The following is a 140,926-nucleotide window of genomic DNA, read 5'->3' on the forward strand; positions in this document are numbered from 1 at the left end:
CTTCCCACTCAGAGCAGTCTCCTGCTGACTGTATGCCAGGGAATCTGAGAGTTAACGTGCAAATCCTTTACAAATTAGAGTAAGACCCAGCTTCAAAAGGAAAAAGTAGTCTTAGGAATAAGTGCATCTGAAGATGGAGGATTATATAATGCCCTGTAAGTTTTTTTATTATTATTATTATACTGTTTGTGTGAGCAAATGAGTAGGTGAGTGAGAGATGTTTGACTTCACAGACCCATCAGAACATGGTAGCCCTTCTCAGCGCTGTGCCCATTAGATGCTTGAGCAGGAGGGCAACCTGGTGCCCAGAATCAGGGATCTGGGCATTCCAATTTTCTTTTCTTTTAATCAAGAATCTTGAGTTTAAAGCCAGACCTTGCTGCCTTCTCTGACATGAGATGTGGATGCATTTGGTTTTGTACAAGAGCTGGGGCTAATCACTTAGGGTGGTCTGAAAGCCATGAGAGCTCTGTGTTCCCTATTGTGCACACAGATCTTGTCAGCGAGTACTGGCTCATGCTGTGAGCCCTGCCTCTCTGCTAATGGCTACATTAATGGGGAACATGAGATGCATTTTTCATAATTATGTTACTGGGGGAAAAATCACTTAGCTACAGGGTTGCAATTTGAGCATGCTCTTCCACTCTCTCCCAGAACCAAAAATGCCTCTCTAAAACCTGCTGCTGAAACCTCAGGCCAGATGTTGTCTGGGATCAGCAATGGAGAGTCTTTGGCAGCGACACCTCCCTCAGAAAAATCGCATTTCTGTCATAGCCCTATTTTAATCCCCACGAGACTTAACGCTGGTCCCCAAACACCTGATGTGTCAACACAGTGGGTGCCTGAGGCATTACAAGGGCCAGGAGGTGGGGGAGAGAAAAAAAGTGAAGCGCGGTCATACTGCTGGCAAAGCCTCCTTCTTGTAGTGTTGTGGCATCAGGCAGGAGAGATGCTTGAAATGATGAGGCTGTTCTCCCAATTTATAGCAGTTGTGGTTGCTTCCCTTCATCAAAATTAAATATTTGTGAAGAGATAGCTGAGTTATCTAAATCATTTTCATTTCAGCTGCATCATCTCCCTGCCTCTCCCTGGAAATACTTGAGTCTTTGTGCTTTTCAGCTAATGGCAGCGCATCTTTTGGAAGCACATCAGAGCGCTGAGGGTAGTTTATAACGTCCCCAGTTATGTCTGGAACTTCAATATTTTTAAAATAAATTACAAATACTTGCTGATTGAGGTAAACTAAAGCTGTCAACTGTCGCAAACAACTATCTTTTGCACGTCAGCCACTTGTGAGGGCAAGTGTGTTATAAACTGCCCTCCCAACAACTCCAATTTTCATCCTTTGCCCTTTGCGTGGCCCTCGAAGGGAGGTCTGTGCCGCTGAGGAGGACTCGGCCTCCTGGGTCGAGAGAGAAAGCCTGGGCCCCTCCTGGAGTGTTAGACACCACAGAGGGAGACAGGGCAGACTGGCCACAGGCACCAGTCCCCTTCCTTCCCATTCTTCTGGCCCACTGAACGTACAGCCACGGCTCCCTGTCACCATTTTGTCTTTGTATTTATTTAAAATGTACAAAAGCAAGATGTGGGGGTGGGGACAGGGCGGGGACAGGGACAGGGCTCCCAGTCATGGCCACATTGCCTGGCAGACGGCCCCGCGGGACACGGCCCTGCCACTGCCCTGTCGGGGAGGGCACCGCCAGCGTTTTGTGACAATTTTATCCAGTTGCTAAGCAGCTGGGGACACAAATACAGTGGAAACAGACTGCCCAGAGGGAAAACTGCTGCATTGTTCTGGAGGGCGCCAGGCCTCCTCTCCCCTCCTGGCTCGCTGGGGGTCCCGGCTGAGCTCCCTTCTCAGCCGGGGGGCACAGGCCTGGTTCCCCCGGCCCCTCCAGCTGCGGCCTTGCCCATTAAGCTGCAGCCATGCCGGAGAGCAGAGCCGTGCCCAGCTCCACGGCCTGGCACTGGGCACCCAGCCTGGAGATGGAGCAGCTGGGATGCAGTCTCTGCTCCTCTTGATGGCTAAGCCTGGGCAGCAGCCACATTGCACTGCAGCCCCCGTGGCCATCCTGCAGCCTGCCAGGGCAGGCAGCTCAGCGGCTGCTCCAGCTTGAAAACAGATTATCTGGTGCTGCAGAGGATGGATTTATCATGACTGATCCCATCCGTTTCCTAGAGGGCGTGATGAGTGACCGAAATAGAAATGGGGTCAGCAATTAACAGGGTAGCTCTCAGTCACTGTCACCATATGTTATGATGAATGTCTGGTTTGCATATTTACCTGATAAATAACTTACTGGAAGTTTTAACAGGACACGGTTCAAGCAGAAGGGAGACAGAAGTGGTCTGGGTCCCTGAGAAATGAAGGGGCCGTTGTACAGAAACTGCTGTCCCTGCAGATCTCTCCTCCAATATGAAAACGTGCATAAGTATTCCTCCCATTTCAGTGAGGGCTTTTTATGGCACTGGAGAGAGGCAAGTGGGTGGGTAGCAACAGCGACGCTCTCAGCTCAGCTTTGTGCCCCACCAGGCTCAGCTGAAGTGCCTGACTTTATCCCTAACAAGGACGTCATATACGCTATCTTTTTTTGAACTGGGGAAGGCAGACATTTGGGCACAAGAAGCAGAGGTTGAGAAGTGCCTTTATGAGTGCACTGCAATGGCAGTGACCCAAGCCATGTCCTGCGCTGATGCCAAAATCCCTCTTAAGGCCAGGAGTTCTGGGACATCTTTAGCACCACAATGGCTGTTTCAGTTTCTGAACCTTTTAGCAAGCCCAACTTTCTCTACAGCGAAGGGTAACATCTCTCCAGGAGAACCCACTGCGCTCTTTGAGACACATGTTGTTCCTTCCAGGGGCAGGAAACCTCAAGCTTGCCGAAGCACTTTTCTGAGCCAACAAGAGCTACAGTAAGAAATTTTGATTGAAAACATGTTCATGGCTGGCTGTCCAGCTGAAAAGGAGTAACGGTGCAGTTTGCAAAAGCTCTGGGGGAAAGATGTGCATTCAAGGTGATGAAAAAAACATGGGCACCGGGTTTGGTTTGGCAGGGAAAGCCAGCAAGGGGCCGGGGAGTGATGGCTCCCTCAGCAGCCTGCACCGTGGCCCACACACATTTCATTTCAAGCGTCTGAAGAGCAGAGGCCTGTTCTGCAGAGGGCTCTTGTACTGACGTCAAGGAGTGATTTACAGGGTAAGCTCTTCTGGGAAGGCAAGTCTGTCCATATGCAGGTATTTAAATCCCCATGTTGGCCCCATGAGTCTGAGAATTTGGCCAGTTCCTTGGGAAGAAAGACAATGGTCAATGTCTGACCTTGTTCTCTTCCAGGCACATCCTAGAGGGCAGCTGTCTGACTTTTGCATTGCCTTAAAGCAGATGCCTCTTTGGTAGTAAAGAAGACTCTTGTCGTGCAAAAGAGTGCTGGGGGAGCAGGGAAGGAAGAGAAAGGGAGAAAAAGTAGGGGCAGCGTGAGCGGTCTTCAATGCTTCAACATAATTATGAAAGTCTATTTCTTTTAGCCTTAAGAAAACAAATTCCTGTGGGTGACCACCAAATCTGCAGGCCAACATGGCAAAACTTCAGACACAGGAAACGCATGAGCACCCTTCACACCCTCTCCTCCTTCCTGTATCCTGCAGCTCGTCCTGCTGGCACTGACCTCCCTGCAGAATCGTGTCCCACCACTGCTTCTCTGACAGCTCCGTGGCAGAGCTAGCACTTGGCACTCTGAGATCCCCATTCGCCTGGGTTGGTGCACCCCAGGTTCATTCTCCTGCAAGGTTTTTCTTTTTAAGACACAAGGTGTCCCTTAAGTGACAACCCATTGGAAGAGCAGCTTTACTGCTGGGATGCAGCAACCTGTGTCCATGGGTCCTGGGCATGGTCCCATGCTCCTGAGCAACCTGCTTGAGCAGGGGGGTGGACCAGATGATCTCCAGAAGTCCCTTCCAGCCTCATTCATTCTGTGACATGGCCAGCTTTTACTCCAGCCACCCCAGTGAGGATGGCTTGACTGAGGGGCCAGGGGTCTGGGGGGGGTAGTGGCTGGACCACTCTGCTGTGTGCAGATGCAGGGGTGTATTCAGAAGACCCGCATCACAGAGACAAGACATGTGCTTAAGGCAACTGTGTCTTAAGGCAAATGTCCCTTATTTCCCTCCATAGACTAGAGCAAATTTCTCCAGCGAGGTGCCATTATCACCCAACACCTGGACCTAGGACATCCCAGAAGGCACCAGACAAGTGCTGGTGTCACTAGATTTTGTGTTCTCCAAAAAGCTTCAGGTCCAGAGGTTGTATGAGAAAGTGGGAATTCTACTGTAAGGTTTGGTTTTTATGGCAACAGATAAAATCTAGAAAATGGTATTTGAGCAGGTTAAATATTCAGAAACTAGAATACAAACAAAGATCAACCCTATTTTATTACTTTTTGAAGTTCAGACCATGTTGATAATTTTAGTGGCCTTAACTCATGACTCATGAATGCTTTGATGTGTTGTTACTGCTCCCAGTATAAAATAACCCTGTGCTGGCTTTGTTTACAGGCAGGGATTTCCTTCCCTAATAAATGTTTGAAAGTGTTCTGACAATTAAGTCTCCAGAGCTGTTAATTTTGTAGTTTCCCTGATTACTAAAAACCAGCTCTTTAAAAACATTAACACTAAGCGGCCACAGGAGCGGGAATTAGTGATTTAAAGACTTTTGGAGATGTAACATTAGTTTTATAATGCTGCAGTTCTGCGCTAAGCAGAACCACGTTCCTCCCTGCAGTCTTGTTGCCCCTGTGCATCGCTCAGATGCACAAAGCAGAGAAGTGGCACACCACCATTTCAGATGCATATTTATATATACATCAACTTACATTTATATACATTAAAAAAAAAATCTGTAACATAAATAATATATATAACTTTATTGTACATACATGTAGGCCAGTCTGTGTAAAAGTCTTCAGCAATAGCCCCCAGCAGGGAGGTGGCCAGTCCCTACGCTGACTGACAGCCAACTTTTGACTCACCACATGTGGATTGTCCGGTTTTAAAACTAGCTGGGAAAAGGCTACCAAAAAAAAAAAAAAAAAGCCCAAGTTTGTTCTGCAGAAGCAATTGCCTGCAGTCTCAGCTTCACTCAAAACTCAGTTTAAAATTCAGCACTTGTTTGAAGGCCAGCTTTAGGCTAAGCAGCCTCGATTTAGACAATTTATCAAGGTATGTTGCAACTCAAGAGGTCTTCCAGTGCTCCCGGGGCTAACATTGGAGGTGCCAGCTGTGCTGTGGCTGGAGATTGTGTTGGCACTGCACGGTGCCCTTCCCCTGTTCCCTGTCACACCAGGGTGAGCCAGGCACTGAGAGATGCAGAAACCCAGCTCCCCAAGCTCTGTCATGTGTGACAAACCCTCTGGTGAAACTGGGGCTTTGCTGGAGTCTGTTGCTTCCAGTGATGTCGGGAGGATGGGGATTTTGCAGCATCCATGCCCAGCTTGGGACAGGACAGCCACAAGCAGATGCTTAGTGGTGGAAGTGTGGCTCCTGGATCCCAAGGGGATCTGCCCTTCAGGCTGCCTGGGAGACTGCAAAACTGCACGTCAGAAGGACATCCCCAGCTCCACGTCTGGCCCTGGGGCTGAAGCTCTGAGGTTGCTTTGTACATTGGATCTGCTGTGTGCCCAGCTTCTCCCATGGTCCAGGATTTTGCAGGAATTTTGGGGAATTTGCAGGAATCTGTTCAGGAATTTGAATTCCCGTCCCTGTGTAGTACTGTGGCATTTCTGTGCAGGACCCAGCATGAAGCCTGTCAAAGCATGGGGACATTTATTCCGTAGCTAGCCCATGCTTTCAGCTAGTGCTCACAAAGGCGTCTTTCCCATCATCTCAAGTGCCTTACAAATGTCTGTTCCTTGCACTTCCCACCATGAGATCGCTTCCACGTGACTTCAGCTGACGCTTTTTGCTTTTAAGGAGGTTAAGATGATGCTTCGAGCTGTGTGCAGGCATTCAGCCTAGGGGCGAGCATTGCCATTTGATATTAAGATCAGTCAATGGCTTTCATTCAAAGTCTCCAGAGAGGAGTCTCAGTGTAGTTTCTGATATCCAGTGAAAATCTGAAAGAGTTCAGTGTAGAAAACCTCTTTAGAATAATTTCAAAGCTGGAACAAAATGATGTCCTGTTATTATGAAACTTGCAGCTTCATTCACTGGGCTACAATTGATGCAGTACAAAAAGTTGAAAGGGCGTCTTCTTTGGCTCTTAACAGTGAAGAGCTGTGCACCATGAGCAATTTGTAAAAGGAAATACCATAGCCACGAATCTAGCTGAGGCAGAGAAATGCCACAAGTGGCATGAGCACATAGTCTTTACCATTGCTATTTGCAATCACTTTTGCAAGGAAGTTGCTATTTTGTCTATAACAAACTGAAGCACTGAGCTGATGTACAGGCCCCCACGGCCTTTGTCTCACCAGTCCTCAAAAGATAACAACACCGTTGACAACATAGACACAGGACCTGCATCCCCTCAGGAAATCTCATGAGGGCATCTCGAGGTGGTGTGCGGTATCTGAGGTCACACTAATTTTGCCGTCAGGCAGTGATGCCCCCACAGCCCCCACAGCCCTCACTGGAGGGCTTCCACCACGGCTGCGGAACTGGAGGAGGTTCTGCTGTCGAAAGGGCCAGCAAAGAGTGGGCTGTGCCACAGCCTGCTCCGAAAACAGTGCGACGGATGGAGCTGGCCCTCAGGGCATCCCTAAAAGGGGAAACGCTGGCAGATCTTCAGGGTTTCGATTTCTGTTAGCAAGAGCTTGCATTTTTCAGCCCCAATTTCTTGAATTTAAAAATATATGTGTATATATCTGAATCCAGTCGACACTTTGTGCCCTTGAGGACTTACAAACACCCCGTCCCCACAACCACCACCAGTGCAGGGTCCTGCTGCCTCTTGCAAGGACTGCGCAAGGAACAAAAACCCACACTAAGCAAAAAGGAGATCGGTGCTGGGGAAGCAGTTTTGAAATGAGAACATTTTGTAGGTATCTGGTTGCGAGTGCTGAGGCTGTTGAAGTCAAAAGGGATTTTAACGTGGCAGAAATAACTTGGAGCCTATGAATTTTTGAAGAGCAGAGCTCTGCATAACTCGAAAATCTTTTCCAGCACCTCTCCAGTTACAAGTTATTTATGTGCCGCACACTTTTCCTCTCTTTAATTAGATTGTAATTACTCTGTTTACATTGCTGTGCACGGCGAATACATGTGCACGTCTCGCCTGCTCTCCTGGAGGCGAACCAGCCACTGGGAGCCTTCTCGGATGAGAAAGGACCTCCCCTGGGGCAGGCAAGGGGCCCGGCCTCCCCAGGCCCAGCGCGGGAGGCTGCTTCGTCATGGGCAGGAAGGGCTGGGGCTGGGAAAAATGCGTGGTTTGGGTTTGTGAGGGAAAAATAACCCCACTCTGATATCTTCCTCCCATTCCTCGTGTGCCCAGAAGGCCATGGGTCTGCAGGCCGGACACCGGCCAGTGCCTTGCTGCTGCAGTGCTGCACAGGCCCTTCCTCCCCACGGTGAAGAGCTTCAAGGAGATCGAACGTGGTTTTACCCACGCCTGGACAGAAGGAGGATGGTGGGGTGGGCACGGCTGTGGCCGGGGGGTCTGGAGGCTGGTGGCTTTATGGAAACTGGGATGAACTCCAGTGACGAGAGGACGGAAGGACGCTGCTGGACGTGCAGAGGCTCCCGCGAGATGGACGCGGTGAGGGGAGCACGTCTGAAAGGATAGATGCAATGCATCATGCAATGTGCTTTTTTAATTGGAGATTCCATCATTTCTTCCCTAAGTGTTTCCACTGCCTGGCTAAAAATGGTATCTAAAATTAGCTCCCCCAGATAAAGGCATTTTTGTCATATTTAGTACATTCCTATAAAAACACTGAAAGCCAGCTGTTTGCGCTGGGTTACAGAGACAAATCTGTTTGTAACTATAATGATCTGGCATTGTTATTGCTGGAATTAATAGTTGTTGTTTTTTTTATCTGTCTACATCCTATGCTCATTTTTTCCATACTGAGGTAGTGCCAGAGGAAGCATTATAAGGGCTATATAATTAAAACCAGAAGTGCCTTGCAGTGAACTTAACAGTAAAAGCTAATGGAATTTCTAGCAAAAAGAAATGCCCTGGAGGACTAGCTGGGAAGGAACTAGGAAGGACTCGGTGCTGTTGCTGTTGCAGATTTTAGCTGAATCTGTACAGTTGAAAGGGGTCAAGACTGCAATTTTTCTCATGCCAGTTGAAGTTCTCTGTGAGTGCAGTCACCGACTGCTGGATGCAGTCCATGAGGCTGGGGGCACCTAGCCAGGACCCACCTTGCCAGTTCCCGGTTCCCACCCCATCCATCAGTGCCAAAATCCCTAAAGCCCAGAAGAGCCCACACAACCCAAATGGACTGCTGTCTGCTAGCAGTGACCTAGACCAGGGGGTGCTGGGCCTGGGAGACAGGTCTTGGTCACCAGAGCACAGCTGTAGGCCTGAGGGACCTGGCTCGGTGACTCTTTGGGCACTGGCTCGCTGTCCTGAGCTTGGGCAAGTTCCTGCCATGCAGGGAGCTGGGGGGGAGCAAACCCTTGCTGAGTGGTGCCACTTGTGCCAGTGACAAGGGGCTACAGGGCTCCTTCTTTGTTCGTGCAAGACATAAAAAGCTTCACGTGCTCCCAGCCAGGACTGGATTTGAACTGGCTGGTGGAAAGATTGTACAGGAGCACACTTTGCTCTTTACCAAGATTGTTCTTAGTCATCTCTGCTCCTGAATTGTTACTGGTGATATCTCAATGGCCAGGAGCTTGCCTTGCAGGACTTCGACATCATCAGATGAGCTGATATCAAGTTTAGCCTGCTGACCCAACGCTTGGGTCCAGGCTGGTGGTATAGATGTGGTACAACTTGACCAAGAACTCGGCACTCAACATGGTTTGATCTGTGAGGAAATACATGGGGGTCTGTGTGAAATTTAACGTCAGGTGTGCCTCAGGGAAAGCAAGCACATGATACCCTGCTAATAAGTCACTGCAGGACTGTCAGTGACAGCAAGACCATTCCCTTGGTGAGACGAGAGCCAGAGCAGACAAACCAGAGGACACACAATAAAAAACACTCCTGTGCTGGCAGGGCAGCGGGCCAAGAGCCTCTCATTGCCCTGTAGGATTGCTGTGACTTTGGCCAGATGCAGTTTGTGGGGCCAGCTGAGCGTGCCTCAGGCTGTGGGTGAAGGGCTTTGCTGAAGGGCTCGGGGGCAGCTGCGAGGCCCGGCAGCAGCTCACCTAGGTGGGCAGGAGCTCGGTTCCTCCAGGGGCTCTGGATCGCCAGCAGCAGCTCAGTTTCTCCAGAATCCAGGATGGAGTAGTGAAAATAAGCTCTAATTAGTGGCCACAAGTATTTGCTGTCATTCTCTGCTCCAGAGGAACTGAGCTGCAGCCAAGTGAGAGTGGAAGCCAAAGGGTTCAGTACAACGCAGAGGCCCGAGCAGCTTCTTAAACATAGGCTTATAGGCACACACCAGAAGTTTCCTTCTTGGCAGATACAAACTGAAAAATGTGGCAAGGAGAGCAGGATGTCCAGTCAGCCCTTTAATAACAAACAGCTGTAATAAAATCCAGGCTTCCTGCAAGTGAAAATAAATTTTGCCACCAAGTTAACTGTAGCCAATGCTTCAGCTTGTGTAGCAGGGAAATGTCATGGTGGAGAGGAGCAGTGGTGAATTTTCTACTCCTATTTGAACTTTGCTCCTTCTTCTCTCATCTTTCTTTCTTTTCTCTCGTTCGTGACGATGCTGTGTGCCACTGCACCTTTCCATAGCAGCTGGCACTTCACAGCAACAACAGCAATCCCTACAAAACACTTTGTGCCTGGCTGATAGGGGAAATTTTCAAAGGCTGCCTTCACTCTGGGTCTTTGACTTCAGAGCACAAACCCAGGAGGCAGATGGCCAGCTTGACTTCAGGGTCACCGGCACTCTTGCCACTTTTGGTAAGAAGGGAAGTCAAGGCTGAGGGCAGGCCCCTGTGTAAACCTCTGGTTGGTTACTGAAATGTTAAGCCATCCAAAAAACACAGACAACTCCCCTCTCCCTCCCCCCCTATTTTTTTTTTTTCATTCCCTCATTCTTTCTGGAGACAAGCATTAAAGGAAAATTGCAGCATGCTATTTTCGGAGCAGCTACATGTTTTTTGACTCATTGGCATCCCAGTAAAACACTGACCTGCCAAGGGCATTTATCCCTGTATCTCTGCTCCAAAATGAGGTCCAAGTTTCACAGCCATTAGGCAGCAGAGCTGATAAATGCTGCGATTTAGAAGTTGCTTAATGGAATCTTTTGCCCCAGAAGACATTCGGAGTAAAACCTAGAGTGATGCTTAAGGCAAAACAGTAAGCTTTCAAAGCAGTGTGCTGGGCTGGAGGTGAGCAGAGACAGGGCTGCCAGGCTTTCAGCCAAGCTGTCCTAGGGATAATGGGTGGCTGGCCGGCCCGCGGCCTGCTGCCCTAAGAGTGGGTACCCATATTGTGTGGGACACAGGCACTTGTCCTGGCAAGAAGTTCAGGGTGCTGGTAAGGAGCAGGATGAACTGTGGCCTCTCCCCTGGTGTCTTCATCTTGGACAGAAGGTATGAGGATGGGAAGGACCGATGCCCCTGGGAGGGGATCTTAGGGGACAAAGGGCTGAAGGAGAGAGATGAGGTAACTGTGAGATTTTCTTCTCACAATAAATTTGACCTCAGATCAGCATCAGAGCAATTGGCTGACGGGCAGGGCTCAAAGGGTTGTGGTAAATGGGGCCACATCAGGCTGGCGGATGGTCACTAGTGGGGTCCCTCAAGGCTCCATTTTAGGGCCAGTCCTCTTCAATGTTTTTATCAATGATTTGGATGTAGGACTAGAAGGTGTTTTAAGCAAATTTGCCGACAACACCAAACTTGGAGGAGTTGTGGACTCGGCTGAGGGTGGAAAGGCCTTGCAGAGAGATCTGGACAGATTGGAGAGCTGGGCGATCACCTACCACATGAAGTTTAACAAAAGCAAGTGCCGGGTCCTGCACCTGGGACGGGGCAACCCTGGCTATACGTACAGGCTGGGCGACGAGACGCTGGAGAGCAGCCCCGCAGAGAGGGATCTGGGGGTTGTGGTTGACAGCAAGTTGAATATGAGCCAGCAGTGTGCCCTGGCAGCCAGGAGGGCCAACCGTACCCTGGGATGCATCAAGCACGGCATCGCTAGTCGGTCGAGGGAAGTGATTGTCCTGCTCTACTCTGCGCTGGTGCGGCCTCACCTCGAGTACTGTGTGCAGTTCTGGGCTCCACAGTACAAAAAGGACATGAAACTGCTGGAGAGTGGCCAGAGGAGGGCGACGAAGATGGTGAAAGGCCTGGAGGGGAAGACATACGAGGAGCGGCTGAGGTCACTTGGCCTGTTCAGCCTGGAGAAGAGGAGGCTGAGGGGAGACCTCATCGCGGTCTACAGCTTCCTCACGAGGGGGAGTGGAGGGGCAGGCGCTGACCTATTCTCCACAATCACCAGTGACAGGACCCGCGGGAACGGTGTGAAGCTGAGGCAGGGGAAGTTTAGGCTGGACATCAGGAAGAGGTTCTTCACTGAGAGGGTGGTCGCACACTGGAACAGGCTCCCCAGGGACATAGTCACTGCACCAAACCTGTTGGGAGTTTAAGAAGCGATTGGACTGTTCACTTAGTCACATGGTCTAAAATTTTGGGTAGACCTGTGCGGTTCCAGGAGTTGGACTCGATGGTCCTTATGGGTCCCTTCCAACTTGGGATATTCTATGATTCTATGATCCCTTGGATGCTGTTCAGTGCTGCCAGGGAACTGCAGGATCCAGGCTGCAAACAGATCTCGTAATCATCTCTCACCTCACTCTGACTCCAGAGGGTGCTGCCAAGGCTCCCCTGGTGGTGGGAGGTCAGATAAAGTTCCAGATCCTCACTATGAACTACATGGTTATATTAAGTACTGAGATGTAAAGCCTACTTGTGAAAACAGGATGATAACAGATTTTCATTGTAAATGTAGAAAGAGTCCTGTTGCAAAAAATCGGGCATGCCAGGCTTACCTGCTCTGTAGAGGCTTTCACTGGCACTAACTCATAAATGTAGGACAGCAAATTCTGGGCTTGTCTCGGATATGCATTCATAATCCTTTCTCACTTCTGCTGGGTTTGTACCTCACAGTAACAAGCACATACTGCTACAAGTAGGTCATGAGCAAACTTGGGCAGCGAAGTCCAGGGACCTGTCTGTGAACAACGCCTGCAGAGCTGGGTTTTGCATCTCCCGCGTGTGACTCGCAAGCCCTCTGGGGATGCTGCTGCTGAGCAGTGAACAGGACTCTGCTGCTGGGTGCCGCTTCAGCACCCACAGCGGTGACCTGGAAGCCAGCTCTGCACTGCTTGAAGCAAGCGTGCCATTGGGGTCCTCACCGACCCTCAGCAACTACGGCAGGTCACCAGTAACTAACCTGATCTGCAACCTACTGGTCTCAGGCAGACTGCCACAGCATTTCCTACACTGTCTTTATTCAGTTATGAGACCTGCTGACTCCAATTGCCCAGACAACCCCCAGAGGCTGTGGATTTGCCCTTATTAGAATGGATTTTTAAAAGTTAAGATGGAGCTCAAACAAGGCTGAGGCGAGCTATGTGTAAGCCAGATCCTAAATACAGTTGGAACACCACCCCTTAATTGGCTGTCCAGTGTCTCCAAACCAAATTCTTCTTCAAATGCCTTTTTAGTTGTTGATAGAAATTTAGCTCAAATATAAAACAAATTGAGCTGCTTTTCAAAATACACTTCTGTAAAAAGTGGAGGTGGGCATGCAGAAAAAGAACCATCCTTGTAGCTAAATGTTTGAGTCTCTTACGCAGCAAGTTCTCAAAGGGTAAGACAGAAGGCAGAAAGTGAGGCTACCCGGTGGCCTCTGCCAGCATCTTTTTGTGACGTGCTTTTAAAACCTGTAGGTAACCATCCACTGACAGCATAACTGTGTGAAACAGTCGATGCTATTTTTGGTCATATCCATTAAGTATAGTTTTCAGATTCCTCCTACGGTATTGCTCCAGATACTGATTTGGACTAACTGAAGATACTGGGTTTGTGTGTTAAGTTTAAAGTCCATTATAGTGAAGTTAAAATAAATTACAGTCTTCACAGAAGTCCCAAATCTCCTGTCCCCAGCTGTCAGATAAAATGATAAAGCAAAATATTTCCCCAAACAATCTCACTTAGAAGTTTGAAAACCAGCTGCAGTGTAGAGATTTTTTTTTTCTGATATGAAAAACTCAGTTTCTAAATTCTAGACCAGATTGCTCTTGGCTGCCTCTTAGGGAAATTCAAGCTGTACCAAACAACTCCAATGGCACTGAGGAGAGCAGGGTGTAAGCGACAAAACACAAAGCAGTACAAAAGCCTTGAGTGTTCTATTTAAAGTGACTTTATTAAAACATTGTTAATATAAAATGTGACCAAGTACAATTTTCTTTTTTGTAAGAATGTTTAATAAAAACATACGAAAGAAAGAAGGAGCATCAACTCTTGTCAAAGCACAGGAAAAACCTACCAGGATAAGTAAAAAGTTCTGCAGCATGTTCTACCAGCTGGTCCCAATGTGTATTAGGGTAGAGTTAGCCAATGGAAGAGACAGACAGCCCAGGTTCTTCTTTAAGAAGCTTCAATGTAGTCGGCAGAGATTTAATGTAACGCTCCTCAACAGTAGGAGGCTTTGCTTTAAGATCTGCCCCTATCAAAGTAAGATTAGAATGCACATCTTTACATTGGATTTAAAACTTTTCAACAGCTGAATGCATAGAAAATTAGATTCAATGGTAAATGTAATATCCAGGGTTAGCATTTGTCAGCTTCGAAAAGAAGGTGCAAGTCAATAATAATTAAACACCTAAGGAGGTTTTGCTGAAGTTGTTCTAAGCTGCATTAATGCTGGATGCTTGTAAGAAATCCTAAAAAAAGGGCAGCTAAGAAAAAGCCAGCTGTAAAGCCTAGGCCAATAGAAACAATGAAAGTATTTTGTGAACTGCTGAATGCAGAGACAATATCCCGAATTACAGGAATTTGTACATCTCAGGAAGGATGTAAAGAAGCTTTCAGAATTCCATAAATAAGTCTGTGCAATGGCTTATACTCTGGCAATCTGCCCCCTCAGCTACGAAACCTTTTAAGAAAACACTTACTAGAAAAACTGGAGGTTTGGGGCTTCTATTTTTTAGGGGGTAGGAGGGCAGCACACAGCATCTTCCTTGATCACCAAGTTAAGTTTTAATGCTCTATCAGCACACAATGCTTGTTCGGAGTAGGCGGTACAGCAATTAGAGGCGAGGACTCTTCCAGTACATTTCCAATCCTTCTTGTAACAACCTCACAGCAGGCAGAAGAGAACCCTGCAGCAGCCGGTTCTGCACATGGAGCTGCCACGGGCATCCAACCAAATGCCAAACGCTAACCCACGAGAAGCCTAGCACTATTACGGTCTAGTAGATGGTGACCTTCTTATGGCTTTGGCGGGGACCCGCGAGAGCCGTTAGAGCCCCGTGTTTTGCCTTCTACCCCAAACAAATGCTACGGGACTATTGCTGAGGTAAAGGGAAGGTCAGACCTTTGGCATCGGAGCAGACCACCCGTTGGTTGTGCGTAGGGGAAGTTAAGGCTTCAAGGTGAGGTAAACACAGTGAGAGTCAGTGTGTAAATCATGCTGCATTTCAGAGACAACAGACTCACGTGACAGCTAACCTTGTTCTCTACATTTAAAACACCACACAAAGATCATTCGAAAGCGCAACTGCTGAGGGCCACCTTGAGATGCCTCTTTGCACCTCGGGAACAAATGTAACACAGATGTCGAATGCTACCCACCAGGAGGAAAAAGCACCAAAGTTGATAAGTCCTTGAGACGATAAGCTGCTTAAAAAAACAAAGAAGCCTCATACAGCTATGACCTCCCACAAACATAGTGGTTTCCTGACACAAAGGTAATCCACACTCCAGCAGTTACCAATGCTGTACATCCAGCACTACTGGTAAGAGTTACGCTCTAGCAAGGAGGCAGTGAAATCATTAGGCTTGTGTTCCCTGAAGACAGTTTCTCCCAATCATAAGGTGTTGTCTTGTTTCCCTTCCACCCCCAAGTCTTTAATCCAAAGACCAGAAACACCCGTCATTTTCCCAGGTAATTTTTCTAACACTCTTCTGGTTAATTTAGCAGATTTGTAGGGTACAGACACAGTGCTTCTTTGGATCCATCATTTTGGCAATGCCTTTGCCCTCTTCAAAAGAAAAGTATTTTCAGAAAAGTGGTATAAAAGTTACTTTCAAACTAAATGAGATAAAGAAATCAATACAATTCTTCTGTATGTGTATTTTTCACACTGTTTTTGCTAGTTATCTGAACTATGGAGTTCTTTGCTTATTTGGAACCATTGCATATGCTATGCTATGCTATTACTTACAGGCCATGCTAGCAAAGTTTCAATTGAAAATAGCAACCTGTTTCTGTAGGTTCCACTTCTTGGATGTGGAGACTCTCATTTATTTCTCTTTAACGTGTATTTGGTAACTTCTCCCACCTTCTCAATACAGTGGCTACTAAAAAAATTTGACAGATTTTAAAAAATAAGTCCAAATGAAACCACACATCTATCACTGTTTAAAAAAAAAAAATGCATCTGGTATTACAAAAGTTTATACAAAGGCAACATTTAAGAGTTTGAAAGTTACTTCTAGAAAAAGACACAAATACTAGTAAATTAACACACAAGGAGAAAGATATTCCACTCCTTCCCAAAATTGGTTTGAACTATTTTGATGCATCTTTTACCAGTTGTCTAGAAAATCAAAGCCAGTCTTCAAGATAACATTGCTTGTACTAGTCTGCAAGAGAAAAAAAAATGAAATAAGATGTAGTTGTTAATTATGGTATTACAAACTCAGTACTTGACTGCTTATCTGCAAAAGAAAGCTTAAAATGTTGTCTGCCACTATTTCAAGTCCTTCACCTTGCTCTAGCATGCCTAAGAACCCATGCCAGAAAATGCTAGACATGAAGATACACTCACGATGGCCAAAGAGGCAACTCCAGATAAGAAAAAAATCCTTGTAGTGGTCTGCAGGCAAAATGTTATTTTCTCCCCATGGAAAAACTCATAAACATCAATTTTCAGACTAGAGTGGGAATTGCAGAGAATGAAAAAAAAAAAAAACCACCACAGAATGTAGGCATTACTAATTCAAATGGATTGTCTGTTACAGTGACAGACAGCTGCTTCCAGAAAACTACATGTTTTAAACCCTGTTGACAAGTTATTTTACCAAGAACGTGCTTGCTCCTGCAGCACTGCACTGCCAGCCATGACATTTAGGACGATTCCACCTTTCAGGAAGACTGCGCAAGGGACACGTCTGAGTCTCTAGAGCCTCTTCCTAGACTATGACCTATCTTCATTTCCTCTTTCTGGAATCTCTTCCCTGTTTGGGGGAAAGAATCCAGAAAGGAAATGAAAATTCTTTCACGGATCCTTCTCTGCTACTCTGCTCACATTTTGACATGGGAGGATTGTTTCTGCACGGAGAGGAAAAACTGGCTTTTCAAACTATTCCAGTTGGCTAGAAAACATTCACAGAGGAATTAATGCTGTACAAATCATTAATTTGTAGGAAATCATGACAGAATCTTTATCTAAAATTAAAGAACTACTGCAGTCACAATTTGTGGCAAAACAGCTTCAGAAGTGTAATGCCTTAGCTCCAGGAAAAAAAATAATGACTAAACATAGGGCTCCAAGTGCTGAAGTGGCTTAAGTAATGTTCTCTCCTAAGTGCTGCCACTCACTCTGCTTTCAAGTATTTACCTCAGCCTGCATCTTTCTGACCTTACATCATCTTGTTCGGAATTTAAACAATCACCAGTGTGAAGATATGGTAAGAGAAAGCTACGTGACATGCTTGAGGTGTACAGTAATATGTCAGGCGTATGCCTGATTGCAGTGCTACAGATCCCAAACAGGAACGCATGGCTTTGTTTCAAGAACGACTCTCCTTCTCTGCTTCAGTTTTTAGGCTTCACATCTCTTTCTTTTCTTTCCCTCACCATGTCATATCCTGTTGTTCCCTTTCTTTTCTCACAGGTCAGCATCTGCTTTTTAAATAGCTCCAACAGTCTATTGAGCTGCTTAAGGATATTTTTTGTTGTTGAGCTATTTGTTTTTCTTCAAGAAAAAGAAAAACACATTCAGAAGGCTAATTTTGGGAGCTCATTCCATTTCCATTTTGGACTTTAAGAGAAAATACTTTTGAAAGCTGCCCAGCTGCTTGGGACAAAACACTGGGAAGTGGCTGTCGGGCTACTGCTTAAAACAGCTGAGAAACGAGCTCACCATTCACTGTTACGCTGCGTGTAGCAAGAAAGTAGCCTAGATTCTAGTTTATCTACTATTCAAGTTGAGCTTTTTCCAATAAGTGTTCTGCTGTTTCAAGAAAAAAATAGTTTTTTATTTTTTTTTATTTGATATAGTAAGTTCTTTACCCTAAACTGTTAGGTAGCTTGCTGTCAGTCAGCCAACGGATGCCATGTCAGTGTTTCTGTTATTATATCCAAATGATGCCCTCATCCTATGAATTTTACTCCATTAAAAAACACTTGATTTAAACAAACAATAGCAGTTAACATGTTGGTTATATAGACTTCCCTAAAGTTGCAGGATAAAAAGCCAGCAAGCTTAGTTATGGCTTAATGCTTTATGGAATTCCTGATCTTCCAGAATGACCTTATTGCATTTTAATGTGTTATATTTGTTTTTCAATTTAAGGATCGTGGATACAGCAGTCCTTACCTGTCCAGGCATTTGTGGATCTGAAAGTATAGTACCATCGTTATCTTCCTTGTTTGTCCTAGAAGATGCCAGGTACTGCGGTGGGTCAGGAAGAAAGAAATCATCTAGAGAACTAGCAGGGAGTTGAGAGGGTCGAGGTTTCTCCCATTCGAGAGATACAGAAGGTAGACTGGGGGTCACGGACTTCTCTGGTTTAGTTACGCTGGGCTTCTCGGCTTTCGCCATCTCCTTTGGAGCAGACTCCTGTCTGCAAAAAGAGGGAAGGGGTTTCTCTCCTTTCTCCATCGACTTGATCTGGCTGGGCGTCAGGGACTGGAACTCAGACTTGTCTCCTTCAAACTTTGAGCGCTCTGCATTTATCTTCCAGAAAGAAGACTCCTCATCCTTTCTGGGTGCTATCAACCCATCAGAGCCAGGGGTCTTAGCAGCCTGAGAAGGTTTAGGGACTTGGACACCAGGTGCTGCTTTAAGTGGCTGCCTCTGTTCGTTTTGCAGCTGGGCACCACCTTGTTCTTGTATGGACAGAGATGCAACGCTGAACTCCATCTGACTCTGTTCAAGGTTAAAGGAAAGAAAAAAGAGTATTTCAAAGCCCTTCATAACGACAGTTTTGAACTTCTGATCTTGATGCATATAGATAACACCTCTACCAACAGCCAGGCAACTCCCGCACAGCAAAGCTAACTCATTTTCTCCATAAATGTCTATCTTTCTAGCTACGTTATAATAACTAACAAAAGACTGAAATGCAAGCAAATGTAGGAGTCCTGGACCTGCTGTAGAGGAGTCAGGCAGAGAGAAAACAATCATATTTGCGTTACTCAGTGCCACCCAAGATAGAAGTGCATAGCTTGCATGGCTCTAAAACATTAGAATAGATGTGGATGCATCTTGAAAGCTACAGATGTTTTACATGAGAAGATTAAGCGAAAACACATGTGCTTTACAGAGCAGTTGAAAAGGCCGTCTTCCAGTAAGGTCTTCAATACGGTTGGCAACATGTTACAACTCCATCTACTTCCAAGATAAAGCATTAGATGCAACGGGTATGTGTAACAAGCAGCTTTCACAATTCTAATGCCTGAAGTACATCTCTGAAGTAAGAGAAACACCTCCAGCAGGTCCAGTTCAACACTTACTCCAGAGCTGTTTCGCTTTAACTCGCAATGAGGATGGCTGTACTCATTTCTGAGAAGTTATACAGGGTCAGGGAAGCAAGTGACCATAGTTAAGGCATGAAACAGAGCTTGCAAGAGCCACCTAAAAGTCCGCAGTACCACAAAACGTTCATTTTGCTTACTGCCACATCAGTACTCTTGATCGTCATTTGGACACTTTAGGCTAATAAAAGTTAAGCCTTATTTCACCCTGAGGAACACGCAAGTGTTCCTGTATGTAGGAATAGTGCACCACAGCAAGCACCAGAAAAGAACAATGTCATGCCTAGTATCTTGTTTGGAAAAAGGAACAAACAATGCAAAAAAAATTGCATTTACAGTTAGAGCTACACTGTTGTCATTATGGGCTTGACTAGTCTTCAAAAAGCCTAGAGGACATTTCAAATACTAGATTTTGCTGTTAGCTATTGATAATTTCAAAGTTCATTACAAATCTGTAAAGTTTTCCCAATTCTCTCTCTTTCCCGGCCTTTCCTGAATAAAATTGCAATAGCATCTGCAGACCTAAATTTAAAACAAGTCCAAACTGGTTATCATTTTTACTAGAAGTGTTTGAGACCTCTGTTATTGTACATGTTAAGTTCAGATGGACTCTAGATCTAGGACTTGCACACCTAGTATTTAGTATTCAGAAACTTCTCATCAAAGAGCAAATGTTAACCCTGCAACTGATTATTTATAAACCAAATTTGTTTTGAACTGTCAGCAGCTAGCTACGCATACATGAATCATAGAATCATAGAATCATAGAATATCCTGAGTTGGAAGGGACCCTTAAGGATCATCAAGTCCAACTCTTGACACCGCACAGGTCTACCCAAAAGTTCAGACCATGAATCATGACTTCACTTCTGAAGTTTCTAAAGAATTAGATACCTTGGGTATTTTTCCAAGGTTATAGGCAAGGAAGCACCAGGTTGCATGCTTCCATTAGGAACATACTGTGTCATCAAATGAGGCAGAACATAAACACGCTGTGAGCAATTACAGCTCGACTGGAATCAGGTGAGTGCAAGAATACGTGAGAGTCCTTACCAAAGAGCTCAACTCCCTGCTCCACCCTCAGAAAACAGAGAGGGAAACCACAATGCTTTGTTTTCTAGTTTTCTTTTCAAACCCAAAGTCATGCCTTAAAGTTAAGAACAGGGGATAAATCTGTGTTAAACCATCCATGAGTGCAATGATGCTGAAGATTATTCGCAGTGACTGCCATTCCCTATATTAAATTATAGGGATTCATTTCCCTGAGGTCACTTGGCAATACTATTGAATTGAGATTTACCACCCTGAAATTAAGATGCATTAAGACTCACAGCTGATAAAATCCAAGCTCAAAACAAAACAAAACAAACGAAAACCCACAACACAATATAAAGCGGACCTGCGTTTACCCAATAACAAAAGAAAAACGTATTTTTTTGGGTTTGTTTTTACTGCACCTTGGAAGACTTAATTCCTACATGACAACGTACTTAAAACAGTGGTACTTTCTGTCCTTCAGCAGTAGCCTTTTCCTTCTTCTGCGTAGCCTGTCCCAAGGCTTACACTAGAGATGGCACTAGCTGAGGGCCATCACAGCAGCAGTTTCAGTAAAATGGTTCCTTCCTTCCTCAGCTCAAGAGAGAGGGGGTCAGTGCCAAGAGCAGAGAGGGGCCACCCCAGCCCCACATCTACTTGATTGGTGTTGGAACCAAAATCTGGGCAAAACACTGACGGAAGGCAAGCGGGGGCCTGTTAGATCAAAAATAAGAAAAAAAGCAAAACCACCAAGATGGTTTTGCCCTTCCACAGTAGCAGGATACACAAATAACGTCAGGTCTCCTGGAAAATTCTTATGTTGCGGTGCAAAAGCCACTTCCTGTGGTCATGTTGTATTTTCTCTCGCAAGGGCCCAAATGTCAGCTGAGAGCTCTGGTTTGGAAGCAGCGGGCTGCTTCTGGTGAAGAGGAGAGCGTGGCACCACAGCAGAGCTTCGGGCAGCTTTACCCTTTCCAACCCACTCGTCGATGCGTGTTTGGGAGAAGATATGCTTTTGTCTTTTAGAAGGAAGGCCTTGCAGAAGAATGAAGTTATGCTATTTTTGTATTTTCACAGGACTGTGGATGAAGCAGTCATCCCAACCCAAAACTGATTCTGGGGAATAATGTACCAAAATAAGACCACAGCTTGAGTAGCTGAAGTGTGAGATTAAATCTAACAAAAAACAGAATCTTGGTTTAAGAAAGAAAAATATCTGCTTCTCAGTTTGGACACAGCTTTTGTAATTTTGCTCTCAATTCTTGGAAATTTTCATCTTTCAAGTGGTGAAGGAAGTTTTTGAATATTCATTACATTGGTTTTCTGTGTAGATGTTCTGTCTAATTTAAACTAAATCTACTTTATCTACATTTGAAATAAAAAAGAGCTAACCTTGCCCTTCTTGGTCAGTCTCTAATACCATGTTCACTGCACAGCTGCGGGTGACCATACCTTGCAGCTTCACAAGAAAGGCCCACATGATGTTTAAGATCGCATATTTGTGTCACAGCGTGCTTTGGAAATCAAATAGTTCATAGCATGACACTTCACATGGAATAATCTGATTGAAAATACTTCTCCAAGAGTTTTCTTTACCCAACCAAAGAAGGCGAACAAGAAAAAACCACACTGATATGCTCCGAAAGCACAGGGCCTCAGCAGTCTGTGCAAGCCGCCCTGTGAGGTCAGACATATCCTTCTGCTTCCCAGGAGCTTCTGTGGGTCAGTCACAAGTTTTCTATTTTCCTTGAAACATATTATGTTTCTATTTGACTTTTAAATTTATTTAATATGTCTGAACCCCTGAGAAATGCTGGTGATGAAAGAAAATGACTAATACGTAATATCTTTCAAGTCACAAAATTGGTAATAAAACACTAAAAAAAAGGAAAAGAAACAGAGCAGCAGAAAATTTCACACAGAGATAGAGAAGACTCATCTGAGAAACACTCAATGCAGAAACCTAAACCATGAGTACTACTGTGTATTCTAACAGGTAGCTAGACCCTAGAAACGTGAGTTTAGCTGGTGTTTTCCTCTCAGTTTCTTAAATCAGATTGTAAATTGGCAACTGATGGCTCAAGCAGGAGAGGGAAGGAGGCGACTGTTACTCCCCCCAAATAATTTCCTTTTTCTTTAAGTTTGTCAGTCAGAGGAACATCTCGGTGCATGTTTCTTCTTGCCCCAGCCAGACTCACGGCAGCAGCTATTCCAAAGAGAGCTGTGCTGTGCGTTTGCTCTCATGAGGCTGATGGCGCTGCCGTGAGCTGAGGCTCGGCGGTTGAGCATTTAGCAGCAGAACTGCACTTGTGGCGGTCTACCAACAGTCTTTCTGGGGAAACAAACCCAGAACATTTTGATAAGATTAGATAATCAAAAGAAAACTGACATTTAGGCACAATTTGAAATTCCAGAGATTGAAAACCAATCTCTTTCATAGGCTTTGTATGATCTTGAATAAGCTGCGATTTTTGGACTTTAATTTCCCAACTAAGGAATAAAATAAAAACACTTCCTTTCCTACCATTTGCCCAAATTATATTTCTAGAAATTGTTCAGCTCCAAAAGTATCTCAATAGTTTATAGACAGGCTAGTACAGTCCCAACTGCAATTTCTGTGTGTTATCACATTCAAAAAAAAGCTATTAACAACAGTAGTATTTTCAATATTGCCTGCAAGAGCAAGTAATTCTCAATGCATGAGACAGAGAGAGAGAGAGAGAGCGAGCAGACACAAACACACAAAGTAGTATTTTGAGGCAGAGTAAACTTAGAAGTCTGTTGTTAGTGTTTTTGTGTTTTAAATCTTACCCCTCTGGTCCCAAACACCTGCAAGGAAAGGGTTAAAGTAAAGGATGCTTAGGTCTTGGATCATCTCTCTGTCCAATAGATTAAGGAGAAGCAATATTCAAAACTGTAGTTTTTAGGAATCTGTGTATCCATCTTTCCTTCTAAAGACCATGGAAAGGCATCTATCAATTTTATTTATTGGATTAAAAACATTGAGACCTAACTTCAGTATCCCTCAGGAGGGAGGGATGACCCACCAGATCATAAAACCATCTGTATATGCTCCTGGGAAACAATGTAGTCTGAAAGGGACGAACCACACACTTCAGGAACCTAATGATTTAACAACACTGTATAGAATCACGTCTCATTCCTAAGTCTATATTATAAACAAGATGACCACAAAGAACCCAGGAGCTTTTATTTTTGTTTTTAAGCAACTTATTCACTCATCAGGAATGTGTAGTATTTTACTAAACAGACACGCAAACACAGCCAAAACAAATAGTTTTGCTTGGCAGCCTGAAAAATCTCAATCGTTGAGACAAAGACTGCAGAAATGCTGTCAAAAGCAACTTGTTTTAAGCACAGCCTGATATATGCAGAGGTAAGAAAGCAAAGATAAAAAGATGACTTTAGAAGATGACTTTGGTTTGCTGAATGGACAAAACCAGAATAAACATGGACACAAAGCAGTTGCAGTTTTTGCTTTGTTTCCTGTGCACACAGTGGGTGTTTTCAGGAGCTTTTCAGAAAGAAATCCTTAGGTCAGCAGAGACTAATGGCAAGGGCAAAAATAGAGCAAAAACAATCTAAGTAATTTTAGTCCATACCAAGAGATAATGTGGAAGACGCGCAGCACTTAGCTTCAGGGGAAATTTCATGATCTGGACACAAGTTTGTTGCTCTTACTGGTGAGCCTGAGCAAACTCAAGAGTATCAGTACGTGGTATGTGCACGGTTTTACACTCAAAAACAGATGTCCAAAGGTTGATGCAGGTGACTGAATCCTTAGCCAAGAACAACTGGCCATGCAGATTAAAATAAACTTTGAACACAGCTACTATTATCACAGTTTATTTTTTTCTTTTGCTCAAGAATTGAAACTCAACAGTAGTCTTGCAGCGCTGTGTTTTTTTTTTTTTTAAATATCTGTAGTCCAGATAAAAAAGGGGAAGCAAAAACCCCAAATCTCAGGCATCACTCTTCATACCTTCCAAGAAAGTATTGCCGTTTATGCCAACTCGATAAAAATAACTGCACCAAATTATAGGTTGAAAAATGAATCTAACATCAGGCTACTAAATAAGGAGGGAAAAAATATTTTCTGCTACTTTCTTCCTATTTAAATAAATAATAAAAAATAACAGCTAGGACTTGTGTAAGTCAGGATATTGAAGACTGCCTTTTAGTTTTAGCCCTTAGATATAGGAAACACAATTTGTATAATACCATGTATTTTATAATAAGAAGTACTTTTTTATTTTCTTTCTAAATCATTGCTGGAATTAGATCACTTCCATAGAGACATTAGAAGGTGAATTCAGACACTGAGACAGCAAACAGATTACTGGAGGGGATTGAAGCTTGATGCATTTTCTTTCTGTCCTTTTTTAAGTATCACACCTTGAAGGCTTTTCTTTTCAACTAACATCTGAGGGGCTGTTGTAAGTAGAAGAGAGCTGAAGGAGGAAAAGTCAGGAGTTTTTTAAACAAACAAACAAACACACACACACACAAAAATGAAAACAAAACAAACAAACAAAAACCCCACACCTACAGCAAGGACTCTCTAAAGCTACCTCTACATCTACTCCAGCTGTAGCAAGACCAACAATTTTTTTCGATGAGAGTGTGTCTGTTTTAAATATCTGGAATGAAACCTATTTTAGTTAACAGCATGAATTAGAAATAGATTCCAACTTATTCCCATGCTGCTCTCTGTATTCAATGCGTTAGCTGAGGCAGCAGACTGAAATTATATTTTCTGCCCACTACTAAATTAACTAAAAAACAACAACAACAGCAAACAACACAGAAAGTTCTGAGTTCAGGAAAAGTTTCACAAATTTTATTTCCAAAACCAGGCACAATTCTTGTTTTCCATTTGTATCTTGAAGTCCGTGCCGAGTTTCACTGAATTTTTACATCAAACAGACCAAGAAACCTCAAAGCCTAAACTCAGCCAGAATGTCAGCTTTCATCTCACTTAAACCTGAAGCCATAAATAGAATGACCTAAATTCACAAACCTGGCTTTAAAAAAACATTCACAAACCTGGCTTCAGTTAAAAAAATGTAACCCACATTTCATGATGTGTTATATTCATGAGGGCTCCACCCATGAACCAAATCACTCTGTCCAACTCTGTCCCTAGCTTTAAAATGTCACTTTATTTGCAGTGCCATGAGAACATGTTGCTTTTTAAGTGATTTTCCTTTTGAGAAGTGCTACAGTTTTCCATGAAAAATATGAGATCCTTCAAATGCTGCCTAACAGCTAGCTCAAAAATTTATTGTTTCTATTTTTTAACCTGCAAACAAAGCAAAGAGGTAAGACAAGAACTTATTTGAACAAATGACTTCAAACAGCTTAAAATCCTAGAGACACTCATACGCATATTTGACATGAACAACTTAACCCTTACCTCACATTTGTGTTTAAAATGAGAGCACAGAAAATTTACTTTTGACAGAAGAGAGGTTATCGAGTCCTCCAACTGCATTCTGTCCAAAATGAAAGCAATTTAGTACACTGTTCTCATGGTAAGTGGAACAGCCACGAAATTAGGGAATTCGCAGCAGTAGCTACTGTAAGAAAAATGTGTCCATGCCTAATCAGCTGGAAGCAGCATTGTCATCACTGCAACAGCTGAGAGCAGCTCCAACTTGCAGAAAACATACCTTCCCCTCTTCCCTACTGTTCTCACTACCCTCTCAGCTGTCCTAAAATAGTTGTCCTACAGGCAACTACTGATTTCGCTACTTTATATTTTTCGTACAGTCTCAGCGTTAAAAATAAAAATCAAGCCTATCGGCTTTACTGATTTAAATCTCTATTTTCTCCTTCTCTGCAAAAGTAGACATTAAATGTCACATTCCCTTCCGTAGGTAACCCAAAGCACATTTGTACAAAGCTGCAAGAGAATGAAGGCATTCCATCATCACAGGCAATAATGTGGACAAAACAAAACAAAACAACTCTTCCTGAGCAGGAGATCAGGGAAAACAATATTATAGAGAGAACAGCCCGTGCTGAGGTAGAGCTAATGAAATGGGAAGAGCCTGATAGCCTAAAATAACAGTGGGAGATCTGGCTCACAAGACTCTGAACACGCATCACAACATAGCAACCTTATTCAGGCTCACTCAAGCTTTTTTGCTGTTTCCCCATGCTGGACTGACAGCAAGAATATTTTCTACTCAGGCACTACCCCATGGAGAAATTGCGTTCCAGTATTCTCCTGCTGAAGTACTGGTTAGGGAAGAGATCAAAGAGTAAGCATGAAGCAAGACATCAGCCTTTAGAAGCAGGAGACACAGCAGCTGAAGGGTTGGGCTGAAAGACTGCCACAGCATGACAAGGCACTGGGAAGAAAACAAAAGGAGGAACCCACACAAAGCAACCAACCCACACACCACGAGGCAGGACAAAATGGATTCTCTGGAGCTTTGCTCAAGGAAAAGGTCGTTCAGCTTCTCACCCTGCAGCCGAAGCACAGCTTTTATCTCCGGTCAGCAAGGAGGGAAGGGGAAAGCCAGAAGCACATCTCGATTAGCTGAGACAAATAATTATTCCTAAAGCAACCTCCCCCCACCTCATTTTTCTTCAGCAGTCACATGAGGGTTTGCATGTCATTCTGCGATCCTCCGTTCGTTACAGAAAGGCAAGAAACTGGAGCATCATCCTTTACTCTGAGACACCAGGAGGACAGTAGAAATAGTCTTAAGCAGCAAGAGAAAAGCCACAGGTTGGGCTCAAAAAAGCTTCACTAAACATACAAGCATTGAAAAGACAACTGCCAGCTTAAGAGAAAACCCATCTGACCACAGGTACAGCTCACCATGGATCACTGGGCAGCGTGTTACAGGCAGCACCATCTCCAGTGCAAGTATTCAGATGTTATCAAATCGTATCAAGACGCAGCCTGGAAATATGATTACACCTGCCATGTTCCCAAGACTGAGTTTTGGGGTTTGCATCAAAAAGTACAGGAGAGACACCGTAACTGTCTCCAGCATATGATTTATTTCTCCTTATTGTCAATGAGTTCCACGCTCTTCTCACTATTCTTGACTGATTCACCCAAGCTCACACACATTACAAGCCCCTCTAGTATTTTCCTAAAAGCCTGCGGCTGCTTCTTCTAAGAGTCTTGCAAAGACAGGAGGGCTTGACTGAGCTAGCTGGCTCCCACCGCCAGAAACCCTCCTGACGCAGCTTATAACACAGTTTTAAGGCCCCTGAAGACTGGCGATGGTTTCTCTTGAACTGTAGCAGTGTCGGCTGCAGGGATCCAGGAGCCACAGCAAGTTACAGGGTAATCCACATCTGCAGAGCGCAGATGGGGTGCTAGCCAGAGGCAGTGACCTTGAGCAGGAAGGCTGACAACAACTTTAGGGCTGGGTCAACTGGATTAATTTAGCGTTCACTGGCATTTCCAGGTAATTACCTTGCATTAGCCTAAGATTATATACGTAAGCTCATACATGATAACTACATATTTCAAGGGCAAAAAAAGGAAAGTGGGGAAAAGCAGCTTTCTCTGGCAGACAGATCCAGAAAACAAAAAGTCTGAAATGTGTGATTAAATTAACATGGCCACCACACCCTGCTGACAAAGGCAGCGAGCTGTGCTTTCCCACTAGAAACATGGTACAACTGTGTGTGTTTCCTCACACTGCAAGTTCACAAACATGGGGAAATCTGGCTCTACTTCAGCTTTATGAGAATCCCATTGTAAATAATGCTTTAACAAAATATCAGGGGCAAAGTTATATATATATATATGTATATGTGTGTATATATTGTATAGATATTATTATATATAGTATATATATTTTATATATTTATATATATATATAAAACCACCACAGAAAAAAACACATTATTTTTGAAGGAGCTGCCTTTTGGAAAGAACGCAATGCTTTCAGCACAGCCCTAGGTTAACAAGTTTTACTATATTCTACTACGTAACAAAAAGATGAAGCGTAAGATAGTCTACAAGAAAACAAAAAATGAACTTCTAATGAAGTTACTAGATATATGTACCTTTCTCACCTCATTCCCTAACTACTTTAATTCCTGCCTTCTAAACTGAAATGCAGTTATGCTTACACAATAACTGATGCATGTTTTCAAGATTAAATTTTCTGTCCTCACTAAACATGGAAAATTGTTTTGAAAGTTCGCTGTGAAAAAAAAAAATCAAATAATTTGGAATGAATCAGTTCTACACCTGCACTTGAAGTCAGAACATTAGTATAGAAAGTACATTTTGTGTTTTTGTTACCGTAAATCAAAGTACACCAGCCCTGTTCCATTTGAGTACGGTCACTTTACACAGCTCTCATAGAATCGAGGCGACATTGGCCTATCAAGTATCGAAATGAAGATATTACAAAAGCAGAAGGACCAGCATCAAATGACAAACCAACATTAAAGATAAAAGTGCTGCATATTCACCTTCGTTTCCCAGGAGAACGGAGCCGAGTGTTCATCTTGCCAAGTTATGTCCTGAAATAAAATTCAAGAATGTAAAAATCAGAACAGCTTTACCTGCTCAGAGAATCACACAGATAACGTTATGTTGCGCTGCTGGAAGCATAATCGCCACCACAGAACTAGCTAAAGAGTGAGAGCGCTGCTTCTACATGTCACTGATTACATTTTAAGACCGACTGAAAGCAAGTTCTCTGAGGGAAGGACTACCAATTAGTATTCCAATTTAACCTGACAATTTAACCCAAGTATATGAAGATTTAACGTGGTCTAAACTTCTGGAAATGATTTCTCTATAAATCGCTTTAAAATGTATTATATCTCCAATTTTCTACTGTACATTCTCCTTGGTGGCTACTAGCAACACACAGGGACAGGATTAAGGAGAGGATCAGGGGCCTTAGGGAAATGAAGTCCCAATTCCCCCGCTCCACAGATGGAAGAGCGAGTGTGCAAGCAGACAGCCTCGTGGCAGCAAAACAGCTGCACGTCCATCCCTCCAAGCCACAGCTGGGTCCGGCCCTGACAAGATACAGCTTTATGCACTTTAAGAACAGTCGGTTCAAAGTATTTGGTGCTGTTCAAGCAAGAGTAAAATCCCCATATGAATCCAAGAAGTGCCATCCTGGGAAAGTACTGTGAGGTTTCATGACTACCGGAGACTCTGGTCACGTGTAATGCTGCAAGAGAGTGGTTGGGAATTCATTAAGAGCTCCGAGTGAACTCTGCTGGTTTTGATCATTACTGTATTTCAGCTTTATTACTAAGGCCAGAATGAGTAATGGAATAAAATTCAAGAAGGTGTTATTACGAAAATAATCCCAATTCGAGAAATTCAGGTAATCTCTTCACGCATAGCATGCCCTCCAGAAAGACACGCAACCCACATCAAGAAAGAAGGGGTGAAACATAAATAAATAAATAAACACACATCGTGCACATTTTTTCACAACTTGCAATAAAATGGTTGCACTTTCAGTTCTAGTCATGGCTGAGACTTATTTGTACATTGGATGCTCGTGCTGGCCAAGGTAATGAGATGCACCCTCCACACTACGTATAACGCTGCTTTGCCACCACAGGGGAGGAACAGGAGTCAGAAGGATGGCTGGGTGGATGGATGGATGTAAAAAGTCCTGGAGTAACCATGCATAAGGAAGGAGAGGACAGGACAAGGCCTGGAAAGCTCGTTTCACACTTCTAAATAGAACTAGACTGTGTTTTAAGCTAACCACTGCTCAGGAATCCCCCATCTAAACATGAAAACACGGCAATCTCCAATTCTTTCTCACTTGTGAAACACAGGGTTTCTAGCAGCAAAGTGTTTGTGGTATATGACAGTAATCCCTCACTCTTTTGTGAGGATATAAAAACAAGATTCACCGGCCTACTTCTTTACTGGCCAAGATCTTAGCATCTAGGGTGAGGCTGGATGAAAATACTTTTGAAATCCAAAGAACCGGGCTGATCAGAGACCACCTGAAGGGGAAAGCCTGGGCTCTGCTGGACCAACCATTCTGACCAAGAAGGAAGTTTGACACAGGAAATTAATTGCCACAAACACAAGCGTAACACTAGGTTCTCTCATTCTAGGAAGCGGATACTCTTATTTATTACTGTTTAAGGGAAACAAAGTGAGTAAAAGTCTGTTTTTATTGTCTGTTCCATCAGTATTTGCCTTGTGCAGTGCTGCCGACCACATGGGAATGCCATAGCACTTAGGGGGGATGCCTTGCAGCAGGTGAGCTGACAAATTATTTCAAAACCATTTTAGAACTGGATCTTTCACATCTGAAACTGGCAGAGTTGTAACCCCATTTCTGAAGGATGCACGACAGGAATCACAGCCCAAGGGGGAGCACGTGTTGGAAAGAGCATTCAGTGAGCCCAGCTGCTGGATTAAGTCCAACGCACTGGAGGTAGGACTATAACCCCTGTGTCCACGTGGGGTCTGGACAAATTAGTTCTGGCCTTCAACCACAGCGCTAGAGGATACAAATGAAGTCCAACAAATTCCCACATGCTGTCACGGAGCCTCAGAGCTCCAGATGTTAACAGAGTTGTCAGTGTATTTTACCTCAGGAGTTTAAAGGAAGCTTCGTCTTCTTGTCAGAAGGCTCACAGTTCATGAGGAACCGGAGAGCAGGGGATAAAAAACTTAGTATGAGACTGATCCCAATAATAAACTGGGACAGATTATAGGTCAGCCAGCTGCACACGTATGGGTGGTTTAAATGAGCTACTATTAACTGTCAGACATTTCCAGTGGAAAACAACAAAAGGAAAACTTGTGTTGGTAACGAGGAGAGCACATTAAGCCCAAACAGCCCTTGTAAAGGACTGTGATACAGGTCCATTTCCGCAACATGCAAAGCAGCCACAAACCAGTCCTAAAGCTGGCAGCAAGGCACGGCCATGTTGTCCTGGATCCCATGGCCATGTCGTCCTGGATCCAAGATGGCCAGTTCTTTCTTTTCCTGTATTTGGGACAAGTATAGACAGCGCTGGGAGGAGATGCCTCTTCACCCAACGTTCTCTGCACATCCTCAACTCAGAGAAGATGCTGGTGCTGCTGCTGACAAAACGCTGCCTGAAGAGGGACAGGAAAGCAGCATAGGGAAGAATGAGTGAACGTACGACATTGCCATACACCAGGACAGACAACTCCCTACAGAACGGAGCGAGTCAGCTTTCCACTTACTAGAAATTGTTGTCTTCAACAACCACTGAATTTGTGGGCACAAAACTTCAATCTCCAGCTTAGGTAGACAAAACACTCCCAAAATGAGCTAACGGTATTTTGGTACTGGTTGTTTAAAGGTTCTTATCAGAGACAAGACCTAAGACTTCGCTGGGTAATTTCTAAAGATGTAAGTAGTAGACACTTGTTAGGCTGGAGGAGGTCCCTGAAAGAAAAGCACAGATTTTCTTTCTTCCACATAGGGTTCATTGTATTTCAGGCTTCACTTCCCAGCACGCTTGCACTTCGCAGCCAGTAAATCTGAAGAGCTTTGCCCTTATTGAAGAGGTCTTCCACTGGATCTGGCAGTCTATTTCATAACACATGATTCGAAGCTTCAAGGAGTTGATGTCTGTCATTACCTGAAGTGTCCTTGAAGGTAGGATTAAATAGACAGTTACCAGTTCTGTCCACTGTCACAGAAGGGAAGGAAGTCTGTGGCCTCCACCTCTTGTGCCTCAGAGGACACGCAGAGGACCAAGTGAGCAGCAGGAGAACAGCGCAGTTCTGCCGCTTCCTGTCTGATGTGCCTGATGTCTGATCACCAACTAAATCTGAGAAAGAATTTTGCTTTCTGTGCAATAAACAAGTTCTCTCATGCTTGAAGAAAATGGGAGCAAAAACATACACAATTTTAATATTCACAAAAGTAAATGGAGTGAGATGTTTTCCAAAAAAAAAAAAGTAAAAATATAGCTTTGAGGCTATTTAGCATCAGCACGGATAAGACGTGATCCATATCTGATCAGCTTTTGTTTTCAGCACACAAAGCTCTCTTCCAGAAAGAAGCCAAATAAATAAACTTTTGTTCACCAGTGTTAAAGAACCCATTTGTAAGAAAGAGGGCCTCATGCAACATATTTCATAGCTTAAAAAAAAAAGGGGGGGGGGGGGGTAGAGAGAAAGAGAGGCAAAAATCTGGTCATACGCTTGACTTCAACAACCAGCTGCAGAATATATTAAAAAGATTCATATACTATGCTGGCTACGTGTAGGCACTGTGTTGCCAAACAGCATGAGAATTTCGAAATGGAAGACACTGGGAGAAAGATGCCAGGCTGTCTGACACAAGCATTGCTCAGAGCAGCTGACAATGACCATGCCATCCCAGAACTACCATGAAATGCGTTCCTGTGCTGGCAAATGCATCTCAGAAGCATTATCGGAACAGGACTTGCTGGTTCTTGTGGTTTAACTGCACTCAAAAATTGCACTGCGTTTTTTATTTAAAAAAAAAAAGCACAAATCTATAACAGACATTACATTAAAGCTATTGCTATGTTCAGTACTTGCTGCTTTAAGGCATTTTTAAGTAGGAGATAAAAGGGTTGATCCTTTGGCTTGGTGTCAAACTTCTTAAGGCTAAGCAACACGAACACAGCACCCACCTTCAGGTAGGTAAGTCAAGCTCCCCTATTAAAAGATGGGATGAAACTAACAAAACTCTCTTACCTGTCTATTCTCCGTATAAACTATTTAACATTTTCTAAATCACATGGCATTTTCTTCAACAAAAAGTTTAGTTATCGTTACTCCAATTCTTTGAATTGCTCAGTACCTATGGCATTTTCTTCAACAAAAAGTTTAGTTATCATTAGTACAATATGCCTTAAAAAAATAATTAAAGATAAAAATAATCAGGCCTTGAATCTACGTGCACGTCACACTTGTGGATAAACAGGGGCAGTATGGAGAGATGGCAGAATTTGCCGTAAGCTAAATATCTAAACTGTCCTGCACTAAACTAAAGGGGGAGGATCCAATGGCATCAACTATCATCAAGTCAGATGCTTAACACAATTTGTGATGTATTTCAAAAATAACCCCTTTCTATTACATTTACATTAAATCCCAAATTCTACTTCCAGATTTCTCTCTGCTTAGTTAACCCTATTTTCTACCAGCTGGAGAAACACCAGCATTCGGAGCCTTGTTAGGGAAGATGAAGCTCTGCTTGAAGCTTGCAGCATCCAAAAGCCCTTGGCCAAAAGACGTAGACTGTCTGGACACAGGCAATGATGGTGAAGTGACAGTTTTCTGTTGTGCCCACATGCAGATAACAAGTCACTTAACCTTTAGCAAACAGGACAAAAAATCTTTCATGGGGGTGTAAATGACCCTGTTAGCCTGGAAGAGACGAAAATATATGCTTGACCTAGAGCACATGACTCTAGAAAAACAGAACCCGAGAGGCAAGAGGTGCTTTTTGCTAAGAGCAGGTGTTGGAAAACAGCAAGGTCTGTGACCCCATCACGGATATGACGCTGGTGTTCTCTGGGGCCTGTTTCAACTTGCAAGTCTTACTTGACATCGCGAAGCTGACGGTGGACACGTCAGTGGCTGCTGTTTGTAGTTAGGTGTATCATCACCATGACAGTGTGGAGCACGTAGGTAGACGTCAACCATGCTGGGTGCCACCCAGGCAAACTGTGGTGGTGAAACAGTGGAGTCAGGGAGCCCAGTTCCTGTCCTTCCATTTCTTTCATCGAGCTTTTTGTAACTTTTGAAAGTACGCTCAGTTCTTTGACAGCAGGATGGCATACTAAAAAGCAGCACATGAGATTCACAGTGCACACACATCTTCAGGTATTATGTTGGGGTCTGGCAATGCTGCAGTGAGGGTGAGGTAACGAAAGGGAAGGAGCTGTGGGACTCAGGCAGTTCCAGGCATTTGCCAGCAGCGATACATGGTGCCACAGCACTCTGGCACTACGACACAACTGGATCAACACTACAGGATGCTGTGGTCCTGCCTGCCACCGTGCATCTATTTTCTGTCACAGCCTTCCCACGCGGGCAATGTACTGAAAGATGTTTTGGAAATGTAAGAATGCTTATATTTTGAGAGCTTGCAGTCCTGCACTAGAAGTTCAGGAAATCAGTTTGGTGTTAGAAAAGATCTATGGGAAGAGGTGGGAGGAGAAAGAGGGAACGAACCGTCCAGAAATATAATATATACCACTAAATATATCCTCTGTACCAGCTTATCAAAGTGGCCACGTGCATTAAAGTGGCAAGGAAATGCTGAGTTCTGGCTGGGTAAATTAGTATTTTCAGCATTCATCCTTGCTTTGCTTTCTCCCAAGTCCTCCAAAGAACACAAGAAGAAGATTAATATTTCATGCTTAAGCAAGCACAGGTAGATCTCTACAGATTTCAACAGTAGTTACCAGGGAAGATGAGCAATGCTTCTGTGGCCAAATGTGACACTGGTGGAGCGGGTGTCAACAAGGACATCGTTGGACCAGCACACTCACGCTGTAAGGGCTGCAATATTGATCAGTGGTTTTGGGGTATGCAGGCTACTCTCTGCTTCCTTACCTCAGGATACCGTACACCAAGAGACAGGGACAGGAGCCAGGACCAACCTAACTGCCCTCCGAGCAAGTGCTAGGTGACCGTGGTACGTGCAGCAGCTACAACTTACAGACGGCAGCAGCACGGCTCGGTAAGCTGTCAGCTCAGAAGGCAGCACGGTAACAGAGCTCCGTAGGCAAAGCGTTTGCAAGCCTGGAAAGTTGACCTGTAACAGCAAGGCACTGGCCGCGGTGGCTCTGTAACAGTAGGACGCGGAGGAGCAATTACTGAGCCAGGGCAAATGTCCAAAAATCAGGTTGGATGCCAGAAGGGGAGCTGGGGGAGAGGAAGCTATCAGATGAGGAGCCAGGAAAAGCTCCAAGGCTCAATAGTGCTATTGGAAGAACTAAAATGGAAATGGAGGATGCCAAAACAAGTGGAATCTCTTTCTTCAGAAAAGCAATTTATATTAACTTCAGCTTGGAAGTCAAGGAGGAAGTCAGTTGAGGCAGATGCTTCCAAAATTAAACGCTTTGCATCAAGTATTTTGATGAGCCGCGATTTCTTTAGTTAATGGTTACAAAAAGGCTAAGGACAACATTATTTGCATCATAGTGATATTCTGGGGGAAGAGGAAAAAGAAAACGACTTGCCAAATTTCAGATGGACTCTCTAGTTGTACTTTTGTTGAGCAGGAAATGATTATTTCCATATGGTACAGCACAACAACCTACTACATGCTTTCTTTCCTTCTGGATCCACATAATTCAAAGCAGAAAGCACAGGAGAGCTGCCTGAGACCGGGAAAGCTGAACGCATTCAGTTTCCACAGTCATTAACCTAAGTCCTTTCACAAGCAACTTCAAGTTTAGGTTTCCTTTAAAGACTGATTGTGCAAGCCAATTTGTCCATGTCCTTCTCTACACTCTCTTTCACCAAAAGTGATGGTTTATTACCAGAAAATATCTGCCCAGACTTTCTGGTATCGCTGACTATATAAAACTAAACATGAGCATACATTGCCTGGCTCCAGATGCGATGTGTGTGCTGCACATTGTCCTACCTTCCCAGCACACAAGGCACAGGCAGCAGCCTCCTACCACAAAGCCAGTTAGGAACCACGATGCCTCAAACACTTCTCACAAACCTTAGTGCACAAGATACCGGTGAGGTAGCTAAAAGAAGCACTGCTCAATTTAAATTGGATGATTACAAGTGCAGGAGCAGATTGCCTTGTTCTGGTAGCAGTCACGTAAGTTAATTAACAATAGGTCACTTTAAGAAATCAAATGAACAGAAGGGGAGATATTGGCTCTGTAATCATACCAAGATTTAAAAACAAAGCAAAACAAAACAAAGGAAATCTCATGCAAGGAGTAAGAGGGATACAGGATGTGAAGAGCACCGTTAGGTCTTCTCAGATAATTATTAGTCCTTCTCCACGGGAGCACACTCCGTACGGGGACCAGCTGTTCCAGACCGGGTACCCTCATACCTGTGCTCTCCTGGAGCATCTGCCACACTTTGCCATTAAACAGGTAGCTCTCAGGAACTTCAAAATCCATACTTTTTGTCATCTATCTTTCCACACCCTTGTTTTTCCTGGCACGTAACATGGAAAAGGCTACATTTTCTAAGGTGTCAAAAATACCAAGAGCTGGAATGTTTTCAGCGTTGTATTTTTAACCGCATCTAAAATTAGGCGCAAAAAGGAAGAGATTTAACTCAGGGTAAACATTCCCTGCAGTCCCTTTCCAGCAGGGGATCACGTCCAGAGCCAGCCCAGCCTTCGCCGGGCGGACAACTTCGGGAAGGCGCTGCCACCGACCTCCTCTCTAAGCCTTTTTTTTTTTTTAAATAAAATCCACTCCGGGATCGCTCCTGCTTATCTCGGACAAACTTCGGCGGGCTGCCTTTAACCAAACCCCGCCGCGTACAGCGACCACCGCACCCCGCCCTTGGGCACACGCAGCGGGCGAACAATACCGCTCCCGCCCCTCACCGGGAGCCCCCCGAAACCCGTCCCTCGGCCACCGAGGACACGAGGGGCGCCCGCCCTGCCCTCCTCAGCGGGGCTCACCGCCCCGGCCCCTCACGGCCCCGCCATGGCGGAGCCCCCTCAGGCGGCCGCGCCCAGCGGGGGCGGGGGCGGGCACGGGGCACGGCGCGGGCCCCCCGGCCGCCGCCCGCGGGTACCTCGTCGCCGAAGCGCACCAGCTTCTGGCCCGTGTTGAGGCGGAGGCTGGGGTAGGAGGCGGGCGGCGGCGGCGGGCGGGCGGCGCCGCGGTGCGCGGCGTAGCGGGCCTGGACGTGCGGCTCCACCAGGCACTTGTCGATGATCTCGTCCTGCTGGCGGGGCGGCAGCCGCTCCCACTCGGGCCCGTAGCGCTCGCGGATCCGCTCCTTCTCCGCCATGATCTTGCGCGCCATGGGGCTCAGCGAGGAGAAGTAGCTGAAGCGCTTGCGCTCCCGCTCGTCCAGCGGCCGGTTGCCGTTCATCACCGCCGTGCGGGAGGCGGCGATCGCCGCCGCCATGGAGGCCATGGCCACCCCGCCGCCAGCCCCGCACAGCCCCGAGCCGGCCGCGCTCGCACGGCGGGAGCGGGAACCGCCTCCTCCCTTTTCTTCTCCTCCTCCTCCCTTCTCCTCCTCCCTTCCCTTCCCTTCCCGGCTCCGCTCCTGCGGACACCGCCTCCCCTCGCTCCCTATAAACGCCGGCCGCCGCCCCCCAGCCCGCCTCCCGCACGCCCAGCGCTGCCGGACGGCTCCCGGCGCTGCCGGTGCCCGCGGGGCTCCTGCCTCGCAGCTGGCGGCGGGACCCGGGCGGGACAGGGGCAGGAGGAGCGCTCCCGGCTCCCAGGAGAGCCCCTGCGGTGCCCACCCGCCCCGTCCCTGCCCCGGCAGCAGCGGGGGGCGGCCCGCCTGCCCCCGGCGAGCCCCCTCATGTCTTCTACTCCCTCACACGCGCCGGCCCCCCTGGAGGAGCCGGCCTGCCCCTTTCGTCCAACCCAACAGGCTCGGCAGGTAGCCGCTCGAAAGCGACTGTGTTATGTGGTAAAATAAACCCCAAAAAGTCGCAGCCCAAGTGTAACGGCTCCACCCATCAGTAACACGGAGCGTGGTGGGGCTGAGCTCTGAGGACATACCCCAAACGCCAGAATAAAGGCGTCTCCTACGGACTGAGACTGCTGGTGGCTTTTTATTTTGTCTTAGGTGTGCTGCCAGAGGAAGAAGAACTCTCTCTTTCATATGTTCAATGAATTAGGATAAGTGAGGGGTGGAAAGCCGGGGAAGAACAGTGGCAGTAGTGTATGTTCAATGTGGCACAGCACTCCTGTTACTACTGCTTCTGTCACTGAGATTAGGGAAGACAATTGTGGACTGCTGCTTTTCCACGTAGCACTGGCCTCTTTCATAAATTATAAGGGATTTCTGACAGCCACAGCATGAGTCTGCTCCTGAGTTTATGAAGTAGAGCAAGAGTACAGTACAAAACCAACATCTTAAAAAAAAAAAAGTTTCATTACCAAACTGCCCCCCTTTTCTGAAATCTTGCCAGCATTATGACCAGCTTGTGCCAAGAGCATGGTTCTTTCTAACCTCCGTTCTTCTCTCCAAATGTATTTTTCCTACTACTGCATTTACAGGGAGAGCCTGTGTCAAACCAACCTTCACTCCAGCACCCTGTTTAGCGTTAGCCTCTCTGTGTGTGCTGCTGGCTGAAGTCTGTTGTTGACCCCAGCTGGCTGGAGCTGTATACCAGAATTCCCCAGTATATCAGTATCCCAGAGGGGAGCCCATCACTGTAATATAACATCTTCGAAATATTCTTTACATAATCAAGAACTTCATATGCCTTTCCCACAGCCACATGATAGCAGTAAATTTTAGGTAGGTTGCAGCTAATAAAATCTGGAATTCAGTATCGAGAAATTATAAGAGACTTGATTTTGTTGATTATAATTTCCAACCCGTTTCAGGTACTTTCAGACATTGCGTTCTCCTTATCTGCTATTCTGGGCCTCATTTTGTTAACCCATCCATACAACCTGCAAGTTCCATTGCAAGATTAGACTACTAACCTTAGTTTGGCTAGCACCACCTTGTTTCTCCCTTTCAGAGACCTCTTCATCCTCTGCACGAGTGTACTCTGTATCAAGTCCTAATTGTGTGTGGTAACACACACAGAAAGGAGGCTTACCAAAGACAAGTAAATACATTGAGACTAAATCTGTTTTGCCTTTTGTGCTGGGTAGTTGCACAAGAAATTTTATGATCTTTAAAATATATTATGAAGTCTCACAAATGCTGAGGTTCAGATTAATGGGTTTCCATTGCTTAACCTATTTTTTCTCCTCATACTTTCTGTAATATTAATAGATAAGTGGTTGGGTTGGGCCTGCAATGCATCTGTGTTCCCATTTAAAAGCTCAAAAGATAGCTAGACCAGTTGTCTAAGATGACACAGGAGAGGATGAAAAATGATAATTAGATTTCTCCACATATCTACTTCTAAGGAGATAATTACAGTTCTCCACGTCCTCACATACCAGTCCAGTTATATAATCTTGTTCTGTTTGTTAAACTTGTTTGAGAACATTATTTGACTGCAGCTCACTTTCTTAGTCATATGTATTGCCCAGAGAAACAAGCCTTTGAAGCACCCATGCACACACACGCGGATGCAACACACACTTTGCCTACCCTCCCTTCATCTGCCACTAACAATCTTTTTATCTGTCAGCAAGGGGATAGGTATGAAGTCAGGCACACGGGTAAAAATCGATAAGGAGAAGAAAACCTGGACAGCTGTACACAGCTTGTTTGTCTGGGTAATCTTCCTCTTCCTCACTGTCAATTCTCTACTCCCTCTTATCAAGGCCATAAAACAAAGCCATAAAACAAAACAGCTCTTATTTTACAGTTCCAAAAACTTCCTGGTCAATACCAAAACAGATTTCCCCCTTATCAGTGAATAATAATAAAATGTACAGGTCTAAAGGAAAGATCACAGTTTTTGAGTACAATCAAGGCATCAATTTAGGAATCTCTTCCTGTTTACTGAACCTTTCCCCATTACGTAGAAATAAAATGATTCCTTTCCGCCATAATGATATCTAATAGATATTTCTGAAGCTTTTAGACCTTTAAATAGAAGGCATCATAGAAGCAAACACTGCTTATTTATAATGGGGCAGGGAAAGGTACTTAAGTAAAAGTGTGGTGAAATAACTCAATTCTTTCAATGAAAACTCACAAGCCTACTTTACCCTTACTTAGAACGGAATACCCAAGTTAGGTCTTAATATAAATTCTGACCAAGAAAGTTTAAAATGCATTTCCATTAGTACCCACCAGACAGAGGGTCAAATTTGCCTTTATTATAGGTTTGCTGATGAATTTTAGGTCAGTATATGAAATTCTGCTTCTATTTTTTTCTGATGAGTTTCACTTCCCTTCTTAAAGTTATTCCTAGCCTTCCAGATGTTTAGCAATACAATGAAGCGCACTAATGGCTACTAATGTGGATTCTAAATGTTTCCTTTTTTTCCTAGATTTGCTTTTTGGGCATACACATTTTGTACCCCATTGATCAAATATATATACCGGAACTTATTTAATACTTTCCCTACAAACAAGCAGGAGCAGAGAATGCTAGGCTTTAAGAAAACTGTGCTCACATAAAGGCATTCTACTTGCCTTCTGATACTTGAGAAACAGATGTTGACTTCAGGATACTGCACACTGGATTATTCCCTTGGCTGGGAGGTGGGTCAGTTTTTCCATCAAATCTACCCTTGACATCTCTGTAGCTCCAGAACAAAGCTCCATGCAAAGCCTGAAACAGATCCTAGGCCTACCTACTCAGACATATCCAAGTTAGGATTAAAAAACATCTTTAATGCTTCCTATTCCTTCCTCCTGCCTTCACATGTAACTTCTGCTTACAAGTATAGTAACAATACCATAAATTAGCACAGAGTAACACTGGACACAGGTACAGATTTGGAGATGAGTGGCTGGACAGCAGCCCTGTAGAAACGGGGTGGTCAAACACTGGAACAGGTTTCTTAGCAAGGCAGTTGATGTCCTGTGCCTGTCAGTGTTCAAGAGGCGTTTGGATAATGCCCTCATAAATGTGCTTTAACTTTTGGTTAGCCCTGGTCAGGCAGCTGGACTTGATCTTTGCAGGTCCCTTCCAACTGAACTAGTAGTTCTAGTTTATAAGCTAGAAGTTAATACTATAATAGCACTTGTTCTTGGAGACATACATACTACATGGGCAGCAAAATGTTTTGGCAACGGATGGTAGAAGGTGCTAAGTAGAAGAAAAGCACATTCTTTCCCTACTCTAATATTTTCAATATGTAATCTTAGAATATAAGACTTCATAAAAAAAGTTCCTGTGGATACATATGCATCACGATTTTATTTTGATCAGGAGCACATTTTTGAAGTGGATCTCCTCATCTTTTCCACTTACCACATTTTTTTCCCACCACAAGAAGGTCTCAGAATACGTGTTGTTTCATCCAAGAAGTCCAGACCAGAAGATGCATTGCTAACATGCACTCCAAATGCAGTGAGCAGTCAGTTCACAAAATAGACAAGTATAGAAAAAGACCTCTGAAATTAATAGTGTGGGAAGTGTTCTACTCACACTGGGTGGGATGTGCTGCTTCCTAATGTAGACATAGTACACATTCACTTTTCAGGTTTCATTTAGAAATAGCTCTAGGAAAACCCACACGAACATTCAAGACTTTAGCTACCAGCTAGCTCCTATGCTGCCAGTGATCAAGTTAACAAATATTGAATTTAAATTAAGCCCCTCCCCTCCCCCCCAATTGGCTGTCAGTACTCAGAGAAGCTTCTAACTAATTTTGTGGCTTTTTTTTCCTTGCTCCAGGACTTACACAAATCTGAACATACATACCCACACAGAGCTCACTTTGAATCCAATACAGAACCACGTTGTGCAGAATAATCAACACTTTCCCTTCAATAATCTATACTATTCTCAGCCCCACTATAAAGCAGTTCAGCTATATCAACATCCTTGAGGCTTTGCTGCATTTCTTTCCCTTTTTTTTTTTTTTTTTCATTAAAGAGGGAATTCGGATTGCATTGTGCTGTAGCCAGAAAAAAAGGGGTATACAGGATATTTTCACCTCTCCCTTGGAAAATAACTTGTTCTTTACAATATCTTGCGCTGCATGATTGGGACAGATAGTTGCTATTGTACAAAGCCCTAACCTCTGGAAAATTGGAAGAAAGTGTATAGAGTATTTGTGTAAAAGATGGCAGTAGCAATCACAGAATAGATCATCAATATTAAACGAGTTGAAATCTATATCTAAAACAGAAAAGCTCTGTACATTTTCAGAAGTGTTGAATATTAAGGCAGAAAAAAAAAAAAAACAAAGTCACTGAGGAAACTAGACATTTGTCCCAACATTGCTTGCCCTTTCTGAGTTCATTTAACCTGAGAAATAGATCTAAAGTCACAGAGCTCAACCTAAAATGAGTACAATTCAGTTAAGACTCACTGGAAGTAATATGGCTATGATAATGAGAAATTGGTTCTTGGTATTGTCCACATTGTCTGAACTGAATTAGCTCTACCCTACAGGAAGCCTGTCTTTCCATCAGTCCCCTTCCAACAAAAACAACCCAGGGAGCCCTAGGTAGTTCTCCCAATATGCGCTCAAGTTTGTTGATATCTTTTGCCAGATACCGCCACCAATGGGTACATGGAAAGAGGAACTAATGCACTGCTGCTGTGTTTTTGACATTTACTCACCAAGAAGCTAACCCCGAATGTCATTTGTTTTTGTTTCCAAATTATGTTCTCCTAGAACCCGTTCCTTTAAGCTGACATCTGTTCCTTCACTGGATTACATTACATGAAATGTCTGTATATTTACCAATTACTCACACATTTTCTCGAGGTTTTCCATGCGGAAGACAGAGGCTTTGGAAAAAAAATAAAAAGGGAAGTTGCACAGTGGTATTTTCAATGCACTTTTTTAAAAGTAAATCTTCACTTCCAGAACATTCAGAACATAAGTGAGATGGAAATTTCTTATTGCTCTTCATTTTACCCCCTCCCCCACCCCGCCCCGAACAGCTGTATTTCTTGTTAGAGCATGTCAGGATACAAGAAGTTAACTGTTCTCCTTTTTTTCCTTTTTAATATTACTGGTCACAAAGATCCCCTTTTCTAGTGATCATTACTCAAATAAGTTTGTGTAGTCTATTTATCAAAAAAAATAATAATAATAATAATAATAATAAACCCAGTTTGACCATATTTTCCCCTTCAAAATAATTTAAGCAGCAGCTTATCTTGGTCTTTTATTTGTATAAATTACACAACAGCTATCGTTTTTTTTAGACAATAAGACGAGTCTGTATTTAGTACTTCAATCATCGTTCTCAGGGTAGGAAAAGTCTCTGATACTGATGGTAGACTCTTGTAAGAAGGTGAAATACTGAAAAAGGAAAAAAAATTAAAAAATATATTAATCTTTTGCTGTGTTAAGAATAATTTACCTGGAAGTTAACATATTAGCTTATATTTCTGTTCAAGCACTTCAACACATTTGGGACTTGGAAGTCAAGAACCTGTTGATCACCACCAGTTCTTGCTTCTCATGACTCCTCACTTCACGAACTGCCCTCACTACACAGAATGAAAACAACCACTAAATAAGAGCCTTCTGGAATGGCAGAACTTAAAGTAGAGTTTTATTGCTCTAAGTCTTCAAACCTTACTTACCTTATGCACTATTATTTCTATACCACAGACAAATTAGCTCCCCAGGTTAATTATCATCATATAATTACTTCCAGTTCTTTGGGCTGTGGTTCCACAGATACTTTTCTCAGTATCAAGCAAAGCCAGCTTTAGCATTTTCTCCACTCTGGCTCATTCCTCACCCATCTCTCAGTTGAGCCAGCAAATCCTATGCTGTGAAACAGTCTCAGTTAAAAATAACCTTGCCAAAACCAGTATTTAGCACAGATCAGTTTCCTGATCTGGTTTGCTATGGGATCCCACAAATAATTTCAGCAGTACAACTGAGAGGGTCAGACACACATAGGTAGGGTTGAAATAGCTTAAGCTGACTTTGCTCCAATTAGAAAACATAACTTTTGTGTGGTTAAGGCAGTGTCAGGAACTGGGAAGTTCCTGTTAGGTCAAAGCCTTCTCTTCTCCAGGTTAAGTAAGCCCAATTCCCTCCTGTTGAGGCATGTGCTCCAGCCTCCTTACCATCCTGGTGGTCCTCTGCTGAATTTGCTCCAGTTTATCCTTCTTTCTTTACTGTACCAGCAGCCCCAAAACTGGATGCAGGTGTGGTCTAAAGTGCTGAATGGAGCAAAATCATCTCTCCTAATCTATTTAGGGTAGCCCAGGATGCTGCTGGCCTTCTCTGTTGCCGGCTCACATTTGGTTTGCGGTTTATCAAGACTTACAGGTCCCTTTCCACAAAGCTGAGACTCCGTAACTTTCCTAGGGACCAAAGTGCTTTAGAGGACTCCATCACTTTCCTAGGAACCAAAGCGTGGCTGACCAGCCTCTAGTTTCCCTGGGTTGTTCTTCAGGCCTTTTGAAGACAGATGCAAGATTTCCTTCCTGAAGTCATCAGGAACATCCCCAGACCCGCAACACCTCTCAGAGATTACAGCTGGCCTTGTAAGGACATTGGCCAGTTCTCTCAGCACCCTTTAAGTGACTTGACCTTTACCTAAAAGATACCGTTTTTCTGTCTCTAGCCCCATTTTTAGATTTTGTATGGCGAATATCCACGAAGGGACAAATCAAATGCAACAGTTCTGTAACACTGACAAGGAATTAACATGTTCAGTACTCAAAAACTACTCTAAGAAAAATAAAAATACAGAAGTCATACAGTTATATTAATGTAATACTGCATATTCAAAACTTCCATTTACTTTGAAAATACTTATTCTCCAAGTCAAAATAGCACCAACAGATAAATACATCACTTTCAGTGTACAGGTCAAAGATCCATAAGAACGGAAAGAACCACCAAGTTGAATCCTCCCCCCCCTTTTTCCACTCAATCACAAGATTCATAAATAACAACTACAGGAAAAAAGGCAAATTATACCATTGGACAAAATGAAGAAAATATTAACTCAAGGAATTTTCTCAGTGGTAACACATGATGACTGGATGTGTAGACAAATGTTCTGTTAGCCTAGAAAAGTGTTTATAAATTAGGATTTGTTAAGACAAGATTTGAAAGTTAAAAATAGACTGGATCATTTGCTAAATTCGTCATGTCTAAGTCACTTCTTCACCATAGGCTTAAATTTGACTTAAAGTCTTTCATATTCTACTACCCCACCCCCATCCTCCTCCACCATCAGAACAAAAGAGATTTACCTTTTTAGGTTCATCCAGCTCCTTGCTATTTTGCTAAAAGCCTCAGATCCTGGTGCTGTCATCGCTTCAAAATCAACAAGCTGAAAATGCAACAAAATTAAAAAGATCTTAAGAAATGAGAGAAGTTTCAAGTTCTCTAATTCCAGGAAGTTAATCCTTGAATATTCTTAATAGATAACTTCAACTTTAAAAATGTATCTTTCCTTTTCTGACATAATATAGTTTCTCCCTCTAAACAAGATGTCTATACTACTGAGTTGGTGACAGAAAATATGGACCATCTTCAGAATTATTATAATGTCCAACTAACAAATAAAACCGGGATATTTTACATTTCCACATACTGTATTCTGCAAAATATCATACCATAGGAATGGTAGACTTGCACTGGATTTTCCGGGCATTCTGTATTACTTCTTTCCATGACAAGTTTTTAGAGTTTACTTACATACAGCGAAGAACTCTGGAAACTTCATATCTACAGCTTATAGCAAGTTTTCAGCAAAGCAATGCTCAAACACACTGCTTCATTAAAACTGTTTAGTGAATTCTGGCTGAATTTAAGGAAGGGTTCCAATCAAATCTTACCTCTGTTCTTGGTGGGACAGGAGTAAGCTTGCTAACTAATCTGCGCCCAGGCTATTTTCTCCCTCATCACCAAACAATTTGGAAAAGCAGCATGCATGCCAAGCACTGAATGTGACTGTGGGTTTGCATTCCTGTCCACAATAAATAATATGCAGTCCATGGCTACTGACAGACCTTCCAAGGCAGTAACAGGACTCTTGACAACTAGACATCTTTGGCTTCAGAGCGGTCTGATATTGCACGCTGTAATAAGCTTGGGACCAGAAATCCCCCTCTAAGAAATCTGTCAGAAACTCCTGGTTTCAAAACAATTTCTTCCAGCTAGTTAAAGCCTTTCTAAAAACGGTTTTGTTTCAATTCAGGTGCTATTTCAGGAAAAAAATAATTAAAAAAAAAAAGCCTCAAACATAAGAATTGCCTTGAAGTTTCCTGTAAGTCAGAAATCCTGTTTTTGAGTAATCCTGAAACATTGCTTGATTGCATAAAATCACGCAGCAAAATGCACTACCTTATTAAGTCCTAGGAAGACGCATTAAAATAAAATAACAAAACAAGAAAACTCCACATAAGTAAATATTCAACCTTATTCTGAACTCCTACAAAACACTGAAGATATCAGCTTAGCAGAGCTTAGCAGCCCACTGATAGTGAAGCTTTTTTGCTATCTGCTCTTAAAAGCAACTATTATATATTCTTTTTATGTCCATGTTTATGTTTTTGCTGTTGTTTTTAATGTTATCAGCCTTCTAAATTCATTGTACTAAAAGGACAGACTTTATTGTTTTCAGGACTTTCTAGAATAGAAAGGAAAGTTGCTCTTTCTTCAGTTATCCGCACAGGGTATTTTCTTCAACACTGAGTCTCACTGAAATTTTGCTGATTCTTTGGCAATACATTAAAGAAACAGAGGTGCTCTCACTCCGTTCATGTTGAAGAGGTGATACAGCTAACAGACCATTAGTTGAATAAAGAAAGGGAAATGGAGCAAGGTGTTATAATATTTAAATGAAATCCGACCTTTCAACTGACTACATTTTAAATTGATTTCAGAGGAGGGGGAGATATTACGAGAAGCTGCAAATACATTTTTGATTGCTAAGCCCTAAGTACTCAAGAATACACTGAGAGTAAAGAAAGAATTTCTGCTGTGTGTCCAGAAGAGCTGCTAATTCTGCCCAAGTATTCTCAGAACCCTTTTGAAAGAAAGCTGGAAAATGCAGCTCAGCACGCGAGAACTGCCTCACTTCCAAAGGTTTAATTACTGCGGGACACAAGCAGCTACCATTTGACTATGCAGAGTTACTGTATATAGTATTTCTACATCTCACCTGCTCTCAGATCAGCAGTGGAATCTTTAAAACTCTCTCAGGCTACCTCATCTCCAGCAAATAAGTGTGCAACTTCTGTTCATTCTTATAGTTCCTTCCTCAAATTTACATGCACTACTTCCTCCACCAAGGCTGAAGCAGTGCGTTTTGATACTTGCCTTTCCTTTAGGAATTTTTCCTGATACTTCTTTTCCACTTGCCATTAGTGCTCCCATGATCACTGAATAAGCTATCACACTTAAAAAAAAAAAAAAAAAAAAAAAAAAATGAGAGAGAAAAAGAGTCAAAGTCTTTCCATAGTGTAATACTAAGTAATAGCTTTAAAATAGCATTCTTTTAGACTGCAAAAAACACAAATTATATATTATATATATATTATATAGTATATATTGCTGTTTTACAGAAGGTTAGCAAAAGTTATGGTGCTGGTTATTTTAGAAATAAAATAAAGTGCAACACGCTTAAAAAGTGAAATCACTTCTTTTCCAAAACCATTGGAATAAGGATCCTATGAAGTTTAACTACTGAAGAACAGTTTCTACAGTAGTCAGAATTATAATTTCAGACTTCTGAGTTCTTAAAACTCCACACAGCTGAATACAAAGCAAACTCCTGTTTCCAAGAAGCTTAACTGTAGCCCAGAAAAGTTTATAAACTTTACTGCAACAGAGCTAGAGGCACTGTAGAACAGAAAGGGATTCCCCTGCCTCAACTGTTCAACATTAAACTTTTTTTTTTAATTGTGAAACTCAAACAATTTTTTATTTTTTTCATTCAGCACGATAAAAGCTGATTAAAGAAATGTAAGTCTTTTGATTATTTATTTATATACTACTGAATGGTGTTTATTAATAAGCTTAAAGCTCATAAGTGCTCTGTGGAAAAGAGATTAATAACAGTCATACACGTAGCCAGGTTTGAATTAAACTAGAATTTCAGTTGAAGAGATCAATGAAATATGGGACACTTTATTCTTATGTTTCGTTTGGTGACCCTAACAGCTGAAAAAAAAATTTAATAAAATGTAAAGTAAATATTATTCTAAGCTATACCAAAGTATATTTCATATAAAATCCGTGGTTCAGTAAAGCTTTGAATTAAATTACAGTGGTCTGACAATGTAGATTAAGAACCCAAATGTTACAATTTAAAAAAGACACTTTTCAATCCCTGAGCTGAAGTCCATAAATACAGACTACTCATCATTTTAAATATAGATGCAGCTATGAATAGTTACTATCAGCAGTTATGAACTATCTTTTAAAACACTACAAAATCAGTGTTCATCATCATGGCAGATAAAATAAGAAACTGTACAGGACAGACGGTCCAACTTCTAATTTTTTTTTCATATTAAAAGTATATTAGGATACTGTAACACATGGACATTTTACAGTGTGCATCCAAGATAACAGATGTGATAAAAAGCAACCACTAACCTAGATCCTCTTGAAAGTGGCATTAAATTATAGAAGTAATAAACTAATGACAGGATCAAGTTGCACACAGCATCTGCTTCCTAAGCAAAGACAAAAAGAGAATTAAAGATGGTCTAATATCCAGATGTTACTATACGTATGAACACATATTTGGAAAAATCTTGTAGCACTTACTTTTAGAATTACCATTTCAAATGTGAAAACCATATATAAGCATTTCATTTTATTATACATTTTAAATTTAGGTGAAACTGTTCACCTATACGGTGTCAAAGGATGAAAAGTGGAAAGTGCAGGCTTAAATCTGGTCAAATTCTCATTACAACAGAAATCAACATGAACACAATTTTAGTGTTTTTTTTTTCATGACTCCACGTTACTTCCCATCTTGCATCCAGCCACTATAAACCAAAGCTGCATACGATCTTAAGTAGTGCTTGTCAGAACAATGAAACAGTGATCATAGACCTGTGCAAACAAAGGAGAAAAAAATATCCACTACTTCTATAGCAGAACACATTGTGATATCAAGACCTTGTCTGGACTCTCTCCAATTACTGCAGCAAATCAGGAGCAAATTTAAGTAGCAGACAGAATTATGGCAATTTCTTATAATATTTGACATAACTGGGTTTAAACAAGCAGTCTATTTTATTACTTAAGGTCTCTGTCGAAAAGTATTAAGACATTGACTGTTAAACGCAAGGTATAAAAACATAATAGAATTTCATCAAGGAACTCATCATTTCCATTAAAACAGCCTTACCCCCAGCTCTGCAGACAGAATTAAAATTTTTCCTTTAGCTGTTAGATCCTTATACAGAGCATCTATTTCTGCATGATACAGCTGTGTTCTTTCTTCTGTTGTCTGAGTTTCTACTGAAAATAATATGTTTCCAACTCTATCAAACAGATTAAACAAGAACAGAGATAAATTTTTTTTTGCACATATACAGGCTAAGTAACAAATATGTAACAGTTAAATACTACATCATGACTTTTTCCTATATTTTTTTTAAGCATGATATTATGTGCATTGCCCCCACATTTTAGTTTAAAAAAACACAAACACTGAAATTAGAAACATTTTGCCATGTTGTAAGTTTATCTGAAAGAATACAGCAAGATGCTATCCAATTTTAAAACATATTCTTGGCTTTGAGACTCCTGTATAGAATGCAAAATACAGTTTTACAAACTTGAATCTACCAAAATGGAATTGTTTTGGTACAAAAAAATGATTATAAACTATGGATTAAAACAGATTAATATAGAAGAATATTTGTAAGAAGTAAATAGTATATACCATTTTACTAATACCAAAATATCTTTCTAAAATAGTAAAGGCATGTTTTGTTTCATTTCAGTGTATACAGGCATACGATTTAGAATATAAAATTAGAAGTTAGGAGATATGTTAACACTTTAGAATAGAAGTTCAGCTTCCATGTCCCAGCGTTAGAAGCACTCAAGTTCTGGGAAAAAATCCAATGCACAGAATTTAAAATCCCATAATAAACCAAAAGCACGAACTGTCTAGTCAATCTTTCAGCTGGTAGTTGGAAGGGGTTTCTGATTAGTTCTAAATGGATTCAGATTAATGCTCTTTGAGAAGACAAGGAGTCAGTATCCATACAGTGAGAAATTTGCTATCTCACTCAATGAGATAAGCCCAAAGTCCCACCTGAGCATATCCTCATAGAAGAATAACGTAGTCTAAACTGGCAAAAATAGGTCTGCAAACATCTCAAAAAATACAGAAAATGAAAAGGCCAAAATCCAAACAGAAGAGTCTTTTCCATGCCTTGATCAAAGAAATTTCCACTCCATTCAGGACTTTTCAGCCTCAATAAAAGACAAGGTCTCACAACAAGAAATGTATTTTAATATGGATAAAGAATGACATTTTTCCTCCTTTAGGCTTTTTATAGTCTAAAATGAATAACAAGGTATCTCTTCACTTATGCTAGAGAATCATCTCAACTGAACTCCATAATTACTAACCATATTCCCTCTCTGTCAGGGAACACAACAGGAATCAGAAGTGCTGAAATAAAATAAAAAAAATATGGTGGCAAGAATGTCACCAGTGAAAAAACAAATGCCACTTTATGCAAGTAGAAATGGCATTTGAGAAGATAAATACTTCAATACTTCATCATTACTTAAGGTATTTGAGCCCCCCAAAACATACTTATCTCCTGTTATGGTAATCGTGAATCCATCATATTCTTTTCCTTGATCCTTAAGGCTGGGGACTTTTGTGTTCACAGTAAACCCATCTCTTGTTTTACTGTTAAACTGCTTTCAAAAGAAAAAAAAAAAGTAATATTAGAGTAAATGCAAAGAGACAGCCTGCCTCTATTGTTTTGAAACACTTACAAATGGAGAAGAAATGAAAGTGGACAAGCTGGGTGAGCAGTGCAAAGAGTTACTGTCAACTACATTATTTCATTCATTCTTCATTTGCTACTGGATGGAAATCTTAAGTACCGAATAAGGCATTTTGCCATTCAACTTTAACTATATAGTGAATATAAAACTACATGATGTGTGAAAAGCAACTGTATAAAACAATTTGAACTGCACAGATTTCTCCCCAAGTTGCATGTTGACAGTAACCATTTGGTGAAACAATGTAAATGCAAAAGCAGGAATCTGAAAGTCTGCCTTTTATGTTTACACTAAGAAGTAGCTGCATTAGTTTAACTGTGGATTCCAGAATACAATCTCATATCAACACTTTGTTAACTGTGATCCAATTTCAATTAATGTTTATCCTCATCAGAAGGAAAAATATCACAGAGTTTAAGAATTTTACAAAGCTACATTATCTAAATGTAGCACTGCAGCCAAAGAATTGTATAAACCAGGCAAAACTGTATTTAAGTAAAGCCAAAAGCCCAGCTTTTGACATACAACATTCCTCAGCTATCTGAATAACCAAACTGCGTCAATATTAGCAGGCAGTTATTTTATACAGGCACTATTAATGACTATTGTGCAATAGTGTTGAATGAATTACTAGGACAATTATTTATTTTAAGATAGAACTTATGATCCAGAATGTTATGTTTAAAGAGAATCTGCATTTATTTTTGAAGAAACAAATCTAAAAGCCTCTAATGAGAAACAGCATTCCACTTAGATGCAATTCAGAATAGGATACAGTTGATTCAAACCAGAGCAAAACGTACAGGTTATGAAAACCAGGAAAAATATTTGCTGCCAGTTCTTAGAAACATTTATAACAAACTAAGTCATGTATAGTCCACTATGTTTATACATTTTCATCATTGTCTTGGAGTAACCTGTATTTTTAACTCCACTAATAGGATTTCTTTTCTCTTTTTTCTGGCTTATGATTCTATAGTAGCCGTAAGAAGTGCTCTACAGGGCTGTATTTGCACATTCATGTGGCAGTAGGCAACATGTAATCACCCATCCACCCTAACATCTACAGTCTCTGCATCACAACTTTATTTAGGTTCAGCTGGTATTCACGTGGATTCTTCTTCAAAGCCCAAGAACAAGACAGGAGTATAAAAAGGATGGACTTCCAAAGCTATGACTTTTTTAGACCCTTTTATTTATAATACCTATTAAAAACGCCCCACAGAAAAATTCAGCGCTTGAGCCATGTGGCTTTTGTGAAGATACCTATAGCGCACAAGTGAGCAAATGCAAAACTGGTGTATCAGCAGTAGCAGCAAGGTAAAAGCATCTTCTGAGGAACTGTTCTGTGTCAATCAGTCAGAATGACTGATTAGCGACAGCTTGGTATCTGTCCATGAAACCATGATGCAGACATACTAACAGAAAGCTATGAGTTGGTCTCTATTTAGAATGAATATTCCTTCCCAAATTTTATTCTATTCTAAATGAAGTTCTGCTCAATCTTTTTAAAAGAAATACTTTGTAACAGTGTTTGGGGAAACACAAATAATTACATAAGGGTCATCCTAAATTAATTTGAAGGGAGTTACGGGAGAGGGGACGACTTGTTACTTAAATCCAGCTTAAGCCTCATTGCTTAAGTTGAGATCAGAGTATAACTCATTTGGCACCTCTCATGATCCACAGCCTTTCTGCAGATACCATCACCAGCAAGTAGTAAAACTGCAGGTTTCCCTCACTCCTTTTTCCAGAGCACAAAAATGTAAAACACAGTTTCAGGTTGGCTATCAGTGACTATAGCCAGCTTTAGTTGCAACTTTTCTACATTAGGTTCATCAAATGAACTTGTTCCTTTGATGTTCCTAATCTTTCAGACATATCTTCTATTTTTTTCCTTCATACTGTACACATATGCTGTGAGCCCATTACAGAAGATCTGACCACAAACCTTTCTGGCTGGTAAGGCAGAAATAGCTTGAATTAGTGTTTCCAGTTCGTCATTTTTAAGTTTATACCCTGTGGTTACGTTCTGGGGAACTGGATATATCCCGTAATATGCTGTATTATTTTCAGCATATTTTGAATGTTTTCTTTGATTTACCTTCATTATGGGAAGAAGATCTTCTACTTTATGTACCTTTTCCAAAGCTTCTCGAACCTCCAATAGTCCTTTTGGATTATTAGCACTGGAAAAAGAAATAATCAAATATGGAATCACAATGGTTGAGCACGTGTAACATTTCCAGAAATCCATCTAGCTTTAACTTAATTAGCAATACCGATGGTTAGCACAATGAGTTATTGAAAGGTATTTATTTATTTTCTGAAAATGAGTTTCTTCATACTTGACCCCATGGTCACCTATTCTAGCATAAGAGAGGCACTTTCTTCAAAAAGAACTTTCCACCCTAGATCATCTCAGCTTATTTTTTCAGTTTCAAACCTCAACTTGAAACTTCAAGTTTATCTTTTTTGTGGTTGGCCACTCTGAAGTGTTGAACAGTGCTTGCATGTGTGTGGGGGCAGGGGCTGTTGATGAGAGAAGACAGAAGAAAATCAGCACTGTTAGAAATGCTCTTCCCAAAATGCATGCATTTGTGTAGCCTCAAAAGTTACATATATATTACAGGTGCAGGCACAGCTGAACAGTGAAGAAACCTATTGAACTAGCTCTCTGAAATTTATGACTGTACACAGATTTTAAGAACAGAAGTATTTTTTTAAAACCACTGCACAAATTGCTCTGGTTCAAGCCCAAAGGCTACTGGCTCAGCCTGAAAAAGCTTTCTCTCAATGGAAGATAGACGTTCCAGTTACTACAAAGCTTATGAATCAGTATCTATCAGAAATGTTCTAAAACTTAAATGTTTTCAACTGCTATAAAGCTCTTCTGTACTTTTATTTTTGATATTCACGTAGCACAAAGAATAATAGAACATAATATTTAAGAGAAGTTACCAGGCCAAAGAAAAATTAGAGGACTTAAAGAGTTTCTTAATTTTTTAAACTTTGTCAGAACATTGTTGTCACAAATAAGCCACAGCTTGGGAAGACATTTTACTCATAAGAGAGTGATCAGTTTGAAATTGATATAAACATCAATTTTAAGATTATCTACAGTCTTCTATTTAAGATTCTACCACCATCTTCTGCTTAAGCACAAAGTCTACAAACCCATCTATGTAAAAGGTAGTAAAGATTTCCTGTTCTGATAAAACTACTCGCCGAACACCAGTTTTATATAAAAGTGCTTTCTGTATCCTCTATTCTTCCTTTTCCTCACTCCAAAAGGTGGGATTTATCCCTCCATTTAATCAATTAATCTTAATATTCAGAGAAATTGTAGTCTATTTTACCAGGAATTGTACTCTATTCTACCGGGGGGAAGACATCTTTAATGAGTCATATTTTATAGAAAGAATTAAGACCCACTCATGCAAAAACTGTGGGTAGAAATTTAATACCATTATTTAATTAGAGGTATACCATAATTGACAATATTTTTCTGATTAGGTTAAGTGGCAAATAATAGGATTTTGTATTTCTATTAGGAAATATAACAGCTATAGACACTATGAAAACTAGAACATACAATTAAGGAAACGTCACTTGGACTTCCCAAAATTAATTATTATGTAAATTTCAAATCAATATTACCAGAGGAGTGAAGTAGCACGCAGGGAGAAGTGAAAAAAGATAATCAAAAGTTTACCCATGATAAACAAGGATCCTATCTTTGATAAAATGAAGAATTTTCTCAAAGTACTCCAGGTACCGCATGTTAATGACCTGTCCCCTACAAAATAAAAGAAAAGTTTCTCTTTAAAGTTCTGTTTTTCAACCCAACATTCTAGGGCTAAGGCAAACATTGTTCATTAAAATTTCACAATATTTTATCCACAGATGCTCTTAGATCAAAGGAAAGAATTAGAGGTTTTTCTGAAATGGCAAATTGCCCATCCCCAACTTTGGATGTAGATTCCCAAGTGAACTTGCAAAAAGTTCAACTTTCAGTTGTTCTCAGATAAACTGCATTTCACGGGTATTCCCCTATTTTCAGTATATCCATTATCTATATGATAATTATCTATTTGTAATAGGATAGAATTTTCTCAGACAGTTATTTAGACTAGTAGAAATTGCAGAGCTAAGAGAGTTATCGGTGTGCACACTGATTTACTTTGAAAACTGACATTCCCCATTTTACGTATTTGCCAACATATGTGCTAAATATGCTCTAACATAGCTCTCCATGTACAGTTTTCACATTTCCAGGTACAGTTTTCTTTACTCACCTAAGCACCTACATACTGAAGTAATTTTGCTTTGACTCCTAACAGTTAGGAACAGTAACTGTTGAACAAGGAAACAAGTTTTTTTTCCCCCACAGAACACTAAGAAAAGTATAAATAAAAACCTGATAAAAACCTACTAGTATTATATAACCACTCTGAGAGGAAAAATTACATACCATTATTGCATTTGTAGAAGTCCTTCCTCTTCTCCCAGTCTACAAAACAAGATTTTATAAAGCAAACGTTATCGCTCTCTGAGGAAGCAAAACCACTGTCAATCACAGGAAGGTGTTCACACCTAGCTTTTATTCACCCTGAGTAAGTGATTTTGGCGGCTTAACTCCCTAAAGTCTCACTCCACCATCGCACACTTTAGTAGGCCTGGTCTCAGAGTAATTGCAGAATCAGTCTTTAAAAACCTGAACAGAATTAGAATACATACATAATCTGCACATAGGAAATGGAGGGAGGAATAGAAAGAGAAAGGATGAAGGATAAATTTCTGTGCATAATTTGCCCTTGTTGTACGTCCCATCATTTTCCATCTGTATAAAAAAAAAATCTGTACAACAGGCAGAAGCATGTCAGAATACGGAACTGGATTTTAATTAAGTGGCATCTTGGAAAATACATCCAAACCAGACCTATCGTTCTATAAGGCTACCTAGAAGCAGCAGTACCGAGAAAAGACTTTTAGTGGGTGGTCAGATGTAATTTCTGTATATTACCACTTTCTCCTTGTTTAACAAGCACTACTACCAAAACTTCAAAAGCAGCACTCTTCTAGAGAGTTTCTTTACTTTTTTTTTTTTTTGGTAAGAACACTGAGTATATTATTAATGTTTAGCTGATCCCAAATCCTTGTTATGCCTACAGAAATAACTCAAACTTTCAAGAACATTCACTCTAATTTAAATAAAACTTGGTAACTTTGATCACTTGCCAGAAGAGAGATCAGCCAGAGTTGTGCTTGTGTGTAGACCCACAAAGAAGCAGCAATAGCCAATATACTTCTATCTTGAAACTGTTAAGATCGATCTGGAAGCCTATCAAACATAGTGAAGTACAAGACTTCTCTTATATACCTTCTATTAAAAGCTCTCCAAATTAAAACAAAACTGTTTTCTGACACTCTTCAATCACTATACCATTCTGGAAAAGAATCTTGAATTCAGAATTCACTGATCCCTAGTGCCTCCACAGCAAAACATTTTTGTTTTTTTTTTTTTTTGCCAGAAATCATTCAATAGTGGACTGTAAATACAAAGAATTCCGAGGCAAAGAAAAAGCATATGTTAACAAGTACCTAATCCAAATACTTTTGCACACAGAAATTACTGGTGTACAATTTATATCAAACAAACTAGAGACAGCATTAGCTCAGTGTGACTAGATCTCTCATGAATACTAAAATAATGAAAGGAAGTTCCACTTTTCAAATCTTTCAGTGGCTAGCTAGTTTAAAAGATTACTCCTCTCCCTCTCCCTCCTAGAGCTACCTAGCCCTCATTTTTGCCAAATAAACTGCACAGATGCATGGCAAAACAGGAATACTGAATGTTATGTGCAATAAGACACTGAATCAGCACAACTGAAAAAATGGTAGTTACTGGTATGAACTACACCCAGTATTTGCAGTTATATTTCTTACATACTTCCAAGACAATGGATGCCCTTCGCCAGAATGTCAAAACATTATTAAGTTAGTATGCTACTAAGTATTATCTGAGCTTCTGGCAGTAGGGCCCATAACAAATTAGTAAGTCAGGAACCGTTAACTATCCTATTCCCTTGGAACAAAGAACAAAAGACTGGTGTTCTATGGTTAGATAAAGTCATTTTATTAGAGAAAGTCGTTTTTATTAGACTTGTTCTAATACTTCCATGTCCTTCTTGTGCTGGGGGCCCTAGAGCTGAAAGCAGTACTCCAGATGGGAGTGAGCCCCATGTGAAGTCATCAGGAGGGAATTCGAAATCAGAAACAAACCACTGTGGAAAGCTAACCAGTTTGCAGACGACACCAAGTTAGGTGCATGTGTCGACCTGTTCGAGGGTAGGAAGGCTCTGCAGGATGATCTGAATAGGCTGGAGCGATGGGCTGAGGCCAACTGTATGAAGTTCAACAAGGCCAAGTGCCGGGTCCTGCATCTGGGGCGCAACAACCCCAAGCAGCGCTACAGGCTGGGAGATGAGTGGTTAGAAAGCTGCCTGGCAGAGAAGGACCTGGGTTTATTGGTGGATAGTCGGCTGAATATGAGCCAGCAGTGTGCTCAGGTGGCCAAGAAGTCCAACAGCATCCTGGCTTGCATAAGAAACAGTGTGGCCAGCAGGTCTAGGAAAGTGATTGTCCCCCTGTACTTGGCTCTGGTGAGGCCGCACCTCGAGTACTGTGTTCAGTTTTGGGCCCCTCGCTACAAGGACATGGAGGTACTCGAGAGAGTCCAGAGAAGGGCAACGAAGCTGGTGAGGGGTCTGGAGAACAAGTCTTACGAGGAGTGGCTGAGGGAGCTGGGGTTGTTCAGTCTGGAGGAGGCTCAGGGGCGACCTCATCGCACTCTACAGGTACCTTAAAGGAGGCTGTAAAGAGGTGGGGGCTGGTCTATTCTCCCACGTGCCAGGTGACAGGACGAGGGGGAATGGGCTAAAGTTGCGCCAAGGGAGGTTTAGGTTGGATATTAGGAAGAACTTCTTCACCAAAAGGGTTGTTAGGCATTTGAACGGGCTGCCCAGGGAAGTGGTGGAGTCACCATCCCTGGAGGTCTTTAAAAGACGTTTAGATGTAGAGCTTAGGGATATGGTTTAGTGGAGGTCTTGTTAGTGTTAGGTCAGACGTTGGACTCGGTGGTCTTGGAGGTCTCTCCCAACCTAGATGATTCTGTGATTCTGTGAAAACAGCTATTACTTGGGGTGCAGAATCATCAAACAAGTATTGCTTCCTAGAATCAAAAAGGATGCAGTCAGCAGCCAGTACTAAACCATGATCAACTCTTAAGGCTGCTTCATATCTAGTGTTCCCTCTAAAAAAGCCCCCAAATGGTAATTCACTGATAATCATTAATTTGCTGTCAAAAAATGCACAATCAAAATGCTGATGAGATCTCCAAAAGTCAAGGCTGATCCAAAACCAAAAGATTAAAACTGTGGGCCTATCATTCTCAAAGTTCATAATGCTTATTTTAAATTTCTACAGAACCACCACAATAACTGAAATAGTAAATTGTGAGTTTTGTTTTCCTATCAGCAGAGAACACTAGTAATTAATGTGCTTTGCTGTGAAAAACAGTTGCTGACAGAGATCTTGAACAAGGGTGCACTTCTTCAGAATAAATATTAAAAGTTATTTCAGCATAGTAATCAAGTGTTGTTACATTAATGCCCTTGTATTCTGCCAGCTTAGTCTACCTAAGAATTAAGCTTTCCCCTCTCCCATTTTAAAATAAAAACAGACAGAAATGGATGCAGCATGGAAGACACGCTTGTCTCAAAGAATAGATTGTTGTGATTTCAGCTGGAGCTTATGTGTGTGCAGAGAGGAATGCAGCAAAGATGGACAGAGTTTGGAGCCCAAATGTAACACTTGACTTGAGGGAAGACAGAAGCCTAAGCCTAAGACTGTCCAATAATGAGTATATCCCTGAAGGGCAACCACCAATTGCAGTTTGGAGTTTAAAACTACATTGTAATCGCTACTTAAAGTAAAGGGGAGCCTTGTAGAATGGTAGGATGAGCATGGAGGAATTATCATTAGTTTCTCTTTGTGAACATCAGAATATCACTTTTTTTACTTGAAAATTCTTGAGAAGGCTTTGCTTCCCTTGTCCTGCTTTTTCCAAGCAGATTCTCAAAAAAGGAAGAAGTAGATATAAAAGCAGAATGACAGATCAAAGATTCAATATTTACCATAGTGGGGGAGAAAAAAATAAAAAGATGTAATCCAGCTACATACTTAGTTACAAACACTCTGCTCCTGTGATTGACAGTGATGTTGCCACATTGAGTCTCTCACACTTCTACCACTTCGTGGGAGGTAGCACTACCTTGAGTACAATACTGAGTCTTGCAGAATGGGAGAAGATGGAACGTACAACAGTGGTTCAATCTTTAATTTGAGCTTTGTTTGAAAATGCACCTATTACCTTTGACAGGTTACTTATTTGTCATCTTTGCTTTAATTTGGCCTACTTTGAGAACAACTAAAGAAACTGTTTCCTCCCTGTTATAAATTGGGAATAAAGGCAATAAAACAGCTCTGTTTCATTATAATTGCAACAGTCTTCAAGAAATATCATCTGCAATAATTACAGCTGTGATTAACTTTACCTTAAATGTAAAAAATAGATCATTTGGGAATTAAAAACAGCATGTAAAAATATGCACCTTCCAGGTACTACTTTTTATCTTGCTGTAACTCAGTTGTACAATTGAAATCCAGGAGGAAGAGAAAATGTCATGAGTGAAAAATAAGAGTGCACAATAAATAAATATTCCATTAGAAAATAAAAAATAAACATTAAAGCAAATAATATAGTATTGGATACATATGTCCTTAATGTGCATGCTGTTTCATGAACAACCAGTAAATTTTGGTACAGCGCCTTGGTGTGTATGAAAAAGCTGTTTGGCAAAACTCTCATACCTGATTAAATTAATGTGATTATTAAAACCTCTGCTAAGGCTTCGGGCAGGCATTTGGTCCAACCAAAGCACAGGCTGGTCAGGGTCTGCTATCCTACAAAGACAAAGGACGTTAACATTGGCACATGTTTCACTCCATGTAATATTTCTAATTGAACTTTGTTCTCTCACACAGGTCTATTTTTAAGAAGTGGCTATCAATCTGATTGCTACTAATAATTGGCTCATTATACCTCGCTGATCTGCGCAAGAACTATTAACACTAGTGTTACTATATTCCTTCCTCACCCTCTTGTTTGTTTCACATACCTGTTTTAGCCTTTTATTAGACCATAGACTCTTTGCAGCACAACTGTCTTTTACTTTACAAAAGAAATAAGTATAATAGGGACTCCACTGCGGCCTCTAGCTGCTACTATCATATAAACAAAGAAAATAAGTTATCCTACAGTAACTGGGATTCTTCAGTCAAATGTGCCTACAATTATTCCGTTTTTAGGGTGCATAGAACAAAAGAAAAATCTGATTCTCATTGCCAACAGAACCCATTAAATCGACAAACAAGAATGTCTTCCTACTGATAAAGGTATACACATGATTCCTCCTATGGCAGCCTTCACTTGCTCTAGCGGAGAATTTTTTGCATCAGAATTGCTCACCTTAAGTATTAACGAGTTCAGTATCAGTGATGTATTAAGAAAAATAAATGCCCACACAGCATGAGAACTAAAAATGTGGGCAAGGCTAGTACCAGGTCCACTGAGTCACCTCTGACTTAACTGCTTGGAAGGTCATGGGAATCTTCATGTCAGAATTGAATACTGTGCAGTAGGGAGCTTGACGTTGCAGTATGCTAGTTTCTAATGCACTGGTGTTAACTAAGGAGAGATTTTTAAGAACCAAAAACCTATAAAGAATTAAACCAATACAAGTGAGGTGACTGCTGTATTTTGTCTTTCTGGACTTTAAAAAAAAAAAAAAAAAATCAAACATGCCTCAATTCCTTCTTGCTCTTTGCAGCTGTTACTGCCAGAGTAACAGCAGAAAAATGTAAGCTCTGCCTCATTCTACGATTCTACAACTCTGAGTATGTTATTGGTCACCTCTGACTCAAGAAAACGCACAAGCCACAGAAAACTATGACAGACTGGGAAACTATTCTGGATGATTGTTTTGTGCTTGTTTTATACTTTTTCTTATGAACCTGCAACTAGCTCTTGCTGTTGACAGGATGCAAAGTTATATTGACCACTGGTCTTATCTATAGAGTCCAAGCTAGTAACTTTTCTTACTGAGGAACCTGATGTGATGAGACCAATCTGATCATCATTACATGGCCATATTACTGCATTTTTTGTGAATTATTTCATGAGAATCAATCACACAAAAAATAAAAAGTTTGAATGTTGAGTATTTCAGCTGACAAGATTGTCACAGACTGCTGTTAAACGTCTGTTGTCTTCAAGGCCAGCAGTTTCAGAAACAATACTAACTATGACAACTTCTGCTCAATCAACTGGGCAGCATTTGAAACAAAACTAGAGCAATCGTTTCGCCAACCCTATCAATCTCCAAATGGGAAAGCAAGATGTTCCAAAAGGCTGTTCAGAAAGGCAGCACTATGGAGTATTTTGCTAATAACTTCATAGATTAAAAACGTAACAAAAAATGAATTTATTCAAACAATTATTTATGCAAAAAATGTTCTTGCTAGTTGTACACTAATGAAAAAAACATAATTGATATTTGCAATGGCACGAGATAATCAGATTCAGGTCTCCAGCAATCAGTTTGTGCAATTTTTCCATAGAGATGGGGTAGAAAAACCAAGTAAACATTAAAAAAAAAAAGAAAAAGTCTTCAAGACGATTTAATATATATTCTGTAGAACTTTTTTTTTTTTAAAAAAAGTATTTCTACTTCTGATAACAGTTTAATGTGAAAGTAATTGAGAATTAATAGAAGATATAATGACGTATTTAAAAAAACACACATTATTTGGTTTGGTCTTAATTACCTTTGAATGATCTATTTGTGTTTACCTACCAAAACACTCATCCATCCTCTCCACATTAGCGACACACTTTTGTTTTAGTCTACTCTTTTTCCATGAAGAATTTAAAAAAAATAAAACGAAACAGCACACCAAGTAAAGAATCCCTCTAACCCCAGAATGCCTCAGTCTGAGCTCTTCATTTAGATTAGTTATTGTTACAAAGCCCTTTATGGAATGCATTGGATTCTTCAGATTGGGTCAAGATATGCACAAAAATACATTCAAGTATATAGGCTAAGACTGACTCCCTTTAGTTTATTCACCTGTTTCTAGCAAAGAAAGAACAATTGTTCTACCTGTTCGGACTCCAGCCCTTTGGTTAATTGAAGCATGCAACATTATTACAACTTAAGGCTTGTTTTCTCTCTTCTTTAACATTACCTTCGCCACTTCACAGCAATATCAAACATATCCCTCCACTGCATCAGTCTGGTTTTCCCATTCATCCGAACTTTTGAGTTTGCCCATGTCCGTTGCACAGCTTGCATTACTTCTAAAGTAGCCAATCCCATTGCTGGGAGGAGGAGGAGAGAAGGACAAACAACAACAAAAACAGAAAAGCAATTAGAACCACACACTTCTTTTTGTACAGACAGGAAAACTGGAGCAGGGAAGTGATGTATTTACAGAAAAAACTGTCCATATCAACAAAAACTGGGAGATCGTGTTTTCCAGAAAATTTGCTGATATAATTATTTTCATTTTAAACTTTTTTATATAAGTATTTGAAGTGAGTAGAGCTTAAGACCAATTTGCAGATAGGAAAGGCATGGCATTAAATTGTAACCACATTAATTTTTTAATTCTTAAATTCACAGAGCTTTTTCAGTATACCTCTATGTATTCTTTTATTTGGAAGAAATCCTGGTGTCTCATACTGCATCATGGAACCCAGATGATCAGCTACACATATGAGTTCTTGCACATCAGTCTTATAGCTTTCAAAATTCTGAAATAACACATCTCTTACAGAGGAGAAAAACATACATCAGACATAACTTGGCAACATAGGTCCTGGAAGTTATAAAACACAATTTGTTTGTCTGGTAATCCATACTGTTCACGTGGGAAATACTCAAAAATTAAATTTTTGACACTCATTTCTCCTCCCACCTCACTAAACATACACAGTATATGGCAGTTATACTCAGTATCTCAAATCAAATCCTCATCCTACTGATCTTATTATTGTCAAAAACTATTACGCCTTCAGACTTTCTCATAGTAAGTGGCACTAAAAGTTAACCAATAATACACCGTCCTTCAACGTCACACTTACCTGAGAAGCCTCAACACTAAGTAAGGAAAGCATACATATAGAAACTGGAAGTCTTATTCTGCAAATTATCCCTTAATTCTGAAAAAGCTTCTTGTGTATATGTAATAGAATCTATCATTTTAGCACAAAAGCCATACGTTTTTAACTCAGCATTACTTTTACACAGAGGGAATAAGTGAGAATATGTCTATAAATTCATTTATATCAGGAGAAATTGCTATCCTTCCTTTAAGTGCATATTTCCAAAGACTAGTCTGATAAATCCCCTGCTCTGTTAACTGGTATTATGCTCCCCCTAAAATATTGGTTATCTAAATTATACTGGAGAATATTTTCCCAGTGAAACCCATCTGGTATTAACAAATCTATTTAACAGTTGAGAAATTACACCTCTAACAAAATATAATTTAGCACATAGCAAGAAACTGTAGTAAGGGTGCTACATAACACTGCACTAAGCATCTCAAACTTTTCAATGCCTTAACATTAATTGCAAAGAAAACAGAATGGTAAATCATTAAAGCTGTATGATGTGAAACAATCATGTGAAACAATGCTTATGTGAAGATCAAATTGAAAAAAAGTCATCGTAAGTTTCATTCTTCCTCTCTTACGAACTGAATCAACTCCAGTCACTACAATTTTGGAAAGAACCTACACTCACTGGATTTCCACAGTATAAGTGCCTCAGAATAACATTGTTAAAAGTCAAGCAGAAAAAAAAGCATTTTGAGTAGGCTTAAAAAAAATAAAATTGCTCACTTTATATGTGGCTGTAACCCTGGCTGTTCTTCATAATTTTCTATAAGAAAAGGAAGATTTTTGGCCCAGTGGTCCTTGAAATTTCCAGGAAGATCTATATCAATATTATACTCTGTAAGAGGGGTATCCAAATGTGCATGCAAGTATCTAGAATACTCTGGAGGAAAGAAATAAAATTAAATACTGTTTGCATGATCATTCTACTTCTGTAATTATGTAAGACCAGAAAACAGATTATATATTTGTCGGTCATCCAACATAACTTAAATAAGGTATTACTCTTCAATAATCAAGTTTTGTTATTAGCTAATTTCCAAGACAGAAATAAGCCTACTTTAGCTAAGTACCACTTTACCATTTCACAGAAACATGCATTTGGTTTACGGTGCTGGCTTTTAACCGCATGAACAAGCAAGTGTGTACATTTTTTGGATGATACACTCTACAGTGCTCCTCAGGATGTACAATGTTTCCTTAAAATGGCCATAATTATAACCACACTTGCACTTTCAGGGTTCTTACAGGATTTAAGGAAAAAAAAAATTCAACTCACCTCGGAGATATTTCACTTTCAGATATTCTGGGCTGGCTTTCTGGCCTGGTAATGGATCATTTAACATAACTTTAGTCTGAGCTTTTATGCCTTCATAAAACTGTCCCATTGCAACATGGCTGAGTCCTTTCATATACTGGCATACTTCATTGTATGGTTCTAGCTGTAGACATCTCTAGAAGGTTAAAGGAATAAAGCACCCACAAATCAAGAAACAGAGAATGAGAATCTTCAAATAAGCTAACCTGTTTCATCAGAAGACCTCCACTAATGAAAACATTTACTGATTATTAAGAAGTACTTTCCATCAAAGGTTTCTTTCAAATTCTTCTGGGCACTTAACTGCTAGTGAAGAAAAACATTTCCAGCTTTACTAAAGAAAAGGAACTGCCAGTGCAAATATGCTTTTGATCACACTAATTGTTATGAAAGTAGGTAGTGTTTGCACTAATGATAATAGCACTAGTTTCATTAGTTGAATGAAACTAGAAAAAAACACTCACTATATTAATGTGTTTTTTTTTTTTTGACTAGTTCAACATATGGATTGGAGAAATGGTGTGATATCTTCATTAGTTCATGCATTAGTATACTTCATTACGTTAGTCAAATATTTACTGTATGTTAAACACATAGCAAATTGACATTCATTCATTCAAACAATGCTCTGATTCTTTTTCTAACAATTACCTCTCTTTAGAGGAGCATCTCTGCCTTAAAAGTTAAAGCATCTTTTCAATTATACCAGTATCTACAAATTGTGTTACACAAGAGGAATATGTAATGACTAAGGAAGTGTTATCCTTGGAATAAGCACAGTCTCATTCAGAAAGGGATATAGTCATGTCCACATCTCATTCCAATTACTGTTTTGAAAGCAAATGTTAACCACGTGTCTGTATCATTATTGTTCTGCTTCCAAAATGAGGCTGTTACTCAATGTCCATGGAAAGGGGTGAGATGTTATTTACCTATGGAATTAGGCACTTTTTTTTCAAGGTCAGTGGATAACTACATACTGTAAGTTGTTTCAAAACACAGAAAATGCCTCATAAATTATTGTTCCAAAACGCTGGAACTTTCTTCATATGCATAGTTTAAGCTTAAAATTATGAAGAAGACTAAATCCTTTCTTCCCCCAGGAACAAAAAAACATTTAGGTTTCAACATGAAGTAAAATATTATCTAGAACACAATTACCAGTTTCAAAAAACAGATAAAACATTTCAACCAGAGCAGGGTTTTAGAAATTCATAAAGCAGTTAGAGGAAGTATCTTAGTTTTAGCCAAATTTTATTTTTAATTTTAAACTGTAAGGTTTTAATAAATCTTTTATGACAGACTGAAACTGCATTTTAATTCAAATGCACATTCCTATTTGCATTCGGAATGTAAAACTTGAAATTTGTCTTTTTTTTAAACATTTCTTGTATACTCATTTTTGTTAAAATAGTTTGATTTCTTATTTAAAGTGCGTCTTACACTACATACCTTAAAATTCTTCAGTGCTTCATCTAAGCTACCATGATGATAAAGCATCATTCCTTTGAGCTGTAATGTCTGAACATGATTTTGATTTAGCAGCAAAGCCTTCTGGAAGCTCTCTGTAGCAGCATCAAAGTTGCCAAGTTCCCTAGGGAATTCCATAAAGTATAAAGTGAAGAATACAGAAGGTAACAGTGACAACAAAATTACTTGTTAAAAGTTACTTCCATGTGTCCATGGGGGATATCATTAAAATGGAATGCAAAACTAATAGAAAATTTCGTTAGGAAAAGCGGTAATTCTCTAACTGTTCTTCAACGGTAGTAACAGCTGCACACAGTTTTTTACTAGCTGAAAAGTGTACTCTAATATGCAATGCCACAAGACCACAAAAATTTTCCACAATTCTGAATGGACATAAACCATTAAAAAAATACTCTAAGTATGGCTTTCAGAACCTAACAGAACCAAAACTGCATTTTCTAAGAATGCATTTTTTGCAAATCTGTGACAGATCTTTTAACCTTTTTATATAAACACTTTATTTAATATACAAAATACTTAAAATGTTGAATAAGAAGAAAGCGTGTGGTGTTTGAAAGATGAAACTACAAACATACTAACAAACGTAGCGACTTACTCCATGGTCAGGACAGCTTTTAGTTTCTCTGTGGCTGTTTTTACTATCCAGAATAAACAAAAATAGAAATAGTACACAAGTAATTTTTTCCTCAAATATTTATCCAGGAGACTGATTTTTAAAATTTAAGATCTTGAAGTTCTTTCTAGGTCAAATTACATTACCTGAAATTGATCCAAACTAGCAATGCTAGAAAAGACTAACAACATTAACTAGTTTTAAATACATTTGCCAAAAAGAATTTTTAGATAGATCAGTGATTAACCACAGCTCTTCTGTTTCAAACACATGCACGAACACAGAAGTCACTAGACTCAAAGCAGAAATTAAGTAAAATGCCATAACTGATGTGGAGAAGGACAAATCAGAGACTCAGAATTGCCTACTTCCACTACAAAAAAAAAAAATCTTTAAAAGATTTTTTTAAGCACCATATTTGAAATGTAGAAGAAAGAATGTGTGAACTTAAAATACACAATTTTAGAAGGAAAAAAGAATCTGTCAGCTAAAGTTAACTAACGGCTGTCCTGGAGAACTCAGATATTATTTCTGCCTATCATAACACCTGTGTGTTTATGGGAAAGTATTTCAGACTTTCATAGTTGGCCTCTAGTTATAGTCCCCTCTGTTATTAAACAATATTCCATTCATCTTCTGGTTGTTGGCTGAGATTCCTTATCTAACTGCTGAGCATTTTAGAAGAGTCAACAGTAATTATGCTTTGCATATTAAGTGTAATAAAACAAAAACCAAGCAAAACAAGAAACGAACAGTTTCCTTTACAATCCTTCTACCATTATTTAATGAGGACCAGAGAACTTTTGAGTGTAGTGGACAGTGAGAAGGGAGAAAAGCAACATACTTCAGCTGATTGGAATGCTCTGATTTAGTGACTTTTGCTTTGTAAGACAACAATCCACTGCAAAATGAAACTTTAAAAAGCTTGTTTCCCCCCGGCCCCCATCCCTCAAAGTAAAACTTCTTCAGACTGAAGTTTCTTGGACACAGGATAGAACAGATGAGAGAGAGAGTCTCACATCCAAACACAGAACAATAGAGTTAAAGGATTTATTGGAAATGTAAAAAGGCACCTACCCATGTTCCAGGCTAAATTACTGACAATTCATTAGCACCTGAAAAGTAGTCACACACCACAGTAACAAATACCACAGAAAAACTCAAGAGGAAACTAACCATTATATTGAGTTCAGAATGCAGAGACTGTGACAAATAAGGGACAAGTCCACAAAGCTAATAATAAAAAAATAATGTAATAAGTGTAATTCACTGCTTTCAGTAAATACTACACGTTCTGTATGCTGAAGGAAGCATACAGCCTGAAGAGAACATGACCACGTAACTAAAATCTGTACTAAATGCTTGTGTACCATCCCTACCCCATTTAACCCTTGATACACAGAAGATGTTTATGCTGCAACAGCATTTCTGCTGCAGATCAGTACCTTCCAAAAATAGTAATTTAAAATATGAAATAAAAAGCTGACAAGACACAGCAGGTTGGGAAAAGAACTACAATGTGCAGAGATATTCACTTGATGTCTATTTTATGTTCCCATCTTACTGATATCTGCCATTCACCTAACCTTTGATCCACAGCTGCTGGGGACTGAATTAAAACTACAGAGCAAACCTGAAAATTATTTGTATTGAACACATGCTGACATAGCCATACTGGCCATAGGAGCTATCAAGGACACATGATTCTGCACGGTTTTGTAACGTGTGAAACGTGTGAAATTTAGGAGTGCTTTTTAAAGAACACAATCAGAAGAAATTTAAAACTATTTCTGAATGTCCTTACCTGTAGGCTTGTCCTAGACTTTTATATGCATCTATGAAGTCTGCTTTCTGCTTCAGAGCTTCTTTGAAAGATTCAATGGCTTCCTATAGAGAGATAACAGAAAAGTTTTGTCGCTTATTACCTCCATTCCATTTTAGCATCCTCAATAATTACTTGTCATGGATTTAGTTATTCATCGAAACTTTCTAAGACTTAAGTTACCTGTACAGAGTTAGTATAAACCCTATCAAGATTCTTATTTAGAACAGGCATCAAATATATTCTGAGTACTAACTACTAGAAGCACCAAAATACTTACTGAACAAAAATGTACAATAGTCACCTAGCATTACTGACCATCTTGTGTGCTTTAGATAAGTTTTAAATGCCAGAAGATTATCCCCGAAAGCAATGACTTTTCACTCAAAAATTAACACCCCCCAAAAACTAACACCCTCCCAAACTGAGCCAAAGCTCAGTTTCCAGCAAGCCTAGTAAAACCTAAGAGATGAACTGTACAGCCTTGCTTTAAGAACCAGTCTGATCCCGACTGTAAGTTATTAGAGGATAAACAGGAGTAGAGGTATGCCTGTTACTGAGTGGCTCTGCATTTCCAGTCTCTCAGAACCAGAATATTAGAGATGGATGAAAGAGCAATAATGGGTAAGATACTTTCTCCAATGGGGTGGAGGAATGCATAGAATTGTGTTAATTTGCAAATCTGAAAGAAGAAGGAATTGTTCCTGTCTTGAAAACTGAGGCATTATTTATTCTTGTCAGTTATATTTCCATTTTCACTTTCTGGGCTTTTGGCTGTCTACACCAAGAATCAGAAATTCAATCCAACTATTATTTGTAAGTACCTCACTTGACTGAGATAAGATACAGACAGTAAGTTCAATGACAACGTGGAGTTCTCACCTTGTACACTGAGTGTGTGTGTGTGAGGGGAAAATACCAGCCTGGATACAAAAAAGGTAGTGATAAACTATGAAAGATACTGGGCTGAAACCCAGGAGTTCTGGGTTGTCTCCTGGTTCTGTCAGGCTTTCTTCATACAACCTTTACTGAATTCCAAGCTGTTAGTAAAGGCAAAAAAAAATCCACTCTGTTGGAATTTAGGAATCACAGTTACATCTTTGCTTCTCAAATTGGTTTCAGTTGACTGAAAAAGGAAACAACTTCTCTGCTCATTTTAGAATATGAGGAAGCAATTATGTTCCCGCCAGCAGGTCTAGGGAGGTGATTGTCCCCCTGTACTCGGCTCTGGTGAGGCCGCACCTTGAGTACTGTGTTCAGTTTTGGGCCCCTCGCTACAGGAAGGACATAGAGGTGCTCGAGAGAGTCCAGAGAAGGGCAACGAAGCTGGTGAGGGGTCTGGAGAACAAGTCTTACGAGGAGTGGCTGAGGGAGCTGGGCTTGTTTAGCCTCGAGAAGAGGAGGCTCAGGGGAGACCTCATCGCTCTCTATAGGTACCTAAAAGGAGGCTGTAGAGAGGTGGGGGTTGGTCTGTTCTCCCACGTGCCTGGTGACAGGACGAGGGGGAATGGGCTAAAGTTGTGCCAGGGGAGGTTTAGGTTGGATGTTAGGAAGAACTTCTTTACTGAAAGGGTTGTTAGGCATTGGAATGGGCTGCCCAGGGAGGTGGTTGAGTCACCATCCCTGGAGGTCTTTAAAAGACGTTTAGATGTAGCCCTTAGTGATATGGTTTAGCGGAGGACTTGTTCTATTTACTTATGAGCATTTCAGAATCAACTTATAACTAAAATACACAGGTACGGATGCAGGGTTCTGTATTCCTGGTTTCTTTGAATAATAGCTTGTTTCTAGCTCATTCAAGAAAGAATTTAACATTATTTTCCTCTTCATCCCTTTCCCATTCATAGACTCCTCTAAGGAGTCTCCATTTCATGAAAAAAGAGTTTAATATAACCATGCAGATCTTAGCAGAGATGCAAAATACAAACATCTTTGAAAGCACCACATAAACACATAATCAGTTATGACTGATTTACCAATATCCATCAAGACCAGCAGTACTTACATGTCATGTTATGAAGCATTACATTGTTAGAATTGGACCAAAAACATTTTCATTTTGCTTGTACTCCTTTGCCTTTAAAAAGTTTTTATGTGAGAGAAATATGTATATCAACACCAAATGAGATTTCTACAACTATTTTTTGGAAATAACCTCAAATAGAGAATTGTTATTTAACATAACTTTACCTTCAAGAGTCCTCTGTGAAAAAAGGTTAAGCCTTTATAAAGCATAGCTATAGGCTGATTTCTGTTCAGTTCCAGTGAGTGCTGAAAATCTTCGTGGGCTGTTGCATAATCCTGTGATAAAGTGGATTTTAGATGACAGAAGAAACACCACACAAATAAAGAGTAATATATATTTGTATTCTCGTAAAGTTAAACTACAGAATTTTCTTTGACATATGAAGTTACTTTCAGGGCCAAGCAGCAATGATTGTAAACTGCCACTCAGAATATCAACAAATAAGGAATGGATAATGCACTTTCAACTTTCTTTTCGGTGAGTGCTGTATAAAACAAAGTAAATGGAAAAAAAGACTAGACACAGAGACAGATCAGAGTACAGTGAGCTGTCAGTTATTTAGAATTCAGACAATCTTTAATTTAAAATGAGTAACTTATCTTCAAAGCATAAGAAAATCAACACAAACTGATTACATAGCAAAACAGGATATTAGATTTTTTTTAAGCATATATAGTAGTTACTGTGACAGCCATAACTTTTCCTGTTTAGACTGGTATTTAATAATACTTCTTAAATGCAACTGGAGGCTATAAATCTAATTCTTTATCCATATCCTATTCCTCAAACACGCAATAATTGGAGACACGCACGCAAGGTAAACCATGTAGTTGCCCTCTGCTTCTCTGCATTAAATAGAAATGCAGATGAAATCCTTGAATAATATCTTTGAACTGTTGGAAATTTAAATACAGGATAAAAAAGGCTTCCCCCCCCCCTCCATTTAAATAGGAAAGATGGTCTTGAACAAAAGTAGCAACAGGTATAAAAAACACACAAGAAAACACACACACACAAAAAAAAGACAACAACAGCAACACCCACATGACCAGAACCAAACAGAACCACCCAAATCCACTAACCTCAGATATGAAGTACAGAGTGCCTCTATGCCTGTAAAGCCGTGCCGATGGCTGTAGCTGAATAGCTTTGGTGAGATCAGATAATGCTTCACTGATTCGTCCTAGTGGGGACAGTATCTAAGAGAGCCAACAAAAACATAAGTTTAGAGCATGCAGGCTGAATGGATTAGGTTTAGAAATATGAAGACTATTCTTTTTCATGTTCAGCTGTAACAGAATAACTGTATTTGCTAGAACAGGACAGAAAATTCTATTATTTATTTTCTAAACTCTTATGAAATAGAAAATCTGAAAGCATCTTTCCCTTGAAATACCAGTATACTTCCAACCATCATCATTTTTAGGAACTTAGTATTTTGAATAGAAACAAGATAAACAAAGCAAAATACTGTATTTCAAAGTAATTCCAACACACTCAACAGAAAACGTAATTAAAATGTTCTCAAACCTTTTCAGTTTAGGCAAAGTATTCCCCCCTGTCAAAATTTGCCCATGTCCCAATTATATGAATGCCTTTCATATTTTTAGATCAAGATTACTAAAAAACTTATTTATAAATAAGTATCTTATATTTTATAAATAACTATACACTTAGACATAACACATGCTATTCTATTGTCTATAGCAACTCCATACTGTGTATGTTTAATTTTAAAAGTAAACATTCCAGAAATTACATGGAAAATTATACTTGAAAACACTGTGTAATTGCAACTACTTCCAAAGATCTGAAAAGATAAAAAAAAAAATGCTCACTTCTGCTCGTTGTTCAAATACTTCAGGATGATCTGGTTCTAGACTAATTACCCTACTGAGCTCAAAAAGAGCAAGTTCAGCATTTTTCATATCCTGAAAAGGAGAGAAATAAACAAGATAAATAACTGTGCATACTTACAGTAATACACTCTGAACACTGAAGAACAATTAATTTGGCTAAGACTCTGAAAGTGCATCGATTTACATTAAACGCCTTTCACACCTTTGCTAACAAGATTAAGATGCAGCATGCTACAAATAGCTGAAAAACACCTATGTGCTATAAGAAAAATGAACTCTGCTTGTAAACATCAATTTTGTGTTGCAGTTCTAATAACTTATTCTTGGCAGCAAAGCTGGCTCAAGCTCTCACATGAACTCCAACACACGCATGCTCACACCGGTGTTTTCATCAATACCATTTATAAGCCAATCTGAGGAGTTCTGGCAATCAGTTGATGGCATCAGTGTCTTGTCTAAGTTTTTATATTTTCCTCAGTATACTGTAGGATGGGGCTTACTTCACCTACAAAAGATTGGTTACATAGCAAGTTGCTATATAACCAGTTTTAACATGCTAAACACTATCTTTGTGTCTCAAAAGTGTTGTTGACAGAAACCTCATTTTATGAAGCAAAACTGTAGCAACATCTAAAAAAAACTCAGAAAAAAAATCAGGCTGCTGTTAAAAATATGCAAATAAGAGGGACTTTAAGCTCCTGTCAGCACCACTAAAGAATTAAAGATCCTACACACAAGAAATTTTCAAGAAGTTACTCAACTCTTCTTCCCTCTAGAATACCCAGAGACCACTCAATCATGAGTTAACAGGCTACATAAACTCTATCTACTTTAAAACTTATTTTGGCTCAGGAAAATTTTGAGCCGTCAGATGCAAGTAATTTAACTTGATATGTATTAATTTGTTCAATAAGATTTGAAGAAGCATGTCCATCAAGAAGCAATATAAAGCCTACTGGACTGCAAGAGCTGATGATTTTCCATGTTGCAATAAAAGACTTTTTCATTTCCAAATACAGACCAGATACAAAGATAAATTCTGTGGGGCTTCAGAAACCTGCCTTTTAGAAGACGCTGCTCATTATCTTGTCTGATAACTCCTTCAAGCAGCTGCCGCTCCCAGCTCTCAGCCTTACTATTCACCACTCACAATTGTTCCTCTATTCTCCTTTGGCATCCTTGCTTCATGTTGCTTTACTTTCACAGTCCCACAAAGAATGTACCCATGGGCTGCGTAGCACGGTCCACTAGATCACTAGGTTACAGAGCACCTACCAAGGGAAGGAAATGGGACACTTCTGCATCGCCTATAGCATTGAGTTTAGAACTTGATAGGTATGTACTGATCAATCTAAGCTCCTCCTGTAACAGGCCTTCTTATAGTTTATATTCAAATAATTCAGTCACCTATAACTTTAAATAATCATCTACTTACATGGAGTCCTTTTTTTCCATATGCTATCCCTCGTCCATAGATTGCACTAACCAGTTCTGGTTCTTCCTGTTAGATTAAAAACAAATGTAATGATCAGTTAAAAAATAAGCATCTTTCTTCAATAAATGTTTAATTCTTGTTGCTATCAACTAGCAAGCAATGAACAACCACAGCTACCAGGCAAAGATATTACACTGATTGTATTACACCCTATACTTTCACATGTTCACAACTTCCAGTTTTATATACTGGAATTACTGGGTAGTATTTGTCTGGAAAAAGAGCTAAACATCTCCAACAAATCTGATAGGAGAGAAGAGACTTCATGTGAGAAATGCATTTTAAACACTATTTTATAGCAAAAGCACCCAACAGTGAGATACAGAAAAGTTACAAGTATACTTTTATATTCCTTTCTTCTTGTTGTATTTATGATTTAGTTTTATAACACGAAACGAAAGGAGTTTAGACTCTGAGGGGTTCTATTAGTTAAACAACATCTTGTGCAATAAAATGTAATCCGGCCATGGCTTCCCACCCAAATATGAAGAACTACAACTGCAGAACTGGTTTTCTTGGCACAAGTAGGCCTATGCAGTTAGGGTTTCCCCTGAAATCCAGTCAGGAATTGCCTATTTAAATACCTGCAACCAGGTACGTAGCTGTGCTATGGAAGTTTGTAGTATAGGCCTGGTCTCATTTACCTGGGACAACTGCCAGGAAACAAATTACTGCATTGACTAAACAACAGATAAGTGGTGTAACCAATGCTGACAGTTTGCCAGACTTCAGCTGATCCCACTGTACACGTGCCAATGTCAAGTTCAGGTAACTTTCCTACTTTTAATATAATGACTAAGCATGAATGTTTTGTTCTGTTAAATGTTCCAATACTTACTTTAAGTGTATTTAAAATTGTCTTATGGAAGACAGAGTGAACGATCTTAATGACTCTACATTCTTTGAGGCATGCAATCATGATATCATGATTTCAACTGAAGTGTGTGCATTACAAATCTACTCTGTTATATGCACACTTTTCACAATTACTTTCTACAGTTGTTATATCTTGCTTATCTTCACTTTCTATTTTACCTTCTTACTCAAGAGAAGGCAGGAAGAGCTTTATAACTCGTGATTTTTAGAAGCAGGATTTTTCATTAGAAAAAAGTTAAATCATTCCTTACGTTAGAAGCAAACCAATGACAGATCTCTAAATAACTGAAAAAAGTTCTGATTCATAGCTTTTTTGTCCTCTGATAAGTTCCCTATAATAACTTTGTTGAATTGCTATACTTTCACTCAAAGTATGAGCCATATGCCATCTGAGTTAAAACACTCATGATACTTGCAGTACTACTTCACCACTTCCACTTGTGCACTACAAGCAGTTCAGAACAAAAAAGAGGCACATACTTCTCGTAGTCACAGGTTCTTGGCCATACAAACACAGTATTTTGATATCAGGTTTAGGTATTGGGTTTTTGTTATTGTCTTTTTTTTTTGTTTGTTTGTTCTAAAAGTGGCTACCCAAGTTCATAGAAGATTCTGAATTCTTTACCTTGATCAGAAATAAATATCCTGAAGCATTAGCTAGGTTTTACTTACAAACTCATCAAATGCTTACCACTGAAAAAGGATAAACTCAGCACACAAAAGCATTATCACTAAGAACGCAACGTGGAACTTGACACTAGCAGTAAGTCATCTCTCTCAGTTTTCTCCTTATGTTACTAGCAACGCCCCAACTGCAGCCCATCTCCTCCCATGTTCCCCCCCACCACACAGCAAAATGAAACGATCTCAGTCTACACACTAAGACAGTAATTAAAGGAACTTCAGTCTCGCACAGATCAGTTTCTGAAGATGCTTTTTTTATGAAATGTCATAAAATTACTCGTACAGATGAGAAAAATACTCACCAACTAACCAAGATGCTGAATCACCTGACTTTAAGAGCATGCTTATGCTTGGACAAAAAATAAATATCAGAGCTGTTATTCTCTTTTTAAAACCCTTAATTCAATCTGGTTTAGTAAAAGCCATAGGTTAGATCGGATAATTTCATAAAGTGTTTTTTTTTTTTTTCTTAAATACTATATTTAGCTTGAGGAGTCCAAAAAGAAAGCTTACCTGTAGCATTGTTGAAAATTGTCGTATGGCTTCATCATACAGGCCGTTGCCAATCAACACGTAAGCAATTGCTAACAAGAAGTTAGAAGTGTAAGTAAAACATAAAAAAACAGCTGGTTTTCTTTGCATATACATTTACAATTTGGTTGCATTTACAGGAATATATATAAAATGTATATACTAGAAACTTACATTAGTCAAATGTTTTCTAAACTGCCACTGAAACTGCCTTCTTCAACCATTACCTACCCCTTGTTAATTACTTCAATTTGTATTATAATCATCAGAATTGGGGTTTTGTCCCTCACCCCCCTCTTTTTTTGCAAGCAGTTTAAGAAATAGTTCATGTTAGCTTCTAAAGTACTTAGGACCAGGAAAGGCACCAGGACCCCATTTGGTAGCCCTACATGAACTCTCAATTCTATGTGAGCTCGGCTAACACTAACAGCTTTTTGATCCTTCCATTAGAAAGCATCTGATTTTACTTGTTTGCATAATTTTTGCTAAACTTTAATAGCTCACAATTTTTTCCTTCACTTGAAACACCTAGAAAAAATGAAGTGATTCTGTTGTTCATAAAACTGAGATTGAAAAAACACAGAATCCTTACCCATTTTAAAGTATGAAAAGTTTTAAAGTTCTCGTACCCTGCCTTTGGAGCAGAAGCTAAGTATTTGAAAAAGAAACAGACCACTGTTTTTAGTAACATGTTCCTGTAATCTTCACAAGATACAAAAATAGTCAAGTCACAAGACTGAAAAGCTGTGGTTGTGCTTATGCAACTCAAGTTCAGTTTTGACAGCTGAATACCTACAACACACTTAATGAAACAATCTTTCACAGATCTTAGCTCTGGACTAAGATCTGCACACACTGCCCACAAAAAGCAAGCATCTTGCAGACTAGAGCTATGAAAGGTAAAGAAAAATATTTCTCTCAGCAGTTCACATGAACAGCTGACAGCAGAACTCGGCACTGGAATTTTACCTTTCCCCACACTTCTAGTGAGTTTTAGCAGTCATACAAGCAGAATGGATGAGGTCTATCAGCTTAATTATTTACTCAAACATAACCAGACAAATAAAGCCAATTAGAACAGAAATATTTTTATAGGGGACAGACATTTTTCAGGCAGGCCACAATCTTTAGGCAGTGTCACTAAACTCCGTTCATTAAAGGAAGAAAAAAGATAAATGAAAGAAGTGAGAAATGTATTTAATCCAGAGACTCCTTAATTCTTGGAGCATTTCTTTTACACAAAAGGAAGTGCGTGTGCAATATAAGCATTTTCCTCAATACATAAAAAGCTTCACTCTGTGCAGACATGTAGCATAGCCACCAACTGAAAGAAAACAGGAAGAATCAAGGACAGTTTGAAGAGCTGTTGAGTTTTTGTCATTTAATTATCCTCCAAGCCTACATGGTTCTTGGCATCATATTTACGGTTCCAATCCCCACACACAGAACAATCGGCAAATAAAAAGAAAATGAATTCAAACATGCTAGCATTAAAGAAAAAAGCTAAGGAAGCAAGAAAATGGAAACCACTTGCCTTGCTGATAATGAGTTTCAGTTTTATCTTTACTCAAGACTCTTGGCAAAACACACGAGGCTGTAAAGCTATGGCAAGTGATTGACAGTAGCTGACAGAATATCAGCTTTTTAAATTCCAGCTTTTCAATTAATCTTCAAGTACTAGAAACATTACAAGTGTACTTCATTACGAAAAATCTAAGGGTTAACAATGATCCATTTGTCCACGTATTTGGAAACTAACATTTCTTCAGAATGCAAGATACGTTCCACACTACTTTTCCTCAGAACAGTTACAAGGAGTAGCACAGAAACAAGAGGGACCCAGGCTCCTCACACCATGACATACTTGAAATAAAGTGGGTAGGTAGACGTCAGCCTACAGGCAAAACATGAGGATAGGGACTTTCTGACGTAGTCTTCAGAGTCTACAGCGCAAATATTAAAGCATCAAATATTTTCTGCTGGTTGGAAGTTCAGTATTGCCTGAAAGATTCTGGTAACATAGTTAGGTATGCTAGGAATAAGAAAGATTAAACCCTTAACTTTTGCTGGATAAATCCCTGAAGGCAGAAGTTACATCAACAAATAACTACCCAATTGTTTTAACTTTGTTAGACAAATTATGAGGAAAGACTCTCTTTGCTCTTATACAAAAGACCCTTTGCTGTCTTCTTTGAAACACATTCTCACCAATCTCTTTGCTGCCTTGTAGTGCCCCTGCTTCCTTCAGAGGATACCATTTTGGAGAAGCAGTGCAAGAAATTTCTTCCTCAAAGCTTTTGGGAAAAGGATTTCTTGTTGCTTTCTTTGAAATGCCTCCATCTTCTGCCCCAAGTGTGCTTTGAAAAAACATCAACAAGTAGAGGACTGCAGAAGGACAGAAATTCAGAAAGCCTTCTTGCTACCTGTAAGCATTCATGAGAAGAGCGTGTGGAGAGGGCAAAACAGATCCAAGATCTATACGTGTCAGAAAGCACATCCCACTGAGATTTTTCTGGATGCTTGAATAGTTTTAGCCATCAATAGCAACAGAAAAAAGGGAAGTAGAAAGTAGTTGACGCTATTTAATGGGATTTAATCAAAAGGATTTCTGAACACCTGCTTAAGCAGACTCAATGAAGAATTCCAGTGAGCACAGCAAAAAGGACTTTTAGGAAGACATATCTGTTTTCTCTTTTTGCAACCAGAGAAAATACACTTTTTTTTAGGATAGTTTTAAAATTAATGTATCACTTAGGAATCAATAGTTTAGCTTCAAAACATTCAATACTACTACTCAGCATGTACTTCACCTGCACAAAACTCATATAAGAAACCTTACCCAATTCTTCATTTGTGTTGTCATTATCAGTAGCAAATGGAAATCTTTTTTGCTCTGCAAGTGACTTCGCTTGACTCTGTAAAACATCACGGTTTGTAGTGTTTAGCAAACAACGATAAAGAATTTAACACAACTTTAATAGAGAATGCTTTAAATCAAAGTGTTAAAACTACTGTGACTGCTCTAACTGAAAACAAATTCAATCCTAGTCTTCCATAGGGAGAAAAAATTGTTCTTCAGTCAGATACTGCAGCTATCCTCTCTAACAAAAGGCTAACTGAATATTTCAAATGAAAGAACATTGACGGTATTTCAGGAGTGGTTGCTGTTTATGTATTACACCTGTCTAACATGAAGTTTTAGAAGTTTAACACCCATGTTACCTCATAGGAGAGTTTCTGTTTTTGCCCCATTAACTATTCCTTTGTTTCCTACAAAGGGAAGGGTACTACAGAAGACTAAAACACAAAATGAAATACCAAAAAGAAAATAGCCCCAGCAATAAAGACAAGTTTAACTTAGTAGTGCCATGCTAAAGAAAAAAGGCTGTCCTAAGAACTTTCATTTGGTTACAGATGAGAATACAACAGGCTGAACAAAGCCTAAGACTTGTGTTGCCCGAATAGTTTATCTGCAGAAACTGATTTTGCCAGAGACAAACACCCAATTACTGACATACTCTACCCTGTTCATTTTCATATTTTTTCCCAAAGGTAGCTGTAAGCCTAGCAGAGCAATACATGTTAGAAAAATACAAAACTCTCATTCAATTAACCTGCCAAACTGTTCTAGGAAGTAAGAAGGGAAAAACTAACTTCTCTCATTGCTCAGTTCTCTACTTTTGAACTGCACATCTGTACATCTTTAACTTTACAGAAAACAGATTAACACCTTAAGCTTCAGATGACATTTTTAACTTCATTTCCTCTACTGAGAGGACTGTGCTTTGTCGTGCCTTCTGGTTTTGGTTTTTATTTTTGTCTTGTTTAGTCAGAAGAAGTCCCATCGCTTGCACCCATGACACAGATATTTCAACCTCCTACAGGTGCAACAGTAACCATCGCAAGCCCATTATACACTTTCTGCTCTGTTAAAGCTTCGACTGGCTTAAACTGCTGACAGCCTTAAAGACTCATGCTGGAGTACTACGAAGCCATTCTTTCGTGACCAACTTTAGTTCATTGGTACTTAAGCCTCTTGGGGACCTATGCCTGCTGATTAATAGATTCTATTTATAGTTATTTGCTTAAAATTAACTGCATAACCAGTTGGAATTAAAGTGATGTCACTTCAACAATCTATTAAAAACTGTTTTGTACATTGTATTCTTGACAGCATACCAGAATTTTTTCTGTGTTGAGAGAAAGCACGGACTCGCAAGATGAAGTCCCTCTTATGTCACAATCTGATTCACGGAAGTGCAAAAACGATGAGTCTAGGGGAAAAAAAGAAAATTAATACCTTTAGGAATTCAAGAAGTCACACACATGTTCTGCTACCACATCTCACACTTCCTCATGTTCATCTCAGCTTCCCCCCCAAAAAAGAGCTGGGGAGTAATAAAAGGGGGAGGGAAACTGGAATCAAGTAGGGAAAAAAACGAGGTAGGTCTGTGCCCAGCTGGCACAGTGATCCTGTTCTCTTGCCCAACAAACTGAAGGCCAAATCATCATTCCAAACCTACAGAAGAAAATTAATGGAAGGGATGATATGGAGGTAGGGAAAGAGCTGCTACTGGAAGTCCAGGACACAGAGGTAACAAAGACTGCAGAAAGTAGAGAGAACATAGTAAACTATAACTGACTAAATATTTACAAGACCCTCACAGGTATATTACTAAGGATAACATTACATTCAAATCTAGGAATGATACACAGCTTGTTAGGACAGCAAAGAAAAAGATTAACAAATAAACAGCAACAGAATTTAAAAAAAAAAAAAAAGCCCCTGGATTGACGGTAGGAGTCACTATCTAATCCACGTGGTGCTTTGACTACTAGCCCAACAGAGATGTTAGCTTTCCAATCTTCAGATCCTACAGCTTCTATCAGCTTGAAACACTGTAAAAGCAAACAAGAAAAAGCAAACACAGTATTACCTCCTTGATTCCATATCACAAATATCAGATATTTACAAACAAGAGTGGAAATAAGTTTGATGTTGAATTTGAAAGGCTGAAGGAGGGTGTATGTGCATTCTCATTAAGTTTTACAGGCAGTGCTATTCTTGTAGTTTGATTACATAAGGTCTGCAGTTAGCTAACTCCCCATTTCTCACAAGCGCAGGGGAAAAACAAAGTGAAACAGCCTTCTTATAAGGAAGTCAAAGAGCACCTAAAATCATTCGCTGTAAACAGAAACTTGGAACTAAGTTGAGCCATAAATGATAACTGGGTGGGAGAAGTTTTACAACAGAAGCAGGGCTAGTGAAAACAGAAGGTAAAAGTCTGAAGTCGCAAAGTCCTATAAGAACCATGGCTCGACAGCCACAGCTCCCAGAAAAATCATTGCTGGTGGGAGGTTTCAGCACCGCCCTGTTCTTTATGTTGGCCAAAACATTTCTCTCCTGTGCCGTGGGCAGCACCATCAGTATGTTACTTGTTCTGTGTTGGTGCTCTTAAGTCAGTGACAGTTAGGGGACGTCAGCGTAGGCTCGCTGAGCAAATCTGGCTTCACATGTCAAAATAAAGAGATGCAGGCACAGCCTACTAACTCCAGAATCATTTTCTGTATAGCAGTGAACATTTAATGAAAGAGTTTTTGAAGAAGGTGGCAGGGCATAATAACAGCCTACCTGGTGCAAGGTAAAGGGGGAAAAGCACCCTTTGACCTTTGCAATTCTCAGGGCAACGAAGATGCCATATATACAGGAAGAACAGAGTTGCCTTTCTCTACAGGTTAGATACAGGCATACTTGAACCATGCTGCTTTATTAGCAGCTTTCAGTAGGATCAGCAGAGAAACTACCCTGGACCTCACAGTAGGCAGCAAGAGAAATGCCTTGAGACAACAAGATTCACAGCTCCTGAGAAAGCTGACCTAGGAACTGAGAGCTTCAGGGAATTTTTCAGCTGGCAATTTATTTAGCCACAAGATTTAAATAGCAAGGAGTGGACTGCTGTACAGCTGTTTTAGGGCAAGTAGAGTAAGTATATATATATTTTTTAAATTAAAGGCTATCTTATTGCCAGTGAACGCCAAAAGCAGAGGTACACGCCGCAGAGTACCTCCTGTCGATCCCAGTTACACGGAATCTCTTTACAAGCGCACCCACCATCGCTTCTCAATCCAACCTCCCAAACTCGGCGCTGAAGCAGCGTCCTGAGCCTACCATTCACGTCTCAGTCCGGGGAGAAACGCAACCCCAGGCCTTGCCATTTATTAACCCGCACGTCACGCAGGTTTTATTTTATCTCAGCGCCGGGTGAAAGTCTTTTCGGGTCTGCGCTGAGCCCGGACGACTCGGAGCAGAGGTCGGCGGGGAGAGCTTTCACAACCAGATGTGGCTCTCACGGAGGGCTCAGCCCTACACCCACCCCAAAGAGAAGCAGCTGGAGTAAAACCCCTCCTTGAAACCCCCAAGAGCTTCAGGCTCTGAGGAGAAAAGCACGCACCTAGAGGGGGAAAACACAAACCCAGGATCCCGCAGCGAGGCGTTTTGAGAAATCCCCGGTTCCCCTGGCCGCGTGTGGCTCTGGGGGACCCCGGGGAGGGCTGACAGGACCCTGACGCCCCCGGGGCTCCCTCCCATCCCAACCCATCCCATCCCCACCCCCCGGTGCCGGTCCCAGCCCCATCGCCGGCCCCGTCTCACCGCACTCGGCCGCGTACTGCTCTGCCCACTCCGCCGCCGGGCCCTGGCGCTGCCGGTGCAGCTCCTGCTTGAGCAGGGACACGGCCGGGTACCGCTCGCTCAGCGACAGCGCGGCCCGCACCAGCGCCGCCGCCACCGCCAGCGCCGCCCGCAGCCCCCGGGCGGCCCCGCGCCCGCCGCCGCCGGCAGGTGCCATGTTCGCAGGGGGGGGGACGCCAAGGGACGGGCGGGCAGGAGGGCGCCGCCGCCGTGCCTCCTGGGATATGGAGTCCAGCCCCGCCCTGGCCTCACCGGAGAGCGGCTACGGAGAACTACAACTCCCGGCATGCAGCGCGAGGCGGGCCGGTCCCCGCCGCGCCTCCGAAGGCGGAAGGGAGGCGGTGGCGGGCGCCATGGCGGAGCCGGGCGCGTACCGCTGCGTAGAGTGCAGCGGCGGCGCCGAGGAGCTGTACCGGGACTACCAGCGCGGGGTGCTCCGCATCGCCATCTGCGTGAGTCCCACGGGCCTGAGGGGACCTGGGGGGGGGGCTGCGGGCTCTCACCGGCGTTATCACAACTTTATCTCTTTCTGTTTTCTCGGAGATTGCACAGGGAAAAACATAAATAAACTCTTAATGTTTTAACCAGTGCTTTCAGCTGTTTCCGAGTTACTGTTGTCAAGGTTTTATGCCATTTAGGTGGACTCCCCTCCAGTGTTTAGTTCTGAGGTGGTTTGAGTTTTTGGGGGGTGTTTCGTTGTGGTTTTTTTTTTTTGTTTTGTTTTGTTTTGGTTGGAATTTGGGTTAGTTGGCTAACCGTGAGGTGGTGACCAGGTTTGTGTGAAACCTGTGGCGAAATTGCTGTACAACTGTAAAATTTGGAGTAGTTCATTTCTTAAATCAGAAATAGAGGTTGGAAGCAGTCAGTTTGTAGAGATCTGTGGCTGATTTATATCTGGGGAGATAGCAAAAGATTAAAATGTTAAAATGGGTTGTTACTGTAGAGCATAAAATAGCAAAAAACATACATAAAAATCTCTACAGGTTTTTCAAAAACTGGAGAGAGCAACAGTTTTTGTCGTGTGGAAGACAAAATAGGTAATAGAAATTGGCTGCTGCTGGCTGTAGGCTTGCACACTGCAGGGAAAGACAAATTTTTAGTCGCTTTTTAGCATTAATATTATATAACAATTGTTCAGTTTACTGTGGAGCTTCAAGCTCGTCTTTGAAATCAAGGACAAGTTGGATGCGAAGAGACAAGTGTAATGTTTATGCCTGCAGCCATATCCCACTAGACTTAGTACATCTTGTGAGACCATGTTATCAATTACAGTTACTATTTGGCTGTGATAATCTCTAAGGGAAACTGGGATCCAGTAGATGGCACTCGTTCCTCTTAGCATTTAACCATTTGATGACAGAAACCCCTCTTCTCTTGGAGCTCTGACATCCCATTAAGATCAGAGTCAAAAGTCTTAGTTGCCGTGTTCGTCACAAATGCAAAACTGTTTTTGAAAGCGTAAAGAACAGAGTAAAATAAAAATGAACTACACTGTCGTAATGAACTGGAATTGAGTCTACCTTTCTCCATACAGGTCCAGATGTCTACCATTCTTATTTCTGTCATTCTGTTTCCTGCACCTATGTTGTGGGTTGTCATGGTTCAATTTGTCTTAGTCCTAGGGACCCTTACATGGTGGTCTCACATAATTTCTAACCCTTTCTCTCCATTTCTGGCCACCCAGGATGGGCTGAGAGTAGGAGCAGGCCATGTGAGGAACAGGCGATAAGAAGCACGTCAGCTCACAATTTATCAAGTGGAGATCAGAATGTTAGAAAATTGTTAAGATCAAAAGGCTCCTTCAAGTGAGCTGATCTAAATTCAGCTTTATATACGTATTGTGGGAAAGCACTGTTGTCATCTTCAGCTATCAAGATCTCATGGTTTCGCACAGGGCAATTCTTGTTGCATTTTTTTTCCTTTTAATCTGGGAGAATGTTCTTGTCACCACAGTAACACTCAGCATCGTGCTGTCGACAACAAAAACTAGCCAAACACAGAATGTCGCTTGATAACCTTCATGAAATTCAAGGGCAGTGTTATAGTGAGTTTGTCGTTAACCTGAAAATAGTAATAGTAGAGTTTTCTGCACTTAAAAAATGCAAAGGTCCTACTTATCAGAGTGAAACATCATTTAGATCAGATGTATATACAGCTTGGAATGTAGACCCTAAATTACAGAGGGAATTGTTATGAAAATCTGAAGGTAATTGGGAAAATTTGGAGGACTAAGGTGGGACTAGTAGGTTTCTTCACTTGACCTGAGAACACCCTTTGTGAAATCAGAGCATGGAGTCAGACTGTATTCCTTTGTAGCATAAAGAAGAAAAAAAATGAATCTACCTGGAAAGACTGCATAATCATACTCAAAGCGAAAACAATGGACATTATCCAAATAATTTTTTTGTTAAACAGCAGTAGGATACTTGTATCTCATTCCAATTTTCAAGTAGTCCTTGAAAATAGTGACACTTTAAGGAAACTACAAACCATTTGTTTCATATTAATTTAATATGAAATTGAAGGTTCCTCTACTTATTATAACTCCAGAAAATAAGGAAAATGTAGAACATTGCCACGAACATCACTATTCTATATTGACCCTACAAACTTGCCTCAATCCTAGTTTAAAGTGCTCCTTGATGAGCTAATAAATCAGCACCTAGAAGGTCTTTGCCATTCTCGGGATGGTCCTGTCATGCAGCACTATTTGGAACATCATCTTGAGGTTGAAGTTGAGTTCTCCCAACAGGATCTTCCATCTAGCTTTACATTTATTTTTAGGATGTGTTTAACATGATCTGAGACTAATATTCATTCAGGTAGAAGATTTTAATTTGTATGTCCAAGCAAAATACCACTATTTTGTAGTCCATTGTTTAATGTGCTCGAGAGAAGAATGGAATTTTTTCCAGAGGCAAATACTAAACGCTTTCACTAGGGCTCATCTGTTTCCAGCCCACAATATTAGAGTGCAATGTTGGAATTTCAATCTAATATTCACGGCGCTGCTTCAGTTTAGTTCCAGTAGTATTTTATATTGCTCTTACAAAAAATAAGTTTCTTAGAGCTCTGTATTGTCATTCTGATGCAGACAAGCAGACCTAGCAGGTGTTAATATGTACTCTGGAAATAAGTTTGCAAAGGCTACTGAAAAAGTTAAGGAAACGTTCTTCCTTTATCAAACATAAAATTCCACTCAGTACCATGAAATTCGGGATGGAAAAGTCATGTCTTTTGTTAGAAGTTCTGCAGGGTGGCTAACTGCTACAAATTTTTCCAAGTTCAATCTTTTTTTTTTTTCAATCTAATTTGTTTAATCAGGACCAGTTTCAGCAGAAGCCAACCCCAGACCTCTGAGACTGCGTTCTTTCTTACTTGAGATTTGCATTTAGTGAAAGGACCTTTTTCTCATCTTGCATGTATTTTGCTGTGGAAATGTCATTACAAAGAATAGGCGGACTGTTGCTCCTTAAAAAGAACATACAGGTACTTATAAATGGATAGTAATTTTTAAGGAAATTTACCTCCTCAGTTTACACCTATTCAGTGGTTTTGGTTTTTTGTTTGTTTGTTTTGATTCAGGGTGATAATTAGGGGGCAGAAGGGGTGGGTGTGTGAGAATTGGCTCCAGTGAAGGTAAGGTCTGGTGGCTGCTGTATCACTCGTCACATGCTGACGTTTTCCCTATTTTGACCCAGAAGTGATGGTCAAAGCAAGTGTAGGTGGTTTGTTATAGAAATGATTTTTAACACTCAAATCCTTAACACTGACACGATGTGTAAGTAACGTAGCAGAATCTTCACTTAATATGTTCTGAACCAACTGGTAACAGCAGTAACAAAAAATACCGTTCTGATAATACCGCCATTATGGAATTAATGATATAGGAGGAAAAAAAAAAAAGCAGATTGGGCTAACCTCAGGTAAGTTCTGCAGTTGAAGTGGAAAGAATATAAAAGGGAATTAGTAAACTCGATTCAAAAACAGAAGGAGAAGCTCTTTTTTTGTATTTGATTTTGAATCACTTTTTTGTTTAAAAAGAGTTTCAAAATTGTTAATAGTTTCAGACCCTAACAAAGGAAAATAAATTATCCATTGCAATGCATAGCGTTCAGCCAGGATCCCCCTTGTGTTTTGTAATAAGAAAGCCAAATTGCCTGAGCAAGGCACACTTCATTTAGCTTTTCTGCAATTAAAAAATAATTGAAAAGCTCTTTTATTGCAGCAAGGCAGAAAGACTATAAATGCTCTGAATGCAAAGCATTTATGTGGTAAGGTGGAAAATCTCCCAAGAGTAAAAAGATCATCCTGGAAAATAAAGTATTGTATTTACATAACTCAATCTGCAGAGCACCTCACTGCTGCAAAATGCTTCATGTAGGAAAAAATATTTTTAAAACATATTTAATTTTAGTTTTCTGAAATGGAGTGCATTTCAAAGTGGACTGTTTTATTTTTCAGCATATTATGACAGCTGCATCCCTCATAAAGAACCCATTCCTGAAAGCAGCACGGCTGATTACGTTTTATTGTTTAAGGGTGCCACTGGGGTTAAGGGTAATCTCTCAAAATAATGGGCACATGTTATTTTGCCCTATGAACCGATGTAACTGAACTTGTGTTCATGTTGAACCCGTATAAATGCTAAGATTTGCTGTACGGGTAGACCAGCAAAAAATTGTAGCTTAATTTTGCCAAACTCCAAATACTGGAAAAAAGAATACTAAAATAAAACTGTTGCACTGGTGTTTCTAATATCCACAGATTTACAAATATATTCCTGCTGTGATGTAGTGTTCGTGTTATTTTTAATTCAGGATGGAGCCTGGTTATTCAATATATGTGTTTATTTTCTATGGTATGCTCTAGACTTCTTTTCAAGAAGAATGCTTTTCCCTTCTCCCAGCCCCATTCTAAAATACTTCTACTTAAAAATCCAGTATATTTTAATGTTGAAAAGAGCACTCAAAAGCATATGTTCATATATTTTAGGAACTTAGCCCTTCAGTGACAGTAGGTACTTCCCCAAATATTTATACGCCATCGTTTATTTTGCATAAATCTGTGGACTGTGTTCACAGCTGAGTATCTCTGATGAATAAAGAATAGGTACGCCTTTTGAACAGAATTTTATAAAAGGCTGGTAAAAATGCAGTAAGAATTAGCATTTTACTACTTTGTTCTTATTTAATAAAACTGTGCTGTTAAAATATATATTACTTTTCTGATCTTTTTTCTCATTTTGATCAGAAAGCATCTTGTATGCTGAACTATGAAGAACATGGTTGTACTGGTGTTTGAAGAGGCAATCTTAAAGATGTCTTTTTTAAAATAAAATACTTTATGATAACTGGGCACATTTTTAAATCATCAGAGTGGAAATTTTGTTTTTTGAAGCAACAGACGAGCATACTCAAATACTATCAATAATTCATTAATTAATGTTCATTTTCATTCATTGGAATACTGAAATACATTCAAAATGCCATTTTTTAGAGGATTGAAGTATTTATTGGACTTGGGTGCGTTAGTATCAAGCATTCTTATAAACTGAACTGTAGCAATTTAGAAGAAAATCTGTCAGTGGAATTAATGGTGTCACATTTGAGCTGTCTCTTCTGCAGCATAACCTGAAAGTAGCTTGTAATCCAAGTCATCTATTTTTTCAAGGAAAGATAGCAGTTATGTCTTGTTTATGATGTCAATTGCATATTTAAGGAAGAAATTAGAAACTGTTTAAAAACATGCAGAAATCCAGATACTCCTTTCAGTCAGTTTAGATCTGGTTGTGATAAATGATGCGTTTCTTTGAGAAAACCCAAAGAAACCTGAAAAAGCTCAGTTTCATTAAAGATGTACTTTACTGGTTATGCTGAATGGGCTGTTGTCTACAGCTATACAATGGGAATTAGACGTGAGCACCAGTACTTTAGTTCACTCTAAACAGCCTGCCTGAAATCTTAGAAGGAGGCATGCAAGCAATTCTGCAATCCCCGCGAAAGAGCTAGGGATTATCGATGTTCATAAAGTTACATCATTTTAACTAGCTAAAGCTGTCAGGATAAACATACATGCACTTGAACTGCATTAACCTTTGCTTGCATGGATTTTGCTGAAGTCAGGCTCTAGTCACAAGTTTGCTTGCTAGGTGTTTAAGGTTAGTGGCAGACGTTTTAGTATTACAGCGGGAAAAGAAAAAAAAAAAAAGCAAAGTCAGGCATGGAGAAAATTTCATTCTGGAGGGTTTTTTTTATTCTGTAATGTCCTCGTGATATAAGAAATGTTGTCTTCATTTTGTCTGCACACATAAGTCTGTCAGCACACATGCAAGTCTTCTTCATTGTGATGCTTTGAAGATCTCACAAGTCCCTGAATCTCCCAAAGACTCACTCTGGCTAGGTCAATGGCTGGATAAGCAAAGGACTTTTCCTTTGTATGGTTAATACTCAAACAGAAATAGAGTATATTAAGAATAGGATGCTGGTCTAACTCGAGAAGACAGGCAGACATTAATGTATGTTCCTGTCTTTGCGTGAAATGTCCTTGAAACTGACTGGTTTTTGTGATATGGCAGATTTTCTTTTTGCCGTTAAGTAACACGAGGGAAATAGGATTCTTAAATGTTCGGTGGTGGTATGCTGATATACTGAATTAAGCATCATTCTTGTAGCTGCAGAAGATTTATTTGGTTGTGGCAGCCAGAAGCTCAAGAGCAGAAAACTCATGGCTAATGCTGCTACTTGCGTATTCATGGCAGTTTCCCTGGATGTCTGTGGTAGAATTTCTAGATGTTTTGTTTTGCCTGGAGGGTTGGTCTGACATATTTTAATTATCTAAAATGCTTCTCAGCCGTCAGGGAAGACTTTTCAGTAGCTCTTAGCTGCAGGTGTTTGGATGGGACCCCCTTAATTTGAAAAGATGGTTCTTTACTCCTTCCAGAAAGGTTTTGGGCCCTGGTCTAAAAACGTTCAGTTCTAGGAAAATTTGAGAGTATAATGAATTTGTGGGCATGGGGGATAGCCTTCATCCTTAGCCTTTACAACACACGCTGTGTTGAAGAAAAATCTTTTGTTTGTGCTTGGCCAGTGCTTGTGTGAATAAACTTATTAAAAAAAAAAAAATCCTGTGCTATGTCAACCCAGAGATTTGACATCAGTAAATTGCTGCCTATACGAGTGTGTTCATGATTTTCCCGTAGAAGGAAATGAAGCAAGACATTGCCTTTAATTATAATTGTGATTTCTTCTGTGGTAGATTTTTCTCTTTTATTAAATGCTGTAACTGGTCTTCTGGTAATTACATCCTTTCTTCCATCTCTCTGACTTTAATGTTAGACCCATCCAACGGTTGGTTAATTGAGTCAATTTTTGAGTTCATTCCGTCTACCTTCTGCGCTGTTGTTATACATAGTATTTTCTTTTCTGATCCAAGTAAGTTTGTTGTGTTTTTTTCTTGAGCTGGACCTAGAAGCACTGATTAGTGGTAGCAATATTCCTCAGACAGTCTATTTGATTTATCAAACATTTGATCAGATGCTTTTCTTGATATGGAAATTGGTCTTTTGAGTCAATTTGCTAGTGAATTTTTAGAATTTAGTGACATTTATTTTTTTTAGACATTTATTTATTTTTAGTGACAAATTTTAGGATTTAGAAATTTTAGAATTTAGTTCTCTAAAACCCACAAGCAGCAGCCCTCACCTGCCCCACTGCTTCCCGTGTGGCTGCTGCCCCAAGCCCCTTGGTACCAAAAGGACACAAGTTCCTGTATGGATGATCTTTATTCAGCTGGGAGATGTGGTCTGCTACCAACAGAAATGTTCAGGAGTCCCCCAGCCAGCTCTGCTGCACACGCATGCTCCTGCTGTCCTCTGTGGAGCAACAAAGCAGAGCCATGTCCTTTGGGATGCCAGCAGTCCCAGCGGTGCCTCTGGGAGGATGGAAAAGGGAACTTCTCAGAGGTCCTCATGAGATGAATGCCGAGTCCCCGCTGGCTGTTGTGCTGGCAGAGCACGGGCAGCCCACCAGGGGACAGCTGGCATTGTCGGTGGTGCCCGTGCAGGGAGGCGGTGTTCAGGGCGATGTTGGCATCCAGTTGTCAGGGGAGGTGCCTTCACCGCGGGAGCCTTCGGAGGGCTGAGGTGTGTCCTGCCTCACCGGCTCGCTGTCAATCTGAAGAGAATTGACTGTCAGATGGGTGAAAATGCTGTGCCAGAATTATTAGCCAGGCACTTCCTTCCACCTGCCCCTTTTCCCGGTGCGATGCCTACCCTCGCACGGGCCTTGGAGGTCCTAAGTCCAAGGGCTAACCCAACAGGTCATGGGCATTCCCTGGCCACTGCCACCTCACAGGGACATGGGCCCCTTCTCCTGGGTCATGGGCTCCTGCGGGGCAACCCACAGCCATGGGTTCCTAGCTCCTCTCCCCCCTTCTCCTGGAGCATCAGCCTCCCCAAACCCATGGACAGCAGCACTCACTCGCCGCACTGCCTTTCCTGTCACCGGTACACGGCATGCACGCTCTAGATGAATTTGCGGAGGGTATGCAAGGGGACCGTTCTTCTCTTGTGCTTGTTTTGTGCCTTCTTCCTGGGCAGTGGGAGCCCAAGCTCTTGCAGGCGGAGCTGGTAGAGGTGCTTCAGGCACCTCACCACGACAGCAGCATTGGCCTCCATCCGGCAGAGCGAGGCACAATCACCCAGAGCGTCCTTTCCCCGGTGGTCTGTCCCCACGGAAGCTGAGGCCCACCGGACCGTTCCCTGGAAGCAAAAAGAGAAGCAGCACAGTGAAGGGCATGGCTGAGGGCTCGCGGGGTGGAGAATTGTCCTGCTGGGCTCGGCTTCCTCTGGAGCGTCCAGCCTCATAGCACTGCTCCGGGCAGTCACGGGGCCTCACAACAGCACCGGCAGGCCCTGGCCCATGCTTGGGGCTCCCAGTGGCTGTCAGCCGTGCGGCTGGGGAAGAGGCAGAGGGCCTCTCGGGGCCTGCTAAGGCTTCTTTATGCCTGCTGGGTTTTGTTCTTTCCTGGGAAGCCTTCGTGGCCAAGGTCCTTGTGGTCCGCTCGCCACAGGTTGGCCCTTTCCTGCACACTGTGTCTCCACCACTCACCTGTCTGCTGTATCTCTTCGCACTTCTCCAGAGGCTGAGGGCAAGCAGCCCCACGCCGAGGAGGCAGATGGCGTCCCGGTTATTGCACAGCAGCCAGACGCTCCTGCCCTGGGCAAGGTATTCCCAGTAGTGGCCCAGGGGGTAGGGCAGCTCGGAGGGCTGGCGCTCGGTGCCGACGGGACGTTGCTGTGGGCCCTCTGAAGGGACCATGGTGTTCAGCCTGAGCCGGATCCGGCTGGGGCAGCTGGAAAGGCCGAGGCTGCAGGGCCAGTTGGAGACCTGGTGCTTGATGCCAAGGCTCCTGCTGACCCTGACCCTTTCCCAGCGGCGGTGGCCGCAGAGGCCAAGGCCACAGGCGCGGAACACAGCCACGGCCAGAGCCATGGCCAGGAGGAGAGCCTGGTCGAACTTCATCCTGCTCTCTCCTGATGAACACAAAAGAACACTGGAGACGGCTGTCACGCTGAGCAGAGCTCCGGCAGTGACCACCAGCACTAGCGGCAGTGACCAACAGCTCTCGCAGCAGTGACCACCAGCACTAGCAGCGGTGCCCAGCCGCAGCCTGCTCTTATGCCCGGCCCTGTGTGAGCTCACAGGGCCTGTCGCCGGGAGACCGGCAGGCAACAAAGGCCGCGGCGAGGCTGGGGAGGACGCGGGCAGGCGGTCTTCGAAGCCTGCTGCTGCCGCTGCAGTCCACACGGGGGGACTGTCTGACCAGCAGGGCGGTGGGCCTGAGCCCCCGCCATGTTTGTTTGGGACTGTGCCCTGGATTTCTCAGTGAGAAGGAGCCGTGGCCAGAGCCACATCCAAGCTAGGCAGCCGTGGCACGGTTCTCCTCAAAACCCCTCTTGGGGGCAAAGTGGAAGCCCCCATCAAGAGGAAAGCCCCAAAATGGCTGTTGGTTGGATAAAATCATGGAATCATTAAGGTTGGAAAACACCTCCAAGATGATCTGCTCCAACCACTCCCACATGACCAATATCACCCACTAAATCACGTCCCTAAGCACCATGTCCAGCCTTTCCTTAAAAGCCCCCAGAGGGACGGTGACGCCACCACCTCCCTAGGCAACCCGTTCCAATGCCTGACTGCTCTTTCTGAGAAGAAATGTCTCCTCATTTCCAGCCTGAACCTCCCCTGGCGCAACTTGAGGCCATTCCCTCTAGTCCTATGCACTAGTTATCTGTGAGAAGAGGCTGAACCCTAGCTCCTCACACCTTCCTTTCAGGTAGTCGTAGAGAGCAATAAGGTCTCCCCTGAGCCTCCTCTTCTCCAGACTAAACAACCCCAGTTCCCTCAGCCGCTCCTCACAGGACTTGTGTCCCAGGCCCTTCACCCGCTTCTTAGCCCTTCTCTGGACAAGCTCCAGGGCCTCCATGTCCTTCTTGTAGTGAGGGGCCCAACGCTGAGCACAGCACTCATGTCCTGAGGTGCGGCCTCAGTTGCTGCTGTTCTTCTGCTCGTTCCTACAAGTTATTTCCCCCTCAGATCTGCTGGTTGAGCCTCTTGTAGGACTGTTCCATAGCAATTCTGTTAACTTAAAACAGGAGCCTCTTGTCAGCTCTTCCCATTTGACTCAAGTCAAGGAGTAAGCACCCACCCATGTGAGTCGGTAAGTCCGAAGGGGCTGATGACAATCTAATCCCAGTGAACCCAGCAGGAACCAGCAGATTTCACAGATTTCTCACAGATTTCACAGATTTCTAGGTTGGAAGAGACCTCAAGATCATCGAGTCCAACCTCTGACCTAACACTAAATACTCCACTAAACCATATCGCTAAGCTCTACATCTAAACGTCTTTTAAAGACCTCCAGGGATGGTGACTCCACCACCTCCCTGGGCAGCCCGTTCCAATGCTTAATAACCCTTTCGGTAAAGAAGTTCTTCCTAACATCCAACCTAAAACTCCCCTGTCGCAACTTTTGCCCATTCCCCCTCGTCCTGTCACCAGGCATGTGGGAGAACAGACCAACCCCCACCTCTTTACAGCCTCCTTTAAGGTAACTGTAGAGAGTGATAAGGTCGCCCCTGAGCCTCCTCTTCTCCAGGCTGAACAAGCCCAGCTCCCTCAGCCGCTCCTCGTAAGACTTGTTCTCCAGACCCCTCACCAGCTTGGTCGCCCTTCTCTGGACTCGCTCGAGCACGTCCATGTCCTTCCTGTAGCGAGGGGCCCAAAACTGAACACAGTACTCGAGGTGCGGCCTCACCAGAGCCGAGTACAGGGGCACAATCACTTCCCTAGACCTGCTGGCCACACTGTTTCTTATGCAAGCCAGGATGCTGTTGGCCTTCTTGGCCACCTGAGCACACTGCTGGCTCATATTCAGCCGACTATCCACCAATACTCCCAGGTCCTTCTCTTCCAGGCAGCTTTCCAACCACTCATCTCCCAGCCTGTAGCTCTGCTTGGGGTTGTTGCGCCCCAGATGCAGGACCCGGCACTTGGCCTTGTTGAACTTCATACAGTTGACCTCAGCCCATCGGTCCAGCCTATCCAGATCCTCCTGCAGAGCCTTCCTGCCCTCGAGCAGATCGACACACGCACTTAGCTTGGTGTCATCTGCAAACTTACTGAGGGTGCACTGGATGCCCTCATCCAGATCATCGATAAAGATATTAAAGAGGACTGGCCCCAGTACCGAGCCCTGGGGGACGCCACTAGTGACCGGCCTCCAACCAGATTTGACTCCATTCACCACAACTCTCTGGGCCTGGCCATCCAGCCAGTTTCTAACCCAGCGAAGCGTACGCCAGTCCAAGCCCCGAGCAGCCAGTTTCTTGAGGAGAATGTTGTGGGGAACGGTGTCAAAAGGAGGATCAGATGCATTGGAGAAATAATTGTCTTAATGTCTTACCACCCTGCATTAGCAGCTTCTGACTCTTTAGCTGTATCTGTGTGGGAGCTGTATCTGTGTGGGGTTGTTCAGCCTGGAGAGGAGAAGGCTGCGGGGAGACCTTATAGCAGCCTTCCAATACCTAAAGGTGGGCTACAGGAAGGCTGGGGAGGGACTCTTTACAAGGGCATGTAGTGACAGGATACGGGGTAACGGCTTTAAACTAAAAGAAGGTAGATTTGGATTAGACATAAGGAAGAAATTCTTCACTCAGAGGGTGGTGAGGCCCTGGCACAGGCTGCTCAGAGAAGCTGTGGATGCCCCATCCCTGGAAGTGCTCAAGGGGGAGGTCTTGGAGCAACCTGGTCTGGTGGGAGGTGTCCCTGCCCATGGCAGGGGGTTGTAACCAGGTGGTCTTTAAGGCCCCTTCCAACCCAAACCATTCTATGGTTCTATGAAAACTACATTTTAAGTATTCCAAACATATTGGTATTTGTTCAGTAACGGAAAATGAATTGAAGCATCTGGACTACGTACTGGTATGGAAGAGCAATGCAACAGGAAAAAAAATTATTGAAAGGAAGGATAAGGTAGGATAGGAGGATCAGGCATCTCTTTAAAAAGAAGGAAATGATAACTAAGTACATCCTTCATAGTTTAATGATCTGTGTTAATCTGAAGCCTACAAAAATAGGTAATGTATCTTTCTGGCTTATAAAGGAAATCTTTGTATCAACTGTAGTGTCAAAGGGGGAAGGTACAATTTTTGTGGATGGATTAAAAACCTTTTGAAAATTAAGATTACATTAAGGAAAGACTAATAAGAATGGACTAGCTACTTTGCATTTATGCAGTTGTGCTAAGCTCAGAGGAACATTTCATAAACTTTCTCTTTTTTTTTTCCCTAATTCTTGTTATTTTGTGATTTTTCAGAAATCCTGCCAGAAACCTGTGGACAAATACATTGAGTATGATCCTGTTATCATCTTGATTAATGCAATTTTATGTAAAGCACAAGCATACAGACACATTCTTTTCAATACAAAGATAAACGTAAGTTGCTATGCCCCCACTTTATGACTATTTTGTGTTAAAGATAATATTTACATATGTTAAGTTGGTTGGAATAGCTGTAAAATTCAGGAACTGTTCCCTTTCACAGCTACCAGCAAGCTGAACCAGTTTTGTTCTCAAAAAAATTAAGGGTCTAATATTGTGAATAGAATATATGAAGTCTCAAACTCTAGCTGTTACTGATAAAGTTACTTTCCCTGCAATACCAGTAAAAACAGCTATCATCCTACATATTAAAGAGTCCTAATTGGACTCATTGGAAGGGAAAAATTTAATTTGAAATTCATTTCCAACTTAAATTTCTGATGGAAACAATTGTTTTTGAAATGAGCTATAGTAGTACAACGTGGCATATTACCAATACTAAGCCAATTAATACCAATTAAACCTATGCTACTACTTTCTCATGAGTTTCCTCCTGAGTAATTAAACACGTCCTCAGAACTGTAGCAAGAGATAATAGTTTTCACATGAAGCATCCTTGTTCTTGATGCAGTTACAGAGTCAACTTAGTTGTGCTGGCCCCATACTATTGGAGTGTAGAGGTAGTTGTTCTGACAGATTTCCTTTTTTTTTTTTTTTTCCTTTAAGGATTGATTTCCCAGGAAAGGGAAGCTGATTTACAACAAACGATGCAAGCATAAGCATATGTTGTGTTCATGTTGATATCTCTTGACTAGTCCAGTGTTAAGCAATGTAGATAGGTATACTGGCCTGATTTTTCAAACAGAAATCTGACTAAAGATTTGTAATTAATTCATTGCTTTTGGAGACTGGTGATGATGCTTTCCATGAGGCTTCTGGAAGAATGTTCCATTTGTGGAAATACCATCTGTCAAAATTGAATTGAATTTTTAAACTTGCTTAGCCTGTGCATGTACATGCAATCAGCATAACTAGTCTCTACTAAAAAAGAAAAAAGGCATTCACAGAAATTGCATTGGTTTATTAAATTTTTATTAAAAAATCTGTATAAAATCAGAATTTACCCCCTCCCCGTTGGCTTATAGACTGTGTTTAATGTTGCAATATGCGAAGCATGGACCCTCATGACATAATTTTTGCATCACTTTGGAGGATTCTCTAAGTTTAGTTGGGTTATATTCCTCCATTGGTTGGTTCCTCACCCTTGTCTGAACCAAAAAAATGTTTTTGGTCTAACTACACTACCAGTTTATTTTAATGGAGATACAGATTGCCACAGGGAAAAATAAAAACAAGGGTACTTAAACCAGTTCACTGAATGGAGTAGATGCCGTTACACTGAAGTTTTTGACGGTATAGCTCTATTAGCTACAGCACAATTTTTGTTTTTATATTCCTTACTGAAACAGTTTTCACAATTCAAAAACCAAATAAATAAAGAGCAGGCTTTAAAAACTAGTTACGTACTTTCTTCTGTGCAGAACTGTTAATACAGTTTTCTACACCCTCTAATTTGCCTATCAGGTTAATTGATGTTAAAATGATGATGTGCTAAACTAGTGGCTCAACAGAAGTAATTTGCTTATATTTCTAAGCAAACAGAAAAAACCTACAGAGCTTGTTTGTTTAGAGATATAGAAATGTATATCAAATACTAATTTAACACTAATTTAATTTATGCTGATTTAACAGTAATGCTTTTATTATTCTTTCATTTACCAGATTCATGGTAAGCTCTGCGTATTTTGTTTGCTCTGTGAAGCTTATCTCAGGTGGCTCCAACTACAGGATTCAAGCCAAAATACAGATCCTGATGACTTAATCAGATATGCCAAGGAATGGGATTTTTATAGAATGTTTGGTATTGCTTCTTTAGGTAAAAATGATTTCATTTAACTATCAAGTGTACATTTTAAGCATTCAATAATTTTATGAGTCTTTCAGCAAGCCTGTATTGCAAAAAGACCACATTAGAATAGATGTCATGTCCGACCCAGCATGGTTAAATGATTATGCACATGTTCTCTAATTTACTGGCAGGAGGGTTGGAACTAGTTCATCTTTAAGGTCCCTTCCAACCCAAGCTATTCTATGATTATGATTCTATGAAATTCATATCTCAACACTGATTGCAATTCAGACTAATATGATCAGCATTAGGTATCAAATCACTGAAAAGTAGCAATATTCAGAATCGTGGTCTGAACCATTTACGTAGTTTGAAAACTGGTATAGAGCTCAGCCAGTTGTTGTGAGAGTTGCTTTGACATCTGCATGAGTTCCAGTGTTACGCAGAGACAAGGTGTCAAGAAAAGTCTAATAGCTCAATGATAATTTCACTTCAGTGTTTCTCCTTGTGCTGCATGGAAAGGGTTCATTGCTGGTGACCTTTTCAAAAATGAAAAGTATTGACGATCTTTGTTTTACAGGCTAACAGACAGTTGGGGGGAAAAAAACAAACAAGCAAAAAAAAAACAACCCTCTCCTTTTGTTGAAAAGTAGAGTTTCATGTATTAAACTGCCTGTGCTGTATGGTATCAAAAATTACAAGTGTGACAATGCTACATATAGAAATCTGTGATAGGATTATTTTGAATTTAATGATACAGAATTAGTTTAGGTAAGTAATAGTAATATATGACTATTACAATGAATATAGGAGCTGGAGGACATTCATGTTTACATATATCTTTTAAATAGCAGTGTCTCAGTTTCATTTGACGCAAAGTATTTCATTAAAATGTTTCAAAAAGGACTTGATTTTGGTGCTTCATAATCTCTTTCCATCTCCTCTTATTTCCTCTTAGAACAAACTTCATTTTTGGTTGGCATCTTTATTGCCTTGTGGTGGATGAGACCTGAGATGCTAAAAACCAAGTCTGACTTCATTTTACTTCTCAAAGCACTGCTGTTGTCTAGCTATGGAAAACTTTTGCTAATTCCAGCTGTTATTTGGGAACATGACTACACGCCTTTGTGCCTTGTGTTTATAAAAGTATTTGTCTTGACATCAAACTCTCAGGCAATTAGAGGTACGTTTTTGCTTTGTTACTTTATGATTTGTGTAGAATGTGTGTGAGAATACAGCTGTTAGATAAGTCACTTTTATTGTTGTTATATCAGTATCAGACGTCACTGACATAGCTCTAGCCTAAAACAGTCATATTTAGACTTTCATATAAAATGAATTTAAAAAACCACTTAGATAAGAGGTGCTTTTTCTTGTTTTTTTTTTTTATCCACTCTCTCTTTGTATATGCTATATTGCATACATCAGTTACAGTTTGAGACACCTTAGCATGGATCATTGAAACATAAAATAGAATTATTTGTGTGTCTGGAAGATGAAAATTTCATGTTAATTTTATGCATGGCTTTGGAATTCAGATTTTAACACAGTAGTGTGATTTCTTACACGTACAAATTAATATGAATTCTCACATGGTTTCTGTGGACTTCTTAGTTGGAAATCAATACATTTGTTTTCTTTTGCAGTTACATTGAACTTGAACCGAATGCTCTCTTGGTTGGCCATCGTCTTTGGATTAATTTTGGAAAATGGTGTGGTTTGCTTGTTCCATAAAATGGGATGGGACGTTTGAAATATCAGCTCAGACCTAAAGAAATACAATATAGTGATCGTTTTCTGAGAATGATCTCTGCCAGCAGCCTCCGAAGACACTATTTTTATAGTGATAAAGAAGATGATCGATAACAAAAATTTTCATTAGTGGTGTGAGTAGACTGTTTTTAGGATGAGTTTGAATGAGAAACTTCAGAAGGTGTGCTGTTTAATTTGATGAGCCATAAAACTTCAGCCTTAGTTTTTCGCATTAAAAATATGAATGTGTCGCTATCCTAATAGCTTTATAATGCTGGCTGTATAGCTATGGCTGTAATAGAAAAAAAGGTACACTGAAAAAATTCAGCAGTGCTAACCATCACTGCATTTTGGCAGGAAGATGGGGATGAATTCTTCCCTTAAAAGGAAGGAAAAAAGTCAGTGGAAAAATGTAAAAGGCAAAATTTATATTTCCACAAAACCAGATTTTCAGAGAGAAGAGAACACATACGAACAGATTTTTAGAGAAAAGGCAAGTATTACAGATTGAAACTGCAGTGAATAAACTAAGTTGCTCTTGAGTGCTTATATAACAATCCAAAATAATAAAATATTTAGTTCTAGAATAATCTCTAGGACATATAGTTTTAAATGGCTTTGAATTTTATGTGATCTCATAAAAAGTGAAGTATGAGGCTGCTCAGCAATGTTCTTTTATGGAGTATTATTTGTTGAAAAAGAAACAAGGTTTAGACTGTATTAATAAAAAAAACATTTATAGAAGTTCTGCATTTTTTTCCCTAACAGGCAAGGAGAGTGCTAGATGACCCACAAGAACTGTTTTTCTCGAGGCAGTAGTTAGGACACTAAACTTACTCTTCTGCAGACCAGTTTCCGTGATATTTCATCCAGTGTTTAATTTTCCTGCTTCAGTTCTGGAAGGCTGTACTGTCTCAGGTACTACTTCCCTACTTCATTTTTCCCACATGCAGTCTCCTATCTCTGTTTTGGAAAATGCATTAACAAAATTAACGTTTTGCAACATCTTCAATTTGAACAGGTTTAAAGTAAATCTTGATTATAACCACAGAAGACATCAGACTCCTTAGAACCCTTGCAACAACGTTAAGTTACTCTGTTAGAAAAGCAAATGATTGCTGATTCTTTTTTAATAGATCAGAGATTGACACCTCTCACATACGATTTGTTAAATCTGTCATCTTTCTGAGCATGTGACAGTGAGGCCAGAGAAAGGAAAAAAAAAAAAGCAAAAAAAACCAGTACAGCCTCTTTTAGGAACACAAGTCAACACTTCAAGTACTCCAGCAAGCACGTAGTTGTAAAGGAGTATGAGGGCTCCACCTTGCTGCTGGTGTCAATTAGTGACCAGACAACTGACTGTCGGTGTGCAAGTTGTTCACTGGGTGAGCAGCAGCATTGTCAACGTGGTATCTAGAACATGCTCTGCTTTACATAATTACATTTGGGGAGATACTCCTCCTCCAAAAGTTTTTTAAGAAGAGTATGTTGCCCAAGGTGCATAGATTAGTGTTTGTCTTCCTCCTACAATACCCAGCACGTGTCATTGCAACAGATGCTGCAGGTTGAGATGGTGCAAAGGGAAAGAGCAGTAGATCTTTTAGAAAACCTTGAGGGATGCTGATTTGGACTGCTTTCATTTTCTTCTTTCTCCTTCTGCCAAGAGCGTAAGAGGGAATGCAGTTCTGCTGCAGCAGAGAGGGTGGCAGAAGAATAGGCACTAGGAAGATGCTGGTGTGTGCTGAGCTAATTCCCATTGTTATTGTAGCTGTCATCTGGCATTTACCCAGCTCTCCGTACATCTTAGAAGTACCTGCAACTGATAAAGTTTCTTACTGTCTGGTATGTCCCTCTTCAGGAATTGCTTTCTCCTCCCCACCCACCCACAATTTATTTATTTTTTTCTAATGATGTAAAAACAATGCTTTTGTTTGTTCCTGTTACGTTAGTTTTTTATTATTATTAATCTTATGCATCATGGGTATACACACAAGATTTTTTGTTTTTAAGAAATGTCTCATCTGCTCTGGCACTGATTTCAGTCAAAAGGCTGAGTGGAGCACGTTTAATTGCAGGTAATAAAAAGAAAAGATTTTATATGACATGTAATGTACATATTACCTATTCAGCAGCAAAAATGTAAATACAATGTATATAAATTTGGGAAGAAACAGTTTTCTTAAAGTTTACTTAGAATAAAAAACAAAGATTTTTGGGACACTTAGAGTTTTATTTAGAAGACCCAGAATGGACATGAATACATTCCAAAGGAAGTGCGTAATGTTGTGTCACATATAGTGATAACATCTCAGTTTTGTGCTCTGTAATGTTATCAGGAGCCACCACTATTCTTATGCAACTAGGAGGAAGGAGAAGAAGATTAAAACTACGCAGCTGTGGAACAAATGTAGGTGTTGCACATGTTTTCATTCTTCAAGAAGCATCATCATGATCTGGGCATTCTGCATTACGTGGTTTTATGACTACTAATTTACCAGAACTGAAATGACAAATGCACTAATATTCTGTCAGTCCAGGGGGACTTGAGAATTTCCTCTGCATATGTGTGTGGGGTGCACATTTGATAGCTTTGGGAAAGGATTCTATATGGTGCTTCAGAGGGAACGTAGACTGTTTCAAAGGCCTGCCTGTTTAAAATAGTCATGTCTCTCATATTTATTCCTTTTTTTTTTATATCATCTTTCATAAACTTTTTTTGTAATAAAATAGTCTTCTGTGCTAGAAGATGTAGTAAAAATAGCCTGCCCTTTCTACATATCCTCATATTGTTTCATTAACTTATGTGCAAAGGTTTATTTGGGTTAAAAAAAATAAAAGCCAGCAAATGAAGCCCCTGTAAATAGTTGTGAGTTTTGCTTAGAATCTAATGGGATATTGGAGCCTATAGAGGAAGGAAATAAGTGGAGGAAAGGTCAGAATTCTGTCGGATTAAATCCACAGAACAATCCGTGATGTTACTCAGACTTGGGTTGAGCAAAGGTTTAGTGACTATGCAATGTGAACTCTACCTGGGTCCAAAGGTCAAGTAACAAGTATTTAGAAATTATTCTGTACCACATTGAAGAAATGGAATATAAGCTAAGAAGGAAGAATTAAAAGAATGTAGCTGTCAGGCAGGCTTCTACCAAATTAAGAGTTGGGAAGATTATAAAAACTAAGGGGATAGTCTCAATAAAAGTTAACGTGTAGGGAAAGATTAAGCTGTTATGAATGTGTTATAAAACAGTATGAGTGAATGACTTAACTAATGTATGAACATCATACTCAAATTTTCTAAGGGTGAACAGGAAGGAAAAATATTGTTCGTTTTAGATGTTTTTGTAATAGTCTAAGTGATAACATGAAGTGGCAAATGATGTTTTCAGAACAGTGAAGTCTATTGTTTTTCCTTAGAAAAATTGCTGATAACCTTATTATCCAAGTGGTTTGCACCCCATCCTTGAAAATGCACTCCTACAAACAGAATTACCAATTATACAGAGATAAATAGATAAATGCTGTGAACAGGAAGGGGCATGCCTCAGCAGAAGTTCTCCCTTGATTCTGTAATAGTGCATGTTGTTCTAGGTTTTGCTGGTGAGGAAAAGGCCTCATGACCTCATGACCCTCATGACCTCATTCAAGTGTAGACAAGTCTTTTCTTACATGACAAGTCCTATCTCTGGCATACAAGCTGCCATTTGTTAGCCCAGTCTTCACATGGTTGAAAGTATAATATCACATCTGCACTGGAAAACTATTAGCAGCTGATTTCTCTTAAAACAAGGAAGCTTTTGTTTTTCAGGAACTTGAGCGCTTTTGCAGTCCATCAGCTCTCACACAAGTGGGTAATGTTAAGCACCACAGTGCCATCTGGAGTTTAAGAGTAAAGCGCTATTGTTTCTAAAAACTGGAAGGAACATAAACGCACTATTTTTATTTTTTGGAAAATCACTAATTCAGGCTTTTAAAAGTCTTACTCATTTTCAGTTTGGAGACATGTTATAATGAGCTTAGTGATCAAAATCAGCCCACAAATAATTGTTTCATGACTTGCATCAAAGTCCATTCACTTATTCCACCAGGAAAGCTATGAAATGCAAATTATTTTAGTATGGCAGTCTCTTGTTTAAGACATAAACAGTCATGCAAGCTGAGATTATTTTGAGTAGCCTCAGTGAGTTTAGAGAAAACCCACATGGCAAAAGGCGTAGTGAACACGTGCCTTCACTTCTAAAAATCAGTGGGAATTTTGACACTGAATTAATTTGAAACCCACATTGCTGCAGTTAGAATTTGCAGGAGGGAATATATGACAAGATTCCTGAATTCTCTCATGGTGCTTTTAAAATGCTTTGCTGACCTTCTTAGTCTTTCCAATAATGCTTACTATATTACTGAGCTGGCTAGAAAGAAGATCTGAACTTGAGGAGCTTTGTAAAATCTTTTCCCTAAATACGATCTGCAGTCCTAAATTTGTAAAGCTCTTTTGAGCACTGTATAAATAAATGGCAGGCCTGCAAAATGGCTAGGAAATAGTGCCAATTATGTTTTATTTGCTCCTCAGATTATAGATTTTTTTTTCCTTGGAAAAACTGTGGTTTAAGTTCCTTCACATAATGAGTGTGAACTTGTATAATTTGTAATATATGCTGGCTGCTGGAGAAATAAGTCCAGATGACTCCCATATTTTTTTTATAATCTGTAACTGTAATTCTGAATACATTTTTAGGCAAAAGGATTGTCCATACTGTGCACAGAAGTGCATGCCACAGCTATCTGAGCACAACAGTAGGGGCCTGAATCCTCATTCCAGATATGAGACTGAGTGCTGCTGTGACCTTGAGCAAGTCACGTATGTATCTCCATAAAATGACTGTACCTCCACCATCACAGGATTTGGGAGAGGATTAATTTGTTGATGTCTGCTTAAAAAGATGAAAAGCATTAAGTCCTCTGAGCTGCAGGTCGTTGGGAGTCAGTCAACACCGTGTATGTCAGACATGGAAACAGGGATGCCAGGGGCCAGAGAATGTGAATATCAAAGTTGATATGTTTAAAGAATTCTTCTTTGTTACATTAAGGGAAGTTTTAATTCTGACCCTTGCTGGCCTACCGTTCTATAACATACGTATCTGTAGACTTTTAGTGGTATATACATCAAATCATGAGTTCCTTATCGTGAATTTTAAGTTATCACAGCTATTATATGTGCCGAAATAAAACTGAAATTAGTTAAGAAAATTGGAGGGGTGGGAGCTGGCACATTAACTGATCTTACTTTCAGCTATCTGAAACGAGAATTTAGGTATCCTGTTTTATTTGACAGTATGAGACTTTGAGGTTGAAAGCACAGGTATGTCTTTAATAAAAATTGGTGTTTGAAAAAAATATTCCTAACTATTGGTATCTTTTCAGCAAATGAATCCATTAACATTGCACAAATTTAAACAAGAAAGCAAAATGTTAACACAGAAGCACTTGTACACACCTTGCATTTTCTTCTTAGAACTGCTAATTCACTCCGTTTGTAAGCAGCCATGGTTATTACCTTTACAGTGATTTCCTGCCACACATGCCTGTAGCCCATCTGATGCTGTCATACCTGCATCACTCCCAAACCTTGATCCCTTCTTTGGTCTCTCACTTTGCTTCCAGTATAAGGGTTTGGTTCTTACCTTCAAAGCCACCAGTGTATCATGTCTTGGCTACAGCAGAGATAGCATCTCTTTTCTCTCAGTACAAGTACAGCATTCTTTTGATCAACAGAAATCAAAAGCCAACAATAATGTAATAATGACTAGGAAGGAGAGCCTCCACTGCATAATAAAGTGCCACATACCAGAATCAGGAAAAATGGTTTGGACTTTGCAGGACTGAGAGCAAAAGTAAATATATCAATTTGAGCACACTCCTTATCATCTTTTTTCAATATCAAGGATCTCTGTTTCTCTCTGAGGACAATTCTCCTACTTCGCAGTGTGGAAATGACAGGTGAGTTGCACAGCTAGGAAACCATAACCCATCTCTTACTCATTCTGTCCTGGGAGAGAGCAATACGAAAATAAGACAGTGCTGATCTTTGAAGTGTTTGTTCAGCAAGGGTAGACAGATTGGTCAAAACCTTTGCTAGGGAAAAACAAATGAACTTTGCTAGGGATGAACGCAATGGTTCCTCTATATATACATTTCCTTACATAACCACATGAAGAGATTAGCTTTCATTAAAACTCAATTCTGTTCAAATTTTATTTTATACTCCTTTCATTCTAAGTTGTTTTTTTCCCCAAAAAAACTTTCCTACTCAATTGAACAGTGGAATTTATCTAAATCATGTGTGTGCATGTATACACAAAGAGAGAAAAGGAAGGTCAATTGATCCTCTTATAGCCTGTACATTTTCCGCCTTAGTTATGTATTAAACTGTGTAACTTCTAACTATTCCACCTTGCCAGTGTGAACACAGCTGCACCATGTAAAGGTTCTACATGGAAAGAAAATGCCACTGGGGAAGAAGGCACCTTATCCTCACAATAGTTTGACTGTGCAACAGTAACAGATAGTATCATTAAAAAAAAAAAAGTCCCTGATAAAACAGCATGAAAAATGTATATAGATCACTTCTGCCTTCTCTCACTGTTACTCATCTGTTTTCATTAAAAAAAATGCCATCGTGGTGATGCTAATCTAATTCAGCTGCAGGAGCTCTTTGATAGGAAGTTCAGAGAGGTTTTTTAATCCTCTACATTATGTCCTGATAGAGGACAGCAAAACAGGAAGTTCTCGTGCACAGATCCTTCCTCTTTCTAAAGGCTGAGTGGAAGATAGCCATCTGTAATTTCATGCCATTATACAGAAAAGTGCTGGCTTCTCTAAACTCCTCGCAACAGCTGTTCCTGAGCACTCAGCTCTTTGTCGTGAGCTGGCAGCTGGCTCTGCCACTGTCAGGGGGGGAAGAGATCTGTTTTCACAGAATCAGATAGGGCTAAAAGTGAGCTCAGAGATCATCTGGTCCTTCCTCCAGCCATGAGGCTGGACTGGTACTCTGGACAGATGTTTTGGCTGGCAGCCGGAGATCCTGCCTCAGAGGAGCCAAAGTTCAGCTGTCTTCCCTAAATTAGGAGACCTGCTGGATTTTGCTATGTGCAGCAACAGTTTGATGTCCTGTTCTTCAGCTTTTAAACCTGGACTTACTTATTGTGAAGATGGTGGCTTGATCTCTTAGCTATGTAGCGTCCTCTGTTTTTATCCTCCTGGTTGCATGCTTCAAAAACTCTGCTACCCCCTGCAACAGCCTTGCTGAGCCCGATACATTAAAATCCATCCGATTCCTCAGCTATAGAACTGCAAAGTGTATAGGACTTTAAATAAGGCAGTCTGTACCTCTTCAAATCTACTACAGACTTCTCATTGGGGCTTACACATTGGATTACACACAGTTAAGTTTAAACAAAAATATGATCGCTGCCTGCAACGTCAAGTATTTAATTCAGAAGGCAGTGAAAGAATGGTGAATTGAGATCTCTGTTCTTGGATAATAAATGCATCTGTACAAACACCCATTTAATTTGTAAAATAAATTGTCGTCTAAATTTCTACAGTCAGCACAGTTTTAAACAGACTCTTACAAATTAGCGTATGCAGTAATAGTGAGATATGCTTGGCTTCTCTAATGCTGATTGACATATTTTGTCTCTCCACACCTGCATTTAAAGGCATAGAAAAGAGTTTTATTCTCTATGAGAAGTTATATTGAAACACTAGAGCAATTCTCCATTTGCAACAGAAACAGAAAGGACTTTCTGAATGACTGGCTAGTGATAAGTGGCACGGGTAAAAAAAGTCCCATTGTGTAATCATACAAAGCACTAAAGACAAGACAAATCTATTTACATATGAAAACTCAGACCTCAAGCAAATCCTACAGAAAAGACATGAGGCAAGATAAAAGAAATGCATAAAACAGATAGGAGAATTCCTTTCCCCCCTTGAGATTACCACAAATTTCTACCTCGCTCATTTATCATTAAATTTTAATCCTTTATGCAAGTGCAATGACTGTCCCCAAAATACACTAGAGCTTTGTTCATAAATGTCTTTCCTCCGCTAAAAATGCCCGGAAAGAAAGGTATAAATGATATACTGAATAGGTGCTACATATTCCATTTCCCTCTGCAGGAATAATATATGGTGTGATAGAATGTATTTATGGAAATACTTCTCCAATTTGAGCAATGTGGCTAAGTCAGTCAGAAAGAGCAAGGGTAATCGAAAGATATCAGCAAAGAATCTGCATGATTTGTAAAGTAACAAACAGAAGAACAAAGGAATATCAAGACCATTACAATACAGTTGTGCTGTGTTCAGAACACAAAAAGGTAACAAGTGATAACAGGATTTGGATATGTTTGTGCTATGAGAAACAAATTTTCATCCTAACAATGTATTATTTCTCTTTCAGCTCATTCTGATAAAATGTCCTTCCCCTATACCAAACAAGTGTTTAAATCTTTAGGTAGTTTACTTTTTGTGCAATGCAACACACAAAAAATCATTTTATTCCATGATATGAACAGCCTATGATGGTATTTAATAGTAAGTGATACATGTGGTCCTGTTTAAGCTTGTACTTCTCCTATACAGAACGTTGCCTCATTTCTTAGTAATTCACGTCTGTATGCAATGCTTGAACTTTCCAATATCTTAAGCAACCATAATGAAATTGTAAGCTCTGGGGGCTTTCAGTACAAATAATTGGTGCTACAGATTTTTGTTTTAACTGAATTCCAGATTCAGTTAAACTCAACACCATAAAGGGTTGAGTTTAGAGGAAAAAAATAACAAAGCTTACTGTGTGCATCGTACAGGTACTTTTGTAAGTGAGGTAATGACCTTACTATGTTGCCCTTTTGTAAATGATTTAAGAGGTTCTGCTGTTTGACAAGTCAGAACAGTTTAAGCAATAGCTACCAGGACGCAGACAGGCACCTTTATTGTTTGTGACAGTGCTCGGTATCCTGAGCCAAAATGAGCTCTCAAACTATTACTCATGTGTCTAGCCAGATAATCACAGGGAAGTTTCTGACCCATGGAAGAAACGCCTGTGATTTCTGAAGGAGAGAGTGTTTGGCGCTGCGAGAATGACTGAAATACTTCTGCTCACACCAATTTAAGGCAGCAGTTTGGCACACAACCAAACTCTATACCCTTACAATTCCAAACAGCAACCTATGTAGTCTGCTCTGGTCACATTTTTAGAACCGTAATAATCCACAATTTGCAGGTGATTTCTCCTCTCACTTTAACTTGAGGAATTCTCGAAAATTACATAATCTTAAAGACATTATCTTAATACTGCTGTAGCATTAATGCATTTAAAACCATGGCAGAAGTTCAGTGAAGAGTTGAAGTAGTCACACGCCCGTGTATTTCAAAAGCAAATGGCTTTGTCTCTTTAAATTACATACCAGCCTTATCTGAAAAATGTAAATTCTATTGCTAACAGCACATTCCTCTGAAATCAGATGTGGGCTCGATTACTCAATGCTGGTTGTTTCCACATTCATCTAATGAATTTTCCTGAATAGGAAGGATGAAAGGAAGCCAAAAAAGTAAGAGCAACAGACTTCTGCAGTGAATATTCATCCCCTCCAAAATTACCCTGTCATTTAAAAACAAACAGCCAAATTTACTGCTGGCCGTCTGAAGTGAGAACTCCTTTCTAATACTATCACTTTCTTATGAAGCTTAATTGCCCTGCAAGTTGCAGGCGCCAGTCCAGCACAAATCGAGACTCACCTACAGTTTTAATCTATTACATCTGCCCTTAAGCAAATGTACATTGGGGGCCATGTCTGCTCTTCCAGACAATCTGATCTTGGGATAGCTTATCACTGTGTGCAAACCATGTGTACAGATTTCACAGATTCTTTTAACCTCAGAATACCAAAGAAGCCAGCCCTTTGCAACAGACCCTACACGTTTGCAGAGCTGATTACAGGGTTAGAGTAGCCAGGAAGCCAGTTGGAACAGCTTCTTAGGAAGCTTTACCATTTAGCATAGCACATGGAGCATTAAAACTCCCAGAAAATGTTAAAATTAATGTAAAGATGGCTTTGTAAGTAAGGCAGAGTTGTAGTTATATATACATATATATAATTAATATATATATATATTGATTAAGATAGTTATTTCCTTAGGTCATGCAGTGTTGTCTATAGTTAAATTTACAAGATTCAAATAAACCAACAAATACAATGGATAGAAAATAGACACATGAGGAGCTGTTTTCTTAGAAAGTGTGTGTACTATATGAAAAAGAATATGAACCTGAAACTACTGTGGTGATGTATTCTCTACAGGCAGATGTCAAGAAAACAGGAGTAAATTCTTTCAGAATGGCTCAAAGACACAAAGCTGCACATTAGACAAGAAAACATACCTCTTGGTAGGAATCCCTTTGGCAGGTACACCTATGAATCCACCCACTTCATACTTCTCACCAGCAGTCAGCTGAATGACAGAGTGGGGAAGTTAGTTCCCCTTGCCCTCAGAACAATCTAATTCCTTAAACAAAATTAATGGTTTTAGTTAGACAGCAAGGCAAATAAAATGCATTCTTTCCAGTTACGCAAATCTATGCATCTGCAACAAATGACTTTGACATTAGAAATCCATGACAAGTAAGTGCATACCCAGATTTTAAAGTCTTTTGGAAGACAACACGAAAAATCCCTCAAGCTGTGAGCGGCAGAGCTAATGAAACACGGGATGTTCAACAACTTGTGTCCTGGGTAGTCGGCATCTCCTTCCAAACTGCACTTACCTCTGTCCTCTGAAAGCACTGGTATTCTTCACCACAACACTCACACCTCCCAACATCCCATTTAGTCCAAAAGGCAGTATCTGAGTTCTCCCCTAAGCCTCTTCCCCCATGCAATATACCCCGTTCTTATCCACGCTAACAGACGTGCTGGTCTCTCGCCTCCTTCCCACACCACCTACATTTATTTTGTCTGGCAGACAAAACTAGGGAAGATGCGGCAGGCATGGAGGCTGCTGTAGAGCTTTTGCTTTTTGTCTGCTGGTGACCATAAAGGAAGGAAAAGTTGAGTTTTACCTGTGAGTCTGGCAGCTGAAGCACCAGCAAGCCTCTCTCCTCTACCAGCTGCTAATTTTTACAGTTTCTAGAAAGAGAGCAACTTTGCAAATTTTATCCAAATTTTATCCAGGAAGTAGACTAAATGCACAGCAAAGCCTTTGGTTAGTAAATAGACACTGAGTGGATTAATCGTTAACTTTTTATAGAGATTCTGGGAGTTTTGCCATTCTCTTTGTTGCATTTAAAATTTTGCAAGCCTAATTCTTTACAATGAAATATAATCAATTTTAAAAAATCAACTTATTTTAGAAGGCTTTCCAAAATAATTTGGTTAACTATAGTTAGGAACTGAACTAATATTTGCAAATATAATAATAATTTTGAATACTCGTTCTCCCCATCTTTTGATTTCACAACTACACTAAATTTTAGATTACTTTTGTATTAAGGACTCACCTTTAGAAAGCATCTGAAAGATGAGCCCAAGCTATCTGTAAACAGAGGGTGCAGCTTTGTTCCACCTTTATTGGAAAACTTCAGTGAAGCAACAATTTTTTCTTTTTTACAAGTTAATCAAATGATCACCTATGGCAAGTTTTGATGCATTACAAAGTAATACCTTTGAAAATACTTGTGCTGTTTATTTGAATACCACTTGTACGTTAGCATAGGTTGCTGGAGATACCATGCAGATCTTTCAGTCATGGAGATAAATGATGCTGAGCTGCAGTTCTGATTTCAGGAACAGATCGTCGCTTCCAATTCCATCCCATCAAAATCAACAGGACCGATGGTGAATTCACCAGGACTTGAAGCTGGACCTAAATGCTCATCCCTTAATGCGGTCAGAGCATCAGCCATCTATTTTTGTATGATACTTGTGTTGCTGAGCAGAGCACATCTTCTGAAAAGATTTTTCTCTATTTGCAGACTCAGAACATTTCAAAACAACTAGACTGTGATTTAATTACAACTGGTATGACTCTGTAGTTGTCATAGCAATAGAATGAATGTATGTTGTTAAAAAGCCTTCAAACAGCTAGCACAGACCTAGTAATTCCCTATTCCTAATCACTCTACCCCATTTATAGCCATGCTGGAAAAAGACTAGTGAAGAATTAGCGATGGTACTAAGTTTTCCATCTCTGAGCAGCCGGAAATTGTCCCTATTTTCTCAAAAGCCTGTCTTTTCCATCTCTTAATGCCATGTTGGCTAAGCTGGCTGTGCTGTGTGGGACTGCCCGTTACAGGGTATTCACTCGGTACAAAGCAATGTGTCTGAACAGTCTGAAACAGAAGAACCTTCACTGCATTAGCTACTTCTGTGTTCAGAAGCATCTCTGAAGCCTTCCTTTGTGTGAGGTCACCCCGCAGACCCAGCTTCCTTCCCCTCACTGGGATTCTTGCATGCAGCACAGCTTGGTCTGGTGGGAGAGCATGCTCGTACCATGTCACGGGCATGGTGAGACACACACACAGCTGTGCTGAAGGAAGGAGATGGAAGAAGCGAGAGGCATGTTGTACACTGCAGCCTCAATGGTTTTGGAGTTGACTAAACATTAACACTCATTCACTTTACTGGAAGGGAGATACCACTGTGAGTCAGTCCTGGACTCCTTCAGTAAGTACTCCGCAACACGTAATTCATTTTCCTTGTTTAAACAGAAGCTGTCCCCATTTTACTACTGCAGTACTATACTAGCTATGGACTCAGCCCTTTTCTAGAATGAACCAACTGCTAAGAAGGCCGTAGAGTCTTTACAGAAAACAAATTAAATCAACTGTGTTGGTTCCAGCTGCATTCATACTTCCTGATACAGAAAGAAAGAAAACTGTCTGATAGAAGTCTAAAGGTATTAGAGTCCAGCAATACAGACAAAAAGTTTCAAGAGTTTCTTGTGTTATATCCTTAAAAGGTTATATGTAATTTAAAGTGGGATTACAGAGGGAAAATGGGAAGTGTTGTTACCAGTACATGTTTGGGACTGAGAGCAGCAAGCTTTTGTAGTAACACAGCTTATTCTATCATGCACATAACTAAACTCTGATTCGGAGCTGCATGTAACCAATACTCAGTATTTAAGCTGTATTTTCCCACCAAGCATCTCTCTCTCAAATCAATTTCTCTACCTCACGTTGTTATAATGCGGTGAAGTGATACAGCTCAGCAGCCAAAACACCAGGCAGAGAAATATGCCTCTGCAACAATTGTTTACTGATGGAAATTTATTGTTTTTAAAGCTTTTCACTAGCTAGCCAGCCTTCACTGTATTTGAATTTGGATAAGGAACATAGACCATAACTTCTCTCCCATGCAAGGTAGTCTTAAAACAAAGAAGGTGCTGAAAACTTAGCAAGTCATAACGATCCACCCTTTTTTCCAGTACAAATAATGTTGTAGAATAAAGCTTTGAGACTTTTATGCTTCTTTTCATACAGCAAATACCAGCCAAACATTCCACATTCCCTAACTCACAAGCATGCTGCATTAGAAGCAAAAATCATTTACCTCGATAATTTTAACTTTCATTTATACATGAAAAAAATATTGTGAATTTTTCTCAAGTCCATGCTCACCAGTGGGATTGCCCATGAATTGCACTGCTTATGGATTTGTAAAACATTTTTAATTCTTGCAGAGACAAATTTTCTATGCTTAATTCAAAATAAAATACAATTGAAGCAGAAGCAGGAAATTCCCACTCCAAATATAGACAGACAGAACCTTTTCCATTCTAATTTAAAAATGGCTTGCTTCACTGCAGAGGTCATGACAACAGGTTGTTGTTTTGGTTTTTGTTTTTTTTTCAGGAGGGCACATACGACACCAGTTCAGATTTAAATAATAAATTAAAAATGCACACACTAAAATGTTATGCTAAGCATCATGCTTTTATTTTTTTGGGAAAGAGCAAGAAAATAGCAGTATTTCAACAGACTAGAAAAAGCCTCATATAAATACCAAAAGCACAGCAAATTATATTCAAAACGGATACATTCCTAGGTCAAAGCATGAAGTTGTATGCTTGTGTGTATGTGTACGCACACACATTTTAAATATGGATGTAGCCATTTGGATTATTTGTGTTTGCCTTTTCATTTTAGTTTTGTGAGTGAAGTAATTAGACCAGAATTAACAACAACAACAAAATCCAACCATTTTCACAGACTAGTTTAAGAGCTTAAGCACATACACAATTACAACACAGTCTTTACTCTTGTGGCCATTAAATTCTACTAAAAGAAGCCAGTTTTAGAGAGAATGCACAAAAACTCCACCCTGGAAGTCTCTTTGCTTTTATCACTGCAACATCCTAGCATTTGCTAAAAACTAAGAGAGGAACTACCCCAGAATTTGTCTCCAATTCTTTCTGTAAACTGTATGCATGCCAGACATAAACCATGCAAAAACCCTTTGAGATTTAAGCCCTTAATTATTAGCTTGTGTCAAGATTCAGGCACTGTGATTTACAGCAATCTTTAAAATGAAAGTTAAGAAACGAAAAAATCGCTTTGGGTGCTGATTTTATTTAAAAACAGAATTGGGGGAAGAGTAAGATAGTGGCAACTCATATATTCCAAGCTAATTAAGCATTACAGGTACACACTACGAAATAAAAAAAAACAAAAACTGAGTGCTTTAGTAAGTTCTGAAAACAAAAATAAGTTATACTTCAAAGAACAAGTTAGTATAAAAAGTTTTAACGTATGCAAAATATGTGCTCAAAATACTTATTTTGCATTTTTAAAAAGAGCTGTAGTCTACCTTACAGAAACAAAGTTCACCCAGTATAAAATATTGCAATTTGTCCCATTTTGTCATATGAGAGGTTTCCTTATTCTTCATATGATCGAGAACACTTGCACAAGAGTTCACGTTATTTCCAAGCCACATAGTGGCAGACAAACTATGTTTGAATCGGTGCTTTTACTATCCAGTATAGCAAAAGCTAAGCAAACCATTTGAGAACAGAGTTTAGCAGGTCAAAGAACTACGTTTATGCGAGAAATCCAGACAATAGTATAAAAGTTAATGCCAAGTGGCAGTACCAAGAAAGTGAATTAGATCAACAGGAAAAAAAACTGCTGATAGCATTCACTGTCACATGTACAGCTTGTAAGCTCGGTATAAGGAAAAGTCAAAATTAGCTTAAGAAAAAAAAATTATACTGTGTAAACAATCCACCCAGTACAAAACTGGATGCAGCTGATAAGAGCAGAACTAGCTTAATAGAGCTGAGGATGTGCGTGCATCCAGATACCTGTTCAAAATGCATTTATCAATACTGTTGACAAAAAAAATAAATCACAGCTATTTACACCACAGCGGAGGTTTCCCTCCCCCCCTTATGAAGTTATTACAACTCAGGAAGTCACTGCTGTCTTCTATGGTCAAAATTCCAGTTATAAGCTACCGATATTTGTAAGTTGAAAACACCCACCTTGCACATTAAACCGAAAACTCTTGTCAAACATGTTTGAGAACTCTTCAAAAGTTATAGTACAGCACTTTGCTCAAGTGGTATTTGCATGAGTAACTTGTACTGACAGCCTGTTAAAATAAGTGAATTTAACACCAGTTGGGGTAGCTGGGTGTTCCTCCTCAGGAAGAGAGATCCGTAGAGATTCCAGTCATTCTTAGTGATGTGTAGTACAGGGAGAGAAGGACAAAGGAACCTAGGCCAGCCTGGAGATTAATCTTCTTCTTTCTAGAAGTATTCCTCCTCTTCATCAAAAAAACCATTTTCCATGGCATACGTGCAGTCTGCGTTAGAGTCAGCTTGGCAGGCACCTTTATATTCTTGAATTGACTCATACAGGGAGTAGAGCTGACACAGTAACGACATATCTAGCTGCCGAAGGCCGACCTGATGGGAGAGGAGCGGGAGAGAAAGAAAAAAAACAACCAAGCAAAAAAGAAAACGTTATTACAAGTTCGATTTCATTGGCAGCATAATGCTTTTACTGCACCAATGCAAAAGACACTTCTCCAATATCACCGCGCATCTCTCCTACATCTATCTGCTTTTGTTTAAAACTGCCTGGATAAAATTTTGCGAATGCAGCTCTGACCGGTGTCCCACTTCATGGTGAGGTCTCTCTCTAGTCGCTTTTCTTTTCTATATGACATACGTAGGCAGCTGACGTGTTTGCCTCGACAAGGCTCCCCGTGTCTAACACAATACAGCACGCCACTTGAAGGCAGCAAAACCAAAGCTGAATCAGATAAAAACACTCGGAAGGTTTGCAAGCTGTGACACATGTCTTTGTGTGCTCCTCGAGCCTTTTGGGTACTCCCAGATTTTGACGTGCACAGGCTTGATGTGTATTGAAGACCCTAATATTTTGTGTCCCCCAAACTTCTAAAATATTAGCTCCAGGTCTAATTAAAGACTTGGAGCAACATTAAAGAAAGTTACCTTGTGGCCTGCATCTGTATTTCAGGCACAAGTGCGTACATTACACTGAAAAGTAAAATAAAGCTAGTCATTTAACTTGAAGTGGTTTCCCTCTGTGGCAACAGATCAGAAAATTCCTTTGACATTTTCACCTACACAGGCGAGATCAAATTAAGTGTAGGTTCCCTCTTGCAGTAAATTCACGCCACTACCCAAAATAACATTTTTCAAGGAGCAGCTGTTACGCCTAAATTTTAGAATAGTAAGTGTTAAGCCGACAGGCTATATACCAAGTGAGTCTCATTTTCATAAAGTATTTTTTTTTTTGCTATAATTTGTATTTGAACATGAGGAAAAAAAGCAGCATTTATTGCCGCCTCACAGCCAGGTTATGTGTTATACAGAATGAGAATTCTTCTCAAAAACCCTTCCTTACGTGTTTAAATTCTAAGAAACACATTCAGCACATAAGAAACCCACACGGGGTTAATACGAAGATCTTTCTCTGGCATTCCCCAGGTCCCTACCAGCCTGAATTATCCTATGAGCTCCTTTCTCTGAAGGTGGTAGTAGGAAAAACAAGCATCACACACCGTGCCACTCCAACTTAGATAGGATACACTGTCTTTCAAATTCAATGTGTATTACCTGGTCAGGCCAAGAAGCCCAGACATCATGTCTCCTATAGACCAGAACATTAATGCTTTCATGCCTTTTAGGCCAAGACTTGGAACAAGCTCTGGAATGTTATGCTAGTGGCCAGCAGGCTACAGATGTGCCTTTCAATACCCTCAGATCAACGCTGCTCTTCTTCCCCATCTCATTTTTCATTTTTTTTATTTATAGAACACTACTGCTTTCTCTCTCCTTGTTTAAGCAAACACTCTGCAGTAAGCAAAGAAACAAAATTCACTTAGTAATGTCTTCTAAGTCTTCCTGCATTCTCTAAAAGGAGAACAGCACCTGGGCAAATCCCCTTAGGCAGAAATTTGTAAAAACCAAAACAAGAAAGACTACACAAGGGAAAATGAAAAGGAGGTATCTGTATCATATCCGGGCCCCTCTATCTACTCAAGTCCTACTGAGGTAATTTCTTCAGAGGTGTTAAGCTAACGAATGTTTACCTGCCCAAGAATAAAGTCTGAACATCAGCCTTTACGGCTGGCAGAGTTTGGCTTGCCCCATCTAAACAAACTGCTCACCTCAGGTAAGAAAGAATTCTGTGAAGCTGGACTTAGAACTATTACATGTAAACATCCGAAAGATTAAGCAAACTTGCATCAGCGCTGAGGGCCAAGGCTGTGGTGTGGAATTTTTCAAAGAGTGATTAGGAGTAAAGGGAATGAATTGAGCATGGAAATTCAACCTGGAGATGGAAGAGAGATTCCAGATGCAAGATCTTTGTCTCCGAAGAAATGCATGAGAATTTCCTTCTTGGTGAAGCACTTCACTTCAACAATTAATTCTACACTTAACTCTAATCTCAAAGCTAGACATTGCTCAGCAGAATTAATTCAGCGGGCCTTAACAGCCATAGCTGTCACCAGCGTCAAACACTCAAACAAGAACAGTAGATCTGCTGAAAAAGAAACACAGCATCTTTCTCTTCACAACTTTCAAGTACGATCCTGAAGGTAGTAAAAGCTTGAACAACCATCTGGGCTTACTAGCACAAGCATGAAGTTTTTAATCCCAGTCAATCTGAGTCTGACTCAAGTTTCCTCACAGCACCTACCAGGCAACCCACTGCACATTCCCCTGCTGTCGGCTCTTTTCCTCATGATCATGGTTCTGAGGTAACTTTTCTGTCCCCCCGCAAAACATCTAAATCTAACACTTTCTCATCTTTAAAAACCCACACAGAGTATCTTGCAGGGGAAGATGCTGCTATGCATAGCTTCCCCATTCAGTGCTGAATTTTTAAAGTAAGCTCATTACCCAATTGTAATGCTATCTTTGACTGGTGCAAGGAAGAACGTTCAATATAAATAATAATGTGCTATTATCCGCTTGATGAAAGACGGGCTATTAGGATGTGAGTCTCTCTCTAATTTGTATGGGCCACAAAAAAGCACACCTGGAACTGAGGAGCCTGTTGCTTGAAAGCCTTTGATGTGTTTGGAGGCAAAGTGTTTTTTTCTTCAGAAGTGTTTTATCAAATTATCATCAAGGGTAACTGAGTATCAAAGGGGGATGTGAGTGTCAAATGACTTTAAGAAGCATCTTGTTTGATTTTCCATTAGGAAAAATAAATTAGGCTTTTATAAGAGCTACCTTTGCTTTTCTGGAAAGGATTAGGATGACCAGGATCATATCCTTGCGTTCCTTTTCAAGGCTATAGGGGAAAAAAAGCCCCTGGGGTGAACAGCCACTTGTGCTGCCTGTACTTCAGCACAGCTTCAAAACAGGCAATTTTAGGGCCGTCTCAAACTTTATCTGAATTACTTGCTGAAGCATTCATGGCAGACTGAGGCAGCACGCTGCATATTCCTTCTGAAGCTACAGAAAGGTCTTTCAGCAGTATCTCACGTTCAAACCATGTTTTTAGCATGGTAAAAAAAAAAAAAGAAATAAGCCTTGAAACGTGCAGATTTTAGCCATCTCGTGCCCTGTTTCAGAATGCTAGGCGCGTAACGCTTGTTACTTGTTAGTCATTACAACCGCATCTGGCATCAGCAGCGCACCACCACCCAAATTAGTGTTTAATCAAGAGGCGTGCCAACCGCCCGGAGGAGCTCTGCCACTGACACCGCGTTACAGAACCAAAACAAAGCCTGCAAGAAAAGCCCTGCCGGGGCTTGCTCCACCTGGACGGGGCGAAATCGGCGCTAACCCTTCCCTAAGCGCCAACAGCGCCTTGGGGGGGGGCGCCCCGCTCCGATGGCCGCCGCTGCCCACCCCACAGCCGGGCGCCTTCGGGGGGGGGGGGGAACCCCTCTCCTCGGTCCCCTCGAGGGGGACAAAGCCCCGGAGGCCGGGCCCCGGCCCGGGCAGGCCTCGGCCGCCCGGAGGCCGTCATGCGGCGCCCCCCGCCCGCCCCCGTTGCCCTCACCATCTCCTTGCGGAGCAGGGCCAGCGCCGCGTCCAGGTTGGGAGGCTTGGGGGGCCGCGGCGAGCCCCGGCCGCCGCCGCTCAGCTCGTCCTGGATGCGGGACTTCTGCACGTACAGCCGCTCCAGGTCCCGCCAGCGCCCGCCCTGGCCGCCGCCGCCGGAGGAGGAGGAGTTGAGCAGCCCGCTCAAGCTCTTGGGCAGCGGCGGCAGCCCCGAGCCGCCGCCGGGACCCGGCAGCCCCGGACCGCTCATGCTGCGGCGGCGGCGGCGAGCGACGACGGGAAGGGCCGCCCCGGCACCGCGCCGGGAGGCGCCGCCCGCTGCCCGCCCCGCCTACGGGCCGCGGGGAGGGAGCGGGGCCGAGGGCCGGGCCGCGTTGGGCCGGGCCGTGCTGGGCCGGGCCGTGCTGGGCCGGGCCGTGCTGGGCCGGGCCGGGCCGTGCCCGCCTGCCGCCGACCCGGCCGTGCCGGCGGCGCCGCCTGCAGCGCGCAGCAGGTGCCGCCCGTAGCGCTGCCCGCGGCAATTAACGCCGCCGCCTCGTTAGCGCAGGCCCCGGGCGCTAGCGCAGCGCTGGGGTCGGGCAGCTCTTGGGCAGACCTTTATGGTTTGCCTCCCCTCTGTCCCTCCCTGTCGATACAGACCCCTGGCGGGCCCCCCTCCGGAGTCTGCTGAACACTCCTGCCGGTTTGGGGTCGGCAGCCTAACTAACCCTCAGAGCCTCGCACAATGCCAAGGCAAGTGGATTTTTGAAAACCCTGGAAAGTTAAATATTGAACAATAAAAAGCTTCGTGACTTCACATTGAATAGTTAAAAGCTTCTTGACTTTATATAGAGCAGATGCTTCCTTACTGTATATACCCCACGTTAACTCTTAACCCACTTTAACTCTGACAGCCTCCGTGCCTGGCAGAAAGACCTTCTCCTTTGTGCAACAGCTGGAGACTGAAAAACCAAACCCAAAGCAGCACATAAAATTGGAGCTCTGGCAGCACACCGCCATTGCACGGCCAGGCTGCCAGGAACAGATGGTTAAAGGTGTAGTCCTGTTGCCACAACCTCGCTTTGTTTGTGTAATATTTTGTTCAAAAAATAACCACATACAATGATTTTTAATAGTAGAGTTAAGCTTCTACACCATTTTGTGTTTCGTTGCACAGATTCATGTGGCTTTTTCATGATTTCAGTCTCATCAACCCCCCAGACAATTGTTTTAAACCAGCTTACAGTGGAGGAATCTTTTTCCAATCCTTATTTGTATTTATGTGCTACTTCAGGGATTGATTTTTAAGATGATCTGCTCTTAGTTTTAATGCTTTGTACATTAGAGTCAAGAGGATTTTTATTTTCCATTTGTCATGTTGTGACTTCTGCCCCAGCTGATTGTGAAAAATAAAATAGTGCTGTTAGCATTTATAACACTAAACGCATTTCAGGCCATTCCTGTTGTAGATTAAAAGCATTAAGAAAACCCTTGGCCTTCCAGGCTAAATGTGTCTGACAGCAAAAATATTGATTCAGTTTGATGACAATGTAGGCACATTATTATCTTTCTGCTTCCTAAAGCAAATATAGCTTATTTATTTGCTTTCCTTTCAATCCCTTCCTCCTTTCTTTCTTTCTTTCTTTTTTTTTTTTTTTTCCAGATGACAGCTATTTGGAAAAGCTCATGAATATTCTTATTTTATCTAGACCGGCTTATCATAATTATTTTTTTCAGCTTGCCTGATCCCATTAGATTAGAAGTGCATTTTTTTTCACACTCAGGGCCTTTAGGCACCTTATTGCCATATCATTACTACTGCAACAATTTATGCTGGCTTGCTGTTCAACTTTGTCAACCGAAAAGTCAAAAAATTTACTTTCTGGATTCTCGGTGACTCACCTCTCAGTTGGCAACCTTACCTAGCCTTCGTTCATATTAAACAAGGACATAAAACTGTTAGAGAGTGCCCAAAGGAGGGCTACAAAGATGGTGAAGGGCCTGGAGGGCAAGACGTATGAGGAGCGGCTGAGGTCCCTCGGTTTGTCCAGCCCCGAGCAGAGCAGGCTGAGGGGAGGCCTCATGGCGGCCTGCAGCTCCCTCACGAGGGGAGCGGAGGGGCAGGCGCTGAGCTCTGCTCTCTGGGGACAGCGACAGGACCCGAGGGAACGGCGTGGGGCTGGGACAGGGGAGGGTCAGGCTGGGGGTTAGGGAAAGGTTCTGCACCCAGAGGGGGGTCGGGCACTGGGACAGGCTCCCCAGGGCAGTGGTCACGGCACCGAGCCTGCTGGAGTTCGAGGAGGTTGGACAACGCTCTCAGAAATGTGGTTTGGTTTTTGGGTGATCCTGTGTGGAGGCAGGAGTTGGACTCGATTCTTCTGTGTCCCTTCCAGGTCAGGATATTCTGTGATTCTGAGTTCTTAGCTAGCCTTTAAAATCTAAACCAACTTCTTTATTTAGTCTGACCTAGTTACAACACGGTGACAATGGAAGCTGGAATCTTTTGCAGTTGTCTGTTGTGCTTTTGTGGAACATGCTTTCTTTAGCTGTATACATCTCCCAGTCTGTGCTATTTCCTAGGACCAAGATGCAGAAATGTTACTTACAATTGTCCTTTGTTAAGGATACAACTTTAAAAAAGAAAACACATTAAAAATACATCATGTAGTTTATGTCATAAAGAACTAGGAAGTGTCAGAATAGAGGTGTCCCAGGCCATTTTCTTATGCAAATGCATTATGGTATATTTTTAATTTCATATTCTTATGTGATTTTTTTTCCCTTTCCTCATTCATTATGAGAATAGACAATACTTGTGTATCATTTATACCTCATTTCTAATACTCTTCTTTCTGGATGTGATGATATATATTCACTATAGAGTACATTGGATTGATAAATTATGAGAGTTTCCTGCAGCCTCTCCTATAATGCTCTCCCCTGTAATAACTGACTTATCTACAAATGCTGATGGATTCTTCTTTATGACACCCCTGTGATAGTAGATGGTATTATTATTCGTGCTGTGGATAGGGAACCAGGACACAGAGAGCTAAAGGTAGGTCATGGTAAAACATGTCTACTAATTTTAAGTGTCTACTTTGAGATTCTTAGGGATGATTTTTCTTAGAACATAAAGCTTTTTGCAGCAGTTTAACGTGTATTGTAGCAACCCCAAAATGTCTTATGGCACCTTTAATTGAATGTTACCCCACCCTTCTGACAGAAGGACGTGAGCCTCAACTTTAAGCTACCCTGCACAGGGCAGCACCTTTGCTCTAAGCCTTTGCAGTGATGTGGCTAAGGTCACATTTTGTCCACTGTGCTGCAGGGGTACCTTAAACTTGCCAAACAAGATGCACCAGAGCTCATCTGTCACTGCCATTGGCATTTTGAAGTCCTGTTTGTTTGCAAGATGTCTCTCACTGGGTCAACTTGCAGTCATGACTGCTTGCAAATGACAGGTCAGGATCCAGATATCACAAACTAGGCGTATAGAAGACAAATTAATAATTAGTGACGCGTGGTTTACTCTTCCATTTCCTCCTGTAGTCACAGTGCCTGAACATACTCTGTTTCTCATGAGGCCCCTGGTTTTCATCACTGATGTGGAGAAACAGAGATCAGATGATGCTGTTCTGTGATGCTCTGGGAATGCTGCAAATTTTGGTCCTTTGGCTAAGGAGAAGTTGCTGGGCATAATTCACACACGATACACAACTCCACGTAATGGCATATCCAAGCAGAATTTAGATTTTCAGCCAAAGATCGTTCAATTCTTAGGTGTCATAAAACCACATGAAAAAGTGTTTTTAAATAAAATTGTAAGGAGTCCCAATTTTGATACTTGTTGCTGTTTTTTGTCCCATGTTGCTGTTTTTTTACCAGTTCCTGTCCTTGCATGGACTCTGTCCGAAACAGTGACTGCTAGCTATGATCTCTGACCCCTTAGTTCCTACACCTGCTTTTTGCTTTTGTCCCTTTTTCAACAGCTGCCACATGTGCACTCTTGCTGCTGCCTTCCTCAGCTGTTCTTTAATATGTAACTCTGCCCTTTATTCTTCTGCAGAGAAGTCAGACTGCTAACTCCTCCTTTTTTACAGAGAACTAGAAAAGCAAACTTTTGACAGCAGGAGGATAAAAAAAAATATAGGGGATGGGAAGGGTAGATACAACAAAATGCTGATTAGGATTGGGGGAGCAAGGGCAACAGGTTCAAAAGGAAGGAAGAATCAGAGAGGTTAAATATAGGGATTGGTATGTACAGGTCTGTGAGTGTGGATGAGTAACAATTTCTCCACTGAAGGCATCTGCCAGCCAGCAATAACGTGCTTGTAGGTATGTTTCTTCTTTTTGTTCATGGATAGCAGCTACTCCAATCAGAGCTCCCTTCTCTCTCTCTCCTTTTCACAACGAGGATGATACGGATTTTTGAAATAATTTACGCCCAGCAGAAAGCAGTGAGAAGCAGTATGAAAATCCAAAGGCTGGGTGCATATGGCAAATAGCCAGTTACATTTCTGCAATCACTACAGGTCTAATTCTTCTCTCACACTGTTTTGTTTTTCTTTCTTGGTTTGTTTCACATTTTAATCTGTTACCAAATGCTACTGGTTTGTGTGGTGGAGAGAAAAGACACAACCAAAGTCTGTACTTTCATATCAGAAATTCTGGCTTAGGATTATAGAAGGATCATACTCAGGATAAACATTGACTTGGTCTGATAGTAAAATTGATGGGAGTTAAGATAACCAACCATTTATTTTCCTAATGATGCCAAAATCTGGCTTGTTCATGTCTCTGTTTAACCTTAGATCGAACTATAAATCTTCTTCATAGTACATCACTGTGCTCTGCAAGACCAGTTTTAAAATCTCCTGTGTCCTCTGACTTCATTAAATCAGCTGTAACAGTATCAGTCTATTCTTCCTACCTCTCCAGTCTCACGCATTCTTCCCCATTATGTTAACTAGCAGAAAAGAGAGTTGTCACTTAGACCCCACCAAATTCATATTGCTGCCACATCCTCCTCTTCAGAATGAGGCTTCTTTCTGTTGTAATTAACAAAGAAAGTCATTTTAGTATTTCCTATCAGCTGGTAAAAGCAAATCCACCAAAATGAAATGAGAAACAATAGTATGTTGTAGGAATTAATCATTCCAGTATTATGTGGAAATTCGTAGGCATAAAAGAACACGTCAGAGTTTTGTGAGATAATTATGTAATAAACGAGCCTCATGCCCGCAGCTCTCAACGGCATTGCACATCTTCCCTCAGTCTCCTTCTGCATCAAAAATACAAAAGGAACTAAGGACCTCAAAGTGCCTTTTGATTTTTTCCCCCATGCTTCCTGTGGGCTCAGTATAGTTCTGATAAGCTTTGGGCTGAATCATTTGCCTCTCCAAAATGATGGCTTGAGTGGGCCTTTATTACTGCTGCTCCACCGTTCGGTTCAGTTTGTTAGCCTCCCAACAACAGGTTGCTTGCTCCTAACTTCCAGTAACAGCTTTCCAGAATCTGATTACTGAAAGTAGATAGCCAGGGGATCAGAGCTACAGGCTTTAAGGGTATTTGTCTTATTATCCTAGTGACACTGAGCAGACTCTTTCCTTCAGTGAGACCTGCATCGGGGTCAAACCTTGAGGATGCCGCCTAAGCCGTGCCGAGGTCATTTGAGGTAAAAATGACGGAAGGTCTAAATCTGCAGGCAAAATTGCAGGGCAGAAATGAAGTGCTGCTGAAGAGGGATGCCTGCTGATGTGCACAAGTAGTAAGAATGATTTGTGCTTACGGATTGCAGAATGCTACAGATTCTCTAGCAGTCTGATATCTGCCTTGCAGTATTTTTGAGTGGGGAGTTGTAGTCAATCACTTTTAAAAAGAATTATTTCTCTGCAAAGCGTCCAGTTGTAACCAAACATGGAAGTTTCCATATACTATCATGTTCAGCTAATGTTAATAAACATAATTTCTTGCTTCTTTCTTCTGCATTCTCCCTTAATAAATCTACAGGTGAATTTTTTTTCCAAGTTGAATGCAAAAATCTGAGAGATAACATATTTCCATAAGATAGATGCAGGTTACACTGCTCAGAAGATAAATACTCTTCAGCCATAAATAGCTATATGGTTTGCTCTTAAAGAGGGGTAATTTTATATTCAGACATACCTGTGTTCCTGAAAAATGACCTTCCTCTTCCACCAATGCAAGTAGACAGACTAGTGCTGAATAATCAAAGGCAAAACTGAGGCCATAAAAAAAAAATTCGCATCCTTCAGTTGAGCCAGGCCAAATTCCATTAGCACCTAGCACCTCCCGCCTGTGCTGGAGTACTGCCTGGTGGTGAAAACAGCCTGCATGTCTGTGCAAGCTCTTGGAAGGGGAGAGTGATTAGCAGATGTCAGTGGTTGCTCTACCTCCCAGCAGCTCAAGTTGCACAGAGTTCATGAGGCTAAAGTGCACGTCTGAGAACAAAATCTGAATGCTGAATCGCGGCTGCGACAAAGCCCGTGGTCAGGTATCCTTCCATATACCCAGATCTCTTTGTCTATTACTGAGGTAGGTCAAGGACAGTAATTTAACAGTGCATAACATTATTTCTAAATAGTTTAGAGGAGAAAAGTACTCTTTGTAATTGAAAGTTCATTTAGGTAGATAGAATGTAATTACCTGGCACACTTAGAGGAGCAAAGCTATTGTGAGTCTCTGATGAAAACTGTCATCAGTTATTTAATGGCCAACAAGTGATTAGAATTTTTGTTTCATATTTCATACGAGAACAGCACATTCAGCAGCCCAGTGACCCCTGAATTCAATGCAGGGGCACTCAGCAATTACTGACTCAGAGGCAGATGTTCTGCTAGCTGAGTTATGTTCATTGCCTCTTGCAGCATTTGAGTATGTGGCACCCAAACAGCAACAAGACCGAGCCTCACTTAGTATGGGAAATCAACTTTTGTAACGGTAGAGATGAAGGAATAACTTTGAAATATAACCAGCATTTAAAACTGAAATATATTCCGTACAGCAAACATAAAGCTTGAAAATAACTTCTTGGCTTGAGTACCTGTGATACCAGATTTCTACCCGAAGTGAACCTGTCAGAGAAATGCCATCAAAGCAGTTCACGTTTCAAACAGCAGAAAAAAAATTCACACACACACACACACCCCATCAAAAAAAGCCCCCTCTCAGGCTCTCCAAACTGAGTGGTTGCTTCCCTGACTTCTACCCAACAGCTTTAGCTGAGCCTGCCAAGAAGGAGGATGCTGCCTCTCATCACCGGCTGAGCTCTTTGTGCTTCGCAGCACAGTCACCCTTCTCAGGTTATTGCATGCAGGCAGACATCCCTGTCCCAGAGAAACACCTAAATGGAGAGAGAGACATCCAAAGCACTGGGGGATCCAAAGGCTCAGCTCAGCTCACCTCTGTGAAGTCCCTCTGGTTTCCTTTGCTCCTCAGAGCTGTTCTTCCTTAGTAGAAATGCTGGGGGAGAAGAGTATTGGCAAGAGCCGTAGTTGCTGAATGAAAACTGTTCTGGAGTGCAATGATTCCTACCCATACCTTAGGCACCTGTTGTATTGTTGGAGAAAACATGTAGCAGGATCAAACCATATGACAATTCAAGTCATTTTGCCACGTTACAACTAGGTGCCATCTGGAACATCACTCACGCAGCCTTAAAAGAAAGAAAAAAGCAATCTACAGTATATATTATAGTTGCAAAAGGAAACAAAAAATAAAGCAAAGCAAAAGGAAACAAAAGACCAAAGCCCTTGCAGGGGGAAATGTGATAACAAATATCCGCAAAGAAGGGAAGCTGTGAAAACCCGACATCTGTGCTGGAAATGAGATCAGATCAAGCCAATCACTGCAGCACTAATCAGCCACTGACGGGAACAAACAGGTGTGCAAATGAGTTAAAAGGCAAGAACATGGATTTTTGAAGTTTTTTTGGCAAGTTTGGCAAAATAAGAATCATTCTGCCAAGGCAAATATGAACTAAAGCATCCTTTGTCTTTCTTTGATAAGTCAGCCAAGGAAGATGGAAGCCTTCAGCGACTGCTTGAGGAGGAACCACCAGAAATATGATTACTAACGATGTCTGCACTTGCCATGAACATGAGCTTTTGGTAACAGGACATTGTTCAAGTTCATTGCTTCATAGATTCCTCTTTCTTTGTGTGTACTTTGTGTATCAATAACTAGCAACTTTGTACTGATGTATCCATGTAGTTAGGAAAAAATACATCGCTCAATATTTTTTTGAGTGTAATTCATCCTAAAAGTCATTTTTAAGCCCCATCAATAGCTTGATTTCTGCTTCCATCCAAAATGAACACTAATGAGGCAAAAGCGGCGGAGATCTTTAACGAACTTTGAGTTTACAGATCTGAAAGGCAAAAGGAGCACTTGTCTTCTCACTCACCTTTCTCCTTCAGCATTTTTTTTAAGAACTGTGACAGGTTAAAAAACATGATTTTTGCAAGGCCGTAAAGCCACTACAATATGAAAAATAGGATTTAGAGTGCAACGTTTACATGCTTTGAGTTCAACTTATCATTTTTACATGGTCAATTACTGGAGTACAATTGCTTTTTAATTAATTAGGAGTTTTCAGAACTTTTTGGAATACCAATGACCTGAAATAACTTCAATATACTTATCAATTCTTGCCAGTTTTCGACTTCAAGCAAAAAATAGCAAGAACTAGCTCTTTTATGTTCCAAAAATTATGTAAGTGTTCAGAATAGAATCAGCATTATTCTGTCAGTGTTGCAAGAGCAGGTTACGTGCACCCGGAGGCACCTGCTCCTTTGATGAAGTTGTTTATATTTACCAGCTCTGTTCTTGCCGAGTCATTCTTTGCTCTGATACTGCTGTGAGACAGCTAGAGAGAGACATAAGATGATAATTTTATATCACTTTGGTGAATTGTCACGGATCAGAAGATAAACAAGAGCTAACTTAAAAATACCATTGTTTTTTAATCATTTCAGAACTTAAATACTTTTCTGTCTCTGCTCTGGACTTGTTTCTGATAATGAGTTTAGTTACAGAGGGAGCTTGGTGAGGTCCTTGGGCTGGGATAAGCTCCACATAGAAGGCCTGCACACGTCCTGCTCATTGTGCAAGTGGTCCCCAACCCCGAAGCGTTAGGGTTTTGCAGAAGAGAGGTGGACAAGAAGCTTGGGAGCTGGCTGAGGAAGCCAAGGAGAGATGCTGACTGCTCAAAGTGGATGCTCGTTCTCTAGGGAAGTGTTGGTGGAAGTTGAGAGGTGAGTGACAACCCCATAAACGGGGATCAGGAAGGAAAGACTGTGTCATTTGTAGTACCGGCCTGTGGAAAGCACGCTGTCAAATAGTTTTATCACAGAAAATGTAGGGAATTTTAGGAGGGATTTCATTAAACTAAATATTGATAGGAATGTTTTATCACATTTCACAAGCACCCACTAAAATGTGTTGGGTTTTCTTAGCTGAGGGCACTTAACATGTGCTCTGCAAATGTTCCTACCCGGTGGTACCAGACGATCTGAAGGACTGCAAGCGACCAAGCCCCAGGCTGCTGTACAATAGCACTGTTTCACTGCCAAACCCCCAACTGTGCAGATAATCTGTCTTTAGCATTGTCCTGACCGGTTTTCAAGCATTAATCCTCGCCCATACAATTGAGTGCACCTCAGCCTTTCTCAGTTTTAATCTTCTTCAGCTTTCCTCAAGTCTTTTTTTTTTTTCTTTTCTTTTTTGGTCACATAGGAGTATCTTCACCTCTGCAGACTGAAAAGCCTGGTTTGAAATAACCACTCCTTTTCCTCAAAACTTCTCCTCGAAGCGTTAAGTGTGCTGCCACATCCATTCGACCATCGGCATAGCAGGAAGACAGCAGGTTGCGTAACGCACTTCTGTACATCAACTTGAGCAGATGGGAAGGCAAATAGCTTGAGCCAGCAAAGCGCAGCTCCCCCTGGGCACTTCTCAGATGGCGGTGGAAGTGGCAGTGCCCTGCTGTCTCAGTGTTGTCCTCTCGGGTGACAGAGCCAGCCTTGCCTGAAGAAAGCGCTGTCCCCCTCTGGCTCTTCTTCTCCTTCCCATCTACAGAACTGCACAACTACATTCTTTTAAACATTGCTTGTGTGGTGATTGTTCTCAACCACCATGCACTGCTGGATTTTGACTGGTATTTAGGTGAAAAATAAAGGATAAATAAATAATACGCCACTTAATTAAACACACAAGTAAAATATAAACAAGAACAACGTAAGTTAAAAGATGACTAAAAATAGTGGTATTAGTAAGTCTTTTAATGTTTTACGCTCATGGGGTAGGTAGCCTGCAGCTGTAAGAGAAAATTAGACCTTGTTTTTTCTTGTGTTGTCAGTTTATTAAAAGCCCACAATCACAACTGATTAATTGATCAAAACCAGAAATATAAATAAATATCAGAGGAAAGAGGCACTACGAAGCTAGCCTGAACAAATCATTGCACTCTATTGAAGTCTTACAGGAATAAATTTCTGTTTAGCTCTCATCATCTGTTCTTTGGTGTAGAAGCAGATGGTTATATAAAAACAGTTGAAAGATCAAGCTAAAGCTGACTGTTATAATGGACCTGCAGAGAAAACACGCTATATTTTAAGACAGTTGAAACCGAATCCATTAGCTTTGAGCAGAAGTTTGACCTGCAAAATTTGCTAATGCAAAATGAATTGCATAAATGAATGTCAGTGGTGGTGTCACGCACATCATTTTAAAGCTCCGGGTGAGCTAGGCAGTGAAGGAGGGACACATCCATGATGCGGCTGGCTGGGTTTGCCGTACATTCATGCTGCCTCACGCTAAAAGGCAGAGGAGCTGAGGACCATTTAGCACCCTTGCCCCAGACAGAGCCACGGTTCATACCTAAGAACTTGCTGAAAGGCTGTAAGAAGATCACAGACCATTCTCCTGTCCCTGCTTTGATAAGACAGCAGCAGTATCTGACCTCTTTTTCTTCTCATACTTCACCCGAAGACTGAACTCGTTTCCAGCCTGCTCTCCTTGCATAATTTATTTATGTCAGTGGCTGGGAAATTGCTATCTACTTTAAGCTTTTAGGATTTTCAAAAAGACTACAGCCCCATCTGCAAGGATATTCCCTTACGTATGCCCTCTGCAACTTAAACCATGCTAGACCTACTTTAGGATGACTGCAATATGGGCCAAAGAACTAATAAAGCTGCAGAGGGCTTAGAGCGTTGGATACTTTATAGTCTAGGGACAAACACTGAGACAGGCTGGGGTGGCAAGGTGCTGAGACAGACTTGAGTCTTTCCAAGCTGCCTTGGTCCTGATTGCCTGTATATGCAACAGTTGGGTTAACTGAACCCTGAATTTCCAATCTCTGTTTTCTCCCTATCTCCTGTTTTTGCTCTGAGGTTTCCTAAGTTTTACCACCCTGTTCTATGTTGCCCTTGCATCTTAACCCAGTGCTGTGCATTTCCATCGCATTCCTGAAGCTCCTTTAAATGAGTCATTCTGGAGCATTTTGCTGTACTTCCTCGTCTTGCAAAGGTTGAATACATTTATCCGTATCTTTTTGAAGCCTCAGCGTAACATGAAGCACCAGGGGAGCCCTTCTGGCTTTTATTTTCTCTGTGGGAGTCCATGCTCAGTTTATCATCTTTGCAGGATGCCATGTGAGCAACAGAGTTCATAACTGACACGGGAGGCTTGAAGGGGCTATCGCTATCTGTGCAGATAGAGCCCATACATATTTCATCACTTTGGCAGGGGTTTCTGCAGGTCTTGTGATCTTTGCAGGGATCCTTCTGGGAAATTCAATGAGGAGAGTCTAAGGAGGGGTTGGAAGACGAGAAACAAAAGGGCAGCTTTGTGGTGGTTGCGTTGGTGGTGGAAAAGAGAGATAATGACATTGAAAAAGAAGTAGTGAAGTAAGAACAAGGTGAAGAGATAAGAACAGCCTCTTCTAAGGTTAAGACTTCTGCAGAGAAGAAGGAGCTGAGCTCAGAGAACATCAGGGATTTGGCTGGAGCAAAGAAAATGGGGTAGAATAAGCAAAAGCCAAGTGCTTGTTCAGGGGATATCACCCCAGCAGCTGGGTGAGGTGTGTAGCAAGGGATAATGAAGGAGAAGAAGTAAGGAAGAAAGATGTGCCAACAGGAAATGAAAAGTTTGCTGGAAACAGTGCTGAGAAAATAGGACCCCCCAAAAAAATATTAAAAGGGTCATCGAGGAAGAAAGGAGAAGCCAAAAGGTGGGGGGGTGGGGGGAGGGAACAAGAACAGTTATGCTGAAATGCATGCAGGGGAGAGGGTGCTCTCTGATTCTCCTGTTTTTCCCAAAATTTCAGTTAATGTGCGTAGTGAAGACATGTTTTAGGGACATAGCTTAGTGGGTAATATTGGTGGTTGGGGAACGGTTGGACCAGATGATCTTGGAGGTCTTTCCCAACCTTAATGATTCTGTGATTCTGTGAAGAGTTCTTATTTTCACCTCTCTTTGTTCACGTCTTTGCATGTAGCTTTTCCATGCTTACCCACTTATACGTGACTTATTTGGCATTACCCTGCAGCGTTTTCACAGAAGTTGCAGCTGCGACAGGATACAGCTGTCAAAACCCTGACAGCTCACAGTGTGAGCAGTCTTCGGTGGACAGTAACTGATGGACATTTCTGACACCCTCTTTCCCAACAGCTGCAGGAGTTTCTTGTTTATTTCTGCATATACCTCAGGATCTGACTTTTGACAGCTACGGAATCACTTCTGTCACTGAGAGCTGATGGGGGTTTCCAAACCACATGCCTAGAGCTAATGTGCCATGGCTACACAATGCTCCTGGTGGAGGCCTCCTCTGTGCCAATCTCTGTGGACTGCCTCTGAGGGAAAGGTCAGGATTTCATCTGTTCCACCAGGTGTTTGTCCGGAGGAGCATGGAAAGATTGGCTAGCTGGGGCTGTGTTTATTTTGGGAAACGCTGTGTTTTCTGTCTGTGAGAAGGAATACATTTGGAGATGTGTTAGTGTTAAACTGGAGATGTGCTCTCTGAAGAGTCTTGCAGACAACGTACCTTATCTGCCTGTAAAAGGAATGAGCAGGTACATGCTGGTACTGCACAAAGCCAGCGTCTGCAACAAGAGCTCAGCTCTTCATTGACAAGCAAAGTGCAGCTGACATTTGCACAGGACTTTGCGGCAGTTCCTCACGCAATATTACACAGATTGGAAAAAGCAGTCCCTGAAGAAACAGATGAAGACACGCTCCTTGGGGATTACTCTGTGACAAGACTTCAGAACACGTCGAGGAGCAGCGCGCAGCATCTGTAGCCAGAAGCCGGGAAGCAATAACAGTTCTCTTGCCCAAGGCACTGCAGTCACAAACGGGCAGCCTGCCTCTGTGAAACTGGGGGGCAGAGAGAGTTAAAGGCAACCCTTGACATTTGGAAATTAGTCAGCCACTCCGTATCACTCCTGCTTGCCTGCCTTTTTGGCAGCACAGTAGACTGGTGAAAATGTTCTCCTGTTCACAGACAATTTGCAAGCAAACTGGCAGATCCATAACTGGAGCATATGTCAGCATTACCTTCGATCAAAATGCCTCATGGAAATATTCATTTTAGTATCACAAAAAATAAAGACATGGTTTATCATTTTGCCCCACTCTTTCTTGTCTTGCTCCTTCCCCTGAAGGAACCTTGAGCACACCTTAGTAAAGGGGAGGCAGATTGAAACAACATCTCACAAAACAGACTCACCAGGCTCCCAGGGCTCTTACTCACCTCCCACCAGTTCAGTTCTACCCCAGAATTCTCCGAGGCACCCAATTATTTTAAGGATAAATCAATTTCCACCCAAGAATCCATTTCATATCCTCATATAGCCTGAACACGAACCTAAGGCTCGCCCTTCTCAAAATTGTTGCCCATCTCTATGTCAAATGTTGCCTTTGCAAAAATTCTCATCCCAGTTAACCTTTCCCTTCTCCATCCCCATCCCACTCTTTTCTCTTTCCAGTGTCATATGTGGCTCAGGATCTTAGCTCAGCCTCCTTCCCCATGGAGGTTACAAGTCCTCAGGGTGGAGGAAACTGCTGCTGAGAGATGAGGGAGAGCTGAAAAGCAGTGAATCCCCCACACATTTGAGGTAGACAGGGCTCTTCTCAGCTCTCTGTTTGCTTTCGGATGTGTTTCTTGTCCATCCTGCAGCTCTTGGGTGAAGGTGAAGGAAGGGCTTTTTTCCATCTCATTTGGTGAGGCAAGCAGACAGTCAGGCAGGGCAGAAGGGTGGGTGGCTACAGACTAAGAAGCAAATAAAAATCTGAAGTCACTGCAATCAAGTTGCACAAAGCCACAGACTGACTGTGAGAGAGACGTCAGACAACTTTGTGCTACAGTTAATGTTAGAAAATAGGTTTTTGCCATTGTTATGTTAGAACTCTTGGGATTTGACAAACACATCTTTCAACTTTTTGTGTCTCCTTTCTCTAACAGAGCTCTCTTTCAACAATTCAGATAAAATCTCTTTGGGAGCTGCATTTCTGTATTGAAATAATTGGGATCTTAAATTATTCCCATAAACTGTTAGACAGTGCGGCATCAATCATGTCTGTCATAAAAATTACGTCTACCTTAGCAGTAGGAATATTGTCTCAGGAGAGGTCTGCAAATGCAGAAGAAGCAACATATACAGGGAGACAGAATGCTTTTTATTAGCCCAAATGATAGACCTGAAGAAAGGCCATTGCATCAAGACTTGTCCATTTTCTCCAGTACTGCAAGCTGGTCTAATAAAAGATACTGCTTCTCCCCGCTAACCTTATGTTGCTGACAGTACCTGTGCTTTGATCAGGGTCTGCAGTTTGCTTCAGACATCTCCCCGGGACATTTGCTTGTTTTAATCACCACTGGCTGTCTCTTTTGCTATCAAAGGAGTTCCTTTTGCTAGCTTTTGATATGGGGAATGCATTACCCTGTAATCAAAGTGATGTTAACTCATCCCTGGGCATCTGGAAAGAAACCTTGAACAGCAGTTAGTGGCTAAATGTAAAATACATATTTATTAACAGCTGTGCAGGCTGAGCTGTGTGTGCATATATATGTGTTTGTATGTATATAGTTTGTAATGTTGTATTTGTATTGCTGGAATATAAAGACAGCTGCTTTTCTGTAATCCAGATGCAGGGCCTACTATCTTTTTAAATAGAGATGTAAAATAGAAAATTTTAATGCGTAGGAAAAATAGTCTGGATTTCTTATTATGTAACACCATTCAACTGAGTGTCTTAAAACATCACAAAAGCACACCTGAATACTTCCAGAGATCTTGTGACCATTATTGCAATTATTAGTAGTGGACTGACAAATGGCACAGTAAAAATACTAGACATTTTAAATATCAATGTGGAGGAAACAAGTAGAAGAAAAATCATAAAATCACAGAATTATTAAGGTTGGAAAAGACCTCTGAGATCATCTGGTCCAACTGTCCCCCTACCACCAATATTGCCCACTAAACCATGTCCCTCATTACCACATCTACCCTTTCCTTACACACCCCCAGGGACGGTGACTCCACCACCTCCCTGGGCAACCTGTTCCAATGCCTAACCACTCCTTCTGAGAAGAAATTTTTCCTAATATCCAAAAAAATGCCATCCTGGTCTCTGTTGGGTCACCTTAGCAGCCTCTTCCAGAATTCCTGCAGCTCTTGTTCACCCCTAGTTCCCGTCCACCTTCTCTAGGTTGTGGCAGAGCTACAGAAAAGCAAGCTGAAAAAAGCTCAGAACTGACCAACAGGAATTTCTTATGCAAAGATACTCAGGTAGAACAGGTTTACATGCATTTAAAAAAAGTTTCAGATTAGAAAGTCCCATCTTTTTCCTGCATGGGGGATTTTTGTCAGTGGTGGTTGCACCTTAGTTTGAAGTACAATTACAGCTTCTGCTTGAGAAATGAATGAAGATATTGTCCTACCCAGCAGCCAACACAGTGAGCCCTCTGGGACTAGTATCAATTTCAGAAAAGACTGGGAAGACAAGGGGAATGTGCTTCAGTGGGCAAGAAGCCGTGGAGGGGAGCAGTGCCCTCGGGGCCTGGGGCAGGACCAGCTCTGGGGACACTAGGAAGGCTGCCGAGGGACATACTGTCCTGCGCTCTCACCAAGCCCTGGGCAAGGCAATGATGTGAGAGGTGACGGGCTCTGCGGACATGGTGTGTGGCCTGTTTCCATGCATTCAGAGTGTAGCCCTTCTTCGTTCAGCTCCTTGAGTGATGATGGTCCATTAAGTCTGTATTTCAGAGCCGGCATTGCTACCCACAGTCAGCACGTGAACAGCAACGGCTGTCAGCAAGGCCAGGAGCAACCTGGTGCCCAGAAGCCGACAGGACAGTGAGCAGAGTGAGGATCTGTCGTACAAACAGTTTTCTCACCAAAAGAATGATGCACCCCTCTCCTCTCTCTTCTGCACAGCACCACTCCAGCTCCTAGCCAGAGCCTTTGCTGTCGCTTCAGCAGGCAGAGTCCCCAGAGGTGGCATTGGGACCATCGACCGTGGCCCACCTGAGGGCTGGCGTGGGCCTGACCTCGTCCTCTGGGCTCCCTCTGCTGTCCTTGAAGAGGCACAGGCTGGGGACTTACACGTATATATGTGTTATTATATATATATATATATATATATATAAAAATGTAGAAATGCCTGCAGAACAACTGAGTTAGCTAGCTGAGCATAAACACCCTTACTGTGACAGTCGCAGTGTGGTGAGATGTGTCCCACCCTTGACCACTGAACTCCAACTTGCTGCCCTGTGCCCTGTGCACATCACAGATGGAGATTTTACTAAGAAAAAACAAATAAACAAACAAACAAAAATAACCCCACAACACCCAAACCAAAAGTAAAATAAAACCAGCAGCATTCAGATAGGAAACATCCCAATTATTACAAGCAAATGTAAATCACCACGCTGTCCTCATACAAAACATGTGCTGTGCTGCTAAATGAGCCACTGCAAATTCTTTAATATTCCACTGATTTTTGTCACTCAGCAACTACTGTGGTGGTTCAGCAGTGTGTAGGCTAAACTGCATTTTCCTAGCAGAAAAATAATGAAAGAAAATGCAGAGATAGAGATGTAGAAAGGAAACAATGAAACTGGTGGCACAGCAGGACGGAAATGAGGAGAAAATGAAGTTTGGCTGTCTGAAAAGGTTAAGTTGCAGGCAGCACTCCTGGAAAAGGGATCAGGGGGGTCACCATCCTATTAGGAGATCAAGGGGAGGCAAAGTTGTGAAGCAAAGTGGAATAATTTAAAAGAAGAATAGTGAGAGGGAGAGATTAGGACAGCACAGCATACTACCAGGGCAGAGATCTGCTGAGTTTGTGACAAAGGAGTATGGTAGGATTGGTATAATGCCTATCTTCTGACCAACTGGACAGTTATAGAAAGGTGTCAGCACATACTTTGAAAATGCATGATTTCTGCTTGCATTTAAAACTGGTTGTGTCTTAGGGGAGATAGCTCAAGTGAAAAGAAGAAAAAAAAATAATAAAAATGACTGGTCGGGCAAACACCCACTACTCTGCCCTGGCAGCCTGGCCAGATGGTCGTCCCTCTCCACAGCCAGATATCGGAGTGCCCCTGAGCAGCAGAGCTGATCTCGGCAAGTGCTGCTTCTGCACAGAACTGCCTCCATACAAACGTGGACTCACCCATGTGAGGAAAGCCTTGCGTGCATCTGTACGATACATATATGACACTACCTACAAAACTGGGGGAATTCTTTTAGCCCCTCCACCTGTCTTATTTTTTTTTCTCTTCCTCAGATTCTCTTTATCATTTTTTTCCACGTCTATTTTGTTACACTCCTCTTTTGTGTTCTTCCCTCGGTATACATTACTGGCTATTGTTTAAGACAAGAGGGACTGGGTTCATCTTTGGGCTGCTGTGATACAGTCTTTTTTTATGTTTTTCCTTGAGTAATGCCTCGCTAAAAATTAAAACATTTGGTAAAAGGACAAGTGAAATAATCAGCTGCATTCTTTTTTCTTAGGGTAACAAAAAAGCATGTATGTTACATTTTGTTTGAATTAAGGCTATAATTGTATACACATTGCCAGGGCTGTGATGTTTCGTAAAGTGGCCACAGTATTTCCTGCACATTTTTCTTTGTGTGAGGAGTTTTTCGTTCTGTTAAATTGCATATCCATAGAGGATTTTGGGGCACTCAGCCAGTCAATCCAATTTGGAGTTCCATAGTGGCTGTTGTGGACTAAGTCCCTTATCTGTCCCCTTCAGCTGTCTTATTTCTCTGCTATTCACAGAAATGTAAAATTAAAAGTGGAATCAACTCAGAGGCAAGAGCCCAGCAAAAGACTTAGGAAGAAAAAGTTAAGGGGGGAGATCTCTCTGCAGCTGGGATAATGTGCTGACATCTTTGTTTTTAAATATGCATGCAGAAGATTTTGTATTTCACATATATTACCATTTCATTTATCTTTGTGGGTATCAGAGCAAGTATGAGGAGAAAATTGAAATCAGATTGATAATGCCTTTTTTTTTTTTTTAAGAAGTGGGATTTATGGAATTCTGGTTTACCACATGCTGTGTACTGAGAAATGATTAAGCTAGAGGAATGAATAGAGGGCCTGAAAATGGCTCGGCCATTCCTACAGGGCTATAGCAGAAGCAGAAGGAGGGACTGGTTAGCATGCATACTCGATTCCATGCATACTTCACATTATGTCCACACTATGGTGAAAAAGGAGCTCACGCTATTGAAATCAGTGGTTACAATGGTGCAAAATCAACATAAATAAGAATTTAAATCTGATGGACCAGACTGTCTGGTGTGCTTTATAGGATTCACAGCTGTCTTTGCACCCTCTAACTCTGGACTAGGGAGGGCTTTGTGTTTCTTCTAGCCTAATGCTTCTCAGTGCTGTAAATGATGACAGCTTCATACGTCCCTCGATGGCCTACATTACAGGGGGTGCAGAGGGATCTGCTCATACCAGAAGGAAAAGGGAAGCAGCGTCTCTACTTCTTTAATAATGTGAAATAGATTAAATGTCATATATTATTTAATATATATAATTCATATATTATACTATTATATAATATTTATATATTTTATATATAATTATATTTTATATGTTATATAAAATAGACAAAAGTAAAATGTCACAAAGGGAAAGAAAGTACAAAGGCAGGAATAAATTGTTTTTCAAGTCAGAAAATATAATGAAGCCATAAAACCCACTGCTGACGCGAGTGTGGTTGATTTGGCTGGCTTCCACTTCCTCCCTCCCGCTGGGCACCTCCGCTAGCTGCTGAGAGAGAGGGGACATAAAACTCAGGTACGTGAGGTGTTGTGTTGACGAAAACGAGTATATCAAGCTTGGCATCTTGCGGGCCTGCCTCCCCACCTGATTAATGCCGGTGTCTCAGGCCATGGTCACTCTGCTCTTTGAATCACCCTCAGAGCTGCTGCTAGGGGCCACTCTCTTCCCCTCCTGTCCTTGTGGAGTCACCAGCATTTGGGAATCAGGGTGCTGATGCTGGAAACCAGCCCTTCTGAGCCCTTCTCAATTATGCTGTGGCTGTGAGAACGGGTGGGTAGGGGTGGTGGCACAAAGGGCCTCCCTTTACAGCAGTGACATGGATTTACACCAGATTACAGTGCTCGTATAGTCACCAACTGATGGGGCATGAGTCCCAGCTGGGCCCAGGCCTGTGCTCACAGGAGGTCTCTTCTGTCTTGACTCTCTGATGCATACAGATGTATGAGTTCTTGCCTGCTCAACAGAAACCAAACTAAAAAGAGAAGGGCAAGCCCAAGGCAGTCCCCACACCTGCAGCCTGCTCCAAAGGCTCTCCGTCTGTGCCTCACTCATGATTATCTCCTACATTTCTTCCTAGTGATCCTGCTTCCTTGGCTCTTACTCCTTGTTTCTCCATGCAGCTTCCAAGTCTCCTCCTGATTTTCGATGCTCCTGGATGATATTGCAAAGGATAGAGGAGGCTTTGATCAAACCCACTAGAACTTCACGGGAATTTTATCCCAGTAGCTACAGCCAAAGCAGGTTGCACGGGTCTCCAGGTCTTTCTCCAGTTTCTGGAGGCCTTGTGAGAAGATCTGATCCCTAGTTACTTCCAGAATAGAAAAACAAAGCCCATCTACTAGGGCATTTATAGATTCTTTATGGCTCAGGGAAATTTCCTCACTATCTGTTATCTTTTGCTAAACAACGATAACATGATAACATTTTCTATCTTTTCTTATGTAAAGTAGAGCTGTATTAAAGCTACTTAGGAAGGGAAGCCTCGTTCTTGATAAAAGACCTTTCTCAGTGAGTCACAAAGCAATCAGCTCCCTAGCTCAGTTCACAGTATATTGCCTGCTCTTTCAGGGACAAAAATTCACTATCCCCTTTATGTAAGTATTTTCTTTGTACGTGGAGAGATTGCCACATGGTGGCAATTTACATCCACTTTACAATTGTATACACACAAATACCTAGCCTAGCCTTGTTTCATTTTCAAGTGTCTGTTGTTTTTTCAGCCCATCTTGTGCTCTTAGGAAATGCTAGCGCTTCCGTGTTAAGATCATTTGTTCTTCTTCTTCCCCTGTTTTTGTTGAGGGAGTTTGTCCCTCTCCTCTCACCCTTGCCCCCCTACTATGCTTTGAATACCATCATTTCCCACTCTACTCTGCAGTGGTGCGGCCTCACCTTGAGTACTGTGTGCAGTTTGGGGCACAACAGTATAAGAAAGATATAAAACTGCTAGAGAGTGTCCAAAGGAGGGCTACAAAGATGGTGAAGGGCCTAGAGGGCAAGATTCATGCAGAGTGGCTGAAGTCGTATGGTTTGTCCAGCCCCGAGCAGAGCAGGCTGAGGGGAGGCCTCATGGCGGCCTGCAGCTCCCTCACGAGGGGAGCGGAGGGGCAGGCGCTGAGCTCTGCTCTCTGGGGACAGCGACAGGACCCGAGGGGACGGCATGGGGCTGGGACAGGGGAGGGTCAGGCTGGGGGTTAGGGAAAGGTTCTGCACCCAGAGGGTGGTCGGGCACTGGGACAGGCTCCCCGGGGCAGTGGTCATGGCACTGAGCCTGATGGTGTTCAAGGAGTGTTTGGACAACACTCTCAGACATATGGGTTGACTTTTTTGTGGTCCTTTGTGGAGCCAGGAGTTGGGCACAGTGATCCTTGAGTGTCCCTTCCAACTTGGGATATGCTATGAGTCTATGATTGTTTTCTACCTCCTCCCAGTCTTCCTGCGAAAAGTGAATACAGGAACAGGTTTGGATTTTACGTACTCCTTGGCTAGCTTTTCAAAAAAGCCAGATAAGCTTCTTTTCCTTTTAGCCATGAGTGGGATGACCGTGGGGGCAGCTGGGCAGAGCAGGGAACCGAGGCAGACCCAAGGCAGAGAGTTACGACTGACTGCAAGTCCATGCTCAGGACAGCTTTCTGCAGCCCTTTGCTCAAAAGGGCACAGTGAGCGTGAGTTTGTGAAATGCAGTCGTGTTTCTCAGAAATTTGCACAGTATCTTAAAAAAAATGGGGGGGGGGGGGGGGGGGGCAGAAAATGCTACCAGATTTCTCTGTAATACTCATGTTGTGAAGGTGTTGATGATGATCCCAACGTCAACAGTGGTTTCCATTATACATGGAGGTGCAAGGTCCAGCGCTCCCTTCTCTCACCTCTTACGAGCACCGTTCTGAGGTCACTGCCTGCAGTTTGAATTCTAGCAGAGAAGGAAAGGATCTTACTCCACAAACAGAAACAAAGAGAGGGCTCCTCACATAGCAGAAAAGCCAGAATGTCCCTGGAGTGATTCCAGAGGCTTTCAGTCTGAAGGATTTTTACAGCATCACCGAAACATGAGATCTTACTTTTCAAGAGTCCTGATTATAGATTAGTGCCTTTTGTTTTTCCTCATGATTTCTTTTCAACAGAAATTTGTTAAGAAGTGTTGAAATGGACCTCTTACAGTAATTTGTGCCAATTTACCTTTTTGTTGTTGTTGTTGTTGGCATATGTGTTTAAAGCAGCATTTTCCTCTATATCAAATTTAATCCTTAGAATGCCAGAGTACAGTTAGGAGTGTATTTGTCAACAAATATTTAGGATCAAGCATTATTTTTTGCTATTTAACCATCATAACAAACATACACTCAGAAGACAGTCTGAATAAAATTGCATTGAATAGAATTGTCCTCTGTTGTGAATTATATTTTTTATGGCAGATTTAATCCTCTGACAGAGAAAATTCAATACGTAACTGCATTTATATTACAGATACAGTTTTCTGCTAGCCAACAGATAAGCTTTTTATCAG

General features: G+C 41.3%; 5 protein-coding genes across 6 annotated transcripts; 1 reads left to right on the forward strand and 4 right to left on the reverse strand.

Moving 5' to 3' along the window:
- Positions 1 to 13,461: 13,461 nt before the first annotated feature.
- Positions 13,462 to 37,308, reverse strand: C3H1orf198 (chromosome 3 C1orf198 homolog). The gene is made up of 4 exons (XM_048045942.2): positions 36,829 to 37,308; positions 28,560 to 28,610; positions 17,890 to 18,441; positions 13,462 to 15,931 (listed from the first exon to the last, which is right to left on the reverse strand). The coding sequence occupies exons 1-4, from the start codon at positions 37,174 to 37,176 to the stop codon at positions 15,875 to 15,877; spliced, it is 1,008 nt and encodes a 335-aa protein (XP_047901899.1). The 5' UTR covers positions 37,177 to 37,308; the 3' UTR covers positions 13,462 to 15,874.
- A 5,669-nt stretch (positions 37,309 to 42,977) lies between these two features.
- On the reverse strand, positions 42,978 to 82,688 carry TTC13 (tetratricopeptide repeat domain 13). 2 transcript variants are annotated; one of them, XM_048045941.2, is made up of 23 exons: positions 82,470 to 82,688; positions 79,997 to 80,091; positions 78,657 to 78,732; positions 75,800 to 75,870; positions 73,667 to 73,732; positions 72,211 to 72,303; positions 71,455 to 71,571; positions 70,537 to 70,647; positions 68,329 to 68,411; positions 65,873 to 66,014; positions 64,382 to 64,556; positions 63,829 to 63,985; positions 62,622 to 62,752; positions 62,169 to 62,301; positions 59,733 to 59,825; positions 54,514 to 54,597; positions 52,903 to 52,987; positions 50,599 to 50,705; positions 49,171 to 49,306; positions 48,405 to 48,484; positions 47,124 to 47,202; positions 45,050 to 45,129; positions 42,978 to 43,127 (listed from the first exon to the last, which is right to left on the reverse strand). In XM_048045941.2, the coding sequence occupies exons 1-23, from the start codon at positions 82,663 to 82,665 to the stop codon at positions 43,004 to 43,006; spliced, it is 2,514 nt and encodes an 837-aa protein (XP_047901898.2). In that variant the 5' UTR covers positions 82,666 to 82,688; the 3' UTR covers positions 42,978 to 43,003. The 2 variants fall into 2 exon arrangements, with proteins under 2 accessions (XP_047901898.2, XP_047901897.2); XM_048045940.2 differs by having other exon boundaries at positions 50,599 to 50,708.
- Positions 82,689 to 82,822: 134 nt separating this feature from the next.
- On the forward strand, positions 82,823 to 100,257 carry ARV1 (ARV1 homolog, fatty acid homeostasis modulator). Its single transcript, XM_048045943.2, has 5 exons — positions 82,823 to 82,960; positions 95,388 to 95,507; positions 97,176 to 97,329; positions 98,261 to 98,485; positions 98,949 to 100,257. Exons 1-5 carry the CDS (start codon positions 82,862 to 82,864, stop codon positions 99,053 to 99,055), a joined length of 705 nt encoding a protein of 234 aa, XP_047901900.1. The 5' UTR covers positions 82,823 to 82,861; the 3' UTR covers positions 99,056 to 100,257.
- LOC136790413 (uncharacterized) lies at positions 88,035 to 93,338 on the reverse strand. Its single transcript, XM_066994070.1, has 3 exons — positions 91,619 to 93,338; positions 90,989 to 91,269; positions 88,035 to 90,682 (listed from the first exon to the last, which is right to left on the reverse strand). The coding sequence occupies exons 1-2, from the start codon at positions 92,030 to 92,032 to the stop codon at positions 91,033 to 91,035; spliced, it is 651 nt and encodes a 216-aa protein (XP_066850171.1). The 5' UTR covers positions 92,033 to 93,338; the 3' UTR covers positions 88,035 to 90,682; positions 90,989 to 91,032.
- A 12,771-nt stretch (positions 100,258 to 113,028) lies between the features above and the next one.
- Positions 113,029 to 118,929, reverse strand: FAM89A (family with sequence similarity 89 member A). Its single transcript, XM_048045944.2, has 2 exons — positions 118,607 to 118,929; positions 113,029 to 115,023 (listed from the first exon to the last, which is right to left on the reverse strand). The coding sequence occupies exons 1-2, from the start codon at positions 118,856 to 118,858 to the stop codon at positions 114,865 to 114,867; spliced, it is 411 nt and encodes a 136-aa protein (XP_047901901.1). The 5' UTR covers positions 118,859 to 118,929; the 3' UTR covers positions 113,029 to 114,864.
- Positions 118,930 to 140,926: the final 21,997 nt, after the last annotated feature.

The sequence above is a fragment of the Anser cygnoides genome, chromosome 3 (assembly GCF_040182565.1).
Source record: "Anser cygnoides isolate HZ-2024a breed goose chromosome 3, Taihu_goose_T2T_genome, whole genome shotgun sequence".
In the NCBI taxonomy this organism is placed as follows: domain Eukaryota; kingdom Metazoa; phylum Chordata; class Aves; order Anseriformes; family Anatidae; genus Anser; species Anser cygnoides.

What these genes read in the sequence shown, in the direction of transcription:
- C3H1orf198 (XM_048045942.2), bottom strand. Translation starts at nt 37,176, where the DNA reads ATGGCCTCCATGGCGGCGGCGATCGCCGCCTCCCGCACGGCGGTGATG. An exon ending in CGTTCTCCTGGGAAACGAAG is followed by an intron (nt 18,442 to 28,559) that starts GTGAATATGCAG and finishes AACCTTGAACAG; the next exon opens with AGTCAGATGGAGTTCAGCGT. An exon ending in ATCCACAAATGCCTGGACAG is followed by an intron (nt 15,932 to 17,889) that starts GTAAGGACTGCT and finishes TTTCTCTTGCAG; the next exon opens with ACTAGTACAAGCAATGTTAT.
- TTC13 (XM_048045940.2), bottom strand. Translation starts at nt 82,665, where the DNA reads ATGGCACCTGCCGGCGGCGGCGGGCGCGGGGCCGCCCGGGGGCTGCGG. An exon ending in GCAGTACGCGGCCGAGTGCG is followed by an intron (nt 80,092 to 82,469) that starts GTGAGACGGGGC and finishes TTTTTCCCCTAG; the next exon opens with ACTCATCGTTTTTGCACTTC. An exon ending in AGTCTAGGACAAGCCTACAG is followed by an intron (nt 66,015 to 68,328) that starts GTAAGGACATTC and finishes GGAATTCCCTAG; the next exon opens with GGAACTTGGCAACTTTGATG.
- ARV1 (XM_048045943.2), top strand. Translation starts at nt 82,862, where the DNA reads ATGGCGGAGCCGGGCGCGTACCGCTGCGTAGAGTGCAGCGGCGGCGCC. An exon ending in TTTTCAATACAAAGATAAAC is followed by an intron (nt 95,508 to 97,175) that starts GTAAGTTGCTAT and finishes TTCATTTACCAG; the next exon opens with ATTCATGGTAAGCTCTGCGT. An exon ending in GTTTGGTATTGCTTCTTTAG is followed by an intron (nt 97,330 to 98,260) that starts GTAAAAATGATT and finishes ATTTCCTCTTAG; the next exon opens with AACAAACTTCATTTTTGGTT.
- LOC136790413 (XM_066994070.1), bottom strand. Translation starts at nt 92,032, where the DNA reads ATGAAGTTCGACCAGGCTCTCCTCCTGGCCATGGCTCTGGCCGTGGCT. An exon ending in CGAAGAGATACAGCAGACAG is followed by an intron (nt 91,270 to 91,618) that starts GTGAGTGGTGGA and finishes TTTTGCTTCCAG; the next exon opens with GGAACGGTCCGGTGGGCCTC.
- FAM89A (XM_048045944.2), bottom strand. Translation starts at nt 118,858, where the DNA reads ATGAGCGGTCCGGGGCTGCCGGGTCCCGGCGGCGGCTCGGGGCTGCCG. An exon ending in CCCTGCTCCGCAAGGAGATG is followed by an intron (nt 115,024 to 118,606) that starts GTGAGGGCAACG and finishes CTCTCCCATCAG; the next exon opens with GTCGGCCTTCGGCAGCTAGA.